Source organism: Zootoca vivipara, chromosome 9, assembly GCF_963506605.1.
Source record: "Zootoca vivipara chromosome 9, rZooViv1.1, whole genome shotgun sequence".
NCBI lineage: Eukaryota > Metazoa > Chordata > Lepidosauria > Squamata > Lacertidae > Zootoca > Zootoca vivipara.
In genome coordinates this window covers 34664669-34808847 of record NC_083284.1, presented here as the reverse complement: position 1 = coordinate 34808847, position 144179 = coordinate 34664669, and the positions used below count along the sequence as shown (strand labels likewise).

The 144179-nt window shown below is 42.3% G+C and overlaps 1 protein-coding gene across 1 annotated transcript; it reads left to right on the top strand.

The window, feature by feature from the left end:
• The first annotated feature begins 33227 nt into the window (after positions 1 to 33227).
• SLC7A11 (solute carrier family 7 member 11) lies at positions 33228 to 102713 on the top strand. Its single transcript, XM_035112158.2, has 12 exons — positions 33228 to 33837; positions 36694 to 36820; positions 42211 to 42326; positions 50921 to 51046; positions 54313 to 54412; positions 55018 to 55062; positions 83440 to 83563; positions 83735 to 83838; positions 84416 to 84512; positions 85641 to 85790; positions 87351 to 87528; positions 90707 to 102713. The coding sequence occupies exons 1-12, from the start codon at positions 33561 to 33563 to the stop codon at positions 90772 to 90774; spliced, it is 1512 nt and encodes a 503-aa protein (XP_034968049.1). The 5' UTR covers positions 33228 to 33560; the 3' UTR covers positions 90775 to 102713.
• Positions 102714 to 144179: the final 41466 nt, after the last annotated feature.

Below are 144179 nucleotides of genomic sequence, written 5' to 3'. Positions count from 1 at the left end.
AGTCTGGACTTACCTCTTTGCCCTTTATCCTTTCTCTTGGGACCGTCTCCCTGATATATTTTTGCTCTATTATATGTGCACCCTAACCCTGAACACCTTCTTGAGATGTCTCTGTAACAACTTTGGCCCTATGGAACATGTTCTGGACATCTACTCATGATCCAGGGTAATCCTGACTATAATGAGCTGCCAGACTTCCTTGAGTGTAAGACTCATCTTGGACATTCATTAAAAAGGCTGGTTTTCTTCATATCCAATAGAATGCTATCTATATGTATATCTATGTGTTTGCGTGCTGAGGTTCCAAGACATCTCCCCAATAACTCACACTTCACACAATATTTTAAGTTTAAGGTTTTTGGCATTAATTTAGCCACAACTTTATTTAAATACAACTGAATGTGAGTGGTTGCTTAGGCATTGGTTCTTACCATCTGTCCCCTGCCTGGGACAGATCTGACTCCCACTAGCCTAGTAGGGGAGCCAGTAGGTAAGCACCCTCTGGGAGAGATTGGGGCAGCGGCCCACGCCCTTGACCTCATCCCTCAGATGCTCCCCGAGGCTCATGCGCGGCCCTGGCCCCTAACGGGGATAAATGGACAAACATGTAGAGCCCCAGGATTCATTTAAAGGAATACCCCTAAAGGCAGCAGCAACCATGAGGGGTGGGCCCAACCAAAATCCGTACCCTTCCACCATCCAATTTGAACCAATGCCTAACCGCCAACCTTACAAGTTGTGACTTATTGCAGCGTAGTAGGCAAAAACCACCTGGCACCAGCCAATCAGCCAAGTGGCAAAATTCCTACCAGGCCCCTGATCCCAAACAGGCGACCCCATGAGAGGTGCAGCAAGGTCAATGCAAGAACGCCTAAAATTAGAGGAGGGCGGGCAGGAGATTCGTTGCGAGCAGCAAAAGTGGAACTGAAAGCTGCTCGCTAAGCATATATAGGGTAAGGCTGTCAATCAATCATTTGCTGCATGCAAATTTCCCCAGCAACAGCACATCCACCAATCACACATGTGGCCATCCAAACTGACCCTGGGATGTCTTGTTAACCCTTCCGCAACCCATGTTCTCCTCTATGGGGAGAACCTGCTAAATATGTATGAGAAACTACCAAATACTGGTCTGATATTTAACCAACAGACCCATCTCTTTTACAGTACAGTAATTTCTCTTGCAACATTACGTAGTAATTTCTTGGAAGACCCTTGCATATTTCCACTTTTCTTGGTATGGTTTCTTTCCATTGCTTGTCCAAAAAATGTGTCCCCCCCCCCCTGTTGCATTATTAACAGCTGATGCTACTATTCGCATAACCTTTTTCCTGACTTCTGTCTTGTTAGTCAGCCATGTTTTTGACCTCCTGCCCTGACTTTTCCAGCAGGGAAATGTCAATGGACAAACTTGTAACCTATTTTGGTGACCCTTAAAAATGCTGTTGATTTCCTCCCCTCCCCTTGATAATTTTATAGCTGTTGTCGCTTGGCAAAGTGCAGAGAGCGCAAAGGTGAGTATAATTATGGCTAGAGGCAAATCCTTGAGATGCTGAGCAGGGTCATAGCTCTGACTTGAGCTGGAATTTCAAATGAGGAAAATCTACTAGTAGAAGGAGCAAAAAGGCAGAGACAGAAGGTGTGTGTGTATTCTAAAGAAACATAACAAAATAATCAAACTTTTCTTTAGAAAACAGTTCACGTGTGACAAGTAGTATGTGGTTTTTCTAACACCCTGAAAGCTTCACTGAATGTTTAAATTTGTTTTCGTCTAATAGAGGTTTAAATACCCAATGATTATCTGTGTTTCTCTTAAGGCTGCTGCTAGTTCAATAATTTGAGGATTTTGATGGCTTTGCTTTCCATAACACTTCCCTGGACTTCCCTGGAGTCTGCTTTAAAGATCTTTCATCAATTTTTCTTAGGCAGGATTTTTTTTTTGAGACAGATAACATGTGTGGCTGTTTTAGCAATCCCTTTATGGCTCAAAGATTCCCATACACTGCTGTATGATTGTATCTAACTATCAGACGTCACAGCATTAGACCTTGTATTGTGGCTGAAAGGAGTCCAAATTAATCAGCATTACAATGCGGGCTAGAAATAGGCAATTGGGGAACTGGCTGATTACCGATAGTTCAAATCAAGAAGTCCTGGTCTCTCTTTGGGCCGTTGTTGGCATGCTATGTAGAAGGCACATCTTGCAGATCTCCAGTATCTGACATAGCAAGTCTGTGTTGTATTGACTCCATGGCCAATAGTCTAGACTTCCCCAAGTTTTCATTGCCTGCCCACTTTCTTCTCCCATCTTAATTTTTGTCTTGCTCCTTCTTTCTTTGATTCTCTCCTCATCTGCATTATATATTTTAAACACTATCATAGGCGTACCCGGGGGGGAGGCGGGTCGCAGCTGCCCCCCCTAGAAGCAAAAAATTAACGTATTTTACATACCATAACCAGCACTTTTCCCCTCCAAAAACTGAAGTGGAAAAGGGCAAACGGGAGATGTGTTTTGCTTTAGCGAGAGCCGCTCAGTCTCCGCTTGCTGGGGGGCGGGAACACAACTGTAACAAAAACACATCAAATAAATAAAGCAAAGTTAAGCAGTTAAGACAATGGAACAGATACCCCCTTTCAGGCAAGATTTGATAGCTCACCACTTCACCCTATTGTTCTTCAGTGGGAGTTGTTAATGAGCATTCAGGGATCGCATTAAGAGTTCTATTGGCGATTTAATGAGGGTGCAGAGGATTCAATTTGACTGAGGTGGCTCTGCAAGGCTAAAAGGAAGTGAATAAGAAAAAAGGGGTGTGTGTAGCTTTGATAGACACAGTGATGTTTATAAAAAGCAGTGGTGTTCCAGTCTGCCCCTCCTCCTGCATCTGTATACTGTATCAAGCAGAGAGAAAGCTGCTTACAAGGCTCCTGTACAGGCGTACCAGTATCTTCCTCTTGCTGCAGAGTTCCAGCAGCACAGCGTCACCCAGAGGCACCCACAAATGTGAGTTATCCCTCTCTCTATTTCTTTCTTCCTTCCCTCCCTCTTCCACCCTTAATAAAATACTGAGGGGGGGGGCAGGTAAGCCCCACATAGAAAGCCCATTAACATGGGGGGGTGACTCTTTCAAATACGGTATTTACCAGTAATTGGGGGGGGGAGGCACCTAGGCCTCTAGGAGTTGGATGCTATGCCTAGGACAATTCCAAGAAAGCAGAATGATGCATATGCTATGGTAATATATCAATAGAATCATAGAATTGTAGTCGGAAGGGACCACAAGGGTCATCTAGTCCAACCCCCTGCAATGCAGGAATTTTCCCCCAAGGTGGGGCTTGAACCCATGACATGGTTGAAATATTATGCTGATATGCAGCAACGCCTCGGAGCCATCGTGATTGCGGCCGTGCCTTGCCTTGCCTCGCCCTCGCCCGCCCTGCCACCCCCTCTCGCCTGCCCAACCCTCCCGTCCTCTCCAGCCAAGCAGGGTAGCCGCCGCCACTGCCAGCCCCAGAAGCACAAGGTGGCTGCTGCCGCCGCAATGTCATCGGGCCCGCTGGCCCTGTAGCCCCGCCCACGTTCCCACTTCGTGGCCCCTCCCCTCCTGTGCCTTGGCCCTACCCCTGAATGACCATGGCTTGCCCCCCCCCAGTTGTGATCCTGGGTACTCCCCTGAGCACTATGATGACACCTTAAACAGTCATGGCTTCCCCCCAAGAATCTTGGGAGCTGGAGTTAGTTGAGAGTCCTGAGAGTTAAGAGTCCTTTGAGCATCCATACAGCTACCATTTCAATGCACATTTACATGATATAAAAGTCACATCTACATGAAGATAAATATTGCTGTAAAGTGACATCCCAAAACCTTAAAAATTTTTATTATTTGAAACACACATGCAAAATGGTAGTAAGCTGAATTATAAGAAGACCAAGAAGACAATTACATCCTCGATCCTTCCAATCTTTCATTATAACATTTACCTAATTAACAGTACGGTTTCTGACTTCTTGAAAATTTCATTCATTATGCAGAGTGCTTGAAGTCAATGTACATGGAATTTTTATTTATACAGAGAGAAGCTGAATATGTATGAGGTTTAGCACATTGCTTAATGATAAAAAACATAATAATTGCATCCATGTTATTAACAGAAATGCACATTTTCTGTTCTTGTTGCCTTGGGGGGTCAGTATATTTTTTTATAAAAAAAATTCTTCCTTACACATATATTCACAGACAAATACACTGTAAGCTGGTTGGCTTATCTAATCAGATAGCAAGATTTGAGTTAGAGCAACAGTATGCCAAAAGCTCCAAGACTTGAGGCATGCTTAGTGAATGGAACTACATGTTACATATGACTGTGTTCTGTTCTTCTTCTCTACCCCACTAATATCTCAGAATCCTTAGCCATATCATGATGTGCCATCCTTCTTGTTGTTGTTTAGTCATTTAGTTGTGTCCGACTCTTCTTTAAGAACTTGCCATAGTTTGCTGTGGTTGCCACAGTCAAAGGCTTTTGCATAGTCAATGAAGCAGAAGTAGACGTTTTTCTGGAACTCTCTAGCTTTCTCCATAATCCAGTGCATGTTTGCTATTTGGTCTCTGGTTCCTCTGCCCCTTCGAAATCCAGCTTGCACTTCTGGGAGTTCTCGGTCCACATACTGCTTAAGCCTGCCTTGTAGAATTTTAAGCATAACCTTGCTAGCGTGTGAAATGAGCGCAATTGTACGGTAGTTGGAGCATTCTTTGGCACTGCCCTTCTTTGCAATTGGGATGTAGACTGATCTTCTCCAATCCTCTGGCCATTGCTGAGTTTTCCAAACTTGCTGGCATATTGGGTGTAGCACCTTAACAGCATCATCTTTTAAAATTTTAAATAGTTCAGCTGGAATATCATCACTTCCACTGGCCTTGTTATTAGCAGTGCTTTCTAAGGCCCATTTGACTTCACTCTCCAAGATGTCTGGCTCAAGGTCAGCAACCATACTACCTGGGGTGTATGAGACCTCTATATCTTCCTGGTATAATTCCTCTGTGTATTCTTGCCACCTCTTCTTGATGTCTTCTGCTTCTGTTAGGTCCTTACCACTTTTGTCCTTTATTATGGTAATCTTTGTACGAAATGTTCCTTTCATATCTCCAATTTTCTTGAACAGATCTCTGGTTTTCCCCGTTCTATTGTTTTCCTCTATTTCTTTGCATTGCTCGTTTAAGAAGGCCCTCTTGTCTCTCCTTGCTATTTTTTGGAAATCTGCATTCAGTTTCCTGTATCTTTCCCTATCTCCCTTGCATTTTGCTTGCCTCCTCTCCCCCACTATTTGTAAGGCCTTGTTGGACAGCCATTTTGCTTTCTTGCATTTCCTTTTCCTTGGGATGGTTTTCGTTGCTGCCTCCTGTATAATGTTATGAGCCTCCATCCATAGTTCTTCAGGCAATCTGTCCACCAAATCTAAATCCTTAGACCTGTTCTTCACTTCCACTGTGTATTCATGAGGGATTTGATTTAGATTGTATCTTACTGGCCCAGTGGTTTTTCCTACTTTCTTCAGTTTAAGCTGGAATTTTGCTATAAGAAGCTGATGATCTGAGTTACAGTCAGCTCCAGGTCTTGTTTTTGCTGACTGTATAGAGCTTCTCCATCTTTGGCTGCAGAGAATATAATCAATCTGATTTCGATGCTGCCCATTTGGTGATATCCATGTGTAGAGTCGTCTCTTGTGTTGTTGGAAGAGAGTGTTTGTGATGACCAGCTTGTTCTCTTGACAGAACTCTATAAGCCTTTGCCCTGCTTCATTTTGAACTCCAAGGCCAAACTTGCCAGTTGTTCCTTTTATCTCTTGATTCCCTACTTTAGCATTCCAATCCCCTGTAATGAGAAGAACATCCTTCTTTGGTGTCATTTCTAGAAGGTGTTGTAAGTCTTCATAGAATTGGTCAATTTCTCTTTCTTCAGCATCGGTAGTTGGTGCATAAACTTGGATTACTGTGATGTTAAAAGGTCTGCCTTGGATTCGTATCGAGATCATTCTGTCATTTTTGAGATTTCATCCCATTACAGCTTTTGCCACTCTTTTGCTGACTATGAGGGCCACTCCATTTCTTCTATGGGATTCTTGCCCACAGTAGTAGATATGATAGTCATCCGAACTGAATTCGCCCATTCCCTTCCATTTTAGTTCACTGATGCCCAGGATGTGTAACTGGCTGACTGACCGAACCCAAAGGGTGCTCATCAATGGCTCCTCCTCATCCTGGAGAGTAGTGACTAGTGGGGTGCCACAGGGTTCTGTCTTGGGCCCAGTCTTATTCAACATCTTTATCAATGACTTGGATGATGGGCTTGAGGGCATCCTGAGCAAGTTTGCAGACGACACCAAATTGGGAGCGGTGGCTAATACCACAGAGGACAGGATCAAACTTCAAAATGACCTTAACAGATTAGACAACTGGGCCAAAGCAAACAAGATGAATTTTAACATGGAGAAATGTAAGGTACTACACTTGGGCAAAAAAAATGAAAGGCACAAATACAGGATGGGTGACACCTGGCTTGAGAGCAGTACATGTGAAAAGGATCTAGGAGTCTTGGTAGACCACAGACTTGACATGAGTCAGCAGTGTGATGCAGCAGCTAAAAAAGCCAATGCAATTCTGGGCTGCATCAATAGGAGTATAGCATCTAGATCTAGGGAAGTAATAGTACCACTGTATTCTGCTCTGGTCAGACCTCATCTGGAGTACTGTGTCCAGTTCTGGGCACCACAGTTCAAGAAGGATATTGACAAGCTGGAACGTGTCCAGAAGAGGGCAACCAAAATGGTCAAAGGCCTGGAAACGATGCCTTATGAGGAATGGCTTAGGGAGCTGGGTATGTTTAGCCTGGAGAAGAGAAGGTTAAGGGGTGATATGATAGCAATGTTCAAATATATGAAAGGATGTCATATGGAGGAGGGAGAAAGATTGTTTTCTGCTGCTCCGGAGAAGCGGACACGGCGCAATGGATTCAAACTTCAAGAAAGAAGATTCCACCTAAACATTAGGAAGAACTTCCTGACAGTAAGAGCTGTTCGACAGTGGAATTTGCTACCAAGGAGTGTGGTGGAGTCTCCTTCTTTGGAGGTCTTTAAGCAGAGGCTTGACAGCCATATGTCAAGAATGCTTTGATGGTGTTTCCTGCTTGGCAGGACTGGATGGCCCTTGTGGTCTCTTCCAACTCTATGATTCTATGTCAATATTTAGTCTTGCCATCTCATTTTTGACCACATCCAGCTTACCATTATCCATGGTTCTTACATTCCAGGTTCCTATGCAATATTTTTCTTTACAGCATCGGACTTTCCTTTCGCGTCCAGGCATATCCGCAACTGAGCGACCTTTCGGCTTTGGCCCAGCCGCTTCATCAGCTCTGAATCTACTTGTACTTGTTGTCCGCTCTTCCTCAGTAATAATAATAATAATAATAATTTATTATTTATACCCCGCCCATCTGGCCGGGTTCCCCCAGCCACTCTGGGCGGCTTCCAAAAAAAAACAGAAATTCTAAAATACATTCTAAAGTAGCATGTTGGACGCCTTCCAACCTGAGGGGCTCATCTTCCAGTGTCATAACTTTTATATGCCTGTTGTCTTTGTCCATGGAGTTTTCTTGGCAGAGATACTGGAGTGGCTTGCCAGTTCCTTCTCCAGGTGGATCATGTTTAGTCAAAACTCTCCACTATGACCTGTCCATCTTTGGTGGCCCTGCATGGCATAGCTCATAGCTTCTCTGAGTTATTCAAGCCCCTTCGCCATGACAAGGCATTGATCCATGATGGGGGGCCATCCTTCTACATTCTCTACAGTCATTGATAGCTTTATCCTCTATTAATTTGTATAAGCCTCTTTCAAAGCCATCCAGAATAGAACAGAACAGAACAGAATAGAATAATTTATTGACCAAGTATCAACCATACTTGGAATTTTGCTTCGGCTACATTGCAATGTAAAGCAAAACGTACCTCATACAAACACTATTCCCCTCACAATACAACAGCACAGCCAAAAGATCCCATACCACCAACTGGCCTCCCTTCCGCCTACAACTACAGATTCAACAATTTGATGGCACAAGGAAAAAAGCTATTCCTGTGCCTAGATGTTTTTGTATATAGAGTCCTGTACCGACGTCCAGATGGGAGTAAATCAAACAGGTAATGCTGTAACTTTCTCTCACGGGGTAGTTTCTCCACCCTCTTATTTTTATAATGTATGCAAGCTACACCCGTAAAATGAGCAATAACTGGTTTTATTTCTCAGTTTCTGTTATGCAGTTTTTAGTCTGCCATGCATCTTGGCAGCGCTCCTAATCCTGGATAGCTCGGTTGGTTAGAGCGTGGTGCTAATAATGCCAAGGTTGCAGGTTCGATCCCCGTATAGGACAGCTGCATATCCCTACATTGCAGGGGGTTGGACTAGATCAGAGCTTTCCAAACTTTCCATGTTGGTGACACATTTTTTAGATGTGCATCATTTCGCGACACAGCAATTCAGTTTTACTAGCAAACCAGAGGTTAAACTAACCCCTTTCCAGCCCCGGAAGGAGTGCTGGGAGCTCGGCACACCTACACACTGCAGCTGAGACACTAACGTGTCGCAACACACAGTTTGGAAAGCTCTGGACTAGATGATCCCTTCCAACGCTATGATTCTGTGATCTGAACACAATTATGCCTCAATTATGCTCAGCTGCAACTTTCCCCTCTAGAAACACTTTTTACCTTTGGCCACTAGGTGGCAACCACATAAACAGATCTTTCCATTTGGGTTGCCCATTTCTGAACCTTTTCCACAATATCTTTTTTTTTTTAGGTTAGGCGATGCAAACCGTACACAACTTTCATGGGTTTGCACTGAAGGGTTGTACATTAGTACTTAGTACAGTACTAGTACAACAGCACCCCATGAGTGGTATTCAACAACAGCAGCAGCCAGTCTGGGTATGGCAGGTATGCACCATCTATGCATGACGTAAGAAAGCTTTTAAATAACATCACTGCAGAAATTCATCATCTAATCCACTGGGAGGCAGGTAATTCATCATTAAATGTGAACATAAAGTTCATGTTGTATTCCTGTTATTCACAGAAAGATTTGACCACTTCTATACATCAGGCATTGGTTGGCAAATAAGTGTGGAGGAGCAGCTACCTGAGGGCTTGACCACACTTCCTCTTCTGGGAATTAAACTCTAGTTCCCATTTGCAGAGTATGCGGGAGACATACTAGTTTGACCCTTTACTTAGTTCTCTCTTTTCCACCCCCAAAAAAACCCACGCAAGGCACTCTCAGTTTAAAGTTTAAATAACATTATAACTTTTATTTAGCGTACATGCAGTTGCTGATTAAATATACAATGCAGGTAGGTGATACTAAAACATGTTATGTAGATTAAACTATTAGATACTAACTGATACTGACACTGAGGCAGACAACACAACAGAACATACCTGCTTTTCTGTTAAGACTCTTCTACTAACTGCCATAACTCTACCAACAGCCATAACTGCCACTGGCATATGACATCACAGAGTTGTACAGTTCTTGCAATTATCCATTTACATAGGCATTTGGGATGCTAACTTCCCACACCTCTTGTCCCACTGCTGCCCCCCATGGAAAACTGCACTTTAGCACCCAATTGCAGCAAACTTGCAATTCAAGCTTTCTCCAGATTGATGTTTGCTCCAATATAGCACCAAATAACAGGTTTTCCCTGGGGAAAAGAGCAGGGCAAGGGGAAATCAAAGAATCATTGAATTGTAGAGTTGGGAGGGACCCCGTGGGTCATCTAATCCAACCCCCTGCAATGCAGGAATCTCAACTAAAACCACTCAGGCCTGTGCTTTCTAGGCACATGACAAGCAGAAGTGTGGACCAGTCCTGATTTGTCTGGGCACTTCTATCTTTTATATGTGTACGTTTTATATTCTTGTCATTTTGCAAAAGCCTGGCCCAATATTTTGTGACATGCAATGGTCATAATAAAAGTTAAGAATTGTGGGGAGATTTGGTTTCAAAGTTTCACTCTAATCTAGAGACCAGAATGCCGAAACGTATTCCATCATGAAATGTACACTTAAAAAAAGGCTTTTGCAAAGTGTAATGGCTACATTGTAGCTTTAATCAAACTCTACTAATCAAATATTTTTGAGTACTTTAAACTACTGGCATTTTGCAGACTTTACAAAGCGGAGAAATAAAAGCTTTCCCACCAGTTTCATCTTGTTACTGTAATAAGTTTTTCGGTGTTCCTCTCCTGGAGAAATAAATCAAAAGGTTTTTAAAATATGTTCACTGTGTGACTTTCATGCTTTTCTTTCTTGTTGTGAGCTTGCCAAGATGAGTGAATGTTAAAACATACAAAAGAGATCGCCATGCTTCTAGCCTCACTTAAGGAAAGCTGTAAAGTAGGTCAATAAAGCATGTTGAGGCAATTATATTGTAATCCAAATCCTGTAAATTCCTGGAAGCAAAACACCGACAGGCATTCACAGCAAATTTATTTTCTTTTAAGGATTGCTGGCTCGCATGATGCCATCGCTCTGTGGATGGGAGTTCTTTTTCCACTCTGCATAGCTGTGGGTTGTTAGCAATTTCAAGCTATCTAGAACCGTAAGCGACAATGGAAAGTGACCCCAAACTTTTATCTACCCTGAAGTTAAACTTTAAACGATTCCCCATTTATATATTAAGATTTCTAGGAAACCTCATTGAAAGACCTTGTGGAAATACTATTAAAATTCCATAATAAATCCTATTAGGACTGCAGTCCTAAACACACTTGCCAGGGAATAAGGACCATTGAATGTAATACAATTTCTCATGTGTAAGAGAGGGTGGCCATGCGTCCTGCTTTAACACAGAACAGTCATGTGTTTGAATGGCAGTCTGTCAATGTAAATGTTTTATTATCTAGTCAGTTTTTTTAGAATTTTCCTGTAAGCCACCTTGGCTGTAGAAGTGGTAGGATGAACACGATTTAATAATAACAATAAAAAACCTAATTATTACGTTTTGTTCTTTGCAGAAGACATAGGTTTTTACAGTCTTTCAGGCAACATGTAATTTTCATCATTCAAAAACATATCACTCCGTGCAGGCATGTCTGTTAAGTTTTTTTCAGATAAAATCCACTAATTAGAAGTGCAAGTCACTTGTAAAAGCTGAGCTTGGTTTTTTCCTGTAAATTCAAATTAATCTGCCCTTATTTGTGCATCATGTGCCCAGGGTGTGCCCAGGGCCCAGGGTGTGCCGATGTCACTTGTGTACATCATAGGTCATGCCCATAGCTGCCAAGTCTCCCGTATTCCCTGGGAAACCCCTGTTTTTCCAGCCGTTTCTCGCTGGCAGCCCGGATTTTAACCCCCCCCCGGATTCTTACCGGCCTGGGGAGGCTCCTTCTGTGCATGTCTGGAGTCTCTGTACATGCGCAGAAGTGATTTCTGGTGCTGCGGCCATTTTGGAAATGGGCAGAGCATGCGTAGAAGCGACATCCAGTGCTGCTCTGCCCAGTTCCAAAATGGCCACAGTGCGACTTCCGGTGCCGATCCCAATTTTTTCAATCTGGGAGTTGGCACCTATGGTCATGCCACCGAGTAGAACTGGGGGTGGGGTGGCCCCTCAACTGAAAATCTGTGGGTCCCCATGGCCCCACATAGATGGCGCCTGTGTGCATGGGCATAAAAGTGCTGTGATGGGAAATAGGGAAGGTGGGCACTTCTGAGACATTCCAGGGTCTAGCAACTCTACAGTTCTGTGATTCTATGGTCTAAGCTGCCTTCAAATAGATAGCTGGTACCGTTTTATCTTCATGCTAATAAATTCTCGATGAATGCTCAATAAATAGGTCATCCGGAAGCAACCCAATCTTATTTGGGAAACAAGAGTGCTTTGGCATTTGGAGAATAAAACTTCATTCAGTATTGCTAATTTTGATATTATGATTGGGTTCTTTATCTCTATGCATGTTGCTCGATACTGCAGCCATAATCCAACATAAAATTCCACAGCCTTAAGCCGCTGGTTTTAATAGGTTTAACTGTGTCTACTTTTGTGCTGGCTTCCAGTATCTTTCTCTCAGATGCAGCAGAGAGTATGGCTGTGTAAACCATTCAGTAAATTCAGAAGGCTTGGCATAATTATTTAGTTTTGAGATTGCTGCTGGCGTCGGCTGTCTGCATTACACCTACATTCCATATGAGAGCACAATGGAGTTTCCTAGGGCTATGAAAACTACTGGCACGGTGACATGAGGTCACACACTGGCAAGAAAATGGGTGCTTAAAGAAATGAGTTAAAGACTTCTCAGCAAGAAATATGGCATGCGAACCTTCATAGACTGCTTTGCTTCTGTACTCTGTTAAAGAAAGGAGTAAGAATGTAAGAAGTTGCTAATTGGCTCCCCTAAGTTTGTAAAATTAAAAACCAGCAGCACACACATATGGGAATCAGCATGAGACTCAGTGGAATCCTCTTGCTTGCAGAACCTGAGCTGTATACTATAGTGCACATGCCATTATCTGCAGTAGATTCAGCCATTTGACTTCTGCCCGGGGGCCTTGGTGGGTAGGATATCTATCTATTTGGCCAAGCTTTCATCAGCACCAGTGATAGAGAAAAAATTGGAAAACTTTGCATTTGATACAAATGCAAAGGATCCTAAGAGATGCCACACCTCTATTGGTAATAATCTCCCAAACAGGATTTTCAGAAATGTTCGTTCAGAAATGTTACCGGTAGTTTGCCTTTCAAGGAACAAGAAGATAAAATCCTGGGTGTTTAGGTTCAAATGATACCATTTGTAGAATTGTTATGTTCTGTTGTTCATCACAGTTTATAGTACATACTGAGCAAGAGTCTCAACATCTTGCCAGCGTAGTTTTTAACTTCTATTTTCTATTTAATTTTGCTTATATAGACTTTTTACTAGTCATATTTTTACATCCTTTTTGTGATTCATAGGGTCCATGGGGATTTGCTTATAAAGCTCACTAGTTGTTAATAAGCAAATTGTGCTCATTGAATTTGAATACGAGTGTCCTTTTCTTAAGTCATTAATAAAGAGAGTGAGCAACACTACCTCTGTTATATTTCCCTTGGGCACATTACTGCTTAGCATGGTCTTTCCTTAAAATTGGCCTCTTCAGTTTTAAAATCTATGATAGGACTTCATCTTTTCCCTCTGGATTCCCAAGGCTCTTTAACTGGCTGATGTGATGTGGTTTATATAAAGGCTTGAAAATGTAAATTAACCATATGTACTGCTGCTCATTCTCCTTTGGGACTTGCTAATTTAAGACTGGGAGATGGTGGAAGGCAGTAGCACTCTTAAACATGGGATTCTTTTTCCAATACCGAGTCAGCAGAAGTGGCTCACCCTGTGGTGAGTAAACTTGGACTCTGGCTCCCCCCCCCCCCCCGCTCCTCACAGGGCATGCTCCTTCTGCAGGTGAGACCAATGGCCCTTCTATCCTATGTACAATGACTGGCAGTGGCTCTCCAGGATTTCCAGCAAGGATTCTTTCCCAGCTGTAACTAGGGATGCTGGGGACTGAACCTATTACCTGCTATTACTAGCTTCTGACTACCCGCTGGTACTATTGTTAAGAATGGCATAGTGAATACTCCATCATTGACAATTCCTTTTAAACAATCAAGGAGAGAGGTAGTTTTCCAGATCTCATACATGTGTTGTGTTCTTGATAATGGAACTTCTAATATATTCTTAAAAAGTTTTACTGTATGCTACTAGGAATCCATATGGTCTGAATCATAATGTTATTGATTTATAGGTGCTAGAATTGAATTAAGGTTTGGGGGTGTCAAAGCTAATTTCTTTGGAGGTAGTAGCCAGACTCGTGTACAGTGGTACCTCTACTTACAAATTTAATGCGTTCCGAACACACATTTGTAAGTCGAAAAAATTTGTAAGTCGAATCCCATAGGAATGCATTGGGAGAAAAAATTCGTAAGTAGAAGCAACCCTATCTAAAAAGAGGTACCACTGTATTTAAGTTGTTGTGTGATAGTCCCTGTTAACCTTTTAATTAGCATGTGTGAAGGCTAAATAAGTCAGACCCTGTGTGCTGGACCATGTGGGAGATATCCTTAATCCCAGGCATCCCCAAACTTCGGCCCTCCAGATGTTTTGGACTACTATTCCCATCATCCCTGACCACTGGTTCTGTTAGCTAGGGATCATGGGCGTTGTAGGCCAAAACATCTGGAGGGCCGCAGTTTGGGGATGCCTGCTTAATCCTGTGAAATCAACATGGACTTAAAGGTAAGGGTGAGAGCTGGGGGAGGGGGCGGGTTAGCAAAACAAAGCATCAAATAACTAGGTGTGAGAATGCAGATGAGTGGACCTCTTTCTGTGTTACTAGAGACCAGGGCTTTGATTAGCAAAGTAGAATGTGCCTGTTCTCTGGGAAAGCCTCTCCTCCTTCCTGAGGGGAGGAGTTGTGAGCGGAAGCTGGTTCCCGCTTTGGCAGGGGTGTGTGTCAGCCCCCTGCATTAGCTGTCCCGGTGGCACTATGGGTTAAACCACAGAGTCTAGGGCTTACTGATCAGAAGGTCGGCGGTTCGAATCCCTGCAACGGGGTGAGCTTCCATTGCTCAGTCCCAGCTCCTGCCAACCTAGCAGTTCGAAAGCATGTCAAAGTGCAAGTAGATAAATAGGTACTGCTCCGGCGGGAAGGTAAACGCCGTTTCCGTGCGCTGCTCTGGTTCGCCAGAAGCAGCTTTGTCATGCTGGCCACATGACCCGGAAGCTGTCTGCAGACAAACGCTGGCTCCCTCGGCCTATAGAGCGAGATGAGCGCTGCAACCCCAGAGTTGGACACGACTGGACCTGATGGTCAGGGGGCCCTTTACCTTTAAGCGGCCGCAGCAGTGCTAACCCCTCATTGCAACCCTTGAATGACTCCCCGCTGAGTGGGGTGGAGTCAGGTTTTGTAATTTGATCCAATGCCTAAGCCAATACCACTCACATGCTGTAACCAATAAAAGTTGTGGCATTTAAAAACCCATTAACCTAAATACTCTGTGTCCTTATTATTCACATGCGGGTGGCGGGTCCTTGACTCACAAAGGCAAGCTGCAGGGCAGGAGTGCAGCTGCCTTTGGAAGAAGCTGGCTCTGCTTGGGATGTGATGCTCAGAATCTCCTCCCAGTAGGCACAGGTTGTATATATGTGTAAATCAACCATATATCGTAAAGACACCACAGTCTCCACTGTGCCTCATTGTCCAAAAAAGAACCCAGACTCTGGTAAGTGCACCTGGTATCCCTGGAATCTCACACCACTTGGGGATTGGGAAGGCGTGTAACATTACTTTTTGAAATGCTCCTCTTGACACTATTGTGGAGTTGAATAATCATGCCACCATTCCTTCCAGCTTCACTGCAAACCTGGAAGATAATGGAGCCTTTGACTAAGGATGATAATGTAGCCCATGTTTCGTTTCCTCTATGTGCTTCCATAAGCCTTCACTTTGCACGTCTAACTTTAGAGTGGGGCTTAAGCACAAGGAGTTAAAATATGCTCAGTATGACAACAAGGCAGAGCCACATCAAGGAAGTGGGTAGGCACTCTGGCTCTGTTTTGCAGACAACACTTGTCTAGGAGGGGCTTGCTTGGATCTGCAAAGATCTTCCTGTTTATACCACCATCAAAGGGAAAGGCTACTTAAAGTACTGCCTAGCTTGCTTCAACCTGTAACTTGTAGCCATACCTCCCCCGCCAGCCACCATAGGGATGTTGTATCATATCAGTAAATCAGTCCTAAGGATCCAGGGCTACCAGAACCTATACTGGCACTTGACCCCCTCTATAAAGATGGAGCTTAAAAATAATCAATATCCCACAATAGCCTTTTGACTCTTCATCTGGCTGTGTTTGAAGTTTAGCTGTGTGATTCTTGTTAAGCAGATAAACTCCATATTTTGTTGTTGCTGCTAAGATATCTTTGTGACCCAGAAGGAATATGTGGAGATGTCTGTAAAAAAAGAAGAAAAAAGTCAGAAGGACAACAGAGAGAGGAAATGTACAGCTGAGTGGGTTTCTCTTTCATTTTGTCAACTGAATTTGAATACCCCCCTCTGTTTCAGCAGTAAATATTATCATATCTCTCCCCCACCCACAAATTCTGGATTTGACTGTGAGATAGGGCTTGATATACCTATTTGCTCTTATTTCAAAGCATCATTCATTGAAAATTTGTTTTCTTCTTTCTTACTTCTACCACTGTCCTGAAATAGTCCTGAAGGTTTTCATCAAGCAGTGGTTTAATGGTCTGCTGGATTTTTGTGTTGCTAATTGGTCTTAAATCCATGCTTGTTACATTCATTTATTTCGATTCAATCATTTCATTCGGAAGCATAGGTGCCCATGCAAATACACATACTGAATGAAGTTGCCAGGGCAATCATTATGGCAGGTAGTAATTGCCATTTTAAAATTCTGTGTAGCTGCTTTGCCCTGCAGAACTACAGTGCAAATACATGTAAGCTGTAATCATCTTTTTTTTAATTAAATTTTTATTCAGTTTTCTTTTTCTATTATTACATACATCTCATATCAATAACATTCATATTATATCACCTCATCCCTCCCCTCCTGGGCTTCCCCCAACTTCCACTTCTGGTTTGTTTCCCTTTTATTACATACTGCTGTTTCTTAAAAATCCACTATATCATTTCTTTATCGTTTTAAATGTTCTTTGTTAAAAAAGATGTGTGTTTATTTAAATCCTGCCATCAAGTCAATAGTCTTCCTTTGTTTCTGCAAGTATATTATAAATGGTTCCCACTCTATTTCAAAGCCACTGTTGTCTTTTTCTCGAAATCTGTCCATCATTTTTGCCAGTTCTGCATAGTTCATCGATGATTCTCTTGCCGTTGTTCTTTAGTTGGCATTTCTCCAGTCTTCCACTTTTGTGCTATCAGAATTCTCGCCACGGTAAGTTGTAAGCATCTTAATCAAGCTGCCTCCGGCATAATCCTTTCCACTTTTTTCTCAATTAATCATGTAATTTAATATGAACTCAGACCAGGGTGGAGGAAGAAAATGAAGGAAGTTTGTTCTGCATCACCACTCTGCTTATTTGACTGGCTTTTTAGGCCCAGCATGTAGTGAAATCTGTTTGGGGAGTCACAGCAACATGACTACTCCTGTTCCATACCATGATGGTTAATGGTGTGAAGTGACAGCAATCTCAGGGGCAGGGCTTATGGCGTTTTTGCTTTGCATACCATCACTGCAGAACCCCTGGGTGGGGCAACAGCTGTGTAACCACATCATAGGCCCAACCTAGGTGCTTGTTGCTGTTTTATGGCTGCTGGCAGAACATTTTTGTTCTGGGTATACGCTTTCATGTGCATGCACACTCCTTCAGGTATCTTCTGTCAGCTATCATAAAGCTGTGATGTCATGACTCAGTTGCATTACTTGGTTGCATGCCATTGATCCTGAGGGTGGCGTGTGTGATGGGCTGATGCAATAGGACACCATATGTCGCAACCAGGAGTTTGAAATACAGCGTTGCCAAATGAAATTATGTCCTCCATGTGAAGTTTATACACAATTGTCTTTGGATGCCCTAAACAGGAACCAGGATGTCTCAGGAATAATGCATCCACACTGGTGGAACTAATAGCCTGAGTCTTCTATATGCATGCTGCACCGAAGGTCCATCTGAGTTATGTCCTTCTACCTGCAGCATTTGTCAACATTTTTTCTTTGATCTCTGATCGAAAAGGGTCATTGTGACCAACCTGTTTAATTTAGGCTGCAGACCTGGCATATCCTTGCAGGACTGTGATGTATATTTGCATGTAATAATTCACTGGCATTTTATTTTACGCTTCAGAGGTAGACCAGACAGTGGGTTGGAGGTGCTTAATGCTTTCCCTGCTGGTCTGTGGTTCAAGATTTTATTGATGAATACATTTATACCTCATTCTGTTCCATGAAATCAGGGCAGCTTTCAGCAATTTCACCAGCCTCTTTTTCTTTTCCCAAACTGCTCACAGTATAAGGGCTTGTCCACACTTACCTGTCCTCTGTGTTTTCCAGGCATGGCCTGCATTTTAAAGCTCCATTTCTGCACACCCTTTTTCTGCTCCAGAGCTTCCCCATGAAAACCCATTCTTTAAAGCTGAATTGGAGCAAACAGCAATCCATGGAAAGTTTGAATGGATTGAGGGGAAAGAAAGAGGGGGAAACTAAATGCACCACCTTCTTTCATCTCACCAACATTTTCCTCTTGCTATTACTTCCCTTATCCAAAAACAGAGGTATCTGACAATGTAACACTTTGTTCACCTCTGCTTCCAATTTTCAGACCACCAGGGTTGGTGCAAGATATTGCGATGCCCGAGTCTCCTCCACTTATTCCTTTCCTGCCTCACCCTGCTGCTGTTGCCTCTCTCTCCCCCACTTACCTTTTTTTGCCACTGCATAAAACTACACTTTTTAGAAAGGTCTTTACATTTATTTATTTAGACATTTGCCCCTGGTTTTCTTGACAAAATAAATTCATAACTAGGAGAGGAAAGGGCCAAGTCCCAGCAGGTGAAACAGCACCACAGGAACTTAGGAAGCTGCTTTATGCTGAGAAAGACCAACAGTCTATATGGCTTAGTATTGTCTACAGTAGCAGAGTCTTTCCAGGGTTTCCGGTGGTCTTTCTTAGAACTACCTGGAGATGCCAGGAATCGAACCTGGAAACTTCTGTTTGTCAAGAAGATGTTCTACCACATAGAGATGGTGGTGACAGTTTGCCTTACTCATTTTGTCTCCTGCTCATAGGATTTATGGTTCTTGATGTCCCCAGTAATGGGAAGGCGACCAAGTCAAGTCTTGCTCGCTTCTTGTCATGCTCAAAGGGCTGTTGGCCTTTTATCTTCAAAATGTTGAGGCAAAGTTACACTTAACTACACATCATATGTAACCTATCCCTCAGATTTCCAGAGTAAAGGGTGCCTTCGAGGTTCCCCTGCCAATCCCCACCAGACAGGGCAAACTTCAATGGCAGCCTGTCTTTCAGATTTATGTTGTGCTGCTCATTGCTGAGTACTTCCGTGGTAAGTGGCGCCTTCTGTTTTTTATTTCCAATATGTAGCAAAAGTTTATTAATATACATTTTCTTCATGTCAAACTTGGATGCCATCCTTTTTGTGAATTGATATTATCTATCTCTGTGTGAAACATTTTGTCTGATTCTATTATGTTTCCCTTTTCTGAACCCCCACAATTTAAGATGCGCAGCTTAGCTTTCTCTTTGCAAATTGTAACCATTCATAAAACAAAGTCCTATCATGAGCTCCATTTTGAAGTGTTCTGACATATGAAATGTGTCTGCCTGTGCTTTTATTTATTTGTTAGAGAGTCCCATTTGAAAGGTTCAGTGCTGCTAATTTGCTGATCTTGTGCTTTCCCAATAGCCTGGCAGATGTTAATTTCAAACAAAGGCTTACATTTGCTCTGAGATTGGAATTCCATCTGGATTGCACATTAATATCTGAAACATATGACTGACTGAATGACCACAAGGGAGTTTTACAAGCTTTTGTCTTATAATTAAATTCTGACCGGCTAGACTAACAAGATTGTGTCTAGATGAAGGCACATACAGTAGAGTAAAATTATCTGGTTCTTTGAGTTGTAACACTTCATAACCAGCCAGTTTTCTTTGATGGTGTAAATGCATTTGGAGGCAGGGTATATGTATTGGTAAATTTGCTAATCAGTTATATTGCTGGGCTTTGTAGCAACTTGCTCTTAAAACGACTGTTGTTAAGGGAGAAATCTGGTTATGTTAATGCTCCTTAGCAAGGGAGTCATTCTGTGCTAAATGATGGGAGATATATTAGTTCCAGCTCAACTTCCAGTTCAGGGAGGCTGATGTAGACGAGTCCCATTTCCTGAAACATAAGACTTTGGCTCTTGAACAGGAAAGCCTGCAGCTCATTTTGCTAGCAAAGCCATGCCATTGTTATGCAGTAGCCAATGTGTTGTTGCTTTATCCCGGGCAAAATTTCTTTTCAAAAGATGAACAGAAGATAGATATATTAAAACCACTCTGTTCCACTAATGCCCTGTCCAGGCCTTGTGCCTGTATAAGGAATGCCAACATGAACAGAGGGTGCACATACTGCTGCCCCACCAGCAATATTCCAGTCCCTGCTGCCCCACCAGCAATATTCCAGTCCCTCTGCCCCTGACCAGTGCCAATCAGAGCAGCATCCAGGAGGGCCTGGACCTCACACTCAAAGAGGCCTCAATTTAGATGCTTGTTAATTTCTTAGCATTTGAGAAGTTTTGCACACTGTTTTTATGCTCACTGGAGCAAAATGAGACACACCCTCTTAACTTAGAGCTGCAGATTTAAGCAAAAAGGAGATGTGATTTGGAGAGATGTCAGGTGGGTTTTGGCTAATTGAGTCTTACCAGAGCAACTGGGTTCCCCCGCCCCTCTCTCATGCCCCCTGCAAATTGGTTCTGGAGAGGGTTCAGGAAAACCCCCAGAGCAGCATGTGAGGGGACAGGGGTGAGTCTTGTTCCATCCAGCAAGTTGAAAAGTTTGCACCGATGGAACGATAGCCATAGCACTACGTTGAATTCCTCTCATTGCGTTTTTGTAAACTGATAAAGATTTGTCATATTAAAGAGTATTAAATGTTCATAAATATCCATAAAATAATGGTTCTGATGGTACAAGGTAGTGATGAGCATGTCCTCTTACCGTAGATCAGCTCATTGTATAAAGAAACTGCTCACTCTTTTGTGTCATCATTTTCATTTTATTATAGCTATGGGCCTTAAAAGCTGGAAGTGGCTTGGGCATTCATGTTCCACATGTATTGCTGCAGTTGACTCTTCCCATTGCTCTCTGTTTGAATTGCCAAGTTAAATATGGTTCTTCTTTGCCTTTAACACTTAAATAAAATGGTGTGGTTTCTTCCACCACCACAGGACTATAAAGGAGGAAGCTGCAACAGCTGCAATTCCGCATTCTGTGTGATTATTAAAGAAACACAAGCCATGTCCTGCATTGAACACATGATTCTGTTTCACCTCAGAAGGCCAGTATGAAGAAATAGGTGTGATGTTGTAACAGCTGCTTGGGAAGTTTATTTTCACAGAGAAGAAGCTGAAGAAAGAAAGAAAATTGAGGGGAGGTGCAGTATAGTCTGCAGAGATCATCTGCCAGATGATTTCTGCAGACTATAGTCATGGAAATACTTGACAGAAGGGGAAGGGCCATAGCTCAGGGACAAAGCACGTGCGTTTCATGCAGAAGGTCCTAGGTTCAATTCCCAGGATCTCCAGGCAGGGGAAAACTTTGTCTGAAATCCTGGAGATCCACCTCAAAGCAGTATAGACAATACTGAACTCGATGGACCAATTGTGTGACTCAGTATCAGGCCGCTTCATATGTTCATATTATGGCTGAAATGAAACACAATTTGGGTGTCTGTGGGGCTGTTGTGAGGGACTTTATCTGTATGCGCTGAATATGTTACTGGCCTAGCTGAACACTCCCGCTTCTGATAATTGAGTGCCTTTTGCAGGCTTTAATTAATGAGGTAAGTTAAAGCTTGTTTTCAAATGGCACTGCAGAAGGAGATTTAGCACACATAAATATTACACCACTCTCCTGGAATAGCCTTGTAGACCCTTGGGTCTCATTTACCCTGGGCTATATCTTCAGCCTGAGAACAATTATTATGTAGTAATTATAATGGACCATTCATATTCTCTCTTAGGTCCTATTTAAGTCTTTCATCTTTTGCGTCTTCAACAGCTCACGTTGACCTGCATTTAAGTAATGGCACTAAATTTAAATTTGAAAGACATATTTAAAAAATGTTCAGTGGTAGGGTGCTGTTTTGAAAGAATATGAAGCTGAAATTGATTTTTTTTTATAAAGCTGGGGAAAGTAGAAATGGAAGCTTTAGTCAGTGGCAGAGGAACCCTCTCCGGCACCTGGGGCGGCGCAGCCCGTACGGACTGCGCATGTGCAATGACCGTATGGTCTGGTTGCCGTGTGAGAGGCAGCCCATACGGACTGCACGTCCCCTACAGCTGGGGAGAGGCAGGGGCCATCTTGTCACCCCTCCCAGAGTGGCACCCTGGGTGGCTAGCCCCCCTCCCCCTTCCTACACCCCTGGCTTTAGTGTACAATGGTAGGGATAGGTGAATCTTCCAGTGTCAGTTTTTCTCGGTTTGTCATAGAATAATAGAATTGTAATGTTGGAAGGGATCCCGAGGATCATCTAGTCCAACTCCCTGCAATGCAGGAATCTCAACTAGATCATACATGGCAGATGGCTATCCAGCCTCTGCTTCACTTTAGTTTACCACATTGCTGCATCAGTTTGCACTCTAGAAAGTCCTCACGAAAATTCATCAGCAGCTTAGTGCACATTTCTCCTAGTGTACATACTTTTTGTGTGCAACTTCAGTCAATATGATTCATTTTGTGTGCTATTTTTACTAGTGCATATTAACATTTTATGAACACATTCCTCCAATATATTATTCCTGAAAACAAAACTGCACCCCCAAATTCAGAGAACTGCAAATTTTGAAGCTGTCTTTTGGTTCACTTACTGATTCAGGAACTCCCAATTAGGTAGGTTTGAATTCCAACCCTAAAGTGAGGAGGGTTAATGATTAGCTATGAATGATTTTAAGATATTGCAATATTGCTTCCCTTCCCCCCAGAGTCACTAAATCATAAAGCACACATTCCCAGATCTCAAAACAAGTTAGACTTATTTACTTACCACCCAGATCAGAAGGAATGTCAATTACTTGGAACCAAGACAAGAAAGTAAAAACTTTTTTTTTTGCTACCAGGCTGTTAGTAATAATCTTCTAATCACATAGATGCCAGCATCAAGAAAGATGCTCACATTTTCATCTGAAGAGCAAAATGAGCTTGGTCTTCAGAGCCTCTTAAAAACATCTTGACATTTCTGAGATTCAGGTTTTGAATTATATGACTCAGCTCAGGGATCTTATAGTAAAGTGACTGATGTTACTTTCTCCCACAGAGTTTTCAATGCTTCATTATTTGAATGCATTGCCAGAAACTGCTACCCATGCTTATTTTTCCTTATATGGTGAATATGTGGTAAAACCAGCTGTGCCCTCCTCCAAGATTCAATTCCACCCCCCCTTCATGAAACTCAATATCCCATGGTTATTGAGCATGCTCAGTTCTCATTCACCTGTTTTGGGAGAAGGGATTTCCTCCCACTCCTCTTCTAGGTTATTCTGCAAAACTCTGGAGTACTCCTGAGATTTCTGTTTATTCAGTGGTCCCATTTTACCTCCAGTCTTAACATCCATTCCTTGAGCTTGGTATAAAAGACAGTGATCTAGAATGTCATTGACATCAAGATCTTAAAACAGGTTGGTTGATCCTGTGACTTTGACTGCGCACACACAGCTTATCGCATGCACAAGCTTTTCATTCTCTTCTGTGGGAATGGAAATGCTTTGTGGCTCCAGTGGAAAACTATTTGTTCATGCTCATCATTTTCCTCTTGCAGAAGAGAATAAGAGGATTTTAAAATAGTATATTTTAGGTGAACATAAGCCACATTGAAATAATAGGTCTTATATTCACATATTGGTTTGGATCGTACATTGCTCTTCCATTCATGTTTGGGATGGGGCAACAACTGCTGACTCCCCACTCCATCTTCAGTCATCATCATCATTCTTTATTCGACCGTCAGTCAGAAAAGATACAATTCTCAGTACAAAGTTAAAACATCTAAGACATCTAAAAACTAAAATAAAACATGGGCAGCACTAATAAAGGCTATACAGATAAACCCGCATCAATGCAGTCGATTTTACTCTTACGGCGCTTGAGAGCTAGGAAGAGTAATTTGGCCACCAAGAAAGCTGTTTTCCCAGTGGGATTATTCAACAAATGTACAACCTGACTTTCTCTGGATAGACAGCTAAGCTGAGATAGGCATGGGGCTATGAGACATTGTCTTAAATCTACATAGAAAGGGCAACTCAGGAGGATATGTTCGGTGGACTCTACCTCACCCAAGGTACAATGGCAAGTTCTCTGATCTTATGGAACTCCCCTGTACCTTCCCCATAATACTGCAGATTCGAGGACGTTCAGTCTGGTCGCAGTGAGGAGCCTGCGGTATTCCACATAGTGGATTACCGCGAGATAAGGGGCTGGTGTAACCTGATAGATCTGCTCCCCCAGGAACATCCCTGGTTTCACGCAGGCTATGTCCTCTTGTCTAGCAATATCGCCCAATCTCTGAGCAATCACGGCTCTAGCTTGACTGTATGTCATAGACTCCAAGTAAAGGTGTGACAGACCGCAAGTCTGTACTTCCATCTTCAGTCACCCACATTATTTCCGGATGTGGAAATTCTGTCACAAGGCCCCAGGAGAATATTTTTGTGGGAAGCTGCAGCAAAAAGGATGAGGTGGGAAAACCCTGTTCCTGCGGCTTGGGACCCTCGTATCTACGGGACCACCTCTCCTGGTATGCCCCGCGGAGGACCTTAAGGTCCACAAACAACAATATTCTGGAGATCCCGAGCCATGGGGTGGCTAGATTGGCCTCTACTAGGGCCAGGGCTTTCTTAGTGTTGGCCCCAACTTGGTGGAACGCTCTTTCACAGGAGACCAGGGCCCTGCGGCATTTGTCATCTTTCCGCAGGGCCTGCAAGACACAGCTGTTCCGCCTGGCCTTTGGGTTGGACTTAGTCTGACCCCTGTGTTTTTCCTCCCTCATGGCTTGAATTTGTGGACTACTCGAAATGAGGCTGCATTTTAAATTTTAATACTGTATTTTGGTCTGTATTTTAATTAATTGCTTTTTATGTTTTATTGTAATTTTATTGGTGTGAGCCGCCCTGAGCCCGGTTTTGACTGGGGAGGGCGGGGCATAAATTATTATTATTATTATTATTATTATTGACATTCGTGTTCCATTCACAAAAAGAAAAGTAGGACCCAAGCAATGTGGAATTGATTTCTATATAATATTTTCCGAGGCATTTCTCCTCTAATATTATTAAATGACTAAGCAATGAGAATTTCTCTTCTATATTCAGTGGTTGATACACAGAGCTACTTCTGTAGATTTGTTTCCCTGGGGCTCTTCTCTCTCCCTCTACTTCACCTGTCATGGACAGAGCTCCTAAATAAATCATGAGAAAAATATTGGTTCTGTGAATTGACTCCTAAAAGTAATTGTGATACTTGATGCGATGGCCGCTTGAGACCGTCTCATAGTGACACTAGGCTTGAAATGGTGCTTCTCTTACCGACAACTCATAAGAGAGGTCTTTCTGAGGTGAACCAAGTAGCCTAGAAAGTGAATGCAAATGTTATTTTTCTCTATCCTTGAGAAAATATGCTTTGTGCTATATTTGAGACAACAGCAGAAATAAAAGATGTCTATCAGCTCAGCTCTCTCTTTTTTCTCATGAAAATTTAAATCTGAATTCACTATCTACCTTGTTCGCCTAATTTATCACGTACTAGAAAAATGATGAAAACCTGAGGTTTTCTCCCCTTTTTGGAAAGGGAATCTATTAAAATTTTGTAAATGTGAAGCAAAACATCTTTCATGCCTATTATCAGTTATTTGAACTAGCATTGCATGGGTTTACTTGGTAAAGGTGTGGAGTTTGTCTGGGTGGGATAATTTTGGTGGCTATGAAATGTATGAAACAAGAACAACCGGAGCAAACATGGGTGCCCAACAAGCCCACTGTGAGGATAAGTGGTTTAGTGGTTAGGGTGTCAAAGCAGGTTCCAAATTCACTGGCAGACCTTGATCCAGGCATGATCTCCCAGCCTTACCTACCTTGCAAGGTTGTATCATACCCTTCAAGTGCCCCAATTTACCCAGGACACCCCATAATTACAGAAGTCATCCTGGCTTCTGATTTGATCCCAGAGTGTCCCATTTTCCCCCTCCAGCCCCTCCGCCGCTGAGCTCAGGGAGGAGGATGAGCCGGCGCTTGCAGTGGTGCCGCTCTCTCAAGCGAGTCAGCTGACTCCCACAAGAGCATGGCACCAAAAGACGTCTATCCCAATTTTCACCCATCTTCTGTATTAATGTGAATATACATAAAATGGATCCCACAAAGGTGGCACCAATATGATGTACATTTGACAGCCATTTCTTCTATGTGCAGTATGCACATGTGCGTTTTGACCCACTGTTTAGATAACACTGGCAATAGAAAGAAGCACTTTGATGTACAAAAAGGCAAGTTTCCCTAGGTTTTGGTCCTGCTTTGAGAACAGTTTCAGAGGTTTCTATCTAAAACATATAGCATACTCATTTGAACTGCTTTGCATCTTACCAAAGTTCCTGGCCACACTAATGTAAGATGTAAAATCTTGTATAGGCACGCCAATTATATATAAGTGTTTGGAGTACCACATCTATCTTGCTTGTCTAGTCTAGCCTAACTAGCTAACAAGTTCCACCTGCCCAGTAATTATTACTATTTGTCTATTATGGTTTCCCAATTAGAATATTTCTCAGGAAGGTTTTTTTTAAAAAAAGAGAGGTCAACGCCTTAAAAGATTTAATATATCTTTTCATCCAGATGTGTTAAAATTGGATGGCAGAAGATTACCAGTTGCATCTTCCCATGTGCCATGTGTATCTGCGTGTAAGCATGTGATGCTGCTTTTATATTGAAATTATTCCCTGTCTCCAGTGCTTCATTTATGCAGAAGTAAGGAAACTGCAGTTTAGGGCCTCAGATTATGAATATCGGAAAAATAATATTTTTTCTACATTGTTTTTTTTACTACATTTCAAGTTTATATAATTGGTTAAAAATACAGGAAACTAGGGAGACAGGAAACAGTTGAAAATAAAGAAAATAGGCATTATCATTCTGATACGACAATAATATAGTTAATGAACCTGAGAAAAGGTTTGACCTAATCATTCATCAGTCTCATGAGTAGTTGACCAGTTGACACATGCATGTGCATGGATGTGTTTGTTTCAAATGTACATACTTCACCTTAACTGCAAAGTGAATGTGGCCTCAGTTTTCCTTTTGAATTGAAGCTGGTTTGAGGGAAAGTACACTAAGCAATAGTATTTCTCAAGAAACAACAGGATGGCTCTACATTGTGCATGATAACATGTGTACACTGATTCAAAAGCCAGTGGTGAAAGCGCAGTAAATGGTCATGTTTACATAGCCTAAGTTTACTTAGTTATTGATGAACATGACTAATTTGTTGATGTTGTTGTTTAGTCGTGTCCGACTCTTCGTGACCCCATGGACTATAGCATGCCAGGCACTCCTGTCTTCCACTGCCTCCCGCAGTTTGGTCAGACTCATGTTGGTGGCTTTGAGAACACTGTGTCCAACCATCTCGTCCTCTGTCGTCCCCTTCTTGTGCCCTCCATCTTTCCCAACATCAGGGTCTTTTCCAGGGAGTCTTCTCTTCTCATGAGGTGGCCAAAGTATTGGAGCCTCAGCTTCACGATCTGTCCTTCCAGTGAGCACTCAGGGCTGATTTCCTTAAGAATGGATAGGTTTGATCTTCTTGCAGTCCATGGGACTCTCAAGAGTCTCCTCCAGCACCATAATTCAAAAGCATCAATTCTTCGGTGATCAGCCTTCTTTATGGTCCAGCTCTCACTTCCATACATCACTACTGTGAAAACCATAGCTTTAACTATACGGATCTCTGTCGGCAAGGTGATGTGTCTGACTAATTTAGGTCTACTAATTTCAGTAAGTCTACTCTGCACGAAATTTAGCTGAATACTACCCTCAGTGTAGAACTGCTCTTGAGTTGCTGTACATTAAAATTGTTCATGTATGCTAAGTAAGAAGTCATAAGGTATTTTCATTTAAAGGTATCTTATAGTATGCTTATTGCAAGTTTTTAGTTGCATCCTCACCTATTTACCAGTATATATGCAAATATAAAAGTTTATTATTACTATTTTCAGTTCTGTTAGAATAATACACTTTTCTTTGGTAATGCTACAGGGCATTAATAACATAGGTCTTAATCTGGTCCTGCCTCTTTCAGAAAAAAGTTGTTTGGATATTTAAACTGTGGGCTGTTAGAAGGCTTTACCCCTGTTTTTGGATAATCCCAGTTGCTATCATAGATTCATATGTAATTAAGCTGGCTGTATGATATGCAATTTACATATAAATCACATTTAGTGGGCAATTGCACAAACAGCTTATAAATGTGTGGGCTGTATTCATAAGACATCATCAAAACTGCTTTGATATTTTATTACATTCAAGGTCATGAGGAGACAATGCAGCGCCCTTAGCACAAGGGGAATCCAAGTGTCCACAGGATGTAATATGTTCAGCAAATTCTTCTGGTGGCGGTGAACAGGGAAACTATATACAGTGGTACCTTGGTTTAAGGACAGCTTAGTTTATGAACAACTTGGATTAAGAACGCTGCAAACCCGGAAGTAGGTGTTTTGGTTTGTGAACTTTGCCTTGGAAGCAGAACATGTTTCGCTTCCTGTTGAGTGTGTTCCATTTGTAAATTGAGTCCCCCGCTGCCATGGGAAAGCACGCCTTGGTTTAAGAACACTTTGGTTTAAGAACAGACTTCCGGAACGGATGAAGTTCATAAACCAAGGTACCACTGTACTAATACCCACAATATAAATACTCTGAAACAAACAAATAAAATATATGAAACATGGCAGCCAGAAGGTTGATTTCCTCCCCACACCCTGATGGAAAGCATAATTTGTCTTCTGGACAAATGTTGTGTAGCTGTCTTTCAGACTTGGGACACTGTCTGGAGTCTGGAGTCCCAAGACAGATTCTCACATACTGTTGAGGTTAATGAAACTTAGGTACAACTAACTTTATTTAGAATGGGGTTTGTTGTCTAGAGAGTACTTAAGTCCTAGATTCTCTTTTTGTAAAAAGTTAACACCACCTTAAAGAAGAAATGGCAAATTCTGTAATATGTAAACAAATAAAAAGAACCCCCACTTATTTTTTTAAAATTCTTTTAAAAGCCACTCAAAGGTAGGATTACCACTTTCTGGTAGCTGAGGTTGATTTGGAAATGTCCTAGGAGATGCTGTGGAATATCTTAGAGAAAGGGTGGCTTCCTCCTTCCTGCCATGGGCGTACCCAGGATCAAAACTAGGGGGGGGCAAGGGGAGGGGCCAGGGCACGGAAGGGGAGGGGCCACAAAGTGGGCGGGAACGGCGAACGCGCGCTCCGCCGGGCTGTGCCCCTCCCTAGAAGCAGGGCTGGTGGGCGGAGGCGGAGCCCAGCCCAGCGGAGCGCGAGTTCAGCGTTCCCGCCCGCCGCGCTGCGCTCTCTGGTTCCCCGCCGCGCTTGGCCTTGCCTGAGGGCGCACCGGGGAGCTGGAGGGAGGGTGCGACGCGGCGCGGCGGGAATGGCGAACTCGCGCTCCGCCGGGCTGTGCTCCGCCTCTGCCCACCAGCCCTGCTTCTAGAGTAGGGCAGCTGCCCTAACTTGCCCCGTGGTGGGTACGCCCTTGCTTCCTGCTGTGGGTTGTTGGTTGCAATTTAGCTGCAGAGTTGCATCATAGCTAACATAACACCACAGCTTAACAATCAATTTAATTGTACATTTTGTTCCATTAGATTGTACATGGATATAGTTTCTTTGCTCAGAGCATTCCCATCACTTCCCACGTATGTTTGGAAGAGATTGGAAAAAATCCAAGTCACGATTTCCTTGTCATTTATGTTCTTCCTCAATGCTTTTGGTAAAGAGTCCCTTGAACATTTCCACTTGTGCACTTATTCCAACACCAGAAATAGCACCAAAGCATATGATCAAATTTGTTGAAGGGTTGGCCATTTTTTACCACCTAAAGGTTAATACCTTTTGCATTTTACTACAAATGCATGGCCCTTATATGTGGCTGTGTGATATGGTACAGTGCTGGCCCTGGTACTTTTCAGACAGGGGCTCCCATGAAGCTCAGCTTGTCCATTATTAATCACAAAGATCAAGAAGTGTGAAAGCTCAGGGTCAATCAGACTTCTTCCAGCAAGAATGGTAGTAGAGGAAGAAAAATTGATACAATTGGAGGATCAAACTCTGTAAGGAATTAGTGTGATGCATTTGCTCACAACCCTTCCCCTCCCCTCATAATCTGGCATGCATAGTTCCTCACTCTGTTTTCTGTTGCATTGTTAGATTTCTCTGACCCTTCCAAAGCAGCTGCATATCTTCTTAGTACTGTGCTTGATTATTATGTAGGCATAATATCTGCCTTTTCTTGAATCCTTAGTACTGGCAGTCCTAGGACCACAGGTTTGTACCTCTTTCATATGGTAATGAATCCTTTACACCATATTTCCCATTTAGGATTATAGCACTAAGGAATGCCTATCATTTCCCTGTCTCCCTTGAAACACTCCATTGCATGCCTGCACACACATGAGTAAAGCTTGCTAAATTTGCTAGACTGTTACAACTTTTGTATGCCAGAGATCAATATTTTGCGGGGAACTGTTTGTTCTTCTTTATGGATTAGCTGCTTTAGGAATTGTTCCTGCTAACCTTTCAGCTAGCAACCATGAATTCCTTGCTTCAGAAGCAGACAGGAACTCAGAATTACATATTACATCAATGCAAACGTTAAAGGAACACTTTAAACCAGGACAATAGTCACCCCTGCCTTTGAGGATATATGACTCACAGAGTTCACAAACAATGACTTATTTGTGATTGCATCAAAGATAAAACTTTTTGTAAATGATGCAACACAAGACGCAGGAAATCAAGTGATCGTAATTCATGTCTGGGCTTGAGCTAATTTCTAGATAAAAGAAACAACCAAATTTAGCCTCACCTCCTACTTCTAGGCTAAGTATAGGTAACAACTTCACTGCATTCTAAGGCAGTAATGTGAACACGACCAAGTACTCTCTCTATGCAAAGACACACACTTTTACTTTCTCCACAGTTAATACATGCACTTTTAAAAACTGCTTCTTCCCAGTGTTAGGAGCAGTAGATGCTCTGTGACTAGCATTTGGAAGCACTTCTATAAAATCAGATGTAGAAAGTTTTGAAGCAAACTATAGAAACTGTTCAACCATTGTCCTCCCATTTCTATCAGTGGGCTAAAATCCTAGTCATAATAGAAGCTACTAGGCTATGTTATGACTCTTGTGGGTCCAGGTGCAGTGCAGCCGTGGGTGGTGGTGGGCGTGATACAGTTGCAATAACCACAGGACTACCAACTGGGATTTCAAGCAGGCCACAGCTTTATTGATGACAGATGTCAGTGAACTTTGGCGAAGAAATTGGGTGTGTCCCACCTGCTGGTTGATTATATTGGCAGGGATAACCAAGGTTAAGGATCACCCTATGAAGCATGGTGGGACAGAGCCTAGGGCTTGCCGATTGAAAGGTCGGCAGTTCGAATCCCCGTGACGGGGTGAGCTTCCGTTGCTCGGTCCCTGCTCCTGCCCACCTAGCAGTTCTAAAGCACATCAAAGTTCAAGTAGATAAATAGGTACCATTCCGGTGGGAAGATAAACGGCGTTTCTGTGTGCTGCTCTGGTTTGCCAGAAGCGGCTTAGTCCTTCTGGCCACATGACCTGGAAGCTGTCTGCAGACAAACGCTGGCTCTCTCGGCCTATAGAGCAAGATGAGTGCCGCAACCCCAGTCATCCACGATGGGACCTAATGGCACCTTTACCTTTATGAAGCATGGGCGTAGCCAGGATTTTTTTTTGGGGGGGGGCAGAACATCAGATTTGTATTGATTTGTATTGTTTTTTATTGATGGGGGGCAGCTGCCCATGCTATGAAGTACATCAAACTGAGGTGACTGCCCCAAGATCATAATTTGGGGGGTGCCATGGCCCCCACTGGGGTGTCCGGACAGATGCAACCCCTGGATCCCTTAAACAGGATACCCTGATTCTTTGGAGTAGGCCCCCAACCCCCCATCCACTTAGACCAGGCATCCCCAAACTGCGGCCCTCCAGATGTTTTGGCCTACAACTCCCATGATCCCTAGCTAACAGGACCAGTGGTTGGGGGAGATGGGAATTGTAGTCCAAAACATCTGGAGGGCTGAAGTTTGGGGGTGCCTGACTTAGACTAAGAATCCAGCTCAACTCCTTGCCGACTGCTGCCAAGACACTCACATCTGCAACCAATCCTTAAGGCCATTCCAAATGTTCAGCAACCAAATGTCATTGCCCATTGGTGAGAAATGCACCATACAGGGTCCTGTTATCAAATGTGATGCCTGGGTGCTGAATTGTCCTGCCCTCAAGGCATAGTGCCGTGTGTAGCATGGCTCTGTTCATTTTGTGTGTGTGCACTGTTGATTTGCATAGGCTCCATGGCCCCTCTTCAGTTCTGCCTTTCTAGCGGCTCAGATCACAGGATTGTCATTATGGGGTTGTCATTGGGAGAAATATGCTTGAGAGAGCACAAGGATCCTGCTTCCACTGCTTTCAGGAATGGTGTCTCCACTCTGACAATACTCACAACAGGAGACTATAATTGCCAACAGCCACTGGTGTGAGAACAACAACAACTTAGTCTTTTCATTATTGAAGGATCTGGCGAGGGGTGGAATAAATTCCAGGAAGAAAATTAATGTTAGAATCATGGAATCATAGGAGCATAGACACCACTTGCTGGAACTGACTGTGTTGCTAGGCAACATGGGGCAACCAAAGAGGCCAGCATATGCTCTTGAATGTGAATGTACTTGCTCTTTATGTAAAATGTTGAATTGGGTCCAAACAAAAATACAATTGAACTAGGTCCAAACCAAAAAATAGCAAAGAATGCATACAATCTATCTTGCCATATGATAGCTGGGGTGGGGGGAAAAAGTATTTGGAAAGAAACAAAAACTGCCACATTATCTTTGCTCTGTTTCCTCCCCACTCTGTATTTTGAAAACAGGCATTTGCTTCTCATTAGGAGTCTCTTTAAATATTTGGGCGTGTGCTGATATAGTAAGTTGCTTACTAGAAAACGCTTAGGACTCCTGCCTTTGTTGAATGGGACTCATGTGAGTTGTGCAACATCCTGCTACCGTGAGGAGGAAAAGTGCTGAGTAATGCCAGAACCAGAGCCCTCTCCTATGGCTGATGCAAACCTGGAGAATTTGCATCATCATCATTCAGCAAGAGTAACTTGGTATGACAGGAGCTTATATACAAGACCATGCGGAAGCTGAGCTGGCTTCCAGTGAAAGAACAGCACCAAGGTAGTAGCTGTGTGAAAGGGCAGGTGTTCCTGTAGCACTGAGATAGCAGTGAAAAGTAAAAGACACCTGAAGAATTTTATACCTGTTGGCACAGGTGGGTTGAAAGGCTACAGGCAGTGAATGTCTCTCTCTCTCTCTGTGTGTGTATGTGTGTGTAGAAGCAATTAACTAGACAAAGGCAGAGAGAGGAACGAAAGTGCCTGCTGGAGAGTTTTACAAAACATTCATCCTTGGAGAGTGCTAGTAGCACTGAAGCATGTTTAGGAAGCCTCCCGGACCGGTAGTCTGTAATGGCAGCTACCTGCAGGAGCAATCTAACGGCAAGTTGCCCTCCAAGTGCAACACCAAGGCGGCCGAGGGAGGCAAAGTGGTTTTGAAGAAGAAAGTAACTTTACTGAGAGGGATTTCTATTATAATTGGCACTATCATTGGAGCAGGAATCTTCATCTCTCCCAAAGGAATCCTCCAGAACACAGGCAGCGTGGGAATGTCCTTGATTGTCTGGACTTTCTGTGGCATCATTTCACTCTTTGGTAAGTTTGTGAAAGTTTATAATTGATCCTTGGGGGGCAGCAGGTGGATTTAAAAAATCTCAAAAAAGACAGAAGTTTGATACTGGAGATCAAAAGCTTGATTTGAGACCCAGAACTAACACTGCTTCGGTATTTTGGGGGTTATTTTGCCGCTTGGCAACCACTGTAAGTTGCAAAGATTGCCATGCGAAACTCGGTACAGCAGGACTTTAAGACCAAAATTGTATTTCTTATGACTCTCTGAAGGAATTGCAGAGAGAAGTCTCCTTTATCATATCATACAGTTTGCTGTTTGTGTTGGTTTTCAGTTTAAGCTCTGAAGAACAGGCAGCAGCACACTCATAGAGGGGCTGGCAGCTGGGGGAGATGAACCACTTGGTTGGAAGAACACCTGCGAAATGTAAACCTAGATTGACCTAGTTCCCCATTGGTTAGATTCTACTTCTGCATGGACTAAACTTCTGTTGAACTCTTTGGTGGCAAGAAGAAGGGAATAAAACAAGAGCACTCTAACCCAGTGATTTCCAATTAGCTAAGTACTGTGGACCTCCTGTTTTTCAAAAGCCAAGCCATGGACCCCCTACTTTTGAAAATTTTGATGTCTCTATGGTGGTTTTTTGTTATGTGAAAATTCCATGGATCCCCTTGGGTCAGTTATGCAGACTACCAATTGGGAACCACTGCTCTAACTAATTTGATTTTTTCTTTAAAAAAATATTAAATCAAAATCTTGTTTGAATGATGACTTGGAACCCCTCACTTCCACCCCTTAATCTTAAAGCCAGACACTCTGCTAATGTTTAGAAAAGCTATTATCTTGATAATGGCACCTGTAGTTTGAGCATGGATACTAAAATTGAAATCCTATACTTATTTACCAGGGATCTCATGGAAGTTTACTTTGAAGTAGACATATATAGGATTGCTGAGTGAAAATAGATTATGGAGCTCTCCGTTTAAGACCAACGGGCCAATGTTTATACCAAGTTTTTAAAACTTAAAAATAAAATAAAATATTATATTCTAATTTTTTTAAAAGACTTTATAATATTTATCATCTATATAGATGAAGAAATAGCCTGGTCATATCCCGAACCTCTAAATCTATCAAAGAATGGGTCCCTTGATTGCTTTAATAAGTTAATCTCAAAGAAGCTGAAGTCCCGCATGACCTTAGGTATTACTATTAGCCTAGACGACTTATTTTCTGGTATTAGAAACAGTGGGCAAATGAGAGGGGAGTATAAAATCTCTGCTCAAGAAGTGGAATATGTGAATGTTGCCCTGTGAACTTACTGTGCACTTAAAAGATCAGAGACAAGGCTTTATCCGCCCTTGCAAAACATTTTGATGAGAATCAGTATGTATAGCTGTTGGGCCAACAATAATCTACAGGGCCAATGTAAGGGTCACCCTCAAAATAATTTCATTTTAATTAGTACAGGAGATGGATTTTGTTTCTGTTCATGCTATGTTCTAATTGAGCATCTGTGTCCAGGAATGATGTGATTGGAACAGCAGAAATAAAATGCATTCTTCTTGCATTTGTAACACGTAAATTTACATTTTTGTGCTAAATTCGCTTAAAAGTATTTGGCCTCCTAGTGTTCTCTGCACAGCTTTGACAACAATTTGATTGACACTGCCTTCACACTGTTTCATCTTCCACTCTTCTTCCTCATGGATTATGCAATAAGGCATCCAGTTACAGAATTCTTAAATAAAAAAAAACAAAGCACAGGTAGCTGTGTAACCCTTAAATGCAATTCTTTGAAGTTAATTTTAGAGGAGAACTTTCAGATAGCACTGACTTTTTCCTCAGAAAAGGAGCTTATGTTGATTGGCATATGTTAAATAATTCCACTATCTATATATACAAAATTGGTCTGCTAACTGTTATGTAGATTGAAGTGAAAAGAAAGAAAATTTGAGATGCTAGTGACTTTATCAGGTCTATTTAAATGTGCTGGTGGCCCTTAGATGTGATGCTTTAATAAATACATTTAAATGTAAAAAGAGAGAGACTGAAATGCTCAAAAGTAGCCATCAGAATATTCAGTGAAATTATGTTAATGCAAACCATTGATCAAAATCTCCAGTAAAAGGAAAGATGATTCCCTGCGACAGTTTTACTACTGATTTATTTTGATTATGGATTGCATGGGTTGTGAATGGAACTCAATTCAAAACAATAATAACATCCAAATTAATATAATCTTGTTGACTGCATTTTGTCTCCTAATCACAATTCTTCCCTTTTTCAAGACAATTTGAATAATGGCCAATTGCCTGCAAAGACTCAGGGCACCCACAATTAATTGCATGAAGTAACTGCAAGACTTTTAGTCCTGGTTGGAAAGGGATGTTTGCACACAGTTGCTGGATTTTGATTCAAAATAAACTGGGCAATCCTAACCCCACTTATCTGGAAGTAAGCCCTGTTGAATTCAACAGGACTTACTTCGGAGTAGACTTTGTTAGGATTGTGCTGTTTGGTCATACCCAGAGAAGTCCCACTGAAATAAATAATAATAATCATAGAATTGGAAGGGGATCCATGGATCATCTAGTCCAACCAATAGACAAGTCCATGGATCTCAGTGGATCTACTCTGGGTGTGCCTTAGTTGGATGCCACCCATTGTCAGAAGATAAGTCAATAAATAAGTTTTTTTTAAAAATCTCCTGAAGGATTGTATGAATTGGCCTTGTGTAATTTTCATGGGGCATGGATGTAAGGAAATGCCATTGGACTACATGTATGCTAATGAAATGTATGAGGCCATTCATTATAGTTTTTAGATAAGCATGGCTATCTTTCAGAAATGATGTCTTAATATTAATTAAAATTTTGTAGGTGCGCTCTGTTATGCTGAACTGGGCACAAGTATAAAGAAATCTGGTGGGCATTATACATACATTCTGGAAGCCTTTGGCCCTCTACCTGCTTTTGTAAGAGTGTGGGTGGAACTGCTCATTATACGGTAAGTCAACTCTATCTGCATCTCTTGTTTTGTTGTCTTGTACTCCCAGTATTCTTTTGAAAGTCAAAAATCAATTAAAAATATGGTGTGCGTGGACATAGTCCAGCTGTGTTCTGTCCCTTAGTTTGTGCTTCCTGTTCTTGCTTCCCATGATTTTCCTTTGTGACATAGTTGGACCACTAATTGTTAATTTGTAAAAATTAAGAAACTCTAAAAAGCATTATTTTTTAAAATAAAAATGCTTAATTTTGTTTCCTCTAAAATGCTGAAGCAGAACATTAATAATACCCAGACCTCATGATGCATCATAATTTTGGTTTAAAACTATCCAAGCCTTGTAATTTCCCCAAAATAAATCACAGTGTCTGCTGGCTTTCATGAAACTTACTTGCAGGTAGTAATCATCATTTCCCAGCAACTCCCCTGATGCATCCATGAGACATGCACACCTGCGCTTGATTCAAATTTGGTCAGTTGGGGCTACACAATATGAAAGAACCCTCCCATGTGTCTCTACTGCACATGGAATTGTATGCATGCAGAGTCTGGCATTGTGGCAAATATGGCTAGGGCTAACATTTCAGTATGCTTCGTATTGACTATGTAGTAATATTTCTAAACCCTGCCTTGGGGTCTTTGGTAGAAAAGAAGCTGTAAATCAATGCCCTGCTTTCTCTTATAAAAAGGAGCCCCACTAGAATCTCCCGTGGGTTGGGCATGGCAGGCCGTGGGAACTCAGTGAGTGGGCACAGTGTTTTAGACCATAATATACACCGAATGGTGGCAAGGAAGAGGGTGACTGATGGGTGTGCAGGAGCAAGACATGCTTATCTGGAGTGGTCCTGGACAAATTTAAAACTTCACTTGTAGGTGTCTTTTAGTAAAATGTGAAAATCTAGGTTGGACTGAAATTGTGTTCTGTTGCCCCAGGGTGATCTGAGAATATTGCACTTCCTCTAACAGTTTATTCCCTGCGTGAAAAAGAAGTAGAGCTGGCTAAACTGGTTTCAGCCTACAAGTTCTCCCGCCCCCTAGCCCAAGAGATTCCATTTTTATAGCCTTAGCGGCCCATTTACAACATTGTCAACCTACAATTTGCACTGCTAGTTGGCTTAGTAAAGAAGCACAATGCCTTATTATGTTATGTGAATTGCTCAGTGTTTACTATGCTGTTTAAAAGAGCTCTCATATCACAACAAATACAGTTTGAGCACCTGTGGGAGCTAACAGGTTTATCTGTAGGCAGTTTAGCTTGTGGATGTAGTTACTCTAATTCTGCATCTGAGGAGCTTGTGTTACTAAAGATAATTCATACAAGTGAAACAAACATGCGTTCTCATTTCCTCTCCCTCTCCCGCCCCATGTCCCATGTATCCTACGCAGATTATTTTAGTTGTTCTTATTGCTTCATAACGCCTACGTAGCAAGCTGTAGCAATAAAGGATTTGGTTAACAACAACAATTCTGCTCAGTCACTCTGAATGGGATATATATTTGAGGTGCGTCACTCTCCTGGGAACGCACTGAATTGATTAGCAAGTGCTAATCCACACCCAACACAAAACAAATAAAGGCAAGATCCTTTCAAGCCACGATATGGCATACATCTTGAGATACATGCTTGTCCAGATCTGCAGTTATCAAGAGTGCCTCCCCTGCCACAGTAATGCTTTAGGTTTCTGCTATAAATTGATTGGCGTTGTGTCAATAAATTTGGCATCTATGTGTTGTTGTTTTTTGAAAGGATGAGTCAAATACTTTAGCATAGTATGCAATGTATATAAGAGAGCCCCAATCCTGGCTTTGTTTTCATAAAGAAGAGCAGTTTTGTGAGCCTGGAATTTGGAGCAAAAAAGTGGGTAGGGACTGAGCTGCTTAACTCTTTCTCAGCTTCTACATTCAAAATTGCCTTTAGGCAATTTTTGGGGAACCCTTTTCAGCCTGAACACAACCCACCGGGTGTAATTTTGACTCTGGGGACCCTGCCCAGTTCCCTTATTGGACGATAAGGCCATCAGTGGCTACTGCCTCCAAGGTCCAGGGAGCCACACATGGGGTGGGGGGAGAGCACTCTTGTGCATGAGTCCTTTTTGAAGGTTTCCCATGAGCATCTGAGTGTGCACTGTGACAACACGATGCTGGACTAGATGGGCCATTGACGTGATTCTCCTGTTCTTCATACAATTCTTGAGTACTACCTTTGCCTGGCTGGAATTTGTCATTGAACTGTAATATTACCTCTAACTTGCCTGTCTCAGCTTCCACCTAGCAGTGCACAATGACGATCATGCACATGTAGGTATCATCTCATCCAAAAGTATACGCGTAGCCAATCATTCCAGGATGCTTTGTATACACCAGTCTGGACTGATGAAAAGAAGAAGAAGACTGAAACAAACAGTTAGAATGGGGAGAACGAAGGTAGTGCAGCGTACCCAGAAAGGAGAGGTTTGAATCAGCAGCAAGTTCCACAGTGTCACAATGATCTAATGTTACATTCTTCTTTTTTACACATATTTTTCCACTAAAAGGGAAAACAGGGGTTTTCTGAATCAGTCTCTTGGGTCTATAAATAACGGGCACTGCAATAAATAGTGGCACAGGTCCTCCACACAGGGTTGCCCACACAGACAAAGTGTCTCTTCATAATATACATAACATCCAACACTGCCGAGGGCATTGATTGGAATCATAATTCTGTGAAAGCGATTCTAAGCACGGCAAGTGGGAGCTTTGACAGGTAACTGGCCCGAGTATGCTCCGTTTTAATAAGTGGGAACCATGGCGAACTCTTGGTAGAAGCCGTCATGGTTAGATCCCTTTCTGCATTGGACCTAAAGAGACAATCTTTTAAGTGCCTCCTGTCTATCTTCATAGTCACCTGAAAATATTGTAATTGGTATGGGGACCAATTGGGACCGTCCTTCCAACATTTGGTCTGTTTCTGTTCTGTGTGTGACATAGCGGGGAATCTCTCCTCTGAAAGAAATTGAAGTCTTTTCACATAATTTAAGCACAGGTAATCAATTATAGCCTGTATTGTTGTCACGTCAGCTTCAACGTGGAAAAGAGCAGCTGGAGTCCCGTTGGGGAGCGAAAGCACTTTCCTGAGGAATTTGTTCTGCACTATTTCTAAGGCTTTATTGGCATTTGGGTCCTTACCCTATATTGCTACTCCATGAAGCATCTGGGAGACCACTTTACTGGCAAAGATTTTCAACACAGGTTCCAACAGCTGACCATCCACCATAAAATAGAATTTCATTAATGCCCCACAAGCTTTCTGCACTTTGAGTTTCGTAGCCTCGATGTGCCCCTTCCATGAGAGTGTCTCAGTGAAAAGGGTTCCCAGGTATCTGAAGGAGCGTATTTGCTCCAAGTTCTGCTGATCCATTTTCTATTTGAATCTGGAAATCCACTTCCCAAAGGCCATAATTTTGGTCTTGGAGTAATTCACAACGAGCTCTTCCTGCTTGCAATACCTGCTGAAAGCTGTAAGCAGATTGTTAAGACCTAATGGGGAGAGTAATCGGAGCACCACATCATCGGCATACAGCAAGCAAGATATCGTCCTATTTCTAATTGATGGGGTGAGGGATTGCAACTGTGCTAGCTGTGGCACCATATCATTTATATAAAAGTTTAAAAGTGTGGGAGCCAGTATGCAGCCTTGTTTCACACCTCTTGATGTCTTGAATGCTTCCGAGAGACCTCCCTTTTAATCCCACTCTGACTCATGTTTCGGTACCACTATACAGTTCACGAATTAATAATAATAGTCTTGGGTCTATATTAGCATTTGAGAATTTCCCCCACAGTCTGTTATGATTGATTGAGTCAAAAGCAGCAGATAGGTCAATGAAGGCAGCGAACAGGTTACATTTGCTTTGATTGATATATTTGTTAATAATATGAGACAGTGTAAAGCACTGGTCAGTAGTGCTATATCCAGCTCTGAACCCTGCTTGTTCCTCATGTAAGGTATTATTTTCACTTAGCCAGTCTGTTAATTTGGTAAGCAGATGACGAGCATAGAGTTTAGAGGGGATGTCCAGCAAACTAATGGGGCAGTAATTTGGGGGGAGGGTTTTATCCCCTTTTTTTGTAAATTGGCATGGTGATATTCAATTTCCAGCTGGCTGGCATTTGAGCTGTATTATTTATGTGGATGTAGAGCTTTGCCAGGATGGGTTGCCACCAGTCCATATGAGTCTTAAATAGCTCTGGCGACATCCTCACCTGGTGCTTTATTTAGTTTTAGACTCTATCAGAGATTTTATCTACAGGGGTCACCACTTGCCACTCAGGAAAACCTGACTGGTCGATGGTCACTTCAGCATCGAGTCTTTTCTCCATGAAGTTCCATGTAGTAATCCACCCAACGTTGTGCCAATATAGTGGCGTCTAGTGTTGACCTTGATTCATTCATGCCCCGAGACACCAGGAGCCAAAACCTGTCTTCTCTTCGCTCAGCCACTGCCAACCCTAGTTCTTGCCACTGGCTTCTCACAAAGCCTGCTTCTTTTTTGATCTTTAGAATTTTCTTGTATGCTGCTCTGCTCCTTCCCATATTTCCCTTGTTAATTTCAGAGTTCTATAGGTTCTAATAGCACTTAGCAGGTCTTTCTTTGCTTCCTTATATTGCCCATATAGTGTTGGCATATGTTCTATATATTTGAATTCTATGTATTTGAATTCCAGCAATTGTTTATAGCAATCTGTTTCCTCTGCGTGTAGATTTTTGTGCAAATTAAGTTTCTTTAGGGATAGTTCCTCATTTTAATAAGGCCTGGTGACTGTGACCTTCACAAAATGTAGAAATGACGCTTATGAAAACCTCAAGATTATGAGCCAAGAAAAAGTCCCAAAAGCACAGGAATCGCAGCTACCGAGAGCACAAAAGGGAGAACAAAAGAACTTGTTCCCATTTAAATGAATTTCATAAATGAATTTTTTTTTAAAAAAAAAAAGAGTGCAAAAGAGGTTTTTCTGCTTGGCAGAAGGATAGTCACAATAGTTGTGTGAGTTATATTTTCTGATGTTACAGTGTTCACGTGACTAGACTGTTCACACAAACAATTCATAATTGCAAATGTTATCCAGCCTTCATAGAATGAATACCTTAATGACAATGCCCTAAAACTCTACAAGTAGGGATGGACAAATCTATTAATTTCTGTTTCTCTCAGTTTTACATATTTTAAATGTTATATTCAGTTCTCTACATTTCCACATCAGTTTGCATTCATGAAAATTCACCAGCAATTTGACATGTGTAATATATTTGACACAGCCTGCCTGATGTGTCATGTAGGCATGTATACTGTAAATAATCTCCATATCCACCTGTAAACTCACCTGCCTTTCCCCCCTTTCTTTCTCTATTGCAGCCCTGCTGCCACAGCAGTAATTTCCCTGGCATTTGGACGTTACATGTTGGAACCATTTTTTATCCAGTGTGAAATCCCAGACCTTGCTATTAAACTGATTACAGCTATGGGAATCAGTAAGTATCAGTTTTTAGGAGAAATGGGCTGAAGAAGGTGATAGGCAGAAGAAAACAAGAATAAATTCTGCACTCAATTAATACAACTCATATGAGGCAAATAAATGCGAATTTGTAACTGAATTGTTTTAATAGTCTTAAAATAGACTGTTCTCAGAGATACTTCATGATGACCGTACTGAATCCCTAAAATGATGGGCTATATGAGTGAATTTCTGACTTTTTTGGGCCAAATGGAGGAAAATATCAACAAGGGGTTTATATTTGACAGTGGGAAAGAGACAATATGAAATCAACACTCTTGCTAGAAGTTTGAGTTGCAGTGGCTGGATAAGGCTTGTCTTGTGAGGTACGGTAAGGGGTGAAAAATAACCAAGCAGGGTAGGCAAGGTAAGGTACAAATGCAGAAAGCACCAGCTGGCTGATATCTTTTGTTCAGACTAGAGAACTGACCAGATATGGCAATGATACTTATTAGATAGGTGAAATCTGTAACTGGAATTACTGAATTTGTCAGACTCAGAGCTTTCATCCCATAACTCCTAAGACAGCGTCTTGCTGAAATAAAATAGCTCTGTCTTTCTGGCCCACTGTCACGATGGTGCAGGCAACAGGGAAATGATGTCTACTCTTTATGATCCAAGATGTGGGACACTTGGCACACGACAGCCGGATTGTTTGATTGCCTGGAAAAACAAAACACACGTTGGTGGTTGGCAAACATTAGCTCAACGGCAGAGCCTGAAATTTTGTGGCTTGTTTAGCCCTGCAGAGTTTATGGTCTACTATTGAGACTGAGAGGAACCAGCCATTTAACTAGTTGAGATGGATTGGTGTGCCCAGAGTGATGAAGACTAATTGAGAAAAGCTTGGCCTATGCTGGGCAGTATTTGCTTATGCACTTTCAAGGGCCAGTCACAAAAACTATTTTTTCACTTTTACACTTAAACTTCCAGTTTAGTGTAAAGTGAAATGAGTGGGTTACCTTGTAGTTGCAGGTGCACCTGTGCACAGGTGCACAATATTCTAGGGCCCATGGTGGTGAAGTTTCCTTTGTCAGTAGAGTATTAAACTTCTAATTATGAGCCTAGTCAGTGTTCAGTATTTGGAGGTCAGCAGTGCAAATTCTGAGACCTTTGATATCATTGAATATCAGTTGTTTGTTGACCAATGTGGCAGCTGACAGGTGCTTCAGTATTTGCTCCAGTTTTCACACATTTATCTTTTTCCCAAGCCCCAGCAATTATGCAGAGACTTGATATAGGGGTGAGACTGAATATGAAAAAGGTGACTGTAACTCAATCCAGTTAGGACTGAAATATTAATGTATTCAGGTCATGAAGAGAGCATGACCACTAGGCATAAAAATGATTTTGGTTTTTTTATGGAGGCCACTACACAGCATACTGGTAGATTCCACATGTGCTCTAAAGCAGTGTATCCCAACCATAGGTCTCCAGCTGTTTTTGGACTACAATTCCTATCATCCCTGACCACTGGTACTTCTATCTAGGGATGGTGGGAGTAGTAGTCCAAAACAGCTGGAGACCTAAGGTTGACCAACACTGCTCTAAAGTCAACCTCTAGCCATCCTCTGTTGAGCAAAATTAAATCTTCTTGGGTTTGACATAGAAAGTCAAACCTTGAGTCTGGATATATCTCAGAAATCCCCTTGTTCCAGATTTGCCACAAGATTGCAATATTGCATTGACTTAATATCATGGCAACTGGACCCAAGATTGGATTGAACTAGGGCCACATTTTATTAACAACATCTGTAGGAGAAATGAAAATAACTGAACTATACTTTGAGCAGATCCATTAAAATCAATGGAACTTAAGTTGGGGCTTGATATATGTTCCATTGATGTCAATTGACCTACACTAAGTGTGAATAAATCTGGATCCCTAGATTACATCTTTTGGAAATTATATAATTACATCCTGTGCAAGTGACATTGCCTAACAAGTGAGCAAAAGGGCAAATCTTCCATTTCTGTTTTCCAGCTGCTGCACATATAGTGTATCTATCTGTTACAGAAGTCTTTGTGCTAGGAATATGCAGAAATAGTAAGCTGGGCCCTTATATTAACAGATATTACAAACAGGCAGCCAGACCCCACATTAGAAAGGAAATTAAAGGCATCAAGAAGGAGTGAAGTCATGCAAGACAATTCTAGTTACACAAGGAAATGCACTCATTTTGCATTTTCTTCAGTTGGATTGTCCTTGAACTTCCAGGTCCCAAAGTTATTTGTGAGTGTGCTTTTCCACCAAACCAAAACGTGGAGAGAGAATCAATACCTGACCACCTTATTTCTCTCTTAATTATGTTAAAACCCCAAGGCTCTATCTAAGTAATTAAATTAAAGTTATGAGCTTTAGAGGTTAATGTGCAAAATATTTCATGGAAAGATAATACTAAAACAGATGTTTGATCCTGCATTTGCCCCTGGGATAGCGTTGGTGGCTGGTTGCAGGAAAGGATTCCATTGTAAACATTTTCCTAGTGTCTTTAATTTGACCACAGTGAGTGTATAATTGAGAATGGGATTTCATCACGATTAATTTAATGGGGCAATCTTTGAGATAAACCAGGATTATGTGCCTTAATTAAAAAGAAAGAATCAGTATGGCAGAAGGGTGGAGTCCTCCTAAAATAGTGTCACCTGAGGAGGGAGACAGGAGTTAACAGCAAGTGGTTGGCATGGAGACCCAATGAGATCCTGGGAGTGAGTTGGAGGAGTTACTGCTTCATAGAATCATAGAGAGACCACAAGGGCCATCCAGTCCAACCCCCTGCCAAGCAGGATGGAGTCTCTTTTAGGAAGCCCTTTGAGAACAAGGCAGGCAGCTGTCAGGAGAGACACTGAAAGATGTGCACGAAGAAGGTGAACTGGGATGACTCCAGGATGAGGCATGCTAAACCCTGCAGGGCAAGCCTATTTGCCCTTGGAAAATAAAATACTGATAACCAAATACAGTAGTATTTCAGGCCTGCTTTGAGCATACAGCAAGAAGAAGCACTATCTGGGCCCCTTGAGGTAACAACACCCTTACCTCTAATGAACTGGGGAGTGGAGTTTGCTATGGATCACTTGCTGAGCTAAGATAATGGTTTGAGAATTAGAATAAACAGTAGACTCATAAAGATAAACCAGGGATTTCCAACCTGGTGCTCTCCAGGTGTTGTTGGACTACAATTGCCATAAGCCTCAGCTCTTGTGGCCAATAGTCAAGGTTGATGGGAGTTGTAGTTCAGATTGTCAGCACATGAATTACTGTGACTAGACTGTCCTTATCCAGAGGCAGTTGCAATTGGTGCATGATCTTCCGTTGGTGAATGGTGCTGTGTGCCACAGAAGCAGCTTGGGGTGGATCAGTCAGACACCACCCTTCCCCCACAGCAAGACAGCAAATCCTGATTCTTTAGCGTAAGTCAGATTCTGTCTAGAATAGTCTGGATACCACCTCCATAGTCAGACAAACTTCCACAAGCAGTACTGTTTGGATGCCTGATTAATTCAATTTTTGTAAATTCCAATTTGTACTGTTCTGTCCTGATCTTCATTTCCTTGACTCATGTGCAGATCAGAACATAATTATTTTTCCAATTTCGCAGTTTTGTGAATCGTCCAATACAGTTTTTGGCTCACAAAAATATCAAAATGTGTTTATTTTTTTTATTTGTATATTTGTGATATTATAATAGATTAAAATAACTATATTTATAAATGTTAAGTAGCTCTATTTTTTGGCAGTGCCCCATACATATCTTTAAATGCAAAACTGACACATATGAGATTCCATATCCATTTCATACTTTTCATACTTCCATAAATATATTCTATGTAATTCTTTGCACCCCTACCTTTGTTTTTTAGTTTAGAATACACACCCACACTCCACATTAAACTTAGGAAGATTGTGCAAACTTTGCAGGTGGATGAACACACAGATGTAGTTATAAAACCAAACTCCATGTGCTGTAATATTAAGTGACACCTTTACCCTCTTTTTATGACTAACTACAAAGCCACAACAAAGCAGCCACAAAACAGGCTGGCAGCCTCATGGCCAGTTTGAACATGGCAGAACTTACAATGAAGTCTTGCTATAAATACTGATAAACTGTTCTCAAACAGATGCTGGCTTTTTCATTGCAATAAGCAGGACTCACTTAAGAAGAGTGATTTATGATTCATTCCTTGGACGGCTCAGAAAGGAAGCTACAAGATGCTGTGTGAACTTTTGTCATCCACATAACTCAGGTTCTTGCTGGCTATTAACTAATGGAAAATCAAGCACATATTTCTGCAAGGCAGGTCGCTGTATTGAAATGTTGCTACTAAGTTCTCATAGGAGCAAAGATGCTGGGCTTACTCATTCATCCTTGAGTTGTATAACTGTGTTCAAGGCAGAGGAGCTGAACTCTTATTATTCTGCTCTTTCCATTAAAAGATCAAGTTGGTGTTTAAAGTCCTTTCATATACTATGGCTTCTTTTCAGCCTATATATCATTGTGCAATTAGCCTGAAAGAACAGTATTGCTAACAGATATTACAGTTTAATGTCTTTCCCCCTCAGCATATTACTGAGTCGCCACTTCTCTCCCACCAACTCTCCCACTGAATCAGCGTTAGATTCCCACACCTCTTTCAGGGCTCATCTATATTTTTGTCCACCCGCTTTCCCCCAGCAAAACCCACTGCTTACCATTGAACTGGAGCAAACGTTCATTGAGTTTTCTCCAGATTGACGTTTGCTCCAATTTTGTGCTAAAGAGAAGGTTTTACAGGGGAAAGCCATTGGACAAGTTGAAAACCACATGGACCCAAGGTTTCTTGACTTGGGACAAGTGTGGATGGGCCCTTAGCTTGTGGCATTGTAACCAAGGATGCAGGTGGCGCTGTGGGTTAAACCACAGAACCTAGGTCTTGCTGATCAGAAAGTCGGCGGTTCAAATCCTTGTGACGGGGTGAGCTCCCGTTGCTTGGTCCCAGCTCCTGCCAACCTAGCAGTTCAAAAGCACATCAAAGTGCAAGTAGATAAATAGGTACCACTCTGGTGGGAAGGTAAACGGCGTTTCCGTGTGCTGCTCTGGTTCGCCAGAAGTGGCTTTGTCATGCTGGCCACATGACCTAGAAGCTGTACGCCGGCTCCCTTGGCCAATAATACGAAATTAGCGCCGCAACCCCAGAGTCGGTCACGACTGGACCTAATCGTCAGGGGTCCCTTTACCTTTACCTAACCAAGGTTGTATTCAGTTGTGAATCTAAAGAATAATTCAACATAACGAACACGAGATTAAATTAATCCTGAAGTTGTGAACTCTGTTGTTTCATGTTGAGGAAGCTGGTGGCCAACTTGTGTAAAGAAACATGCTGTACACCTATAAAAAGTTCCTGTACATGTGACTATAGTTGTGAATCAATATTCTGGCAATATGAAGCGTTACACTAGTTCAGTATTTTTAGTATGCAAGTTCACAGTCTTTTTCTTGGGTAGTCTGCATTTGATAGATCTAGCCAGGGCAGATTCACAAGGCTTCTGTTGTGTCTGCTAATTTCCATGACTCTGCATGAATCTGTCTGCACAGTAAATGTGATGGTGGTTTTCCTGTTAACCCAGCCTTCCAGTTAATCCTGAATGAGTATCTGGATGGAAAAAAACAAACAATATTTTATTTCTTTGGCTACTGATTGACCATTAATTGCCCTTTCCTTTAAACATAAGGATTAAGTCATTTAATCATATGCACATCTGTAACAACCAAACAGTCACTTCTCTGGGCCCAGTGCAAACTTCTAAACATGTTATTCTCCCCGCTGTGATCCTTTCTCTGTTTTGTAAAAATTGGAGGTTAACTGGTGTCTTTTAAAGCTTTTGTTGTTGTTGTTTCTTTGGTTTAAGCTCCTTATTCTGACTGCCTACTTTATATTTATAGCTGGTCATGGCAGCATTGCAATGTATATAATATATTTATATTTATACATGAAGGACAGATTCCTCTAGTCCAGTGTTTCCCAACCTTGTGCCTCCAGCTGTTTTCGGACTACAATTCCCATCATTCCTGACCACTGGTCTTGCTAGCTAGGGATGATGGGAGTTGTAGTCCAAAAACAGCCGGAGGCACAAGGTTGGGAAACACTGCTCTAGTCCCCTTCACACATTACTCTAGTTCAGTGATGGGCAAACCTGGCCCTCCAGCTGTTTTGGGAGTGCAATTCTCACCATCCCTGGCCACTGGTCCTGTTAGCTAGGGATGATGGGAGTTGTAGTTCAAAAACAGCTGGCGGGCCAAGTATGGCTAGTTGAATACAAGGTGGACTGCACCACTTGCCCAATTCCTACATTGCATGGTTTCCTCAGCCCTGCCATTCATGCACTGAACAAGAACAGGCTGCTTGCATAGACTTTGCCTATGCAGATGTCCATGCTCAATGTGTTTTCTTGCTCTCTTGTGGCTAGCCAGACACCACTGCTCATTCCTGCTTGCCCTACACATGCACCTGGAATCTTTAGGTAGCTCCCAGGGCCCCAGCATCCTAGCAATGACCATGCTGGTATCTACCCTGCCTCCCTAAATACCCCCCCCCCCCCGGTTTTCCACTCTAGGCATCTAGTTGCCCTTTTAATTTCCCCAAATATCTCAGCCTAGCATCGCTTTGGAAGACTGAAAAAGTAAAAATGTAGCTACTGTACAACCAGGTACCCTCATTATGGCAGAGGAGGAGTGTAATTACTAGGGATGTTAGAGAATTCTGACTGAAGCAGAAATGGGGGCAGAAATTGCCATTGTTTGCATATTTGCTCATTGTCAGGACTGGATTAACTTCCTGCAAGTGCAGGTGGCAATTGTTGAGACTGAATTTCAAAGCTGCAAATATCTATTATTAGTCACAACTCCAGAGTCCAGGAGTCATCAGAGGCTGCAGAGTCTCCAGCTAAAAAGCTGGACCAGGTCTAGAGCTCTAGAGAACAGCCTTCCGCACCACCTGTAGCAAGAGGCATGACATTCATTGGTGCCTTCCACTGAGCCAAATGCCTCCTACATTACTTAACTGGTACATGGAGTTCACTAGGCAGAGGATGTAGTGTAGGGGGGTGCTTGTCTTCAGGCCAGAGGGGTTGTCCTTTATGAGAGCTTTGGGCAATTTCCAAAGAAGAACTCCCTAGTGCAGCTGATCCCAGCTGATTATGGGGTCTTCAGCAGTGCAGAGCTCTCTTCAGTCAGCTGATTGTCCCTTCATGCAGAGAGCCATGTGCTTCACTTTGGAGCACTGATAATCAGTTGACCGTCAGGGCTTTAAAGCACCTTGTAAATGCCTTTGTCAGCTAATCAGCAGTACTTGCAAACAATCTTTCAGCTCAGTCATCATATAAGACATCCCTGATGTCATATATAATAACATCAGCTGCAGGGCAGGTTGCTTGACAAAATATCCTGGTGGGTGAAATCGGTGTTTTTTAGGTTTAAAAAATTATATTTTTAAAAAACATTGTTTTAGATGCCTTGAGTTGAGTCCTGGTCTGTGAAGGTGGTAAATTCCAACTAACTAACTAACTAACTAACTAACTAACTAACTAACTAACTAACTAATTAAATTAAATTAAATTACTATTCACCATGCAAATAGGGTAGGGAGAAGTGTGTGTGTGTCAGACATGTGAAGGCACTTCAGGTCACCTGCTTGCTAAAGCTAAGCATGTCTGGACCTGGTTAGTACTTGGATGGGAGACCACCTGGTAACCACAGGTAATTCTGCCTTGGGTTCTACAAGGAAAGAAAGGCAGGATACAGATGCAAGAAAACAAACAAATTAATTCATCTTTGAAGTTTTATTTTCATCTCAGATGGAAACATTTTTTTTTTAAAGTCATTCCCTCTGCCCAAGAAATTCTGGGGAATTCTTCCCAGATTTCCCAGATTTACTTGGAAAATGTCATTACAGTTGAACTGATACAAAGCTGATGTAACTTAGTAGATAAGTAATTCAGGCTCCCTAAGAGAGCTGAAAGGTTCCTTATAACCACCTTGCTGAATGCACGTTCCCCAAGGCAACTCTCTAGAGGAAACCACACAGAACCTTTAGGAGAAGAAATTAGTGGAAATGTTTTGCAGGGCCCATAATTGTGAGGATTTGGCTCTCTGATTGTTTTATTCGGTTGTTTGATGTTTTCAATGCCATACAAATCTGTAGTTAAATCAAACTAAAGATTACAACTGAAATGGGAAAGTGACATTAATTTTCAGTTTAAAGGCTGAGTTATACCAGTTCATCAATTATCAACACTGAATGGTTCTGCCAGGAAGGAAGAAACTTTAATATCTGCTGTTGAAAGCTTGCAAATAAATTTATGGCTGGTACAATGGCAGTGAGGGTGGGGGGTGGGGAGGAGAGTGGGATGATGAAAAAAAGTGCGTGGCAAGAAGACTAATGAAGGAAACATTTATAAGGGTAACTCCAATTCTTTTGTGAATGCCTAGAATGCATGCTGGGGAAAGCTTTCCCTCGATGAAGCTTACAGTGCTTTTGGAGGGATGAGTAGCACTTTCTTTTAACTATTCTCTCTTCTTTTCCCCCTTCCAGCAATTGTAATGGTCCTGAATAGCATGAGTGTCAGCTGGAGTGCCCGCATCCAGATTTTCCTAACCTTTTGCAAGCTCGTAGCAATTTTGATAATTATAGTCCCTGGAGTTATGCAGCTAATTAAAGGTATGAAGTGAAAAGTAAATGCTATTTTAAGTGCTTTTATCTCCCCCTTCCCACCCTTGTCCCTACCCATATAGTGCTGAGGCCAGCAAAATCTCTTAATTAGTCTCTGCTTGTTCAACTTAAGCTCCATACTGTCATGTAAATAACTGGAAGTGGAACTATGCTGGGAAGAACTTATATTTACAGCAGCATGCTGATGAGAGCACATTGAGGCTGGATCCATAATGTTTTAAATGAAGGACTAATGAGTTGCTCCTCTCAACAAAAAATGTATTTGAAGGGTAAATACATTGGAATGGAACTTCCAGTAGGACATTCAAACAACTATTTTATACTGCATTCCATTTAGCTGTGTGTGTGTGTGTGTGTGTGTGTATGCATGTGCGCATGTGCGCGTGCACACACACACACACACACACTTAGAAGACAATACATAATCTGTGAGCAAAACTCATCCACAATGCTTTTCATTCATCAAATTCCATTGCAAGATGTGTGCTTTTATGTTTGCATGCACCCTTGAATGCTCATTGCTGTATAATTTAGAACAGGGCTGAAGGGGGCTTCAAACCCATGGGGCAAATTCAGCCCTTGAGGCCTTCCTCAAATGCTCTGCCTCTCTGGACTGTGTTTCTTGAACTGTGGTCATTCCTGTTGTTTGCCTGAATAGAGAGGTGTGTCTGTGTAAACCTCTGACTTTTAAAAGGTTTTAAATACATCTTCTTCTGCAATCCAAACCCAGACAAATGGTGATTAGTAGCCTATGGATAGATGAAACAAGCCAAGTTCAAACAATAGCATTTAAATCTGACTTGTTTCAACTAACTGCACAACAAGCTAAACTGTGGTTAATCTAAAAGAAGGGTAGAAGTTTCCAGGTTCCTTCATTTGGCCATGAGAAAGGAGGAGGATTGTGTGAACCAAGGCATATGGAGAGTTATTTTCATAATGCTAAACTGTGGTTATGAGTTACATCCAAACACAGCCAAACTCTTGATTTAAAAATTTCCAGCTTCTTCCTTAAGGTTTATACTCCCATTAATTGGCGTTCACTTTCAAAACTTTTCTCAGCTTATTCCTCTATGCTGTTTAAACAGATGGATAATTCTTTTAATTAAGGGTTACTTTAAATATAATAAGATAATCCATGTGCCAGCTATTTTTAATACCCTATGTTTATGGATATAATGTGAATAACTGTTATTGTATTGGAACAAACTGCAGTTTCCTGTTTCATCCAAATACAAGAACCATGGTTTGTATAGGCTGCAGTAAATTAACAAACCATGATTTGAAACTATGCTATGACAAACTTTTCACAATTTTCCATATTTGGACATCATTGAAAACTGCAGTTTGTTCCAAAATGTAAATGGAAGTTTCATATTTGCCTACTTTGCATATGAAGGAGGAAAAGGGAAGCTGAAAAGCCCCAGGAGCTGCTGGAATTGGTGCATGGCTACTCTCCGTGGTGAACCACTGAACTTCATGTGACAGCTGCCTTAGTGAAGAGCCTGCCAAACTGACCCTACGCACCCAGGCTCACCACTGGATCTTTCTAGACTGAAGGGAATGTCAATATATTCCTTTTCTAGCTGAGCCTTGATTGGGCAATAGGCCTCCCTCAGTTCTACTGTAGATTAATAGTAGGGAGAACAAATTAACTGTGCTGGAAGAACATTGCTAAAATATTACAGGATCTTTTTGCAGTGTCCGAATGACGCCCATAGCATATATATTTTATGACAATTTTCTGTTATAAGTTGTGATGGATATAGCTTTAAGCAAACATATGTTTATTTTTGGAATTCTGCCACTCCCCCCCCCCTTCTGAAGTAGAAAGTTGGGGAACTACATTCTGTAAGTATAACTGTGCATGTGCTCACCAGGAAGGAATTGTTTTGTCAGTACATTTTCTTGTTAGCTGGTCTTAAAAATTAGCAGAACTGCTTTCAAAACAGTCTTCACTGGGAATTAGACTGAGAGGGTAAATATTCCGAACAGCCTGTTATACGCTTGTAGCCACCTCCTGGGGCCTATTTCTAATATGCTTGCCCTTAGGTGTTGCTTCTGATGGTACTGTACTGATGTTTGCTTAAATATAATGTGGCTTTTGCTAATTATTATGTGGCATGTTGTTGAGGTGGCAAACAGACGCAACACAAAGGTAGTATATTCCGGGGGTGACCCAGAGCAAAAGCAGGAGCCCCCTTTTATTGAGATTTGTAACCAAGTAAATCATTAACAACCAATGCAGTCCTCCTCCAATGACAGCCAGGACATCCCAGAAAAGGTGGAACTTCCCCATGTGTCACATCCTGCCAACACCCAGTTTTCCCTCCATAAGGGAAGTGCCTGATCCTCACGTATCCCTCGAACACCTCCTTGTCACATGTGTGCTCTTTACACATCCCCCTCCCCTCAATCTTGTGACTGCTGCTAGCCTCCCAGAATCTCCTCCCCATTCCATTGTTTTCCTCCCGACCTGGGTTCAACCTCTCTGGCTTGGACCTGCTTCCCTAGTTATAACTTGCCCAAACCAGTTCCATCCTGTTCTCCCCACCTCTGCCCAGTCCTATGGTGACCTGCTCTGTCCCAATGACCTAACCCATAGATGCGTGTATGCTAATACCGACGTACAATGTGGCTTGCCAGCATTGCACGTGATAACCTTTTACATTTGACAGCTCTCCTGCCAGGCTTGATGCGGCTTGCCGACATCAACCCCAGAATCACTCCCACAGCATGTAGTATGTGAAACACCTTGAAAGAGTATAGCCATTAGCTTGAATGAATATGGCCCTTGTTTATTGAAGGCACTACTTTTGTATCCAGTGTTTCAGTAGTTGTTACTTCTTGTATGTGTTATCTGTTACCTGAACTGTGACATTTATTGCAAACTTGCAAGAGCTTTGTTGAAGTCCGTGGATGGTGTTCATTTGTAGCCAGCCAACAGAAGGATGGCTCTCTTCACATGCTTCTGGTGTCCCATTTGTCTAAACTTAAAGCAGGGGTAGTCAACCTTTTTATACCTACCACCCACTAATGCATCTTTCTTGATGGTAAAATTTCCTTACCGCCCACCAGTGCTCGGTGGAAGGAGGATTCAGCTTGTGCCATGGAACCCTCTACTGCCAACCTACTAAGCTGGAATTAGAATGATTTTTTAAGAAAAACAATACATGGATTTATCTCATGGGTGATTATGCTGGTGATTTGCACACTTTGTAAATTGTTGATATATATATTTTTAATTTGCTTTTCAGGAGAAACTCAGCACTTTAAAGATGCATTTGTGGGGAATGCAGCCAGTGTCAAGGGATTGCCTCTTGCTTTTTATTCAGGAATGTATGCCTACTCAGGCTGGTAAGTGGTATGACAGGTTGGATTACATTGAATGCGTGACCACTGTATGCTCAATATGCTATTAGGTAAATCTCAGCCAACCTGATGCCCTTTTTAAACTTGGAGCATGGCAGGAGGCTATGATACAGATGTTAAGCTTATGAGATAGACATAAGTGCTCTAGCGTATTCTTTGTATGCAGAGGGTCCCAAATTCAATCCCTGGCATCTTGAGGTAGGACTGCAAGAGACTCCTGTCTGAAACCCTGGAGAGATACTGCAGGTCAATGCAGAAGACAATGGCTATATAAATGAACCAGTGGTTGTACTTTGTATGAGGCAGCTTGACAGTGCACTCTTGTATGTGTCTTCCCTGACATGGGCCCCCCACTACCGAAAGTTCAGTGGGACTTATTTCAGGATGAATGAATATAGGATTGTAGCATAACTGACTTTTCCTGGGGTGGGGCCCACTTCCAATTTTCTGGGAGATTTTTGGGCACTCTAAGGTGAACTCAAAAACCTAATCTGCTGTACAGAGTTATTATGAGTATTAAGTAACACTTATATTGCATGTGAAAAATTCTATATTGGTAAATAAAATTGATTTAAACTTTGCTTTTATAGGTTTTACCTCAATTTTGTTACTGAAGAAGTAGAGAACCCAGAAAGGTATGTTCTTCCCCTCACTCCCCCCCCCTTTTAAACTGATCTTAAAAGTCCCACTGCTCTAGAAAATAAATGAATAAACCTATGCTCTTTCAGATAATCTTGCATGCCGGTCAGGTTGCTTTCTCCTTGCAATGATGATATCAGTCTGAATATGCTTTTGTTTGAAATTTTGCTAATTATTAATTTGATCTGACCTGCGTAGGTGTGTATCTTTTCTTGTGTACTGAAGACAAAAAGAAAGTAGTTCTCCCCATTTACAGCATGCCAGCAATTTTCTATGGAAAACATTGAATAGATGCCTCTGACATGTCACTGGGAAAGGAAAGGCTTTGAATGCCGATTTCACAGCATATTTAAATGTTGATGATTCGCTGTGTATAAGGCTGCTCAGTCAGAATGTGATCTCAGCACACTAAGGCCCAATTTAAATTTGTTACATGGAATACATCCATGGAAGTGTTCCATGTAGCCGCTGTTTATGGATGGAGGTTATACTGAATGGATGTATAGTTGCCTTTGACTGGGCTTAACTGTCCAGGGGCCCTTTACCTTTTACCTTTACCTTTACTAAATGGATTTGTGTGGATGTTATGTGAATGTGACTCTGGTCCCACCACTTTCCTGAAGCCCCAGAAGGTTACCCTTGAGGAAATGTGGGTCTCGGGGTAATAAAAGTTCTCCAACTCTGATGTGTAGGGTTGCATATTTTCCCCCTACCTCAGGCATCCCCAAACTGCGGGCCTCCAGATGTTTTGGCCTACAACTCCCATGATCCCTAGCTAACAGGACCAGTGGTCGAGGAAGATGGGAATTGTAGTCCAAAACATCTGGAGGGCTGAAGTTTGGGGATGCCTGCCCTACATGGCCTTGTTATGTTTCTGAATATACCGTTATCTGCTGGCCTGATATGCTGGCAGCCCTTTGATGCAAGGGTGATGCTGTGGCCTTTCAGTCTGTGTAGGTGGGTTATATCATTGTGCTGTCATTGTGGTTAACCTGCATTAGGTGCATTGCTATGTGAGCCCCATGTTGTCACATTTAAATTGGGTCAATTTGGGCCCACCTAGTCTTATCTGGCTATTTCAGCCAAAATGGATAATACCTAGAAAAAATGTAGCCTGGCTAGAATTTGACAGAGTGCTACGGCACATATGCATTGTTGCTTCTCTCTTGTTAGAAAGCCATTGGGGTACTGTAAAATATTCAGCTGAATGCTATTAATGGAAACTAAAGTGGAAGACGATGTGTTTAATTCTGCATTCGTGGAAGTATTCTCCATATGACATTAGAATGTTGAAAAAAAAATCAGGATTATTGAAGTAACCATAAGCAGACTCCCTCCAGTTGCTGCTTGCGATACAAACAGAAGCCTTTGTAGCAGCACTAGATCAGAAGTGTTGGCTTCGTTATAGAGTCCTGACACAGAACCAATTAAATCAAACAGTGGTTAGTACTTTAAATTTAGTTTCTATATGCACTAATGGGAAGATGCAGAGTAAGATTCTATCAGCACATGTGCATCCCAAATAGTTGAGACATTTTCCAGCAACACAGAAGAATGAAGTGCTTCTCTGACTCAAGTGGAGGAAAGGCGTTTGATGATTCAACAGCTCAGCACCAACACCCAATAAAAATCAGAGCTAGTCTTTTTATTGGCTTCATTCATCTTTGGATGAGGCCTCTAATGCTGAACAACTGGAGATGCAGAGCTTAATTATTTGAACAGGCAGGTTTTGAGGCTCATAGCCACAGGCACAGCTTTGTATCACTATCTTGTTTGCTTTGCTGTAGGTGTTTTATTTAAATCTCCCACAGAAGTTCACACTGTACAGGACTTCTCTGTAGAACATCATTGTGGAACTGTTGCTATTGCCATAAAAAAGGATTATAATTCTTCCAGATGTGTAATTTGTAATATTTTGTGAAGAGCTGTAGATGCAAATTACTGCCTGGAACAAGGAAGTGTATAATGAATCCTTCTGTCTCGTGCCGTGCCAAAGTAAATGTTTGCCTCAAAATCAGTCACAGTTGTATGTTTCCAGGTGCACTTCACCATGTAGAAGAACTGGCAGCTGGTATTCCTATAATCAGTTCATGCTCAAACAGTGATAATTAACCTTCTGCAACATTTAGGACGACAGAGTGCCTGAAAAGAACTATGTGGCAAACACAGATAGTTACACCTCAAAATAGTAAATCTCCATGGCATAGGGAGACGTTGAATCAGTAATTTGGTACAGGGATATGTGGAATCATTTGAAGAATTATATCTGTGGCTGCTTTAGCCTGCCATATTCAATTTTTCCTCCTTACTTCACTTGAAACAATCCTGTACAAACAGGTTGTGTTTTCTGTTTTTCCAATGGAGAGATGAGGGTGGCAGATACTGAGTTGCAAAAGGCCATCTTTTGAATCCATGACTGGGCAGCTGTTTGCATCCATAACCAGTGTTGCATTTATCAGAATACTAGTGTTTTGGGAAACCTTGACCCTTGTCAAGACTGTCCTAATTGACAATGGCATCATATTGTATTCCGCTCCCTCATGTATTAGACCTTCATGCTACCTATGTTGCAACAAGCATATTGGAAGGACCAGCTCCTTTGAGTTTCCTCTATGGAGTATAGGGAAGTGGAAACCATCACAAGATTTCTCTGTTGCACTATATACCAATTTTGTTGCTTATTAAGGGAAATGCCATTTCTCAGTGTTGTAGCTTAGAAGTCATTGTTCATAACTAGAAACATTGGTGCAATTTCCTGGGCATTAATGTTCTCAGCCTGCCTGGAGATGCCTGAACCTGGGACCTTTTTCATGCAAAGCATGTGCTCTGCCACTGAGTTACAGCCTTTCAATTATAAATTAATGAAGAGTACAATAATGAAATAATTTAATGAAGTGAATGAAGAACAATGATCCAGTAATGAATGGTGCAAGCTGTTGATTCTCATAATGAAGTACATAAACTACCTGCTTAAAAACATCTATTTGTACACATTTTAGGGCATTTTAAAATTAAAAAAATAGGTAACATTAAGGGGAGACATGAACTTTCAGGAAAGTGCTGCAATCATTTAGCGTTAAGGTGAAAATTCCAGTGTTGTCACTATAAAAGAGTAAGGGCCTAAAAATAAATAAATTGGAGAGACCCAAGGGCAAAAATTCTTCAATATCTATGAAAGCTAAAGCTGGAAACAGTGTCTCAAAAATTCCTTTGTCATAAATCCTTGCTAGAATTTGTGGCAAAATGTACATAGAGCAATTCCTTGTTTAAACATGAAAGTTTGCAAATGTTCTGTTTCCATTTGTTAAATAAGTTTGAGGCCATCCAGGTAATCAATCATTGTTTAAAAAGTTACACTGTGCAAAGAATGTATTATTGAGATGTATAGTGTTTGTAAGCCTATTCTCAGATTGATAAATCATGTCTAGTGCCTGTTGGAATACAGAGAATGAATTGCTTTGCTATGACCTTGGGGTGTGAGATTAGTCAGTTTGTCTATTAGGCTTTTCCAGTGTTCTTCTCACTTCATTTATTCCTTCTGTTCTTTGGAGCCAAGATGCAGCAGACTTGGAGCAAGTTGCCAGGGCTTGATATAATCACTCATTTTGGGAAAGCAGAGTATCAGAATGGCCTGAATGATCTTTGTGGGTTTTTAATATCAGATTTAAATAATCTGAGTGTCATATTTAATTAATGCACTGTCTGCTTCCTATTTATATTAATTAATGGCTGAAAGTCAACACATCTTGAGTCAATGAGAAATGAAAAGACAAAGCATAATACTGAAAATATTTCCAGACTTGAGGAAGGTGATGTTGACATAGATAAATGAGAGGTGAGCAGCTTCCCAAATGTCACAGTGCTTCCAACATGTTGGTGAATTCCAGCCCTTTAAATTTTTTGGCATGCTGCAATCTGATGTACTATCATTCTTAGTTAAATCAATAACTCACATGATACTTTAAATATCAAGCCTGATAGGTCTAACTTCACTCACATGCCCTGAGCTCTTTTGAAAGGAGGACAGTGACAGAATGGGAACTGCTGGATGCTCAATGTTTTAGAAACATCATTTACTTTGGAGCCTAACTGGAAACAGTTCACCTTTGGAAAGTGTGTTCATATTTTGAGATTTGAAGTCTTGAAGCTTGATTGTGTTTTCTTTTGAATATAGGGCTGATAGCATACCCCACAAGTGTCCCAGGAAAAAAAAGGGCCGTCCCGTTTTCTCTCACAAGAGCATGGCAGCTATTTTGGGTGCTATGATCTCGCATGATTTCATACTGAGATCTCTTTGTTATCACTTCATTGAGTGGGGGGTGGGGGGCAGAGAATCCCAGGGTGTTTTGACTTGCCAAAATCTAGAGCCCTTGAATCTACTGCACTCTGCCATAGTGCCTAATTTCTAGACACACACATGCACATTCAGCCATGGGACACTCCCAAGTACCAAGGAGTAGAATGGGGTTGCCAGAAGACAGTAGGGTGGCCATGCATTGCGGAGGACAGCACTCTCTATTTTGAGGGCTGTCCAGTCCAAGTCTAGTTTAAAGATGAAGAACCATAACAACAGGAGCCCAGGAGCCAGCCCATCAACAGTTAGCAGCTTGTGGCCTGCAGTCCAAGCAGGTACACAAATCACCCAGTCTCTGCCACACTATGGCGAGGTGTATTGTATTTCCCTTAAAATTTGTGTCTATATTTATAGATGACCTTATGGGAAATTTGTGCAAATTCATATCCTCTTTTTGGGTGGTGCATGACTGGCTGGTCTAGAAGAGAGAAGCAATATGCTGCCTTTGTGCACTCCTTTATTTATAATAATACTTTATTGCGGTCCAAAGACCCCCCAAACAAGATACAGTTAAAATGACCAGACAGACAGATGGAAGAAACCAAGGCGGTCATTTTGTTCTATCTAGGGCATAATGATATTTGTTTCTTATAACCTTCGAAAGAAATTTTGTCACGGCCAGTGTAATATCATTTGACCTGTCTTCCAAAAAATATTTAGGGTAATATGGGAGGTTTCGGATTTTCCCAGCAAATTTGCCAGGAAGGGTTTGATCCCTTGCTTGCTCATTTTACCCACAATGCAGTAGAATATGCTTCAGTTATTTAACGTGTTGCCTTTTCTCCCATTTAAAGTACATGGATTCCCCCGAATAATCCTGGAAACTGTGGTTTGTTAAGGGTGCAAATTGTTACTCTGTGAGGGGGTAAACTACATCTTGCAGAATTCTTTGTGGAGAAGGCCATGACTGTTAAAGTGGGGTGGTATAAACATGCTTTAAAAGTAATGTGGACATGAGCCTCTTCTGCAGGTCACCTCTTCAGGGGACATGACACATCGCTAGCCCTCCTCCTGTATAAATGATAACCTTGTAATGCAGAATTGATCTTCTGGTTTGGATCCAGTTTAGAGCTGTTTGTCTACTGTTGGTAGCTTGGGGATATTTATAGATGCTGTGAACATCAGGGAGACCATAATTAATGGCGTGCAGGTCAAACTTTAGGTGAGTTTTCCTTGTCTGCAAGTTTACACCTCTCTGCAATTTCCTGAGACTGCTTCTGAGGAATTTGTTAGGTCATTTCACTACATCTCCAGGCATTGGTTCCTACATGAAGGTCTGTGTGTATCCTCGCTTAGTTATAGCTGATGAGTCACAAGTGAGATGGCAACTCACCTATAGTGGGAAGTAGTGCTGGCAGCAAAACCACATATCTTTAAATACTAAACATTCCCCTCGCCACAGGCAAGATCACAGGAAGGCACAAGAAGAAAGCAAATGCACTACATACAAGTGCCTGCAGCGCAAATCAGCTTAGATGGCTCAAACAAGTGATGCAAGTCACATGCTAAAGAGTCCAGATGAGATAAGACAAAACAAAATATTACTTCTGGAAAGTCTCAATCACCAACTTGAGGAAAATTCCTTATCAGCGTCAGATAATGTTGACTGCTCAGACTTTGCACATGAGTAAAACTCATTCATTGAGTCTTTCAAGGAGTGCATTTCCACACTACCATTTCACTTTCTTTGTTTTTCACTGAATGCACAAACTAAGAAGTGACATAATGATCTAGTCTAGGAGTGTGGAATCCCAGATGTTGCTGGACTGCAAGTCCCAGCATCCTTGAACCTTTAGCCATGTTGGCTGGGGCTTGTGGGCGTTGGATGTTCAGCAGCATCTGGAGGGCACCAGGATCCCCCTTTCAATTTTCGCCAAAGTTAAGTACCTCTCTACAGAGTCAAAGTCCATCAAAGCTCCATTGAACCTGAGGGTACTTAATTCTTAGTAGACATGTATAGGATTACACTGTGAGCCCTGATTATCTGAGTAGGGAGTTATGCAGGTATAGGTGAAACCTTATAGTCAAACATTTTGCATATCATTTTTCAAAAGGGAAATATTGCTCTTATCTATTGAGCATATGACGCAAACTTTAGCTGGATTTAACATGAATTATAAGCTGTTCCTTAATAAGCAAAATTATTTTTTCTTTTCATATCACCTATGTAAATGTTTGATGAAAGGAACAAGCTATATTTTTCTCTTAGTGTCTTTAATGTAAGGGGCATTTCCATACACAATGTGTTAAATATTCATGCTGCCCATGAGCTATCATCAAAATATAGTTTTGTCTTTTTTAACTTCTTATTGAGACTAAAGTGCCCTGTTTTAAGGAATTGTTTGAGTGCCCTGTGCTTAATTGTGTGTGTGTGTGTTGTTCTGCTTCACATGTGCATAAAAAAAAATATGTTTGGCTCAAAGTCAATTTGTTCATTCCCCGAAGGCCACGATGCCTAGTAAATGGTGTAAAAATGGTAGGATTATATTGTAATATTTTATCTTGAGGTAATCAAAAGTGACATACATTAATCCCTCAAATGCTATTCTATAGCTCATTTGCTCATGTAAATTTAAAAGGTGTCCAGGTACCTTAAAATAAAATTGAAGGGCAAGGCTGACAGTATTTCCTTTCACTTTTATTCAATATGGTTTATGGTCTAGAAATACTTTTAGGCTTTTATATCAGGGTCAATGTAACTAGCTGTTGACTATTACCTGTGCAGCACACATAGAACTATCCCAAATACTTAGGCCAGTGGTCTAGACTGTACAAAAAATAGCCTGGTTCCCACTAAGCGATGGCTTGATTAACAAACCACAAGTTGTCCTAATATATGGTTATGTTTTCCAGCTGCTCTTGTTTTGTGCCATTGTAATTTGGTGAACATATGGGGTGGGGTGTGACTGGGTTCACATGTTAACAACCAAGCCAAAGATAAAATAAAATAAGGTTTGTAATCAAAGGTTTGTAATCAAACAACAAACACTGAGCTGTATCCACTGCAGGGGTGTAGCAAGGGGGGGCAATGGGGGAGGTCCACCCCGGGTGCCACTCTGTAGGGGGGTGACACTCAGCATGCCCCCCAGCCCCCATGACTCCCAAGCCAGCCCCGTTGCAGCGGTACCCGGTTTAAAGCCTTGCTTGGCTTCGGCGCGGCGGCAGCTGGCTTGCTTTGCTTCTTCTCCCTTCCAGGTGCTGGGTGGAGCCGCGGAGGCGAGGGGCGGGCCAGGGCTTCCGTGGCTCCACCCAGCAGGATGCTTTGGCATATCTGCCAAGGGGGGGGGGAGCACCGTGTGTGTGCGTGCAGGAGCCGGCTGCGAGTTGCTAGGGTGGAAAGCGATGCGGAGCCAGGATGGGCCCTGCGTCCGTTGCTTAGCTCTCCTGGCCCTTCTGTGCTGCGGGGTGGCAGTGGCGGGGAAACAGCGAGAGGCCCCCCTTGACATAAGAGGGCTGGGTGGAGAAGGACCTGGGTGAAGGAGCAAGTGAGTGGATCGCCCTGCCCCTGTGGACAGATAGCCCCACCCTCGGGTGCATGGCATGTGCCCGAGCGGCTAGCTCTGCCGCTGATCCACTGTGTTCTGTCCATTAGTGCAAGACACCTTGTGCTAGCAGATGACACAGTTTAAAAGCTATGCAGCAAAGGAATCCAGTGCAACAGTTGTGCTAGTGGAAGCTTGTTGTACAACAACAGATTGTGAAATCTGCTGTGCCACCATCTTTGGTCATGTGCTTATGTATACTCTTACACTGCAGAATCTGGTGCACTGGTACTTGTGTTTTCCTTGCACAGCAATGTTCCGCCACTGCAACAAGTATACTGCTAAGTTACTTTAACTTAGCACTACATTAGATACAACTCCCTGGTTACCAGATTGTGATTTGTTAGCAGCAAGCATGCCATAGCTAAACCTCTGGGCTGGGTTCACTCATAACACCAAGCTGGGACTTAATAAACCATAGCTAAATGTTATGTGCAAACCAGACCACCCTTTCTTTTGCACTGTACAGGAAAGTGCAGTATTGTTGTATGTGTGGAGATTTTATTGCATTTATTTTATAAACATTTCTGTAGTACCCTTTTGATCCAAAAAGAACCCCACCCCAAACAACATAGAACAATAAAACATCGATAAAATACTGAAGAACATTGAAACCAATATGAAACAGTTAACAAGGCCATAATAGACTGATGGAACAAATATGTCTTAGCTATCCACCTAAAGGACTCTAGAAGGTCCACTTGAATCTCCCTTTGTAGGATGTTCCTCAGGCAAGGTGCCACCACTGAAAAGGTCCTATCGCATACAGAGCTGGCTATACCACTAGGCAGAGTGAGGCAGCTGCCTCAGGTGTCAAATTCTGGGGAGTAATGGCAGTGAGACGTTGAACAAGAGAGCTGTGTGTCATTTATAGACTGCCATGTGCCTCCAAAGCTAGACTGCTATCCTCAGGTGTAGTGGAGGAAGCTGTCCTATAAGTAAAATTTAATTGCTGGAATTTTGGGTGAAAAATACATCTCTTTTACCATGGACCATCCCATAACAAATGGAAGCTGGAATACACACACAAACCTAGCCTGTAGTCACGTGGCATCCTGTAGGGACAAAATATTCATCTGTTTTGCCTCTGTTGCAGTCATGATGCATGGAACCTTAGCTTTTCTTCTCCCAGTCCACCTATATGGAGTGTGGGGTCAATTGCATGTTCAGGATAAGGTGTGGTACGCTTCCAAGATTAGGTTGGAATGAGCATTCTGTTTAAACGGAGGATCTTCCCTACATCAGACCAAGCATGATCATAGAATCATAGAGTTGGAAGAGACCACAAGGGCCATCCAGTCCAACCCCCTGCCAAGCAGGAAACACCATCAAAGCATTCTTGACATATGGCTGTCAAGCCTCTGCTTAAAGACCTCCAAAGAAGGAGACTCTGCCACACTTCTTGGCAGCAAATTCCACTGTCGAACAGCTCTTACTGTCAGGAAGTTCTTCCTAATGTTTAGGTGGAATCTTCTTTCTTGTAGTTTGAATCCATTGCTCCGTGTCCGCTTCTCTGGAGCAGCAGAAAACAACCTTTCACCCTCCTCTATACGACATCATTTTATATATTTGAACATGGCTATCATATCACCCCTTAACCTTCTCTTCTCCAGGCTAAACATACCCAGCTCCCTAAACCGTTCATCATAAGGCATCATTTCCAGGCCTTTGACCATTTTGGTTGCCCTCTTCTGGACACGTTCCAATGATGAGTAATCCAACTCTGGTAAAATGGGATGCATGGGAGTGGATATGCATAGGTTACTAAGCTAGTAGCACTTAATTTCCACTGATTGAAATTGATGGGACTTAAGTCAGTATAACTAAATTTTCACATTCATTTTAATGTGTCATAAATATGATTAACTTAGTCAGGCTTCAATGCACACATACATCCGCCCTCCTAAAACATTGGGAAGAGGGCAAATCAAACTCTTAAATGCAGTGAATATGAGCTTTACTCGTCACTGTTCTTGTTGGCTTCACCATCTGAAATGGGAAACCTTTTATATCCATGGAGGCTCCTTGTGCCGGCCCCTGCTGTGCCTCTCCTGTGTTTATATTGCCCTCTTCCTAATGCCTAAATAGGACTATAGTTTTAATACAATTCTGCTTTTTATTAGAGATTAATATTCTTCAAGCCATAAGAAATCGAGGCTTTGACTGAAGTTTCAGAAGCAGCCAGCTCTTCATGCACTTGTAATATATTAACCAGAAAGATAACCTGCCCAGTATGATAAACAAAGCAGAATAACTTGGCAGGTACATTTTATGCCTATATACCTGGTCATTATTAATAACAGTACAGTCACGTATAGTTGTACAAATAGAAATTCAGCAAGTGTGTTTCTTATAACACTAATTTCCTGAAACAAAACAAAACAAAACAAAACAAAACAAAACATTTCTTTCCAAAAGGAGCATTGTTATTTTTTTTGCCCAGCAAATCTGGCTGGTCACCCAACACTAACAATATTAACGATCTGTTTGCATTTCCATTACGGCCCTTTGTCTTTAGAACTTTATAATTTACCAATAAACTCTTTTTGCAAGTTGGCATTTGAGCTTTAACCATAGCTGCCAAGTTATCCCTTTTTTTTAAGGGAAATTCCATTATGCTGAATAGGCTTCCTCGTGAGAAAAGGGAAAACTTGGCAGCTAAGGCTTTAACTGGCCTTTGAAAAGGCAACAGGAGATGAGATAATTTGTTTGAAAAGTGACTATAGTAATGTTAATTTAAAATATTTTTCACTTTAATGCAATTTAATGTACACATCTAGAGTAGACCAACTGATCCAAAATACAGGCAACTTTTGGACTGAACACTCCATAAAGATTTTTAGATGGTTGAACAAAAGTGCAGTGTCTTTTATTTTTAACCCATTATTTTTGCCTGCATGATACCATTCCCATTGTCAACACTATACATAAATACTATGCATGTTCTCATGCTGGCACCCACAGAACTTATCTGAAGAATTGTTGTTTTGGTGGGGCTGCATGAAACAAATAGAGACAAACATGTGATGGGACTGTTGAGTTGAATTTAACTTAAAAAACAGTTTCATTCACAGCACAATCCTAGATATGTTTATTCAGAAGTAAATTTAGTGGGGCTTACCCCTACCAGTGTAAGATCACAGCCTTAGCACGACGTGAGCTGTGGAGGACTGGTATAGTATTTAATATTTGTGCATTTATGTTCATTTCTATTTACAATATGGATAAAATGTGAGGAAGGTGTTTCATTTTGCTATGTAGCCCTATTGCTTTAACCGAAATGTACAGAAAGAAGATTACTGTACTATTGATTTGGTTTGTTTTTTTTTAAAAAAAAACACAGAACTTGTTTGTTTGTATTAATCCTTGGATACTACTTGGGCAACAGCAGTAGAAGGAGCCAGTGGTAGTTAATGCTACATAAAGCACAGATGGAAGTGGCAACAACTTCCTGCCAATGGCAGTAACAGTAATTACAGCAGATTGCGTAAACCAGATGGGCAAGCTAGATGGGGGCAATTAGCATTACAAAACAAGGAAACGAAAATTAGGGTGGGGGGGTGTAGTAGTGTGTATGTGTGCATGGTGGGAGGCGCTGTCAAATGTTTTTGCTTTTCCTGCTTGACCAGAATGTGTATATTTAGGGTACATCTGTTTGGCAGTTCCAAAGGGGGGTTAGATATGCGTCCAAAGCACATTCGATACTTGCAGTCTGCATGAACTAGTGACCTTGTCTCCTGCTGGGTCTTGGCAATATGTTTGTGAAGGGCACTATAGAAATGGTTTATAAGAGCCCTGTACAACTTGTGCCACACCGAGTTGAGCATGGCCCCCTCACCATACAGGGTAGTCCAGAAAAGCTTGAGAAACCATCAGTTGTTGCTACCTGACTGAGACTGCAAAAGAAGGCATTTTGTGGGCACCTGGGTGGTTGATGCAGCATGGGCTGGCAGGCTGTTTCAAATTGGGTCACAATTTGAGAAAATATGACGTATGCCAATAATTGTAGTTGGGACTATAATATTTGGGATGGAGAGAGGTTTTCCCCCTCACTTTCTGTTGTTTTCCTGTTCTCTTGTCCTAAATTCAGCTTTCTGTTTCTGGATTTTGTTGTCTGTGAAGAGAGTCATTTGCTGAAATATCATATCATGGGAAATGGAGATTATCTCCAGCCGCAGCTTTAAGGCTTTAGTAATCTCAGTCACTGGAGGGTACTTTCTGAAAAACCTATCTGATTTTTTTTTGAATTGCTTTTCTGAGAAAAGAGCCCAAAGCACTTTTAGATCAGATGACTTTCTAACCTCCTGTTTCCAGCTTCAACGGCAATAGTCTCTGGATTTTAATGCAAAAATTACAGATGTGCAGGTTCTCTTTAGCAGATAGTTTGCCTTTGTACACTTTATCTGTGACAAAGGGTGTGTTGATATGCCTGCCAAGAGTCCAGATGTCACCATGGCAATCTTTGGTCTGTGATCAAAGAAAATTCTGGGCTGCTTGAATATTCATTTCAGTCAAGAACTGTTTGTTTTGGTCATAACAAGTACTGTACGTACAAGATTAAAATGTTTTGGAGAAAGGCTAATAGTATACAGTATAGGTAAAGGGACCCCTGACCATTAGGTCCAGTCGCGGGTGACTCTGGGGTTGCGACGCTCATCTCGCTTTACTGGCCGTGGGAGCCGGCGTACAGCTTCCAGGTCATGTGGCCAGCATGACTAAGCCGCTTCTGGCGAAACAGAGTAGCACATGGAAACACCGTTTACCTTCCCGCCGTAGCGGTACCTATTTATCTACTTGCACTTTGAAGTACTTTTGAACTGCTAGGTTGGCAGGAGCTGGGACCGAGCAACGGGAGCTCACCCAGTTGTGGGGATTCGAACCACCAACCTTCTGATTGGCAAGCCCTAGGCTCTGTGGTTTAACCCACAGCGCCACCCACGTCCCTTAATAGTATACAGTAGGGCCAGTCAAAAACCACAAGATCATGTTTCACAGCATTCATTAATCCAAGTAACAGTCAGACACCCACAAAGTTTTACATTGAAAAAATGGCCCTTTTCTGGATGGGAAACAGCAGCGGAGGAAGCTGCTCGGGTGCCTGGCTGCTCCAGAGTCTGCCTGCCTCCTCCCACTCAGCCGCCGTACAGCTGGGGAGGAGGCAGCGGGCGGACTGTTTGGGCAGCATGGAGCCCGTGCTCGCTCAAGCCACAGCGTCTCTCCCAGGAGAGACGCGTGGCTCAGCCGCGCTGCAGGCCCCGCGGTGAGTGCCACCTGGCATTTTGTCACATCTCCAGTGGTGACACCCGGGGCGGCCAGCACCTACATCACCCCCCTTCCTCCGCCCCGATGGGCAAGTTATTGTTTGCAAGCAAACACCCCCCCCCCACACACCTTTTGGTGAGTCTGACCAATACTTGTGACTTTCAGCAACTCAGGAAAGAATTGTATCCTCACATTCAAGGCCAATGTCAGTAGGCAACGTCATGAGATCCCAGAACACTGACAGGACCACTCACTGAAGACAGTGGCTCTTTGTATTCACTTATTGGTCCAGATTCTGAATTCCTGTTTTGCAGCAGCGGTGGATTTGTACCGTGTTGGACTGAATTTGTTTTAGCAAACAAATTTTTGGACCCGCCCCAATACATACCAATTCCCCAAGTTGTGATTGGCTGCACCTCCCTGGTGACTGCAAACTTTGGAGCTAGTCTTGCTTCTGCTTAAATGTGTGAAATGTCTTGAATGCTCTCCAGTTTCTTGAGCATTTGAGTCCCCTGCAAAAGAGCTTTTCTGTGTTTCTGACCCAACTGAAGAATATCAGCGGGTGTGGAGCTACTGGTATTGTTGCCCCAAGAATTTCAGTGTGTGTGGAGTTGATATTGCCCTGCTGTTGTGAAACGCCCAGGAGAGCAGTGTGTGTTTTCATTACTAATTTTAAATTAGCATCATTACCAATTTTAAAAAACTAACAATGAATAGCTTCTGTTCCCTTTGATAATCTTCAAATTCAACACAGGACTCCTAAAAATAGAGCTTTGTTCAACATTTCTCTAACAGAACTTTCTCATAGCCAAGTTTTCTGATTTTTTGGCAAATCCTGTTCTGCAGTATTGCTGCCCATAAATATCGTGGAGAACTTGTTGCAATCAATGGATTAACATTGGATATTACCCAAGGTCAGGGATTTGTTTTATCTCCTTTCCATTGTTATGAGGTGGCCAGCAACCTGGGGCCAGGAACCTGTGGCTTTACAGATGTTGCCAAACTACAGTTACCACCATCTTTGACTGTTGGCCATATTAGCTAAGGCTGCTGAAGTCCAGTAACATCCCCTAAGCTAATTGGTTGCTTCCTTGGCCCCCAGTGCATGATTACTGCACAAAGAACTGGTTGAATGCACAAGCTAACAGTCAAATGTGGAACGCCCTCCCACCAGATGTCAAAAAGAAAAATAACTACCAGACTTTTAGAGGACATCTGAACAGGCAGCCCTGTTTAGGGAAGCTTTTAATCTTTTAAGAAATTGGTGTATTCTAATATTTCTGTTGGAAGCCGCCCAGAGTGGCTGGGGAAACCCAGCCAGATGGGTGGGGTATAAACAAACAAACAAACAAACAAACAAATAAATAAATATCATCATCACATGCAACACAATCTCTTGTGTTTCATATCTCTCATTTTCCCTAGCAGAAATACCTGCTATAAACTTTGCATTGGGAGTGGGGGTGGGGTAGTAAGGATTTTTAGAATACAGTGGTACCTCGGGTTACAGACGCTTCAGGTTACAGACTCCGCTAACCCAGAAATAGTACCTTGGGTTAAGAACTTTGCTTCAGGGTGAGAACAGAAATCACGTGGCGGTGGTGCTGCAGCGGCAGGAGGCCCCATTAGCTAAAGTGGTACCTCAGGTTAAGAAGAGTTTCAGGTTAAGGACAGACCTCCAGAATGAATTAAGTTCTTAACCCGAGGTACTACTGTACCCATTTTAAAAAGGGAACTTGTTGCTTGTTAAGTTTCATACAGCAGCACTGAACTATTGCAGGGCAGGTGGCTTCATATTTTATCTTTTGAGAGCCCATGGCCATGCTGATCTCTCTCACAGAAACAGCGAAGGCTAAATTCCTCTGTCAGCTATACGGAGCCAATTGCAGACAAATTGCTCTTACCTTGGCTGTTATGAAACTCTCCTGGAAGAATTTTTTTAAAAAATTCCTAGTAATTCTGAGAACTCAGCTGTGCAATCCTTTGTGAATCTCTAGTTGGGAATCCATCTAGACTTAGAACACTGAATTCCCTGATAGAAAGATGAAGGAAGTTCAGAAATTCTGGAATAAATGGTTTAAATTGAATTAAGAGCACTTTTAGATCAAAGCTTATGATCATGTTAGGTCTTTTGGGACAGTTATATTGGGTAGGAATATGAATTAAGAATTCCAGGGGGGAGGAGGAGGAGGACTGATCACTGAAGAATCCTACTTTCGAATGAAGGAGTCAGAGATATAAAGGCTTTTCTGGAAGACTATTATTTTTTATTATGTTGCTTTCTGCAGAGATTATGGATCCCTCCAGATACATGGAATAAATACTATTGACATTTTGTAGCCTTTTAAAAAATTGCTTTAAATAGAATTGAAATCAATGGTAAAAGTCTATCCTTTATATTTTATAATCATGGGCAGTGCTTTTTCTGGGGTTCGCAGGGTGCATATACCCCTAAACATTTTTTGAATCTTTGTACTTTTGCCCATTTACTCTATTTATTACCCCAATTTCAACTATGAAATGGTGGTTTTCTTGAGTCAAAATGAGAGTAGCCCTAAACTTTTTTCATAGAAAAAAGCACTGATCATGGGTATCTTTGATAGCTGTCATGAATGTGTTAATTTGGTAGATCTTGAAACAGCTGTCCCAGTGTAGGCTGCTCAGGGTCAAAGGATGACCTTCCTATTTATTTAAGCACTTTTACTTGTGCTTTTAACTTTAAAGTACAGATGCATAGAAAATGAACCTTTTGGCAGATGTAGCTTGGCACACAAGTGAGAAAGTCTGCACCTGCTGAATCAAATTGCCCTTTCCTATGCACCTGTTAAAGGTATAGGAGCCCTGTCTTCCTGTTCCCTATATTCATGTTACGAATAAAAATTACTGTCTCCCCAATCTCTCCATTGTTGCCCTTCTCTCCCCCATCCTGCTCAACTGTAAACTCACTGTTCCACATCAGTTCTGCAAAGAGAAATTCCCGTGCCCCCTATATTTTCAGTTCACAAACTCTGCCCCCCATCTTCCTCTCCATCTTGCTTCTTAAAACTCTTCCATTCTTCTCTTCACACACATAGGGTTGCCAGACTCAATAGAGGACAGGACTTCTGTGCCTTTAATTGCCCTGCTCTCTTTTGAGTCTGGAAACCTTAAAGAGAAACCAGCAGACCCTTTGTTTGGAAATTAAACAAAGGGTCTGCTGGTTTCTCTTTAAGGTTTTCAGACTCAAAAGAGAGCAGGGCAATTAAAGGCACAGAAGTCCTGTCCTCTATTGAGTCTGGCAACCCTACACACAGATCTTTAGGTGGGGGAGGGTAGTGAAGGTGTGTTCCTTTCTCAGACTTCTGATGGCTTCCCCCATTCACAACCTTCTGGAGACCTCTGTATCTCTGCCATTGAGAACTGTTTGGGGACATAAGCATTCCTTTTGTCAAGTCCCAGTCTTTCGCCAGGCATTGCCTTAATGAAAACCATAACAGTGGTCCCATCTGCAATATTCAGATAATCCCATAACACTGTATATCACACATATAAGGATCACTAAAGCCGTGTTGTTGGCTGACTAGAGCAGTAACCTTTAACTTGTGACCCACCTTTAAATCCAACCTTCAACACAGGGACTGACTTTTTCATTTCCCCCCATCTTTTGTCTCTTCCCATATATATTTATTTTTTCAATCTGTCTTTATTTCCCCTCTTGCATCTTTCACACAGCAACAAAGAAGAAAATGGTTGCTGCATTGCTGATGCAACCCACCTGTATTTGGGTTGTAATCCACTTTGGGACCACAGTGACCCATCAGTTGATAACTACTGATCTAGAGCAATGGTATTATCCTAGTGAAGAAAGGCAGCCTATATGCTTATCTTTGTCTGTTCTCCAAATCTGATAAAGTAATTGATGGATCCCTCAGAGCAATTTCCTGTGGCTCATCACCCTTGTTCTAATGTGAATAACAAAGATACTCAAAGATGGCAACTGCTTAAAATGGAAGCACATTTCAGGGCTGTCCAAGTGCCATGCTACATATATTAGGCTACCTTGGAATTTCTTTGCTGTTGTGCATTATGAAAGAAGTGAAGTGTTTCTTGAAAAAATTCTTTAATGTGCTTCTGGATCATATTTGCTGAGAAATGTCTAAACTGTATATCTTTTTCTCACTCTCACTCTCAAGGTGATTCATTTGTTTGCTGGACGGGCACCTTCACTGCAGCCCAGTACTATTTAGAAATCTGGCTTTCATTTCATTTCGTTGGAGACTTCTTTTAATGCTAACTAATAAATGCCCCTCCAGGTACCTGTGAATGCCATTTTTCTCATTTGAAATGCCTTCACTAAAAACTTCCTTTCTTGGTAAATGATACAGTAGTTCTGTTTCCACTGAGTTTTCAGAAAGCAGGATTTTTTTTTTTTTTAGTATGGTCCCAGTTCTGGTGCAAATGTTGCCATTATTATCTTTTATTCTTACATTATTTTTTCATACCTGTTTTAGGCCGTTCTACCACAGGTAGCGCTGTGGTTAAACCACTGAGCCTAGGGCTTGCTGATCAGAAGGTCAGCGGTTCGAATCCCTGTGACGGGGTGAGCTCCCGTTGCTTGGTCCCAGCTCCTGCCAACCTAGCAGTTCGAAAGCATGTCAAAATGCAAGTAGATAAATAGGAACCGCTACAGCGGGAAGGTAAACGGCGTTTCCATGTGCTGCTCTAGTTTGCCAGAAGCGGCTTTGTCATGCTGGCCACATGACCTGGAAGCTGTATGCCGGCTCCCTCGGCCAATAATGCGAGATGAGCGCGCAACCCCAGAGTCGGTCACGACTGGACCTAATGGTCAGGGGTCCCTTTACCTTTACCTTACCACAGGTTGGCGTGTTGGGGTGGAGAAAAATAGGCTAATAATAATAATAATAATAATAATAATAATAATACCCCACCTATCTGACTGGGGTGCCCCAGCTACTCTAGGCAGCTTCCATCAGATCTAAAAACATGAAACATTAAAACTTCCCTAAACAGGACTGCCTTCACATGTCTTCTAAAAGTCAGATAGTTGTTTATTTCCTTCACATCTGATGGGAGGGCATTTCACAGGGCAGGCACCACTACTGAGAAGGCCCTCTGTCTCATGCCCTACAACTGCACTTCTCGCAGTGAAAGAACCACCAGAAGGCCCTCAGAGCCGGACCTCAGTGTCCGGGCTGAATGTGGGGAGTGGAGACATTCCTTGAGGTCTACATTGGGATGTGCATCCCTTGAAAGGAAAACAGTGCAGAGGAAATTTCCTCATGCCAGCATAGGACTACTGATTGGGCTAAATGTGATTAAGCTTGCCACTTTTAATTTGAAGGAAAATCTCCCAAAGAGGTCCCAGTGTTCCTGAACTGGAGTGGGGTTCCATGCTGGTTTCCCCAATGATGACTGTCCCCTCCACCAGCTGCTGTGTGACTTTGAAGGTGCTGTTTATGGCAAACAGTACCTTTGTGGGAAAATTGCAACCACTGGCAGGATTTTGGTGGGCAAATTGTGTTGGTTCCCTGACAGCTGCCTCTTCTTCAAAATGAAAAAGGATTAGCTTACACACACTTTTTTTAAAAAAGCATGCTAAGTGCAACATGTAGTTTGGCCATGAGCCTGATTGGTTAATAATGGCAAACCTGTGAATCTGCAGGTGCTGCTGTACTTCATCTCCCATTAGCCTTGGTTAGCAAGGCCAGTGATCAGTAGTAGGAGTTGTATTCTAGCAACATGGTTTGCATCCCTATGTTATGTTCCATTAATTATTGAATGATACTATTTCAGTGCATGCTGGACTATTATGCTGCAATCCTATGTACACTTGACTGTGAGTTTCACTGAAATGAATGAGGCTTCTGCTTGAGTAGACATGTATAGGATTGCAATGCACATGGCAGGATACAGCAGAAGACCTTGTGATCTTTGTTGGCAGCTCTGTTAGCGATGATGGAGCGTAATGTAACAAACTGGAAAATGGTGATTCTATTTTGTTTTTGCCTCTATGAACTCAAGTAATTGTATTTTGGAGCCATCAAAATCTATTGTTAAACTACAGGGCTGCTTTAAAGAGAGAGAGAACTATTAGAAACCTTTTCCTCTGTACCGGTACTGTACTACATCTAAACAAAATGTTTTGTATGCCCATTACTAGTCTCAAAAGCTCCATCAGTGTAATTGACAGGCTGAGCAGCCCAGCCAGCCTCTTCTATTGCAATGAAGAGGTTTGGGGTTTTGTCTTCTACAAACATTTGAAGCAGATTTTCATGATAAACACAACCCGCAAAGCAGTCTATGTCACAAGCTCATCTGCAGGCAAAGGGCTGCAATAATTACAGTGGCAGGAAATTGAAATCTGACAGACTAGTTTATTTCTAAATACGATCATCCTCCCTTTGCTATGCTTCCCATCCCTTTCCCCTGGCTGTGATGTTATTGATATGTGGCATACAGTCTCTCTTGGCTCAGCTTCCCAGTGCTGTGAGACCCAATCTGTTCTTTCCCTGGTTCAAATGCCCTTATTTCTACCTCTAAGGTCCACAAGAGTGAATGCCAGTTCATTGCCTAGTGCTGTTCATATAATGCTGCCGGTAAGTTTGATATTAAACTTCAGTAAGCTTCTCTTTCTCTCTCACCCCCAACACTCTCCCTACTAAAATGATTTTGGCTGGGGGCGCTGTAATTCTTGCTCATAAATCAGGTGCTCAGAGATTTAATCATTCCAAATTCACATGAGAATCTAGTGCAATAAAATATTTCTCACTCTTTCCTTCATCCTTTTTGTAATTGTGCCACCATACTTTTATTTGTTTTTAAGGCTTGGGAAATCTGTGCTCAAAGATGTGTCTTGGGGCTGTTCAGTGTAGAAAAGCTAGAACCACTTGATCCTGTTTGGATTAATGATCTGAATGTGGTGGATTTTTAATGCATCCTTAATGAAATATTTTGGAAAGTTGCCACAATAAATTCCCGTACTCCTTTATATATGAATTTATTTCAGCTTTCCATCACAGTGCATACCATAAGCCGCTGAAGCCAAAATATCACTAAGTGCACTCAAGTCTGTGCCCATGGGGTATGGATAATTTGAAAGAAATACATGTTGTCCCTAGTCATGGTGCTTCAATGGGAATGCCCTCTGGTATGTTCAAAAGACAAAATTGCATTTCTAGTCCCATTTCCACCTCTTATTCTTCAATTGCTTTGTCTTATTTATTTACTAATAATATTTGTATACCACTCAATATGCAAAATCCCTAAGAGGTTTACATAAAACACAATAAGGTCATGTTGATGGTTTTTTTTTAATGAAATCATTTTTATTGGTTTTACAAATACAAAGTTCAAATAAACACAAACTAGTAAAAACATATCTGTGTAAAGAGGTTCTCCGAATCTCGAGACTTCCTCCCATCCCCTTCATGGAGTCTCATTTTAAACATCTACAATGTTGTTGTTTTTTATAAAAAAGCTGGTATTGTGACCAAAAGTATGAAGAAATAGATCAACAAAAACAGAACATCACTTAATAAAATGGAGCAGAGAGATGGACCTTATGAGCCAGGGAAAGCCTGAACAAAGAGGCATTTGAAACCTGAGACTGTTTATGCCTCATAAGCAGCACATGGACAGCTATTCCAGATAGTGAGTACCACTATTGAGAAGGCCACATTCAAGATGCAATAAGAAGGCATCCTGCCAGTCTGCAATATGATTGGGAATGCCTCCTCCTCAGATCTGACCAGGTACAACCAGGAACATAATGGAGAATAAGACCTATCTTACTATCAAGATGCAAATAACTATGATTGCTGTGCTGTACTTCTTACTCCATTACTCCATAGAGTAGAGCTGGGAAACCCGTGGCCTCCCAGATGTTATTGGATTCTAACTCCCCACCAACCCAGTTTGGTCCAACAGTGTGGGGTGATGAGAGATGTAGTCCAGCTATATCTGAAGGGGTACAGGTTCCCCCATCCCTGCCATAGAGGTTTGGGGTCAAAGTTTTATTCGCACCTCTTCTGTCCTGGTGTTGCCAGGGGTGCCAACTTGAATAAAATATGGGGGGGGGCAGGTAGGTCCTGTCCCACATAATCGACCACATGACATGCACACCATTTGAATGGCAATGCCCATCAACTTTGCCTCCCCTGGCCCCCTCAAATATTTTATCGGGGGGTGCAGCCCCCACAGCCCCTAGGAGTTGGCTCCTGTGAGTGTTGCTATCTGTTCATATGACATGTTCGCATTCTGTGAGTCTATGGAGAGCAGGATTACATTTGCTGCCCCTGAGCTTGACACGTTCAAATGAACTCGTGGAAGTTGGCACAGAATCTGCAATCCTGTTCCCTCTCCCCTGTATTGTTCATGTTGGGTGAGAAGAATCTTTTTGCACAGCTTCCTGAATTTAGAGTGGATGAGCTGCTGCAAGGCCATAAACATTCATTGACGCTAGGAATGAAATGTATTGACAGTCACTGAAGGGAAAGCAAAATGTTTTTCTTTTTACACTTTCATAATAACCAACGTAACCATCACTTATAGCCTAAGGCTACTGTAATAAAAATTACAGGAAATATACACATTAGCATTTCAAATATGCATCGGTAAGGGTCAGGAGTACGGGTAAATACATATCTTTAAAATATAAAGCACAGTCCTTGCCTTCCCAACTAGCTTGTTTGTGCGAGATTATTCTGGAGGGTGGCACTTGTGTCCTTTGTGATCACATTCCATTTAATTCACTGTTGCAAAAGGTGAGGGGGAAGGACACTACTTAAGAGGAAGGGTGGGAAGCTACTGTAATAACTTCTTTCGTAATAATGTATGCTCTGAGTTGAAGAATGCAGGAGGAGAGAGTTTAGGTTAACAGAGAGCAATCTTGCTTTTTCTGTAAATAAGCAGTGTAGAATGATGGGTTGAAATTATGTGTGTGGGCAGAGCAGCAGGCTTTAAAAAGAGCCAGCATATGTTCTGTTTTCATCCAGATCTCCATACATTCTCAATTGGTTCTATAAATGCAGTTAGTGGGCACCTGCCACACCGCAACTAGCGTGCTGTTCCACAGAAAAGGGGCACCTACACAGAAGGCCCTGCTCCAAGTTTATACATTGTTGCTGTTTAGTCATTTAGTCGTGTCCGACACTTCATGACCCCATGTACCACAGCACGCCAGGCACTCCTGTCTTGCACTGCCTCCCGCAGCTTGGTCAAACTCATGTTCGTAGCTTCAAGAACACTGTCCAACCATCTCGTCCTCTGTCGTCCCCTTCTCCTTGTGCCCTCAATCTTTCCCAACATCAGGGTCTTTTCCAGGGAGTCTTCTTTTCTTATGAGGTGGCCAAAGTATTGGAGCCTCAGCTTCAGGACCTGTCCTTCCAGTGAGCACTCAGGGCTGATTTCCTTCAGAATGGATAGGTTTGATCTTCTTGCAGTCCATGGGACTCTCAGGAGTCTCCTCCAGCACCATAATTCAAAAGCATCAATTCTTTGGCGATCAGCCTTCTTTATGGTCCAGCTCTCACTTCCATACATCACTACTGGGAAAACCATAGCTTTAACTATACGGACCTTTGTAGGCAAGGTGATGTCTCTGCTTTTTAAGATGCTGTCTAGGTTTGTCATTGCTTTTCTCTCAAGAAGCAGGCGTCTTTTAATTTCGTGACTGCTGTCACCATCTGCAGTGATCAAGGAGCCCAAGAAAGTAAAATATCTCACTGCCTCCATTTCTTCCCCTTCTATTTGCCAGGAGGTGATGGGACCAGTAGCCATGATCTTGGTTTTTTTGATGTTGAGCTTCAGACCATATTTTACCTTCTCCTCTTTCACAGGCCATGTATAAACTGGATTGAGGATGCTTTTGAATATTACCCAGAAGTGCTCAAGAGAATATAAAGAATGTGACCAACTTGCCATAATAATTTATATCTATCCATTGTAATTTATTTTTGTATGGACACATGACACTGGTAGGTGCCATTGTGTTGCGTGTTGCATATGAAGCTTCCTGAAATCTCTGCAAGGGAAATTGAAAGGGGATTATATTATGCAAGGAATTATCATATATATTGGCCTGGCAAAGAACTTTTTTTTTGCCACCAGCTATTCTCATAATCCCGCTTGCAACTCTACAGAACCCCCTCCTTTGCCCATAATCTGGGATATCTTTTCTCCCCCCCCCTCTTTTTGCCAAGAAAGGAGTGGCACAGTTTTCCCTTCATAAACCACACTGTGCTGGCTAGAATGATGGGGAGTAAGGGGTGGGTGGGGGTGGGGTGGGGAGGAGAAGGCTTTGTTTGCTGAAGGCAGCCCTGTTTAGCGAGGCTTTTAATGTTTAATAGATTACTGTATTTTATTTTTCTGTTGGAAGCCACCCAGAGTGGCTGGGGAAACCCAGCCAGATGGGCGGGGTATAAATAATAAATTATTATTATTATTACTATTATTTGCTTTTTCCATACACACACATATACAGTACATAGGAATGCTTGCCTCATTCTTTAAAATAAAGATACTTGAGATCCTTTATGTAAGTTCCTGTAGGAAAATATTATACAGAAACATCTTGAAATGCCTCTGGTGGTAATTCTTTTGACATGCTAAAGTTGTAAATGGTCTGGAAATACAGAATAATGGCTCTGACTTCATTTGCTGCCATTGTAGCTATGTGAAAGAGCATAAGACGCTTGCTGATTAAGGTTTACTCAGTTGTGACGTTAACTTCTGGCCATTACTGCAAAGCTCACTCGATACTGTCCCAATTTATTTTGGATTTGTTTTATTTTGACATGGTAGATTGATTCAGTAATTTTTACTGGGTAATCACCCCAAACCTGCTTAATTTAAAAACAGGAACTACAATCCCATTGCTTAACGGCTATGAGGCATTGCTTTATGTTAACAAGGAAAGGCAAGACTTTCCATTGGGGTACACTAAATGCTGCCAGAAAAGTAGCAATAGGATGGCCAGATGTCCTGCTTTGCAGCAGACAGCGTTCTGTTTGAAGGGCCATAAGAAGCACTATTAAGGATTTAGATTTGGTGGACAGAGTGCCTGAATAACTACGGATGGAAGCTCGTAACATTATACAGGAGCCAGCAACGAAAACCACCCCAATGAAAAGGAAATGCAAGAAAGCAAAGGGGCTGTCCAATGAGGCCTTACAAATAGCGGGAGAGAGAAGGCAAGCAAAATGCGAGGGAGATAGTGAAAGATACAGGAAATTGAATGCAGATTTCCAAAAAATAGCAAGGAGAGACAAGAGGGCCTTCTTAAACGAGCAATGCAAAGAAATAGAGGAAAACAACCGAATGGGAAAAACCAGATATCTGTTCAAGAAAATTGGAGATATGAAAGGAACATTTTGTACAAAGATTACCATAATAAAGGACAAAAGTGGAAAGGACCTAACAGAAGCAGAAGACATCAAGAAGAGGTGGCAAGAATACACAGAGGAATTATACCAGAAAGATATGGAGGTCTTGTACACCCCAGGTAGTGTGGTTGCTGACCTTGAGCCAGACATACTGGACAGTGAAGTCAAATGGGCCCATAGCTGCCAAGTATCCCGTTTTCGCCGGGAAAACCCCTTTTTTCCTACCGTTTCCCGGCGATCTCCCGTTTAGGTTTTTATCCTGATATTCTCCCTTAAATCTGCTTCTGCCAGTGGCCATTTTTCTGGTGCCGCTTTGCCCTTCTATGGGCACTAGAAAATGGCGGCGGCGGTGCCGGAAGTCGCTATTACACATTTCCGGTCATGCGTAGAAGCGACTTCCGGCACTGGTGCTGCCATTTTCTGGTGCCCATAGAAGGGCAAAGCACCACCGGAAGTTGCGTCTACGCAACTTCCGGTGTCGTGGGCTGCTGATCCCGGATTTTTCCGTCCAGGACTTGGCAGGTATGAATGGGCCTTAGAAAGCACTGCTAATAACAAGGCCAGTGGAAGTGATGATATTCCAGCTGAACTATTAAAAAACTTAAAAGATGATGCTGTTAAGGTGCTACACTCAATATGGAAAACTCAACAGTGGCCAGAGGATTGGAGAAGATCAGTCTACATCCCAATCCCAAAGAAGGGCAGTGCCAAGAATGCTCCAACTATTGCACAATTGAGCTCATTTCACACGCTAGCAAGGTTATGCTTAAAATTCTACAAGGCAGGCTTAAGCAGTATATGGACCGAGAACTCCCAGAAGTGCAAGCTGGATTTCGAAGGGGCAGAGGAACCAGAGACCAAATTGTAGCCATGCGCTGGATTATGGAGAAAGCTAGAGAGTTCCAGAAAAACATCTACTTCTGCTTCATTGACTACGCAAAAGCATTTGACTGTGTTGACCACAGCAAACTATGGCAAGTTCTTAAAGAAATGGGAGTGCCTGATCACCTCATCTGTCTCCTGAGAAATCTCTATGTGGGACAAGAAGCTACAGTTAGAACTGGATATGGAACAACTGATTGGTTCAAAATTGGGAAAGGAGTACAACAAGGCGAAAGGCTGGACTGGATGAATCCCAAGCCAGAATTAAGATTGCCAGAAGAAATATCAACATCATCATCTCCAGACATTTTGCATTTGTAATTTTTCTTTTAAATGCTTTCTATTTCAGTGTTTCCTTTTGGGGAGTTGTTTGTACCCCAGAAAATGTTCTGTTGTATGCCCATGTACCTATTCAGGGTGTGTGGAAGATAACAGACACAGCTACTTGCTACTTGCTTGCAATGAATGCTTTTGGAGACGCAGAAAGGAATTTAACAGCAAATAATTAATTAACTGATGAATCAGTAATTAGTGCTGGGAATTTCAGTTTAAAATGACTATGTCAGTACACAAAGCATACTTTCGCCAATTTAATACCTTGGTGAGAGAAAGGGTGTCTTTTAAAGGTGCTAGATGGTATTTTAGCACCAGAGCTGTGATGTTGGCTAATGCACAGCCCAGTGATTGAAAGGGAAGTATAACTTTTAAGGTGAAAATAAAAACGTCTCATTGCTGAAACCAGGTCTTTCATATTAATATTAGTTGTTGCTTTTTGTCAAAGGTTTCTTTCTTTTTTCTTTTTGCTGTATGCCACCATCTAACAAGTAACACTGGCTGGTGTTACATGCTAATGGATCGCATCCCCTTAGGGACTTGGTCGTATTGAGAGAGTGAAAGAAGGCAGGCGAGGTACCACTTTTACATTAAAGCATTCATACCTCAGAGGTCACGAAACCTCTTATGCTGCTCAAGGCTTCTGGGGACCTGGAGAGTCTCAGTCTTTTAGCAGAGAGTAATGAATGGCACTTGCTGACTCTTATATTTCCACCCCCACCCGTCTGTCAGCAGGGGTTAGTGCTACTCAGCATAATGAGCCTGGACTCTGCCTGGCAAATACATGCAGGTCTGAGAGTGCTTTCTCCCCAGTTGCTTTGTAAATCCACTTTTACTTTTAGAGAAGATGGCGTTAAGATGTGTACTAGAGGTGTCTCACCAAGCTTTTTCTCTAAAGGTTGATAAGTGCTGTAAATGTGAGCAGAGTGTCCAAGATATGGAGCTGAAAAGGTGGCCTGGCTGAGCTTGAGATTGCCGACAGGGTAATAATGCCTACCTTAGATGTCTTTGGGACCGGGTTATTTGAAGGACTGTTTTGGAGGTTGCTCAAGGGCCCACCATCTTGGAACCCAAGATGGCATACATGTGGCCCTGACCAGCACTGGTATGTGGCCCCTGGAAGGTTGCCCCAAAATGGTTTCCCATCCCTGCTTTAAAAGGATAGGAAGAATTTCTAGGGTGTAATCTGACAATTCAAGACTGTGCAGATTGGTTTATCATGGCATAAGCACAGCTTGAGGGAAGAAGTGCCATGCCAGTAGGCTGCTGTGGATGCCATCTTCCGCTACCCACAATGTCTAGGCCTCAACTCAGGTGAGGTAGGATGCAGGGGTGAATGATGAGCAGCAACAGCACTCACACAGCTGGTGCAACATTGTTTTATGGGTTTGAGAGGTGATGGGAGAAGCGCCAGTCTGGATGGAGCAAGTAGATTTTGCAGACTGGTTTTGAGGGCACAGATCATCAGCTTTTATTGCATGATTTTTGTATTGTAATGCCTTTGTGCTGTCCTCAAAATGGCAACGTGACTTTACAAAGCCATTAACATAGGGCATTTTGAATTCTGCCTTTTAGAGTTCTAGTGAACTGTTGTGCCTCCTCAAAAAAAATAGCTTATATTGTGTTCATTCAGGATCATCATGCTTTTCGGGTGTGAAATATCATAGCCTCTTGTTTGTGTGTCTTACTGCTTATGTTCAGTGCTATCCATGGTATCTTATGAGGTCCCCCTGTGAGATTGTGCTGAAATCTTTGATTTTCCCCTGATATGGCTTATATTTAATTCTGTGGTGACTGTCACTTTTGGAATTTCATTAATACATTGATCCCACTTACACACACTTCTCATGGCCCCGATTTTTCCAATCATATCTTTTGCTGGAAATTTACTGGAGCTGTACTTTACACCCAACCAGTAATATTCGGGTTGCCAGAAGAGAGTAGTGTTATTAATAATCTATATAAAGCACTTTAAATGTGTCAAGTGCTTTAGAGCCATCCTCTCATTCATCATCGAGGCAACTCTTTGAGATAAGTATTAACATTTTTCAGAAGGTGAACTGAAGCTGCTAATGATTTGCCTAAGGCAACCCAATGGCCCATAGCTGAGCTCAGATATGAATCCTAGCTTCCCAGGTCCAGTCCCTTTGATCTCATAAATAAACGTGAAGCTACAGCTTGAGGATTATTCTTTCGAGTGTCTGTGTCCCACTGACTCAGAAACAAATCTTATGCTACCTGTAGAGAAAAAAGTATTGAGGAAAAACTTTGACTTCCATATCTTTGCATATTAACAAAATGACATGGCTAATTAGGCCAGTTAGAAGTCCTTACAGTATGGTCCTTTCTACAGAGTAAGCAACAGCAGGCAGATAATAGTATTTACGAATGAAGCCAAGGCAGAATTTGTGTCCTGTTTGCAATTTATGCAGTCCTGATTATTCATATTACAGTGTTTGAAATATGTTCATTTGACCTGCAGTATTTAATATTTTTCCAGTATATAAAAGCATCAGTCGCAATGGAAGTGCAGTGACATACATCAAATATATTTGGCAACCAGATGGCTTCAGTTTTGGACTGCAGATGGATAACAGTAAATTTCTTTCTGTCTTTCAGAAATATACCGCTTGCCATTTGCACATCAATGGTTATTGTCACAGTTGGCTATGTGTTAACCAACGTGGCCTATTTTACAACTATTAGCCCCGAAGATCTGCTAGCTTCCCAAGCAGTGGCAGTGGTAAGTCACAGTAGAATGTATCATGCAAATGAGTAAAGTTTTCAGAATAAGTTTCCTGATCATGATGGAAAACAGAGTTTACTGGATGAACTCCTTAAAACTGAAGAATGGGAGAAGGTGTTGAGGAATTCTACCAATTAAGTTGATCTGTCTTTCCCTCTCTTTTGGCAGACTTTTGCTGAACGTTTACTGGGAAGTTTTTCCTTGGCTGTCCCAATTTTTGTTGCACTCTCTTGCTTTGGATCTATGAATGGTGGGATCTTTGCTGTCTCCAGGTGAGTCAAATGTGAGGTGAGGGTAAAGCCCTAAAATTTGGATTTAGCAGGCAAACTGGGAATATTACTTTAAAGGGGGGAAATCAACATTAAATAAATGGCATTAGTTTGCAGTGGTTTTCCTCTCCTTTTCTTCAATACCACTGAATACAATTCAGCGAAAAGAATAGAGGCAGGGCAAGAATACAGCTATAATCTTGCACACTTCCCATTCATTTCAATGGAACTTAAACAGCAATTTCTGTTGAACCCCAATTTGCTGTAATATTGCAGTGACGGTGGTTTAGCTCAAAGGAGAGAAAAGAAAACTGAAGCAATGCTTACTGGCACTTGTTTTTGAAGACTGACTAAGAGTGGCTGAAGGTAGAAATGCTCATGCTGATTTCCTGGGCTTCTAAATTTCTTTTCTGAAATTCCTTTACAGTACATCAGAACTTCTAATGCTTGTCTTGCATAGTAAAAAAATACAGCACTGCTGAGGATAACTTTGAATGTGTTCTACTCCTCTAGTGAGTTGCTTCCATTCATCTTGGTAATGAGTGTCTTTAAAAGCTGTCCAAATTTATTTTCCCACCAGGATGTTCTACGTCGCATCCCGTGAGGGTCACCTTCCTGAGATTCTGTCCATGATTCATGTTCGCAAGCACACTCCTTTACCAGCTGTCATTGTTTTGGTAATTCCTATAAACAAATGTTCCTGTACAAGGCTGCATGGCATGAATCTGCACTGGAGGATTCAAATGCCATTTAAATACTTCTTGAATCTCAGTTATTTATTTCTATCTCATACATTATATGCATGTGAGGGGTGGGAAGTAATTGCAGAGGTGATCTATTCTAGAGGCTCCTCCTTTTGACTCTCTGTTAGTTGTACTTAACTCTCGTTGGCTGGTGCCTAAATCATACCTCATTATGTTTTATTTGAAAGGTTGAAAGAGAGTGATTAGCTAAGCCCCTCTCAATGGAATGAATCTTCCTAGATAGGGATGCAGAGTAATAAAATTCTACATAAAAGCTACACACCAGTGTACTGTCTGGTACGATCCTGAAGTCACATTACAGTGATATGTTTTTATCAGGACCCAATTCCTGTTAAGGTAAATTGCTTTAACTGTTTTTAAATCCAGTGGTACCCTGGTTCTCGAATGTAATCCATTCCAGAAGTCTGTTTGACTTCTGAAACATTCGAAAACCAAGGCACAGCTTCTGATTGGCGCCAGCGCCCCGGAAACAACAGCTGACAGCCACATCGGACATTTGGCTTCCGAAAATGTTCGAAAACCGCAACACTTACTTCTGGGGTTTCATTGTTCAGGAGCTGAAATGTTTGAGTATAAAGGCATTCGAGAACCAAGGTTCTACTGTACTGTATCAGATTTCTGGTAATCTGCCCAACACAGGATTTTAACTCTGTCCTCCCACCCATCAGCTGGCATAATGAGTTGCGTTTGCTGATGGGCAGGTGGGCATGATTTGGGAAAAAAGGTTTTGTGGGTCAAATTGGACCACTAGTAGGCTAAGAAGGTCCAGCCTGGAAGTTCCCCACCCCTGGTGCAGTGTGCTAAGACAGGCACCCCCAAACTTCGGCCCTCCAGATGTTTTGGACTACAATTCCCATCATCCCTGACCACTTGTCCTGTTAGCTAGGGATCATGGGAGTTGTAGGCCAAAACATCTGGAAGGCCGCAGTTTGGGGATGCCTGTGCTAAGAGCTATGGAGACACCACAGCATTAATATAAGGAAATAGGACAATAACAGATTGGGCAATAAAGCACACTTCTCCTTTTAATCTATTCTGCAGCACCCTCTGACAATGATCATGCTCTTCTCCAGTGATCTCTACAGCCTCTTGAACTTCCTCAGTTTTGCCAGGTGGCTTTTTATAGGCTTGGCAGTTGCTGGGATGGTTTACCTCCGATATAAGCGCCCTGAGATGCCTCGTCCTTTCAAGGTAACCTCAGGAATATGACTGTTTTACATAAATGCCAGGGGCATTTTAATGGAAAATATATTTTGTAGTCACACACTTACTTCTATACAAACTTGCCCATTCTACGAGATCAACTTCTAAGGCCTTTTTCTGGGTCTTTTCAGAGGTTCAGTAGGTGGCGACCAGGAATAAGGCTAGGGCAGCTGTGGTACCACTGTTGAGCAACGCCTTCACAAAAATATTTATTTGGCACTAACCAGGCAGGGTGCAAGAGATTGCAACACCTTAGCCATCACTGTTGCTGCATTCCTCGCTCTCCCTCCTTTTCATGGCAATAGCAGCACTGCTACCACTCTCATTTATTTCCTCAGCAGTGTTAATTTCCCTGTTGCTCTAGCAGCACTGCTAGTGCTAGCGTGGCACCCCACCTCCTCTCTCCCAGCCTTGCGCTAGGAAGGTCCAAAGGGGTGCTTCCTCAAAGTGGAGCATTCTGGGAAGAGTGGCTGTGAGACTGGCTTTGCCACTGCCCTTCTAATTCTAAACATCATTTGTCCCTGCTGCAGCAAACTGCAGGGGCAGCATTAGCAATATCACACCCACCCTATCCAGAATGCTTTGCTTTGTGGAAAGATCCCCTTGGTCCTTCGTATGAGAGAAAGAGAGGAAGGAGGTGGAGTCAGAGAGCCTTGCTGGGCAGTTGCTGGGTCAGCCAGGCCAGCAGAGGCAAACAATGAGCCAGTGGGAGTTGTAGTCTGCTGCCCCTCTACATCTGTTGCCTCAGTTTGCCAAATGGTAGCTCCCGTAGTCCAACACCAACATAAAACTGCCTTACTAAATTTTGGTTTGGATTTTTTGACCGTTTATTTGGATTTTATTGTTAATTGGCTTTTGTGGTTGTGACAGGTGTAAACAAGGCATCGCTGTTGGAAACCGAAGCTGTTACTCATATTGTAGCATTTTCTTGATTTTAAAATCATCTCAGATTAAGTTATCAGTTGTGATGACAGAAGCACAGATTTCCCCAAGTTTATGATGGCTGCATAATGCTATCAGCCATCAATGCCCATGTCCAAAATGATATTTAATTTGGCAGTCTCTTGCTAGGTTATTTATTGTACTTGGGAAAGAAAATCAATATGTACTTAATGGTTTTAAAAGGCAGCCCATAACCTAGGCACCTTCCTTCATTGTAAAATTGATTCTAATGAGCAATTACAAAAGGCGCCATCTTTGCTGCAGTTGCTCCTGCCTTCTACTCCAACAGAGGCTTGAGAAAGGGACTCGGTACTAGAAAATGCATTTACAAGACTTCCAATTTAAAGACTGTGCATAGCAATGTAGTGTTTGTCTGAATGGGTAATTAAGCAGCTGTTGGGATGCCTATTACATAAAAGTGCATTTAATTTGCTCTCTTTAGCTACTTGTATTTGCAGTGCCTGTCCTGAACACCTGTATTTCTATGAGACTTGCAGCGTGCGCCTGTGTTTTATCCGATTTATATTTCATGGAACATTAAATACCAGCGCCATGCAATAGCCAAGGTCAGGGTATTGCAATAACGTCTTTTGGTGTGTGTTCCAGGTGCCGCTCTTTATTCCTGCTCTGTTTTCTTTCACCTGCCTCTTCATGGTTGCACTATCACTTTATGCTGACCCTGTCAATACTGGCATTGGCTTTGCAATTACACTGACTGGCGTCCCTGCCTACTACCTCTTTATCATATGGGACAAGAAGCCAACGTGGTTTAGACGGCTGTTAGGTGAGTAAACGCCAATAGGAAACCATCCCCTTTGTTGTGCATTCAAATTTAGACCATACAGTAACTCTGAAAACTGCAAGTTTTTATTTTTTGGGGGGAGGCTTTGTATCCACAAGTTTCATTGCCACAGTAAGGCATCTACCTCATTATTTTTAATGTAAATGCCAATTTATTAAGCAGTTCTTCTGTACCAGTAGAACTCAATACTTGAAGTAATACACTTTGAACAAAACCTGTTTCAAATTACTGAATCTCCCCTCAAATTCCCCAAGTAAGGATATATCTAACAGAAGCCATGGGACCGTGCTCTCTGGTCAAGCAGTAAATGATACTGAACTTTTATTTTACCTTACTGGCACTTATCATGGACTATCTCTATCTGCTTGGAAAAGAACATATAGTGAGAGAACCATATTTCTCTCCCCCACCCCCCAATAGCCTACTTTGACCCAGTTTGTTTCTGTCATGGTCCCATGTATTGACATCTAAATTTTGGTTGTGTTTGATCAATGTTAAAGTTCAGCTGTAAAGCAAATGCAATTAATCTCTGATCAGAATTGATCAGCTACTAGGAGATGTCAACAGCAGCCAATATTTCCATGATTAGTACTAAATACCACAAGTAATTTGTGCAAATTCAGGGCTGATTTATGACCCAATCCTAGGTGTTAAAGATAGCGCCACAAAAAAATAAGTATTAATTTTCCTTACGCATAAGAAGAGCCTGCTGAATTAGTCCAAAAGTGGAGCATCCTGTTCTCACAGTGGCCAACCTGATGCATGTGGGAAACCCGCAAGAAGGAGCTGAATGCTGTAGCACTTTTCCTGCTTGTGATTCCCAGCAAGGCAAAAGGCAAGGGTCAGCCACAATTTCTCAAAGGCACTTCTCACCCATAAAAAATCCACACTTAGCCTGTTTTTCTTTCTCACCCAGAATCAAATTAGCCATCCCTATATACTGAAAACACAAAGTTTGCTGCTTCTTTTTTTAAGTATACGTGCTAGTATAACAGAGTTTCTTCTGAAGTTGACAGCCTCCTCACGACTTGACTTGAAAAATGAACTTTTCCACTTCTCAGTTATCTTTTTCAGTTATCTAGTTACATAAAAACAGAACAAGAATCTTATAAGGTAGATAATTCCACTTGTAGCTTAGCAGCAGAACACAGCAAAATAGTTATCAGTGAAATCAGCATTAGAATTTGTGAAATAATTTTACTCTACAGTGCAGATTTGAGAATAATGATCTGTCTTCTTATTCTTAACCATGATAAAATTAGATCACTTGCTTTCTTAAAAACAGTGCCATGAGTAAAAGGAATATAAAATAAAAATGCATGTGACATTCTGTAGGAATCTTTCCTGCTATTAAAACTGATGTCTGCAGCAGCTTGTTTTTCTCTGTCTGAGAATAAGGCAATGGAAGTAATATCTTTCACTCGATAGTCAACATTTCCAAAGTTTTGGGATCATATTTTTATGAATCAGTGTGGCCACAGGATGCCAGTATTGAACCATTTTATGCGAGCAAAAAGAAAACATTCCCTTCAAAGCACTTAATGGAGAGACTTGATTTCTGCTTGCTGTGGCAATGCAGCTGATTCTTTGAGCTCTTTAAAAAAAGAAAGAAAACCTGTTATTTTTTCTGGCACGAGAAAATACAAATACCTGTAAATGATACAGCCATGCATTGCAAACCTGGCTAAGATAATATTTACAGATATCAGTGTATTTCACCGTATATGATTAATGCCTGGATAACTGTAGTTTGTTGAACTATGTAATCATTTTTAATTGAAATATAATGGTTATTGTTTACTTAAATATGCAATGCTTTGTTAAATGTAGTTTGGTACTGGACATAGCTGCCAAGTCTCCCGTATTCCCCGGGAAACTCCCGTTTTTCCAGCCGTTTCCTGCTGGCAGCCCAGATTTTTTTTAAAAACCCATAAATCCCCCGGATTCTTACCAGCCTGGAGACACTCCTTCTGCGCATGCCTGGAGTCTCTGGACATGCCCAGAAGCGATTTCTGGCACTGCAGCCATTTTGGAAATGGGCAGAGCATGCGTAGAAGCGATTTCCGGTGCCGCTCTGCCCAGTTCCAAAATGGCCGCAGTGTGACTTCTGGTGTCGTGCTGCTGCCGATCCCGGATGAGACTATCAAAGGATGTCATCTATGGCACTGGATGAGACTATCAAAGGATGTCAGGTTGTATGCTCAGTTTGTGTCTCTAGACTTCATGTCCTTAAGGGTCTAAGCTACTGTACATGAATTGTATGCTTTTCTATCTCAGTGACTGGAGGATTGACTGCACTTTAACAGTGTTCTAGCAAGCTAATATAATGTTACACTGAATTGCATCCAAAGACCTGGGTGAACCTGAGTTTGGATGACATGTGAGCTATAGTTTAGCTCATAATAGTGGCGCTGTGGGTTAAACCACTGAGCCTCTTGGGCTTGCCGATCAGAAGGTCGGTGGTTCGAATCCCTGCGATGGGGTGAGCTCCCGTTGCTCAGTCCCTGCTCCTGCCAACCTAGCAGTTCAAAAGCACGAAGTGCAAGTAGATAAATAGGTACTGCTCCGGAGGGAAGATAAACAGCGTTTCCATGTGCTGCTCTGGTTCACCAGAAGTGGCTTAGTCATGCTGGCCACATGACCCATAAGCTGTACGCCGGCTCCCAAGGCCAGTAAAGTGAGATGAACACCACAACCCCAGAGTCGTCCACGACTGGACCTAATGGTCGGGGTCCCTTTACCCTTTACCTTTGCTAGTGCAGCTGCAGTAGTACTGGAGGACGAATAAAGTGGCCTAAGTCTGCTCTCCAGGAGCCTACAATTTTTTATGTTCATGCTAAGGTTTGGCTTAGCATTCTGTGAGAACTGGACTTAAGTGAGTTTACTTTAGGTCCCATTGAAATCAATGGAGCAAGTAAATCCTAATGTGCCATTGAAATCAATGGGAGCCTAAATTCATCTAATTTAGGCTGCAATCCTAACCTCAATCTCTTTGGAAAGAAACCCCATTGAATTCAGTAGGATTCAACTTATGAGTAGACATGGTTAAGATTGCACTGTTAGTCCAGAGATCCAGTCCTCTGTTGCATGCAAGATTAATCTTACAAATGGCCTTTCATAGAACCTTTCAAAAAGTCTCCTCTATTTTTGTCCTTTATAGACAAGACAACGTTAGCATTGCAAATCATCTTGGAAGTTGTTCCATCAGAGGGGAGTGCCACATCATGATCTTCTGCAGCTGAAAGTAGCAAGGAGGCCAAGCAATCAGCTTCTTCATCAGTCAAGGAAATGTGTGTGTGTTCACCTTCCTAGGCAACATGGAGAAATAATGAACTGTGGAGGGAACTGTTTTATAGTGTCAATATTTTTATGTGTGGTTATCTGGTACTGTGGACTCAGGCCACATTCTTGAAAGGAGAAGCTATGGAACCTTTGTGGAACAAAGTGTATGTTCTCCTTCTATGAGAATAGAGTCAATGTAATCTGAAATTCCCTTTATCATACAAGGGAAGGGATCAGTTTTTAACATTGATGATTTGTACTGTAGTGATAAATGAACATTTGTTTAAAAATGTTCAAGACAGCTAAAAAAACAAGAGAGATAATGTCTGTATTGTGTGTATCGGGTCTAAAAAAAGAAAGGAGTAAAAAATGTGAGTGGAAAATTACTCCATCCCTTTTTAATATCTGTTTTTGTTTCATTGAGAACACTACCAAGTTCAAAACTCTGTACACTCTACCTTTTTAGTTCTTGGTGATTTGGATGGGCATCCTGTTCTTCTACACCAGGGGTAGCTAATGTGATGCCTTCCATATGTTGTTGAACTACAGCTCTCATAATCCCTGGCCATTGACCGTGTTTGCTTTGGTGAGCGGGAATTGGAGTTCAACCATGTTGGAAGGGCACCACTTTCCTTACTCCTATTTTAGATGAACCTAGCAATGTATTTACAGAAAAGCACTCTCTGAATGAACAGTGCCGAGACAGCCACAGCAGCATCCTGCATGAGGTCACTTGGGGAGGGTGCTGTACTGTTTCTCAGCTGCAAATTAGCACAAACACATTATATTGGATACACTGGATTGTGCTGATTCAGCTGAATTATTGGCAACACTTTATTGATGACTGGAAAGCCTTTAAGAAGATGGAGCTTTTTGTCTCCAATCCTAGCCTCAGTCCTACCATGCCCTACTTCATGCCACTAGCCAGCAGCAAAACCTGTGTTGCTTCAATGCTGCAGCTGTCCTGCCTAATACTTAAAAGCACAGAAGCTTATATGGTTGGTTAGCATCTTCCCTGTGTTTGTGGATAAAGCATCTTAAGAACAAATGCTTTCATTAGGCATATGGATTATTTCCCAGTCCTAACAGTTTCTTTTAAAAATGACAGCTACCAAAACTTTGGTTATTTCCAGTCTGGAAATTTGGGGATTATGCCCAGAAGCTTAAGAACCAAGTGATGGATGGTGTACACCTCAGACAGCTTTGGAATTCTGTTTGCTATGGTCAAAAGCCAAATGGCCAACTGTTTTTGAAACTCAGCGCAGAATTAAGGAGTAGCTGGTGACATGTTGCATGGTTTTACATTTCTTCGAACAAGAAGCACACACACAAACCCACCTCTCATTTTGCACACACAAGTCTTAGTGTTTTCTTGTGTAGCTTTGGTCCCACCCCATATCTTGTAGACTTTAGTCCCAAGTTATCAACTGAAATCAAAGAAAATTCTTCCTCCAAACTCAAACATTTCCTAACTTCCTATTGCAAAAGTATTAATATGTAAATACTCATCTTGAACATCATATGTTGTTTGCCTTTGGTTTGAAGTAGAGGTTAACGTCTCACTAAAACCTCTGTTGCAAAGTAAGTTGCTATTCTGCATTGACCATCTTGCTTACAGTCATAGGTTTCTGGCAACAGGAGAAAGAAGGAACTAGTTATTGACACAGCATATATGGAATCCAAAGTTGTAGTGATGTAATGGCGACTGACATGGATGGCTTTAAAAGGGGATTATACAAAGTCATGGAATATCAGGCTGTCAATAACTGCTAGTCAATATGTCTGTATATTGCCTTCAGTATTGGAGACAATATATTTCTTAATACCAGTTGCTGTGAAACACAAATTGAGAGTGCTATGGTGATCATGCACTGCCTGTAGGCTTCCCACTGGCATCTGGTTAGCCACTGTGCTGATATTAAAAACAGTCTTGCTTATGTTAACATAATTCCTAACTTGGACTATAGTTAAATAGTTGGCTTGTGTGTATATTTAAAGGACACCATTTCTCAAACTCCTGCTGCTCCTCAAGCCCCTATAGTTAGGAAATCATTCCAGTTTATTTGTATCATAGTAGTTTTTCCTATTTAAATATTATTTATTTAGAGTGTCTGTGTTCTGCTCTTACTGGGCAAGGTTTTGCCCAGTATCCTCTATATGTGACGGCCTCATGGGGGAAAAAACTGTCCCATGAGCCCTTGCTGAAGAGTGGAGGGAAAAGCTTCCCCTGGAGCTTCCCCTGGAGCTCAGGGACAGTTTGCTTTGAGAGCTTCCCACCCACCCACCCTCGGGTTAGACAGGGGTCAGCAAACATTTTCAGCAGGGGGCCGGTCCACTGTCCCTCAGACCTTGTGGGGTGCCGGACTATATTTTGAAAAAAAAAATGAACGAATTCCTCTGCCCCACAAAGAACCCAGATATGCATTTTAAATAAAAGGACACATTCTACTCATGTAAAAACATGCTGATTCCCGGACCGTCCGTGGGCCAGATTTAGAAGGCGATTGGGCCGCATCCGGACCCTGGGCCTTAGTTTGGGAACCCCTGGGTAATGCTGAACTGATCCTAGTACCCAATGCCATGCCAACCCTTGCCCTGTCTGCTGCTGTCAATAAAGATTTAGTCTGATTTTATCCCATCACCATTGTATTTTGCTGCTCTCATGGGCCACATAATGCTTCTGCCTGGGCAAAAATTATACAAGGGAAATGAAAGGAAGGGAATAGGAAATCAAAATAGAAAAACAGGCACCAATTTCTAAGCAGTTGTTCCTATAATGACCAGCTAGTACAGAATATGCTTTCTTCGCCATTAGTTTTGGAGAAAATAACCTCCCTCTCCAATTTATTCCACATATAAGTAATCTCAAGGGTTAACTTGAAAGCAGTAGTTATACAAACTGATGTTACTTATGCTGACAGTATTCAGTTGAGTTCTTCTATTCCAAAGTTTCTTGGTTTTTTGTTTTGTTTTTTGCATTTGGCAGCATAGCATTAAGAAAAACTGTTATAGACATCACTTTTTAATAGGATTAGTGGCACCCTCACAAGCTCTGTGTCCTTAGAGAAATTGCCTTCTTCATTAATTGTGCAATTGCACATTCTGTACAGAGTGAATAATTTGTAAAGTAATAGTGTGACTTTTAGAAAGGCACACAAGAGACCTATTATTCTAATTAATAATTCCATTGCATGAATATTTACAATCATAATAATATGGAGCTATATTAATGAGGTACCCTCTGTGTGATAAAACAAGAGGAGTAGGTTGCAAAGAAATGTATAGCTGTACAAAGCCCAGTGAGTAAACAACGTTGCACATAAAACAAATCCTCACATTTGGGGTCCTGGAGATTGGTAACACACACATTTCTTACAACCCAGTGCCATTCAGATGGCTTACTGCAATTCCCATCAGCACCATCTGGCACAGCCATGAAGGATGGAGCTGATGGGATTTGGCAGTCCAAAACACCTGGAGGGTTGGCAAAGGCTACCTTACAATATGGGATATGCCACAGCCATAACACAGGGTGTGGAAGAGGTGATCTAAAGGTGAAGCACTGTGGGTGTGAGAAGTTCCTCCACCTACTGCCAGATTTAACTCCAGTCGCCTCTGCCTGTTTCTTTCAGCTGAGCTTACTATCAACCTCAAGGGCCTTGCCAGGAGAAATGTGACTAGTTGGTGGGGTCCATAGGATCATGGAGTTGGAAGAGACCACAAGGACCATCCAGTCCAACCCCCTGCCAAGCAGGAAGCACCATCAAAGCATTCCGGACATATGGCTGCCAAGCCTCTGCTTAAAGATCTCCAAAGGAGGAGACTCCACCACACTCCTTGGCAGCAAATTGTCGGGGTTGTCGGGATTAAAGTAGCAGGCAGGGCAAGGATTTGGCACCCCTCACCCACTTGACATTCCTCTGCTTTACATCACTCCCTGCTTTGCAAGCAAGTGGCAGAGCCACATCTATTTAAAGCCCAAGTATGTATACAGACCTAATTAAATGTCTGCATGCAGCACTACAGCAAGAGGGATTCATAACAATACCTTAGAGCTCAATCTGCTAGACCTGCTTACATGAATAAGTGTGGGAAGGACGAATGCTGTAAAGTTCTATCCATCTCCATTTACCATCTGTCTATTGATTTGAAGCTGCCTTATACAGCGGGCAGGTGCTGGTCAGGAGCAAAGCTAGAAATATCTGCTATTACTCCATTTGTGTTTCACCAACAGTGAGTAATAGAATATACGCTGACTTTGTTTATACAGGTGTAATCCAGTGGGAATTGGTAAGAATTCAGCAACTGAATCTTTTTTATTTACAAAAAGCTGTGCAAAGCATTGCTGTTAATATAAAAAGGCTGATTAAGATTACATAAACCTAAGAAGGAAATGATAAACTTTGGCCAGAATTATTAATGACTACATATGCATTCCATTATTAATAGGCATTTGTAGTGCAATTCTAGGCACATGCACTCAAAAGCAAATCCTACTGAATTCAACAAGACTTATTCACTGTCCGATGGGGAAAGCTGACCAGTTTTGTAAACAATAGCCAGTTTGAAACTAATTTTCTTTGAAGAAATTATGCTTGATCTCCAAAGAGAAACTTAAATATCTTAATTAATCAAGATCTTGCCTTTTACATTTATATCCAGTGCATCTGAAGAAACAGACATATTGCTGGAAACTCTGTTTTGTTTAATATTGAGAATTGGCTCCTCAATTTTAAAGAAGTAGTTGGGCAGGGGTCAAGAATTTCCTTGACAGTCTGTTAATGTTCTCTATTAAATGTTTGCATGAGTTTCATCTTTTCATTTCTGAGTTAAAAATTATTACATCGGGAGTGGGACGTTTAGGTTGTTTTTTAAAAAAAACTATTTCCCGCTGTCACTGTCTTAGTCAGTGAGAAATGATGGAAGGGAGTGGGGAAAGAGATGAAATTTTAGCAGGTAATAAACTATCTGCTGCCATTCATTTATATTATATAATGAGATCCAAAATACGCTGTAGATTATTGGCAACAGCACATTTTGCTTAGCTTAATTATGATTTCAAATCAAAACAGTGGATGCTTATTGATTGGTAACTTCTCAGGCAAAGGCAGATAGGTGAAAAGTACTCAACATTCTCTTTTCAATATACCAAGCAAAGAAATCTAAAAAGTCTGTAGTGAAAATAGAACTGCTTATAAATGTTGCAAACTGAAAGCAATGAAATATGGTGTTTCTAAAATGAAGTGCAGTGACTAAATTTCCCGGTTGGTCCTGTAGCTGGAAAACATGCTGTAGGGAGAATGTAAGTTTTGCAGACATATTGCTCCTATTCACATGTTACTCATAGCATTTACAGCTTGAAGCAGGAGTGGTGCTGCTACCCACAATGTAAGCTTCCTGCATTAACCATCCTTTGATGTCTACACATCACATTTGTCAAGAAAAGCAGCTGTTCATGCACAGAAGCTTCACATGAACAAAAGACTTATGCAGCCATACTCAACACACAGACAATCTTTGGAGTGAACCACATTCAGTGTGAAGACACTGGAGGGGTGAAGTAGCCCAGGGATGCAACATCAAGGATGTGCCTGGAAGCATATTCTAGTTCTTGCTTCAAAGCATGAGCTCCCTCTCGAGTAATATATGAATAGGGCTGGTGCCTATGAGAAATAAAGCAAACTAGGATTAATCCACTAATTTAAAATGGCACTATAGTACTTCAAGCACTAGAGATATTTTCTAACAACAGAGCTTCTATTCGGATGACTTGTCCTTGTTTGCACTTTTTCAATTTCTCCTTTGAAATCTTGACAAGCCTTGACAACCCCCCATCCTGTGGGGTTCCTGTTCCTATTTCCTCATCATGCAGAGAATCTCCAAGCAGATTAGCCACATCGCTGGCGTAGCAGTTGGGGAAGATGCATGTCGCGAGCAACTGGAAAGTGGAGGCTGATGCTGTAAGCTAACACCAATGGGTTAAATTGTCACATGAAGGCTGCTTTTGAGTGGTCTCTGCTAAATAAGAGTAACTTGGAGATCTTTAAACTGTTGTAGTCTTGATATTAAGGACTTTGCATTACAAGCAGAAACATGTTGGCCTGCAATCATTGTCAAAGAGGAGTGCATAGCTAATGTGTGCGAAACATACAGGGCCTACAAGCATGATGCTCTGCTGTTCCTTAATGTGCTCCTAGATCTGTTTGCTGTTGAAAATGGGTAATATACACCTGTAGTGTTGGAGAAATCCATGTCGGCCCATTCCCTCCCACCTTTGAATCTTAATTTAAATAGGACCATGTACAGGCATCTCTTTTAAAAAGCAAGCAAGACTGGAACCCTCAGGGACAGCTCTCATGTGGTGTAGGAAACCAGGAACAAAATGAATTTCAATCTAAAGTAAATATATAATAGTGTAATGAAATAGCCATGGAATTGTCTTGAACTATGGGTGGAATAGCATCATTCCCTCAATCAACCGATGGATGAAGCACTCTTTTTGACCCTTGTTAGACCCATTTCCTGGACATATAACTGTAATAAATATGCAATTAAGTTTTACTGCATTGCTGTTTGATGGCTAGCAGTGATGCCTGCTCAAAACATTCAGCAGCTATTCAAATTCCAACACACCTGACAAATTGGCTGGAATAAGAGTTATGGGAGCAGAAATTGGTTTTATTGGGGTGATTTGTTTGATTTTTGTATGAATTTGGAGATAGTGCTGAAAGTGATGCTGTTACTTCTAATTGTACAGAAGAGAACAACATGATAGGCCAATTCCAGATTCCTGCACAGAAGCTCTACATACCTCCAAAAAGTGTGGAGGATGACAAGGGTAGGTGAGGACCTATATATGTATCTAAAGCAGTTTCTGGTTGTACACTACTTACATTATGTGAAATAAATGGAAATACATTTATCTTCTAATTGTAAAGTTTTTAATTGAGCTCCTCTTGTACTGTTGATGTGTTAAATATGTATATATGTGTATACAGTTAAAACAAGGAATGCATTTTTGCTAAAAATAAAAATGCCTATTAAAAAGTCTTCATATTTTAAAATTCAGTTGCCACCAGGAACTGTTATGTGGTATTTAGGCATAGTGAATTACTGTGCACTGTCCCCATGAGCACAAATCTCTCTCTCTCCCCCCCCCCCCGGCCTTAGATAAATCTTCTGCAGGCCTGTATTAAGAGCCTTGTCAGGAAGCTGTATAGAATCCTATGTCTATCTACAAGGAAGCCTAAATTTGGCAGTGGGTGTTCAATTGAAAATCAGGGTTTCATTTCATAAGAAATTTTAAAAAACTGAACAAATGGGGGCAATTTATTTCATTCATTTCTTGAACATAAATGAATGCCAGATTTATGAATAAGTGCGCTTTGTCAGTATTTTGCAGAAGGGATTCTAATGCATATTGGGAAATTTAAGTTTTTGCAATCAAAATGTTCTGTTTCCCAAGCATAATGAATCCCCTTTTTGCAGTTGGGAAAGTGATGGGAGGTTGTGGCCATCACCTGCTCCTCCTCTTTAAGGGTATTCCCTTAAAGGGATCCGGGGGTGTGGATCTTGTCCGAAGCCTGGGCATGGGCTAGGGCCATGCCATGACCCCTGGAGGAGCTCTCATGCGTCAGCAAGGTTTTACCTACCTGGGCTGGTCAAGTCCCATGCAGATTCCTCCGTGGGCCAGATCACGCGTGCGTGTGATTTCCGGCGTCTGCGCATGCACGATTTCCGGTGCTGCGGAAGCGAGTCCCTGCATCACACTGGTTTAGCGCAGTGCGTGGGGACTCTCCAAGTGGGCGGCTTGGTTCGGGGGTGGCTTGTGGGCTGGTTAAACTTCCCCCGTGGGCCGCAAGTTGCCGACCCCTGATATACATCAGCAGGGCTCCTCCTACTGGTGGTTGACCCTTACTAGACTACCTGCATGGCGCAGAAGGAGTCAGATATAGTCAGTTCAATTCCAATGCCTAAGCCAATACCACTCACATTCTGCAACCAATAAAGTTGTGGCCTTTTTAGCCCATTAACCTAAAATACTAGTGTCCATGTGTTTCATTATTCAACAAATGGGGGAGGGCTCGGGGCCCTGACATGCAAGAAAATAAGGATGAGCACTCATTGAGGTGTAGCTCCTCACCAAACAAATATGACAGGCTATTCAATAAAGACTGGTTATCATCTAACCTCCCCATAAACATTGTGCAAGCAAATCAGGATGAATGGTTAGTAAATAGGGCATCTGGAGGAGCCCTGCATTCTGAATGTCATGTATCCATTTGTTTCTCATTCATACTCATTCAGCGTTCAGATGGTGGTTCCATGAATGGAGGAGGGAAAGGGGGAGTGACACTACAAACTGTGCAAGCTTCAACTCCAATATATTTTAGCAAAAATATCCAACATTCTGCAAGGACTTCTGGCTGGAACTTTTCCTGTCCCCATGCACCCTCTAAATCTGCTCTTAGGGTTTCTCCAACCCTCTGGAGAAGATGTGGTGAAGGTGCACGGGTGCACAGAGAGAGGAGCAAAGGAAGTTCTGTTGTGCAAATGGCAATCCCTGTATTAATGGAACTACTTCATTTGACAACACCCTGACTTGTCCAATAGAGCCACCATTTCTTTGTGAGTCTAGCTGTATGGCTTTCTAAGTTGCCCACAAAACAGGGACCTTCTGTTGGAAATTTGGCAGGTCTAACCCCTTGCAAGGGTAATTTCCCGAGAGCAAAATGTCACCCTCTTTCCTGTTGTCTGTGAGCCCAAGTAGATGTGATGTTAAATGCACATTTGTATTCCACATCCACAGTTTTAAAAATGCAGATGACAGCTGCTGGGGAAAGCCAACAATTATGGAGATTGCTGGAGTAGGAGTTTCACACTTTCCTCCACAATAGGAGTCCTGTTGGAAATCCTCCAGAGCTGCTCTTTGCCTGGAGAAGGAGGTTAGCAAAATTTCGCCCATTCTACATATGACGCGGATAAATGGGACGCAGATAAATGGGATGCGGGTGGCACTGTGGGTTAAACCACAGAACCTAGGGCTTGCCGATTTGGCGGTTCAAATCCCCGCGATGGGGTGAGCTCCTGTTGCTTGGTCCCAGCTCCTGCCAACCTGGCAGTTCGAAAGCATGTCAAAGTGCATGTAGATAAATAGGTACCGCTACAGCGGGAAGGTAAACGGCATTTCCGTGTGCTGCTCTGGTTCACCAAAAGTGGATTTGTCATGCTGGCCACATGACCTGGAAGCTGTACGCCAGCTCCCTCGGCCAATAACGCGAGATGAGCGCCGCAACCCCAGAGTCGGTCACGACTAAAGCTAATGGTCAGGGGTCCCTTTACCTTTACATATGAAATAGGGGAAATCCTTTCTTTTTCACAGGGAAATTGTGCTCAGTGCTACTTTTATCTGGTTCTCAGGACTGTACTGTGTGCATTCTGGCACCACCTTTTTAGCGATTATCACTCTGCCATGGAATCATAAATTTGTATAGGCTGCCTAGTCCCCTCCCCTGCTTGATGCAGAAAATCCAGAGCTAGAGCATCACTGATGGATGGCTGTCTAAGGAGGGGGAGCTCATCACCCCTTTAGGTAGTTGGTTCCATTGTCAAGCTTCTCTTGCCCATCTCAGTCGCTGATAGAAATGTTGATGTGTTGAACAGAGTCATGCTCAAAATATGTCATGTGTTTCATGGGCAGAACTCTACATGCATGTAACTGTATGTGTGGTAGCTCTGTTCAGATGTTCAACCAATACAAGTAGTGTGAAGGATGGACTCTGCTATGTATGTGAATGTATGTTTTTCTGCCTATGTATGTGAATTGCATCTGAATGGGGCTTACATATCATATCACACACAGTGCTTTCATGGAGATGTTTTAAAATTGTTTTAGCTGTTTTTAATTGTTTTTAAAGGGTTTCAGTATGTTTTTATTTTGTTATGGATATTGTTTTTAATTATTGCTTTATTACTGATGTGTTTGCTGCCCTGGGCTCCTTTGTAAGGAAGGGAAGGATAAAAATTTAATAAAACAAAATAGAGGCCCTTTTAATTATGAATGGTCCCCCCCAGCCATTATTTCAATTGGGGAAGGGAGAAGGGGCCTTCAGGACAGCCTGAGAGCCATTGTCATAACAGCCTTCCGATGATTTCAGATTCTCTATCACTGGATCAATACCTATTGAATGAGAAAGGGCTTATGGCACATTGTGGGGGGACAACCCTGGGAATTATTATTACCTTGTACAACCTGCACTAAATATGTTATGTACCTAAGTTGTGTACCTGCCGACTACCTGTTTGGCCTCTTTTATGAATGCTAAGCTCACAAAGATTCAGAATCAATAAAAACAATTTCTGCAGGGAAAGGAGAAATGTTATTAGGGAAGCTGAAATATGTTTTTGCATTAAAGTGTCTCTTTTCCTAGATTATATGGATATTTTGGAAACAGGACTGCCCACGTTCAAAAATAAAACAAAATCCTCCAATGTACTATAAAACTTCTTTCTCCAGGAGAGCAGACTATGTAGAAGAGAGAAAATGGTTTTCTGGTGAAGGAAATGTACAACAAACAACATTGTGTACACTAATTCTGGGCTGAAGGCTGCTCTCTGCAGGGAATGAATAATGGCAGGGCAGCCAGTGAACAGCACCATCTAACTTTCACATGAAAGCTCCAATATCAATGAATTTGCTCCTAAGCGCCTTCTGTGGTTTCTGAGATGCCGCGGCTGTAGCCTGATATTCTACCCAATGGTAAAATTAGTAGAACTTGAGTTCTTGAACTCTTGGGGTGAAACTAGACCTGCAGTACCATGGAAAAGGTCACAAAGAAGTTAGCAAGCTTCTGAGTTCATCAAAACTCTTCACCGGAGCAGATGATACACATAAAAAGAAAGGAAAGGAGAGGGGGTAAACTGTTTCTGAGCAAGATGGAGAAATGCTTTTCAGGCTGAAATGCTTTTAAGACAGAATGGTGGAGGTTTTATGCAGACCTAGTTGGTTCTGGTCAATGTTTTCCTACTTCTAATGGCCCAGCATCGGCATGTGAAATCTTGTAGACCTTCACGCTACTTACTATCCCAGTTTACTACACATGCTTATGCTAAACAGAAACCATTAACTGTTTCCAATGACTAAGGAAGTTTACATTGTTTTCCACATGTAAAATTTGCCATGGAGCATACTTGCATTTTCTTAAGTAAGTGAGGTTGAATTGTATCTGTGTTTTCACCCAATGCCAATAATAATGCCCATTTTGGATTCCTTTATGCAATGGCATCTCTTGTATACTGGTCACACCATCTGTATGCTCATATGAAGTAGGCTTAACATGTAACTTTTTTTTGCATGCTTCTTGTCCATTTTTCACTATGGAGAAGGGTGTAGATGAAAGTGCCACACAGAGATGGAAAATGTTTCAACCTAAATGAATTCAAAATGCACTTAATTCTAAAACTGCCCTAAAAACTTTCTCTTGCTAGATTATTGATTTAAAAAGATAGCTGGCAGAGGCTTTCTGATTCCTGAGCAAAATCTTCTCCAGAAATGGTTAATTATGACTGTTAATTGCAATTGTTAAGGAGACCAAAAAGGTTACCATCCTTTATTATCCACACAATTCGTATAGATTTGTATGATTTCTTATCTGGGGGCAGAGCTGGCTCAATTGTGTAACTTGCTGATCCTGAACACTAATGCAAATCTAATTACCCAGGTTATAAAAGCAACCAGGATAGATTCCGTGTTTGCTTATTTCACCAGAATCCATGCAGTGACGGTTGTGTCCACACCCCACACAATCTCTTTGGGAACAAGCACTAACACACTGCAGCAATGGACAATGCTTTCAAAATAAAAAAATGTCAGAGTGGAGACGATTTTAATTGCTTCACATTTGGGAGCTGCATTTTAAGGAGACATACAGATCGCATTCCAGTATCAGTGGTGTGTGAGGAAAGCCCGATTATGGATTTTGCATTAACATCCTATTTTGTAGAAACCCCATTCTCTTCATTAACAAAACACAGCCCTGATTTGTTTCATGGCATTGCTGCTCTTTTGATTTATGAGTCTGTTATTGTAAGAATTGATTACTGCAACTCTGTTTGAGCTGGTTTTGCTATAAATAACTATGTGCCACATTTAATAGGTTTTCCAAACAATTCATGTTCACCTGATATGGGTCAGGAAACCTAGTAATATTTCTTCATTTCCCTCTAAGGCTTCAAAATATCCATGTTTACTAGCTGATAATGTTTAAAAATCCTGAGAATGGGTTCCAGGGTTGTTGTTGTTTTGTCCTTTACGTCAGATAATCTTAGTATCATTTTAATTTGCTTGTTAAATAGCTGCTTTTCCTGTTCTCTGCCATGTCTTTTTTTAAAAATAATAATAAAAAAGACAGACTTTTAGCATACAGTGGCAGAAATATTCATTCACAAAGAATAGCACCTTAGGCTCCTTATTTCTAGATTCCGTATAGACAGACTAATTAATGTGAAGAGCTCTCGAGAGCTGCCACTGCCAGTCAGGGTAGACCAGGCATCCCCAAACTGCAGCCCTCCAGATGCTTTGGCCTACAACTCCCATGATCCTTAGCTAACAGGACCAGTGGTCGGGGAAGATGGGAATTGTAGTCCAAAACATCTGGAGGGCCGAAGTTTGGGAATGCCTGGTATAGACAGTACTGAGCTAGATGGATCAGTGTAAGGCAGCTTCCTGCTCTGTAGTAAAGGCTAGCGGAGTATAAGGCAGAGAGACCAAAGTAGGTGGAGCCAGAGCTAATGACTTGTGCAACCATAGCCAATGACAGACAGAGCCAACTAATTCTAATTTTGTCCCCACCTTCCTCCCTGCCGAGTTCTGCAAGGGCCACACTGAGACTGAGGAGAAGGAAGCTGACAGCCAATGTCACCTTCTGGACTACTGTAGTTATAAGTAAGAAGGCAAGCAGGTTGGGGCTGGCTGAGAGGAGACCGAGATGGATGGGGTAGCACCCCTTTCACCCTAATGGACTACTCTCCCCTGATACTCTGGATATGCAGAGACATTGTCTGGTTCTGTGTTGTGGATGGTATTTCTCCACCTGATTTTGAGTGATTACTCTTCCAATTAGGGATAGGGGAGGAATTATGTTCAAGTCTAATCTTAATGACCTGATTTGCACTTTGCAATGCAACATGAAAACCAGAAAAAGCTAATCTTCAAAATCCGTTTGTCTCCAGATTCTGTGACATGGTTTTCCAGCCAAATAATTTTTACTGACATGTTATGGGAAAGTGTGGATTAAAATACTTATATTATTGAAAGTGATCCTTATTGGGGAAAATTGCTTGCAAAAATGTGTGTACATCAAACTAAATTGCATAGAAAAATGTTTATACTGTATCAAGAGAAATTTGCACTAAAAGGCTGACAATTTTTCAGCCTTTTAAACTACAAGAGTCCCATTCACAATGAAGCAGAAATGTGGAGAAATGAACCTAAGACTGAAAAAATTAAAAACAGGGAGAAACCAAATGTGACACATTCATTCATCCCCTGTATGCCACTGTTCAGGACAACTGTAGACCTTAAATAGGATTTACTGTAGGTGGTGAGGCACAGGTAGCTGCAGAGGGAGAGGAGGGGACAGGAAACTTCCCTTCTGTGAACTTCCTTAAGTTAACATTTTAGGATCCAAGCCATTGTCTCTCGATTGAAATGAACATAGAGCCAAATGATTCTTTGCATCTTGTTCCCAGAGTGATTTCTAGGCCATTAGTCTAGTTGTCTTGCTGAGGCTTTAAAGATAGAGAAGGGGCTGGTGTGGTTGGTGTGGTCCAGTCCAACTCAGGTTCAGCTGAGCTTTCCAAGACTGGCTGTGTTAGTTTCAGAATGTACTTCGAAGGCAAAGTTGCTTGCATTTGCTGTGAGATGGATGTCACTGTGGAGACAGGATGAAAAGAGATGTCCCAGGGACCATCTGGTCCAAATGTATGGGATTAGTTTCTTTTGTTCCTGACAAGAATGTGGACAAGATGCTTGGATAGCATCTTTTGGGGGGCAAAAGCTGCCTTTCTTTCTTTCCCCCCTTTTTGGGCAGAGTTGAAGCATAAAGGTTGGAACAATGATTTCCATGCCAATTAGGAGCTCAGCAATGTTTACTGAGGAGATGACTCATTTTATTGCCCAATAAGTTTCTTTTAGTAAAAGGTTCAGGACTCTGGACGTTCTCCCTAGGAAGGCTGGATGGGGCCTGTTTGTCATGGTTCTGTACAGCCTAAGGCACTACCTGCATTAAGCAGGCTTCTGGAAGGGTTTGCACAAGTTTTATGGCTGGTTTAATGGCCTACCTCGGGTGCTCTTCAAGCAGGGCTCTTAATCTGACTCTCATTATAGCTCGACTGCATGAAATGATATGAAGCTCCAAGCTAGATGAATAGGTACTACATCTGCAAAATGAGCACTGTATTGAACTCTGGTCTTCCCTCTAGTACTGCACCACGAAGCTGTAGAGATGACTTATGAGGCAATTCGACTATATTAATTTAGATGACATGCTCTTCCTTCAGAAATAGCCAAGGCACTCTTCTGCCCACACTGCAAGTACATCTTGCTGATTCAGCAGAAGAACTGTTCTTCATTTTGCTGCCATAAATTTTAAGCAGCAGGCAGTAACACACACAGGGTCAAGGTTAATGTTGGTTTTTAAAACCAGGAGTTATGTTGTCATGTTGTATTGACCTTTTGGTGGTTGTTGGGGGTTAAGAGCATTAATTGCTCATGTATCATGCTATTTCAATTAAGGACGAGTTTTCTAGCAAACTAAAAGTAATGCACAGGCTAGGGGGGAAAAGTCTCAACCTAGAAGTGTGGAAGATGCTTTAAAACAGTGGTGGGAACTTCTGGCCCATGGACCAAATCAGGCCCCGCATTAGGCTGTCTCCCCAAACTATGCCCACCTACTCCACACATCATATGTGAGATCAGGTGTGGAGCAGGTAGACTTGCAGGTATAAAGGAACAATGGGGAGCTTTATAGGGAACTCCTGATTGTTCCTTAACAAATAAGGCTTGCTGTCAGTGCCAATCAGCTGATCAGTGGTGATAGCAAGCCTCAGTAGGATTGGTTGTGCTATGGAGCGCCCTGTCATGAACTCCATAGCCCAGTTGATTCCTGCCCAAAGTGACATAGCTTCCAATTGTCCCAATTTTTCAGGGATAGTCCCCAGCTTCTGATTTGATCCTGGAACGTCCCTATTTCCCCCTACCAGTGTTACCGCTGCTGAGCTCGGGGAGGAGGATGAGCTGGTGATTGTCCTGAGCAGTAGTGATGGCTGTTTAACATATTGGTTGAATGGGGGGTGAATGGGGGGGAATGCTAATTCCCACCACATTCCTAATGAAAATACCCTACTTCCTGCGAAGCTGCTATTTTGCTCAAAAAGCAGAATTGCGTGTTCAAAGAGTTTCACACACATTATCCGAAGTCCTCACAATAGTCCTGCATTGCAGATGGTGTGGGAGAGCTGGGGGCCATACTAGGTAGGATGTGGATTGCATGAATGTAATAAACATTTTTTAAATGTTAATAGCAGCCTCCCCCCCCCCAACATCAGGACCTAAGGGGATGGGGTGGGAGCAGTTTAACACTTTCCTCTTCTGTGAACCCAATAAAAATATCTCCCCACACCTGAAACTGCTGTTTGTATTGGAAGATAGCTCTTCATGCCTGGGACTGCAATAACAGCTGCCATTATGTGAGTTAAAAAAAATAATCTCGCAATTAACACCCTGAGGCTAAGAATAGGGGCTTGCCTGCCACTGTTCAGAGATGTAGTTAGATTTGAGGCAGAGGATAATCTGCCTCATATTCTTAAGGCTCAATTAAACATAATCTGGGAGATATTTGAACAGCCTCTCCCATGCTTGTTTTTCCCTACTTCAAAGCAGCATGTAGGGTTGGTTATGGGACTGGAGGAGCAGTGCCTGGAGACGAGTTAACACTTTCCAACTGCATAATTTCCCGTATCTGAATAGTTCCTATTTGCCGAGGGTGGGGTGGGGGAAGAGACACACACTCCATATAGAATCTTATAGGTTGGCATATTAGAACAAGGGTATGATACCCAAATGTCAGCTTCAGTGTGTGTGTGTGTGCATGGAAATGGCATAAAAAATTAGCAGGCCCAGCTGGCTCCTTTGGAGTAAGAAGTCAAGTAAATTCTGAGCATTGATTCACTCCTGCCTAGACTCTAGTTTGGTCTTTCAGTGCTATGTTGGCCTTTGGCATACTGTAGTGTATTTCTCTCCACCTCCAACAATTATATGTGCTACATTTCTGGGGAAACTTGTCACAGTGCAAAAGCTAACCCGTTTGCTACTTTGTCATAGGCTGAGGGTGAGCTCTCGGGGTTAAAAGCTATGATGAAGGTATATTGCCTTGCTCCACCAAGTGCAAGGAATAATGAGAAGAGTGAAGCATGAAGGCCACCGTGCCTGAAAATTGTACCTTTCTCACAGAGCACAGGCTAATGGAGATAATCACTTTAAATCTATAATTTCTTCCTATGTTGGGAATGTGTGTCTGGTACACCTGTTTCAATTGATTTTTCCCTTTTTATTAGACGTTCCGGTAAGAGATCACCTCTCCTACTGTCACTACATATGGCTTATCTCTCTGTCTAGTTTTATAACGGCATGTTCTCTCTGATGTGTTCTTCAAACCTGTACTTTGAGGACAGAAAAGTATCCCAAAGGTTTAAAAATCTATCTGTAGGCTAACACAGATGTCCTATTTAGTTGTTCGGTGTGTTTTCAGCCAGAAAATTATGTGCTGAAAATCAGAATTGTGACTCCAAATACTATAATGTAAAATGGTGCACACCATTTGTGAGGAATAATACTACCAATCTCATTCATTTCGATGTTAGATTGCTCCATGACAAAGGGGTCTTGAGTATAAACCATATACCTGGCTTAATGATCTACTCTGGGCTATGTGTGCACCCTTTGTGAGCAGAATGCAATGAGAGTATTCAGCAGGCCCCCATACGAATTTATAGGAAGTTAAGAAGCCTCTGGATTGTGTAGGCCTTGTATAAATACTAGCAGTCTGTTTTTCTACCTTTGCCTGGTCAATAAAGCAACACATTCTGTTCCGTCCAGTTCAGGCTGCCCCGTTTGGTCACTCTTAGCCCAGTGCTCCACTTACGACATGCCCAAGTCGAATACATGTGCATGGAAATGGGAGCAGGCTGAATGTGTGCGTGGTGCCCGAGTATAACTGTATACACATAGGGCTGTCTGTGCATTGTAAACAATGGTGAATGTGGGAAAAGCAAGGCTCCCAATGAAGGAAACGGAAAACGTGTCCTCCCTCAAGAGGGCACGTGTTGCCGTGAGACCTGGAGACCAACCTCCTGTGTTGTGGGTGGATAAGATTGGTCAGCCACAACACCCGGTTGGTAGGTCCCTCGATGTTGGGTTCAATCTGGCCAATGGGGCGCAGTCCAAATGGATCGAGGGACCTATATATACCCATGCACATGACCCAGAGCTTCCTCTTTCAGCATGTGCATTCAGAACACCCGCCCACCTCTCCCTACTTTTAGGGCCTTTACTCTTGACCTTGCTATGCAGTCATGTGTCATCTGTCATTGGGGCAGGGGCATGGCAGGAATTTTCCCCACTTGGCTGATTGGCTGTTGCCATTTGGGTTTCACCTGCTGTGTAGCAAATTGTCACAACTTGTAAGGTTATGAATAGGCCCTGGTTCAGGTGAAAGGGATGGGAGAATGCTCTTGCCATCCCTATGTGAAGGGTATTCCGTTAAAGGAATCCAGGGACTCAAATGGTTTGGTCAACCCCTGAGAGGGGGTTGTGCCCATGCCTGAGTCCAGGGGGACATCTGGGTGGTGGGCATAGTCTGTTCCTGGCTTTTCGCCTATCCAGGTGTTAACCCTTGGCTGACCTATGCTGGTGCCCTGGGTAAGCGCTACCTGCAAGGGTGCAGGGAACTAGTTGAACCAGAGCCTATGCAACCACTCACTTGCTGTAATCAATAAAGTTGTGGCCTAAATTCTGCCAAAAACCAAACTAAAGTTTGAGTCAAGTGAGAATTTATTTAGGGGAGAGGTCTCTGAGTCTGAACATGCAACCATGAATGTGTACATTTTTATATGCAAGACACAGACAGTTGAGGGCCAACCCCAGGCCTGTGGAAGATTCCTACTTCTCCTATCACCTTTTTGTATAGGATTCCCTTTGCCTTTGACTGGACTTAACCATCTAGGGGCCCTTTACTTTTTTTTTACCTATGTGAGGAATGCACTGGCTTAGCTTATTCCTTAACTTCCACTGCTACCATTTCTGGTTTTATTTATTTTTTAAATACAGGTACCTTTGTGAGATTTTAGGCATGAGAAAGACCAGACGATTTATTTAAAGTGAACCAAATCTAATATTATTTAATCATTTGAAATTTATGTACAACCTAAGATTCATATTGCTTAGCAGGTTATTTATTAAAAGTAGGTTTTGTTCAGTGCTTGCTTCCTATGTGCTTGAGATGTTGCTGAAACCTTAAGGAAATGTCAGTTACCCTGAGATATGTCAATTTTGTAACCTATACTATTAGCCAGTTTCCCTTAGCCTAACTTGTTCAGATGTTTAAGCCTGAAGCTTTCCTTCTGGTCAGGGTCACACTGGTGAAGATGCAGCACAGAAGAGGCTTCATCAGTTGCAGATCCCTGGAGACACCAGCGTTTCTTGAGCTCAGCTGCTCAAGGCTGATGGGCACAGCTTTTGCTTTCTTGAATGCTTGCTTCAGAATTTTCTCTCTCCCTGGAACTCGCATTCTCAGATTCTGCCATGGTAATTTCAGCTCTCTTGTGTTTCTTCTGCCGCCTTCTTTTCCTCTGGATAGCCACTGCTTGCTGCCTTTCTGTTGCCTCCTCTGCCTCCTTTCTTCTTCCTTATGTATGTCTTCTCCCCTGGGTTCCACACTCTCTTCCCAAGGCTCCTTGACCCCAACCAATAACTGAGACAGTGTTATGCCTAGCCTTTTGTTTCCTCCAGCTAGACCGCTGCAACAATTTTAAAGTTAAATGCGGACAGACGGTTAACTCATTGGCCTATACTTATTTTATTTTACTTATTTCATTTATGAATCACTTACCCGAAAATATTGGCTGTGAGTCCGAGAAGACCTGCTCCCTGCCTTGCAGGTATTTCCCCACTTGGCATGGCAGAGCATGGTCCTGATTGACTCCAACTACAAAAACCGAGGCTGCTGAAGAGACCAGCGACCATCTTGGCTGTCTCTTAGCGCAGACCCAGATCATCGAGCCTGAGCTTCCACAACTGCTGCCCACCATGAACCACCATTGGCAGGATTGGCAGCAACAACAGCAATGATCTATGCTTAGGATAATATTTTATTCTCTTGTTAATTTTGCTGTTTTAAATGTGCATTTTATATATTATTTCTTTTAGTAATTTTCCCTCTCAAGTGATATATGCTGTGTCAAATGTGCATTCTTTAGTTGACTTCCTTTCTAATGTTTTGTTTTGAAATCTTTAAGATAATATTTTAGGCTCCTGTAAATTATGTTGCCTTGAGTGTATACTTTATATTTGACTATCCCCAGTAGTGTTTTATCCTTTGTTGTTTTATTTGATGTTTTAATATATTGTAAACTGCTTTGAGTTGACACAATAATAGTGCATTCACGGTGGATTTAGATTGCTTTTGTTTGTTTTCTGATGCTGTCCCAATGACAACACATTAGTACTGTCTGGAGGAGCTATAGTGCAACAAAAGCGTAACAAAAACAAACCAACATAATTGTGGTATAAAACAATGGGAGATTTCAGCAGGAAATTATGGGACAGGACATGCGCTGGTTGAAATTGAAGAGGTGCAACTACCCCAAAACATTTGCAGGTACAAACAGTGCTAAAAGCAAGATCACATGTGACTGTCCTGATAGCAACTTGAGTGCAATTCATCATGAATGCATAATAAAAGGGACATCTGCTGGGGCCCATAGACGTGGTTCATATAAATTGACAATGCAGTATGTTCAGCCTGTGTCCTGAACCCCTGACCTACCTGACATCAAGTTACTATGTCAAGTCCAAAGTCTGGAGGTCAAGCCACATAAGCAAATCCAAAGTCCAAAGGTCAGGAAACACAGTCCTGTGTCAATCCAAGTAGCCAAGTCCAGCAGTCAGAACACAGTCAAGAGTCAAATCCAAAGCCCTGTCCCATAGAGGTCCTAGAGCATCCAAGCCAAGAGCCACCAACATGGGCAGATGAGCAGACACAGCACCACAGCTCTGCTTCCCTTTTGTACTCTGCATTCTACAGTAATTGCAGCATCTAGGCTTGATGAGACATGTAAAGAATCACACAACTCATTTCAGAGCTAGAGAGTCCCACCTGCCCAGCTAGGGAGCTGGGCTGTGGGCCCTTGTCTGCCTCGGCCTCCTAGAGCTCCCCACTTGCTGTTGTCTACACCTCAGAGCCTGCTGTGTTTGTAGAGACAGGGTTGGGGTAGGGTCCTCTGGCTCTGCTGACGGATCCTGCTGTTCTGGTCCCTGTGTACTGACCTCCATCCCTTTGCCATTCTCTGTCACCCTGTGAGTATCTCTCTTCCCATCCCCTGCTTGCCCTGGTGTGTCCCAGTCCTGACTACATCCCTCGTCAGGATCCTCTTCCTCCTCCTCCTCCTCCTCCTGCCAGTTCTTGACGATGTACTGATGGTTTATTTTTGATATTACTAATCAGCAGAACAATCTTATGCATTGATAAATACACTCCCCTCTCCCAGAAAAGTTACATGGCTTGGCGACATAAAAGCAACATGCCTGCATCAAAGTCATTGAGATGAATGGGTGGAATTCAATATTACGCTGTGATGTGTGCAAGCATTTCAGCTTGAGAGATGAAATGACCCCCCCTCCCCCGGTGTGCTGTCCTGGGAGTTCTCCTGACCTCCCAGAGTCAATTTTGGTGGGGTGGGGAAGAGAGAGTGCAAAGCCCCATTATGCAACCATAAGTCCTCATGCAGGATTTCCACTGATGGGACTTGTTAGGTGAATCCTGTCCTATACATCTAAATGCATTTCATGTATATTCTCTAGTAGAACTCATGCCTTAATAACCTGACTTTAAACATCCTCTTAGCTGTTTACCTTCCTGTTGTCTCAACGATAGGAGCAGTAAACAGAAACTTAAAAGATTTAACTTTCTACCTGTCAGATGCTCCTAAAGTACAAGACTAGCCTTATCTAGATTCTTCATGCCTCCATGCCTTTTTCCTGTACACCTGCAAAGGTTGCAAAAGTAATGGCTTACAAACTTGGCTTCATGTTTCTCACCCCTGCAGGCAACCTGTCTGTCATGGGATACATGACTTGAGACAGAGGGCTCACAGGAAAGGATGATTCATTGCTCATTGAGGGCTGGCTGGCAATCTAACATCACTGGGACACTGGTAGCAAGAATGAGTTACTGCCACCAGGCTGTACAGTTCAGAAGATGACACACTGAGAGCACAGCCTTTTGAAGGTCTTTAATTAATTAGGTGCTCCCTCAATGAGTAAAGACTACTTTACCAGGTTCCTGAAAGCCTCACTAATAATGGCCATTGTTTGTATAGAACAGGCATCCCCAAACTTCGGCCCTCCAGATGTTTTGGACTACAATTCCCATCATCCCTGACCACTGGTCCTGTTAGCTAGGGATCATGGGAGTTGTAGGCCAATACATCTGGAGGGCCGCAGTTTGGGGATGCATGGTATAGAACACTTGAGAAGTTCCAGGTATGTGTGTGTGTGTGTATAAAATATAACATAATAATTTTAGAAATATAGAAATATTTATAATGGACCTATAAAACAGGCCAGTGTTGTTATTTCTATCATGGGACTAGAACTCTCATCTGCCTCAGCCAGAATGATAGGAGTTGTCATTCAGAATCATTGATGACAATGGAGGCTGGTCTAGTCGGGCAAATGGAGTTCTGTCCAACTAACCTCAGGCTGTGCTCAGCCAACCCCCCTTCCACCTTTCTTCTTAATTACAACTAGTTCAGGGGTTGGCCTTAGCCACCTCTTTCTTCCTCCTTAGTCCCTTCTTTGCCTTTGTAGAACTCAGCTGGGAGGAGGATGGGGACATCACCTCCGACTCCACCTACTGTGGGCCTCCCACCTCCACCTTACCATTCCCAAGTGGCATCGGCCACCACTACATCTGAAGGGTGCCATGCTGGCTACCCTGGTCTACATATTGCAGTAGTAGGCATGCATAAGATTAGGTAGTGATTTAAATTTTAGCTACATATATTAATTGATCTGTTGTACCAAAAACATGGAATGCAATATTGCATATACTGACTAAAAGGCATGGATGCTTTTTCATCTTGAGCAAATGGGACTGTACTCTCCCACAACCCCCTGCAGGACCGGAGCCCCCACTCTTTATCCCCCAGCCCAAATAATCAGATCACTCACTCAATCTCTCTGGGGTCTATTCTCAGTTTCTGTTCTCCTATTTCCTATCAGCTGCAAACCTCCACATGCTTGAACTACTCAATCAGCAAACCACTGTGTGTTAAGTAGGTCCCACCTTGGTCTCTAGGGGATGGAGGGCCATTTTTTTAATATAAAAAAGCACCCCCTATTGTAGAAGTCTAGGGAGGGCATCAGGACTGAACACTCCTCTATTAACCCTCTCTCTCTCCCTGATTGTTTACAGGTGGTCAATAAGGAGTCCTCTGGACACAGCAATTGCCATTACCATGGTCAATAAACAGGTTATCTGGAAGTGACCCGAGGATTTGTAGCTGACATGGAGTTAGAACAAAGTACCTGTTCTCGAAGCTACGAACATGAGTTTGACCAAACTGCGGGAGACAGTGGAAGACAGGAGTGCCTGGTGTGCTATGGTCCATGGGGTCATGAAGAGTTGGACACGACTAAACGACTAAACAACAACAACAACAACCTGCCAGCTCACACAACACAAGCCATTATGCTATATCCCTCCGCCTTTTGAATGTGGCTGTTTCTTAAAGAAGATAAACATGTGATAAAAACGTCTCTCTGCAAAAGGGAAATAACAGAAGGCTGATCAGACTGTCTCATAATTCCCCAGTGGTAGATTGACTAGAGATGTGTGCTGTTTGTTCTGTAGCAGCTTAAATGAGAAGAAAGAAGGAATGCAGCATATGTAGAGGTACAGCACAAAAGCTGGCTTGCAGTGCTACTACTTGCTAAGTAGTCCCTATTGATTCCAGCACCGTACTGCGTGTCCTAAAGGTAGCAAGGAAGATGGACACAGAATACCAAAGAGGGAAAAGAGGCAAAGCAGCACCAAGAGCAAAAATGGAACAGTGATTGACAAACATAATTATGTGAATCTCATTATCAGTGTGAAAGAGACTTTACTGGGCCGAGGTGCGGGGAGACACTGCTATCCCTCCATCAGGTATTAGGCACACTTCTAACTCTGCTCAAAGACATCTGTTGGTTCCTGGTTCATGCCAATGCATGGATGGCTGGTGGCCCCACTCCTAGTAATATTGTCTATGCTAGGGTTACCAGACATCCCCGGTTCCCGGGGACAGTCCCCGGATTTGCAAATCTGTCCCTGGACAAATTCTGCCCCTGGAATGTCCCCAGATTTGCAAATCTGTCCCCCGGGAAACGTGGCAGCGGCAGCTTCAGCAGCCCGGAGCCAGCCTGTTAGCGCAGTTGGCTCTGACTGGCTTCAGGAGCTGATCGCTGCCATGGCGCCTGCTATTTTTCCTGTGCCGCGAGCAGCAAGCAGCTCTTGAAGCCAACCAGAGCCAACTGTGCTAACAGGCTGGACCCTTCTGGGCAATGGCTGCCCACCTGTGACTTCCAAGCCTTCCCTGATCTGTCAGAACAAAAGGGGGAAGAGGGAAGGAAATTGGGGAAGGCTTGGGAGTCATGGGCGCACGGCGTGCTGTTGCCCAATTTTGTTTTTTGTTTTTTTAAAGTGCGTGTTTATGTTTCACAGGGTGTGAAAGAAGGGCATTGCACCTTAATACAATATGCATGTGTGCTTGGGCCCAGGGTCTTTTGCCTCGCCATCCCCACTACTGACTCCCTGTTGCTACTCAGCTTCAAAAAATAAAATCAAAATCAAAACAACAACAACAAAGTGTCCCCGGATCCATTGAAAAAAATCTGGTAACCATAGTCTATGCACTGGTAATAAGTAGGGCTGCCTCTGAAGACAGTTCAGAAACTTCAGGTGGTTCAGAATTCAGCAGCCAGGTTGCTCACCGGAGCAAGGTGGTTTGAGCATATTACATTGATCCTGATCCAACTGTACTGGCTACCAATTAGTTTCCAGGCCCAAATCAAAGTGCTGGTTTTGACCTATAAAGCCTTAAATGGCTCAGAACCACAATACAGTCATACCTTGGGTTACAGCCGCTTCAGGCTGTGTCTTTTCTGGTTGCGCTCCGCGCCAAACCCACAAGTATCGGAATGGGTTACTTCCGGGATTTTGCGCGTGTGCATGTGCAGCAGCACTAAATTACGGCTTTGCACATGTGAGAAGCGCCGAATTGCGACCCGCACGTGTGCAGACACGGGTTGCGAATGTGCCTCCCGCACGCATCACGTTCGCAACCCGAGCGTCCACTGTATCTCAGACCTTGAGATCATCTTCTGAGGCCCTCCTTCATGTGCTCCCTCCTTGAGAGGTTCAGAGGGTGGCAACACGAGAACTGGCCTTCTCTTCAGTAGCTCCCCATCTGTGGAATGCACTGGCGTAGCAAGGGGTGTGATGGGGCGGGCCACCCTGGGTGCCACCCTGGAGGGGGATGACACTCAGCGTGCCCCCGACTCCCAAGCCGAGCGGCACTGCGGCTGCGGGCGCAGGGTCCCGACCCCATCCCTGTGTGGCGCTGGAGCGGTTTGCCAGTGGTGCTCCAGCTCCATGCGGGGATGGTGCCGCTGAGTAGCGCGCATGTGTGTAGTGTGCATGCGTCAAGCATGGTGATGCCGCACATGCGCACTGCGTGGCAATGCCCCGCCCCCAGGTGCACGCCTCCAGGTGCCGCTCCAGGTGCCTGAGTGGCTTCCTCCACCCCTGGTGCAATGCTCTTCCCAGGGAAGTTCGCCTGACACCTTCATTATACACCTTTAGACACCAGGCTAAAACGTTCCTTTTTAACCAGGCCTTTGGTTGATCTGATCAACATCCCATACCCTTTTAAAATGTGGCTCTTTTTTGGAGGGTATTATTGGGTTATTGTTTTTATTTTTATTTTATATATTGTGATCTTTTTTGTGAACTGTCCTGAGACCTCCGGGTATAGGGCAATATAGAAATTCAATTAGAATAGAATAGAATAGAATAATCCCTCTTTTATAAGATTCACACATGAAGGCTGCTAAAATATATTTGAATACAAGGTGCTAGGAATTTGGAGACTTATCTTTCATAGTGGACTCTTTTTCAGGACTGCTGCCTCTGTGTTTTTGCCTCTGCTGACAGCTACACCAACAAAAGAATTGGAGGGGGAAAGTACAATTTAAATGTTTTATGATGCAGCAAGCAATGCTAAGGGTCACAGTGATAGATCTGAAGTTCATGTACTGAACCTCCCCCTCACAATGGCCTAGAAATATATAATGCCAACTTTGAGCGTTATCCCAGTTTTGCATTTATTTCAGATTTACAGGCAATGCCCCAGAAATGTGTCCTCTTCTGTGCCATTTGCCTAAGACTAGCAGAAAGCTACTGGTATTAAGCACCGCAGGAAATAAGTAGAAACATATTTGTGATCTATGGGTCTGTGGATGTATCAGTGCTCGTCTTGCACCCCTGGCCTCCATTATAGCATTCTAGCTTGTGCACATCGATCACATTCCATTATTCCTTTATCACTCTGTCAGCAACAATTTAACCTTTAGCATTCCTCATACACAGTTTATATGGTAAATATATCTGAATGACACAACAAGGGATGTATACACAGATTTAAAACCCATATAATGGAAGGACATATAATCGTCGAGAGGCTCTCATTCAATGCATTTAGGTTGTTTTTATTTTCTTAAAGGCATCCAGCTATAACTCTGTGTTTTAAACCGTGTTTTAACATTGCATAGTATATTGCTAATCCCAGCTTACTAGAAATACTTGTGAACTGATGCAAGAGATACATGAATATTGTCTAAAGGAATAATTTATAGACTTTAATTGTAGGAAAGAGGCCTTTGCTGCAAAGAGCTCATCAACAATCTGTCCTTCCCCTTTTATCAGTAAGCAAAGGAGAGAGCAAAAAACAGATGGAATGTCCCTTAGTGCCAGTCATATATGTGCATGAAATATAGTCCAATCTACTTCCACTGTGTTATGTCTAGAACAACACAAGATCAGAAAAGGGATAGGCGAAGGACAAGATGAATGACTGCCTTGTGAATGAATGAAATGCACTTTCAACTTGGAATTGGTGCTGTGCTGTTAAACTTTAGACAGGCTTTGCCAATGTCATGGGAATACAGCAGTGGCGCAAGTGATTACTGGGACCACCTCACCCGTAATGCCTAAACTGAGCTGCTTGGAGAAAAGGTTGTATACAAATGTAATAAAGAAAAGAAAACGAAGAAGTCTAAATGCACTCTCTCTCTCTCTCTCTCTCTCTCTCTCTTAAAAGTTCCTAATCATAAGACCCAAAACTATATAAGAGCACTGCTGGATCGGACCCAAGGCCTTGCTGGTCCAACATCTTTTCCCCCAGAATGGTCAAGCAGACCTCTATAGGAAACTTGTAAGTATTTGCAAAAGTCCCATTAGTAATAATGTTTGCAATAAATGTTTGAAATATTCACAACCCAAAGCTGACTGCTCCATATTTGGTGGATTTGTCCTCGAATTACTTTTTTTTTTGGGGGGGGAGGTAATTTGTACAATTGGGGGAGGGATGGAGGGAGTTCACCTGTACAATTGTTTTCCCCATGGCTTTTTTTTTTCTCAGTCAGAACTCACCAGAACTCAGTTCCAGCACCTCTCAGGTGGGTGCCATTGCCATTAAAAGAGAACAAGGGATGTCTTCATGGTGAGTTCAAGCACCTCTTTTTCTAGAAAAATAGCATGTGTAGTGTCAGTTAACTATAGGATTTGGAGGAGGTGCTAAAAATGAAGCACCACCCTGAGATAACTTGGATTAATCTGGTTTTGGTTATGGAAAAATGGCCTTTGGCATAAAGGCACAGGTCGTTGAATAGCCAAAAATAAACAGTGCCCAGCTGAGATGGTATAAAAGAAACAAGAAAAAAGGATGGGACTATCAGACAGCTAGGCCCACTCTAATGATTTTACAAAGAGCAAATATACTGGTAGTTTGAATATTAATTTATACAAATTTGCCTCATTGTAATGTGCTACTTAAGGGTGTGTTTATATTTGCATTTGGCTTATTATTTTGTTAGATGGAAACTGCCCCCGGATACACAGCAACACAAGCATCTGTCCCACTGAACTTAGTTGGGTTTAATTCCAAGTAAGCATATTTAGTATCAGGTTGAATATAGCATTTTTTTTGTTCACACACACACACAGTTGGTAGCAGCAGCACCTTTTTGTGTCCCCTCTTTCCAAATAGTTTTTGTAAGCATTTCCATTTATTTATTTATTTGCCAATAGGGATTCTTTTTGGAATTGAAGTCCACCAGGAGATTGTGTCCTACAATGACTGTTGACCATCTATTTAGACAAAGCTTTACAAATATTTAATACTTTATTGTTGCAATAAGAGGAACAATAGTTTTATTTCAGTTAGTAGTATAAATATGGCATCTAATCACAAGCTCATTTTAAATTGACTTTTTTGCATACTCTCAGAAGAAAAGTATTGCCAGTTAGAATGTGTTTCCGGAAAGACCATCTCACTCAAATAAGTTTTCCACATATTTATGGCTTGCCTTTTATTTTTGTATGTTTCTTTGTCTTCTGTTAAAGTCTGGTTCAAAATCTGCACATTTTTTCTCTCCCTCTCTTTAAAATGAAAGATACTGACATTTTGTCTCCTCTGTTCCACATTTTTATGATACTGTTTGCCACAAGGTGGCATCATGGTACAGCTCTAACCTCAAAGATTTCTACAATCTCACCCGAGGTTCTTTGCCAATAAAGTTGAGAGGGCACCGACCTTAATAGACTTTACAAAGTACCTCTCCTGTTTAGAAAGCTATTGCATGAGATAGTCCTTGCCCTTGGGATATCTCATATGAAATAACTATCTTACTACACATCCTGTGTAAGCCAATCTGGAAATCTTTTTGGCTAATGTGTGTGGGGTTATAAATTCTTTAAATACATGCATACACGCATGCAGTCATGACCAAACCAAATGCACCCAACCAGTTATTTCTGCTAGGCTCAGTTAGCCTTCTGTTTTCCTGCCTTGTTGGAATGTAATAAATGGATGGTGGACACTTGTTCTAATGAGATTAAATAATTCATTCCTGTTGTAATGCCAACATTGCATCAAGACACCACATCTCTACTCAGGAACTGTTCCATTTGGCTAATAGAAGATATATTATGAATTGTACATACAGGAGAATGATTTCTTGATAGGATGACATAGCCAGTTAATGAGAGTTGAAGCTCAATGGCATTGAGAAGAAAACAGCAGAAATTAAGGTTTGTATCCTGCTTCTATCAGTAGAATGGCATTTACAGAAGTTTTACCTTCATCTGCAGTTTCCAATCCCCTTAAATCAGCTATGATGTGTCCCTCAGCCTTCTGGAGCAGATTCAGGGTGTGGGGATGAGATTCATGTGTGTGCCAAAAAATTCCTTCCTCTCTGTTCTGCTTTCAGAAGCCTTAACATCAGCTGAGTGGCACTGCTGTATACAACAAATAACAAGTGTGAAGACCATACTGAAATTACAAAGATTATATATATTCCTCAATATGACACAGGTGAACAAGAACTATTACAGGAAAGTCTATTCTTAAAATCAAAAGGAGAGCCCCAAACTAGTGCTGTCTTTATACTCCCCCCCCCAGCGGCTGGAGGCAAATGAACCACATAGATAAGGTAAAATTCTTATTGTCTGATGGCTAGAAGGCCACCTACCTTTTAAAACCTCTGACAGGCTATTGAAGAGTGCAATCCAAACTATTTTCACTGCAGTGGCAATGCTTCTCCACTATGGGGGAGCATAATGCAAAACTACTTGATAAGTAGCAGAGCTGTGGGATTTTGAGTCCTGCTCCATGAACAGAACCTGCCTTTGCAGGGAAGGATGCCAGGTCCCTCCTGCATCTAACATGATGCTCTGTGCTTCTCTTGCTGGACCCAAACTTTGCTTCTCAAAAATTTCTGCTGCTTAATTAATAAACATGGCAACTAGATAGAACCTGGCACAAGGCCTTATTCCCATTCAGCACATTGACATACAATTGTAGTGATTTAGATTTGGCACACGGTTCACCAAGCTAGTGACACAGTGTGTGTGTGTGTGTGTGTGAGGGAGGGAGGAGTATAAAAACTATTAAATTAAACAAGTTAATATGACTGCAGCATTTCACCCCCTGCTATCCCATAATACCACAGTAAATCTGCCACCTGTTTATTTCCATAAAAATTCAATTACAGCACCACCAGTTTATTCTTCTTATGTGAGCAATTACCGTAACTGTTGGATGTTCTCGGCTTACAAAATATTCCTCTCCCCCCCCCCCGGTGAAACTACAGTAGTTATTTTGTTGCTAACATTTTGTGGACAGCTGAAGCTCTGCTCAGTGGATTGACCTGCCTTGCCCAACACTGTACAGTGTAAAGACAGGTTCAACCTCAGGTGCTTGGAATGTCAGCCATTAACCCAAACAGGACAGACAAAGTTCCTAACCCAATGATTTTCCTGGCATTTGGTACTTGTTTTTTTCTGGATTAAAATTGTTTTAAATATTGCTTAATGATGTGAGGAAACATATTTTTGCAATTGTGGTATAGCTCAGTTACTATTACCTTCTAATTACAGGTAGGTAGCCGTGTTGGTCTGAGTCGAAGCAAAATAAAAAAATTCCTTCAGTAGCACCTTAAAGACCAACTAAGTTTATATTTTGGTATGAGCTTTCGTGTGCATGCACACTTCTTCAGATACACTAGAAACAGAAGTGTCAGACCCTATATATATACAGAGGGTGGTGGGGGTTGGTGGGAATGGGTGATGGGCTGATGGGAGTGGTAAACCTGTAGATGGCTGTTAATGGCTGCTGATGGCTGTTTTATTACAGAAGCTGTTTTATTACAGAGAAATTTCAGGAACAGACTGGAAAGAGAAGTTGCTGAATTGGAAATCATTACCAAGCTTAAAACCATGGAAGCACCTGGGATGAATAGAGACATCGGATTCTTATCTCATTATGCATGATCAAGCTTTCTTTAGCACCTCAGCCCAGGACTAATTGCAGCCATCAGCAGCCATTAACAGCCATCTACAGGTTTACCACTCCCATCAGCCCATCTCCCATTCCCACCCACCCCCACCACCCTCTGTATATATATAGGGTCTGACACTTCTGTTTCTAGTGTATCTGAAGAAGTGTGCATGCACACGAAAGCTCATACCAAAATATAAACTTAGTTGGTCTTTAAGGTGCTACTGAAGGAATTTTTTTATATTACCTTCTAAGTTTGACCCTCCTCTTTATACAGTGTTTTTGAGAAATTGTTATCTATCTAATCTATCTATCTGTCTATGGGACTCAACAATGTATGTCAACTATAGCACAGACTATGTCAGCAAACCCCTTCTTTCCTCGCAGTGATGTCACAACTGGCAGAGGCAGGTGGGATGAATGTTGTTTGCAGCATCTACATTCAAAGGAGCATAGTGAATGCATTCAAATGGTGCCTCAATTTCTGCCCTTCTTGTGGCACATAAACGCACAGTATGCCCCATCAGTTGCAGCAACAAGTTATCAGAAATAGCAGGAGATGATTTTTCCTCCTTTGTTTTCTTTTTTTACTGCAGCTATTAAACCCACACTATTTCATTCCAGCAGATTATATTCTTGGAATATAATCAATAGAAAGTTAAGCATCCCTATGCCCAACTGACATGAATGGAATCTATAGCTTGATACTAAATATAGGTACATGGAAGCAAATTCTCTTCCCACATATTTCCCACAGATCAGGACAGCACAAGTCAATTCTGACATTGGACATCCTGAGTGGCAGGGAGATACATGTCGTGGGAAGTAAGCCTCTTTCAGATAGCATTTCCTATCTCCACGGCTCTCCCACAGGGTCAAACAGCCTGTTTATGTTTGGTGAAAGATAAAAGTACACTAACAACTTATTTTCTCCTTTTAACACATGGTTTCAAGTGCTCTTTCTGTTGTAGAAACTTTTTCAGGCGGATGCTGTTTCACTCCAGCAGATTTCCAGATAGAAATGAAGTAAATTATTTGTGTGTGGGCTCTCATGCCACAAATGGAACAACCCCCTAGTGCTGTGAATTTTGTGTCATGTGCTGGAAATGTGGCATGATATTCACTAAAGGCGGGGCTTTTTATTCCAGCTGGAACTGAGTTCCAGGACCTCTCAGGTGAGTGCTATTGCCATTAAAAGAGAACAAGGGGTGCATTCATAGTGAGTTCCAGCACCTCTTTTTCTAGAAAAATAGCACTGACTAAAAGGAAGGAGTTAATAGCAAATCTGTGCGCAAGCCCATAGTTGGAAATTAACAAATCTGCCAGACCAACAAATGCAGGGTCTAATGGAGTCAGAAGGTGTGAAGGATTCGCCCTATAAAATGTGTTTCCATCTCAAATGTGGCAAAAGACTTTATAATACATCATTTAAGAAGGATGGGAGACAAATAAGCAGTTACAGGGATTTTAGCAGATAATTTCATGTAGAATGGATACTTCCTTAGTTTAGTGGCTTGTGAAGTTAGCGGGTGTTGCTTGGGGGGGGGGGGAGTGGGAGAGAAATTAAATTCCATTTTCATTAAAAGGCGAACTTGCCAAGTTTGTACCTTCTGAAACAATCTGGGAACTGAAACATAGCCATCCTTGGAAATTCACACTTGAATCTCACACAGCAGTTCTCTAGCCAAGTAAGTCAAGTAATGGGTACAGAAGACTCAGTTTCCTTGGAAGGCCTAGCCACCAACAAGGGGCTCACTACTGACATCCCTGGCCTTGCTGTGCTTCACATTTGCTATTGTTACCTGCCTAGCTATCCTCTCTAAGCAAGTGAGTAGTGACAGGACGAAAGACAGTGAGTGGCGGCACATTGTCCTTTCCCTTAGGGCTGCTGGTCTGACTCAAGGAGGGGCTAATTGAGGACATCTTTTTCCAAACATGCCAAACTTTAGTGCCAGCACTGATTAGGATGAAACAATAGCTCATTATGTAGACATTGTTCACACCAGAATAGCACGATCCAGCTAATCAAGGATGCTGCCGGGGGGGATGAGAACCCTCTCTCTGCTCACTCAGCTGCAAAGAAATCGTAGCATCATAGAAACATGGAAGTGGACAGGGACTTGCAGCTCATCTAATCCAAGTGTCCACTTGGTAGAGGCAATCCAGAGTTACAGCACCTCCAAGAGATGGCTGATCTACTTCTGCATCAAGGCAGAGGCAGATTTGGGGGGGGGCATGGCTGGTTAGGTTGTGGAGCCTCGCTGGTGCTGCAGGGAACAGCACAACTATGATTTAGTACGTTTCCGAGCACAATTCAAAGTGTTGGTGCTGACCTTTAAAGCCCTAAATGGCCTCGGTCCAGTATACCTGAAGGAGCGTCTCCACCTCCATCGTTCTGCCCGGACACTGAGGTCCAGCGCCGAGGGCCTTCTGGCGGCTCCCTCATTGCGAGAAGCCAAGTTGCAGGGAACTAGACAGAGGGCCTTCTCGGTAGTGGCGCCCACCCTGTGGAACGCCCTCCCATCAGATGTCAAAGAGAAAAACAACTACCAGACTTTTAGAAGACATCTGAAGGCAACCCTGTTTAGGGAGGCTTTTAATGTTTCATAGATCACTGTGTTTTATTTTTCTGTTGGAAGCCGCCCAGAGTGGCTGGGGAAACCCAGCCAGATGGGCAGGGTATAAATAATAAATTATTATTATTATTATTATTATTATTATTATTATTATTATTATTATTATAGAATAGAGCGTGAGAGGCAGGGATGGGTGCTGAATTTTGGCATTCTGCAGGATGCCGCTGAAATTGGAGGCCCCAAGTTCCACCACTGATGGAGATAGCCAACAAAGACTGTTAGCACACATTCAGATAATTGGTTCCATTGTTGAACTGTTCTTACCATCAAGAAGTTTCGCCCAATGTTAAATTGAAATCTCCCCTCCTGGACTTTAAGGCTATTACATATTATGTGGTCTGAAACTGCTATAACCACCCACATTTCTTTGTCTAGATTTTGTTGTGATTTCCTCCCCTCCACCAAAGTACTTGGTTTTACCATACATATCTAAATTTCCCTTCATTTCATCCCTAAGAACAAACTTTATAGGGGAAAAAATAGTGTGAGCAGCATTTATACCCCTCCTCAGACTCTTTCCCTGCCACATGTCACACCACCATTTAACATTTTGCAGAATTTAAAGGTGCCATTTATATACCAAGCAAATAAACAAGTGAAAGTTGGAAAGATTTTTTTTCAGTGTCTGCCACTTAAGAAGGTATGTCCCGTTCTGCACTGCATGTTTTGTAATAAAGAGTACTACATTAACATTGCATGACTGCTGTCCCTCCTGGGATCTTCACAAAAAACTCCTGTAGATGTTTATCTCTTATGATGTTATCTCAATGAGCAGCTCTTTAAAATAAACTAAGTGTGGCTTATGTAGTTGTAGTGAGAATCTGCCTGGTGGCTATTTTGATGTAAACACCTTTGTGTCTAAACACTGATGGCTTAGGGATTCTGAATTTTGCATCTCCATAGGAAAATGCCAGATACAATTGTTCTTACCTTTTTGTTTATGCTACATCTGTTTTAAATCCTATTTACCACCCTTCTCTTTGCAGTTTAGGAAAGATGTTGCAAACATCTCTGACAGCCCCAGTAATGTGTTGGCCTAGAAAGTCTAACCCAGGGACTGTCACTCCTGGGTGAGAGATTAGCCCTGATTAGCAGAGTATTTCAGGGAAGAGAAAGACTGGATGAATCCTCCTAAGAAGAGCCTGCTGGATCAGTCAGGGGTCCATGTAATCCAGCATCCTATTCTCACAGAGACCAACAAGATACACATGGGGAAGCCTGACTTCTAGGGTCTAGTTTAGAAATAATTCAGTTGTACAGTACAGGATTATGTTCAAACAGGGACCATTGCTGCACCTTTTGCTGGGGGGTGGGCTTAAAGTGTTATTATTTAATTAATATAATGCTTATATGGCAAAGTGGCTTCTAAGCAGTTTACAACTATAAAATCCATCATAAAATTGACACATAATTAAAATACACAATAAAAATTCCACCAGAGTAGAAAACACCCTTAATTAAAATACACACTAAAGCATGGCAATTAAAACAATTGGGAAACAGTTAAAACAATAAGATCAGAAGTTGTTCAAGGAAACTTGACAGGTGTTCTTTCAGGAGCCAGCAGTATGCCAGTACTAATGGGCCTCTCATATATTAGCAGGGAGGTTATTCCACAACACTGGTGCCACCAGTGAAAAGGCCACATCTATGTCACCACAAACTGATAATCATTGGGCTGTGGCAAAGTGAATGAGTTTCATCTGCTGATCATAATCCCCTTACTGGGCACTTGAGGGGAAGACAGCCTTTCAAGTAGTTTGGTCCAGAGTTACTTAGAACTTAGCAACACCTTAAAACGGCTCACTCAGTGGCTAATGCAGATCCCTCAGCACTGGTGTGATATGTGCTTGATAAGGAACACCACTTGGGCTGTAACAAGCTGTACCAGCTGCAATTACAATAGTCCACATTACAATAGTCCAGACATCAGGTTATGTCATGGTCTGGCAAGACAATGGGAAGGAGAAAGAGGATCCCAGTGAGGGGACATACCAGGGCAAGATGGGGATTGGTAAGTAGAGGTTGGTATAGGAAGTACTCACAGGTTGACAAGGGGATGAGGGTTGGTGCACAGAAACCAGAGTGGCAGAGCCCATCGCCAGAGCCAGAGGGACCCCTGTCTCCACAAACACTGTGGGCTCTGAAGCATAGGGAACAGCAGGCAGGGTACTCCAGGAGACGGAGGCAGGCAAGGGCCCACACTCCAGCTCCTTAGCTGGCCAGGTGGGGCTTGCTAGCTCTGGGAGGGGTGTGTGATTCCTCAGCTGGAGTAGGCTCGTGACAGGTGAGGGTCACCTGCCTCATCAAGCCCAGATGCTGCAATCAGTATGCAAAGTACAAATGGAAGCAGAGCTGCTGTGTCATGTCTGCTCAACAGTCTATGTCAGGCATCCCCAAACTTCGCCCCCCCCCGATGTTTTGGACTACAATCCCCATCATCCCTGAACACTGGTCCTGTTAGCTAGGGATCATGGGAGTTGTAGGCCAAAACATTTGGAGGGCCGCAGTTTGGGGATGCCTGGTCTATGTTGATGGGTCTTAGCTTGGATTCTCTAGGATCTCAGCAGGACTGTGCTTCAGTTTGGACTTGATATACTGACCTGCTGCCGGGTAGACCAAGGGTTCCACACAGGTTACAAACATATAAGTCAAAGTGGCCAAATTATCCCTGTCCAGGACATGGTGCTGTTGATGCACCAGCTGCATTATAATGTGTGAATTATGTGATCATATTGTCTTCTATGCTTGCCTAGCACAGGACTTTGCAAGTGACATTAATCACTGAATATCCTCTTTTATCCCAGCTACATCTTTACCTACCCCACACTTGCTGGATCAGAGCAAAGGTCTGTCTAGTCCAAGACTCTCTTCTCACAGTGACCAACCAGATAGCAATGGGAAGCCCACAAGCAAGACCTGGGTGCAGTGGGACTTCTTCCACTTCCGATTCCTTGCAACTGATATTCAGAAATATACTGCCTTTTACATTGGCGGTAGAACATAGCCATCATGACTAGTAGCCATTGGCAGCTTTATCCTCCACAAATTAGTCTAATCCCCTTTAAAACCATCCAAGTGGTGGCATCATTACATCTTATCGCAAATTTCATAGTTTAACCACATAAACGTTTAACCACACAAAAGTGGTATTTGAAGAAGTGTGCATGCACATGAAAGCTCATACCTATGACAAACTTAGTTGGTCTCTAAGGTGCTACTGGAAGGATTTTTTATAATTTTTTTCACACAAAACAGCTTTGCACCAGCCCAAGAAGAAAGATTTCTAAAGCAATCTCCTCACCTCCAAATTCTCTCTCTCTCTCTCTCTCTCTCTCTCTCTCTCTCTCTCTCTCTCTCTCTCTCTCTCTCTCTCTCTCTCTCTGTGTGTGTGTGTGTGTGTGTTTACTGTCCTGGGAACCTTCTCTTCTTATTTTCAAGCTTTCTCCTTGGCTCACTTCCTACACACGTTACTGCAACTGTTTTCCAGTTATTGTCTTCTTGCCAAATCTGAGATCTTCTTGAGTGTTTGTTCTCTCAAGCTGCCTGCCTGCCTGCCTGCCTCTTGTGACACTACGAAGAAGTACTGCACGAGATAATGTTGTGCTTGCCCTATTCAAAGACTGTTCTCTTTAACTTGCAGACACCTAAGCAGTGGGGGTAAGACTGCCGTAGAACTCAAGCACGTTTGGTGAATGACCTTTATGTACTTTGATCCAAGCAGAATTTAGAACGGTATTTTGTGTTAACCTGCTTAATTTTTATCTCTCCGTTCAAAGAAATCTATCTTACAAAATATCAGCATGACGTTATAGCCTTCACTGGTTATAGCACTGAAACACGAACCAGACTGAAAACAAGACAAAGCAGTTACCTCATTATGATATTAGTGAAGTAATGCAACTCAACAGACGCTGGGGTCAAATTTTAATCTAATGGCACCTAGGTAGCATACGGTACTGTTTCTATTCCCACCAAACTTTAAAATAGTTACAGATGTGTTCTGGGGGTCTTTTCTGCTACCAAAGACCACTTACTCTGTCCTATAGGTGTAATAGAAATGTCTAGCCAATCTAGTTGATGCGGAACAACATGTAATAGTATTTATGACCAAGAAAGGTTTAATATGGTAGTGACTATAGTTTTGTACAGTACTCTACTTTAAAAGGGGGTTGTGTGCAGTGCTATTTTTCTAGAAAAAGAGGTGCCGGAACGCACCATGAACACCTCCTTTGCTCTCTTATCATGGCAATGATGCCCACTTGAGAGCTGCTAGAACTGACTTCTGGTGAATTTCAGCTGAAAAAATTCCTGGCTGTGTGAGATTTTGAAGAGAGCCAATGGTGTATTGTTGGCAGGCTTACGTGCATGGTGGCTGGTCGGCAGAGACACAGAATTGCTTACTCTTCTAGTTACTTCACAACAATAACCATAATCCAATGGACAATTAGGTTTGTTGATTTCAGTGAGAAAGACAGTCCTACCATTTCCTTCCATAGGACTTCCACAATTTTAAGTTTGTACAGTTGCACTCTCCATTGTTGTCCTAGGTACTGCATAGTCCTTGGCTTTTTCCAGTAAGAAGTAAAAGGCATTCAATGCCCCCCCTTCCCTTTAAAAAAATAAATTCATTTGCATCTTGCATGTTACTTTTGGTGGTATTCCATCCAAAGGATTAACTAGATTTGCAACTGCTTTGCTTTAGCAATGCTGTGGCGCCAGGTGCTTCGCGGTGCCTGACACTGCGATCGTGATGGATACATGCTGTTGCTAGTCTGTGAAACTTGAAATGCACAACTGTATAATATGCAATCAACAGAGGGTTGACAAACCAGAAAATTAAAAAGCATGTGTTTGATTGAGTTACAATATCATATTAGTGTACTAGGGGTGTACAGTGGATTCAGATGAAGCCTGAATTGAAGTGGAACATTTTGGAGCTTCTCGGAGCCAAAGTGGGATCTTTCCAAACTGCCCAGAACTAAAGCCCCTGAAGCAATTCAAGATGCTTTGGAGATTTGGATACTAGGCAAAAAAAATAACAATACTGCAGACAGTGTGTCTGAATATTTTTTGAAACATTTTGCCCCAAGTTTATCATATAAGGAAAATGCCAAGGTGAAGAAAGGGGTGAAGGACAGCTTATTTGTGACTAACAGAACTAGCTTCTAATCAGTGGGGATGCCTTTACCCAAGTTCTCCAGCCACAGGGCTTGGGGAGAGGGATGCTGATATATCTCCTTGTTCTGTTCTGTGCTCTTTGCTAATTCTACTTGTGGTGCTTGTTTGGAAAATGCTGGATGTTCAAGTCCTCCTGCCTCTATGCCACATGCTAGGGGCGCTATCTGGTGCGGGGCGGGGGGAGGTTCGATGGGACTTGGGTCCCTCTGAAATTTTCAAGGAGGAGGCCGGGCCCCCTAAATGTCCCATGGCAACATGCGCACACTGTGCATGAATGCTGCACAATATGCTCACGTGATTCGGGCACATAATACGACGTGCTCACGTCATGTGCACAAGCAGCACAGCATGCACGCGACAAGTCAGCACATTGCGTGGCATGTGAGTGACACGTCACACATGTGATATGAGCATGTCACACAGCACTGGATGCCTCAATTGTGACCTGCCCTATGCCAACACATCCCCCACCTCTCACGGGCATTGTTGCAGCATCTCCTGTGCATAGCTGCCAAGTTATCCCTTATTTTAAGGGATTTTCCCTTATGCTGAATAGGTTTCCTTGCGAGAAAAGGGAAAACTTGGCAGCTATGCTCCTGTGACACCCTGAGGCTCCACGCCCAGAGCGACTGTACTGGTTGCGCTCTTCCAAATCTGCCTCTGCAAGAACACCCAAACTATGGCATACTGACTCAGCTGCTTCCATTCCCACCCCTCAGGCCAACATTTCTTCAATGGAAAAAGATACTTTTTGATTGACACTAGTTTATTATGAAATGTGTTGCATGGTCAAATGAAACACAGTTGTTAAACTATAATTGTATACAGACTCCATGTGTTGTTTGTTTGTTTGTTTGTTTGTTTGTTGTTATGCTTCAGACTGGAATGTCTGGTAGATTTTCCATGGCTAATGCAACAGAGTTGTCTGTTGCCCTCCTCTTCAGTCCCTCCAGCTCTGCATATTTAAGGGGTGTTAGTATGCAATGGTTGTTCTTTGTGGTCAACACGAAATGCATTTGGGGAGGCTCATTTCAGTAGCCGGTGCACAAAAGCATGCATTAAAATGACTGCAACAGCTATTGCTAATTGGCAATTTTTGTGGGCAATTTGCACAGAGATGTTGTAGACGGACTGAGCATGAATACTATGCTCTGTCAAGGTCACATTGAGGGAAACTTTGGCTGTTAAAAGACTACTCATGAGGAAAATGTGCACCAGGACAACAGCTTTCATTCACATCAATAACAGAGAGGGCTCATTTCAAAAGACCATTGATCTTTATAGTAAAATATGAAGGAAATGGTGCCTGCTGATGATTTACTTGCGGGTGGTGAGCATTCCTCTTGGCTGTAGCTTGCCCTGTACAACCTTATGCACTTCACGCTTTCAAGTATCACATCAGCTTTTCAAATATTCCCCTGTTGAAGCAGATATCCATGTACACAATGGGACAGAAATGTCCCATGACATTTTGGATATAAGGGAAAAAAACCCAAATGGTGCTTTATGTCTGTGGTGATAAAATATACTAATAAATAGTTGAGCATTTGCTGCTCATTCATGAGCAAAATCTGTTGGGTGAAGTGGACCATCTCATACTGTCCAATAGCAGGGCCAGCCATGCAACAGGAACACAGAGTACCATTTTTAATGCATGTATCCCTTCATACCCTAGGTGTTTGGATGCATTGGGTGGTTGATACATTAATGTTGTAAGCGCACATGTGCTGCCTAGCACACTTGGCAAGGTTGGGTGTTAGATGTTGCTGAGATGAAGTAAGATGCTCCTAGGGGGTTCCACAGCCAGTGCCTCCCACCGCTCTTCTGCATCCAGCCAGTCCTAGAGGGTTAAATGTTTTCAGATGCGGTAGATGTTTTAGGTGATTTTTAGTTTTTTTTTAAAAAAATGGTTTAAATATGCTTTCATTTTATTCAAAGTTGTATCATTTTAATTTTATGATGTTTGCTACCTGGGTTCCTTTTGGAAGAAAAGAGGGATAGAAATTTAACAAACAAAGTCAGACAATATAACACAGTGCAGCATAGTATCTACTTTGAAAGGTAGTGGGGTGGCACAATTGGCATAGAATCTATGCCATAGATGGGGTTCAATAAAAAAAAAACAGACCAAGAACTTAGGCCGGTATAAGATTTAATAGTGAGAATAGTCCCTACTCACAAATCAATTATGAATTGCAAAAACAAGAATACATACAGTCATACAAGGATTGTAATGTCATAAAGATATAGACAAAGCAATAATCTGTTACATTAAATGTGAAAGTCTTAAAATTGGGTCAAATTCATACTAGTCCAAAATCAGGATATATCAATGTCGTGTTTGATGTAAGAATCATACAGTCTCAATTATTAATCTGTAGTCAGAGGTTGGTCATAAATCAGAAGCCAAGACAGGGCCCTGTTTCGGTGTCTTCACCTTCATCAGCTGGGGTTCAGCCCTCTCTTATCCCTCAGGATTAGTGCTCTAGATTATTATTTAATTCAACACTGTACTGTACTTGGGACCCTAGGGTGCAGCATTGGATCAATATGGTCTCTCACTAGTGCCAAGACATGTCGTTTCTGAAAGATATAGGTCTTGGAAATATCCTCCATCCCTTCATTACCTGCAGATTAGATCATTGCAATAAACTCTATGTGGAACTGCTTTTTAATACTGGATACCTCAGACTGGCTAGAAACCTCAGCTGGTGCACTTCTTAATTGGAATGAAATTGGAAGAGCACATTATGGCAGGGCTCCAATATCTGCATCTTCCAGACACAATTAAAGTGATGGGTTTAACCTGCAGAATACCTCCACCAGTCCGAGGTTTGTTTGTTTTTCATTTCAGTGGGAGTGAAGATCATGCTTTTCAAAATATTACTTCAATGCCAACTTTAACCAAACGCCACTGAAATATAAGGACAATGCTTAAGTTTGGTTGAATTGTGCCCCAATTAAGCTTACTATGAATATTCATAATCAACTACAAAATGCAATTTGTTCCCAAGTGAAAAGTTAGTTCTTAAACTAAACATCATCAGGATATAGGCAGGTTGCTTCTGTGCTATATTCACATGCATTCCCAAGACAAGTCAAGGTCAATGCAACAGCCTTCAACTTACTTACGTTATGAGACAAGTATTAAAACAGCTGTTCTGTCTGGAATGCCGTGGAAATGTTACATTTCCTATGTCTGCTTCACCGTTTATTGTCACCTCTGCAGCTCTGTTTGCACAGACAGCTATGATTACTTAATTTCTCCAGAAACCCTCATCAATGCCTCAATTTCCTTTAACCCAGACTTCAGAATCCCCTTGTCTCTGAACTTCCCTTCACATATTATTTCTGAAATAGTTAATCCTTAGCCAATTTGACCTAGTTTCCCTTTCCTGCCCAGTAACTCTCCACTGGCCACTTCACAGCAATTCCCTAACCGGAGTTTGATCCAAGGAGCAGAAAAGTAGGAGGGGCCTGGCCCCTGAAGTGTCATCAGAAGCTACTGGTCAGGATACAGAGATTCAAAAGCATCATCATTGATTGGACTACTTCCATCATTCAACATGCAACTCATCCAAAATAACATAACACATAGGGCTACAGAGTGGCTCCTGATTTCAGCAATTTTTCTTGCCTATGATAGGGAAATGAAAGCTTCTCTATGGTGTTCCCACTGCTCTATCACAAGGTGATAGCACAACCACAACACATCTCATACAGAATATGCCTTGGTCAGTGTCAGGCAACAGAAATAGTAATTAAAAATATATTCCCTCCCCGCTCCCCAGATAAGCAAAAACAGGAAATGGGGCAATTCACCAAACTTTCCAACTTGTATGTAGGAGAGCTAACATATTACTAGAGTAGTTGCCCCATCCTTGTGGTTGCCCACTTCTCTCCATAAAGGCCAGCAAGTGCAGGATATATAGAGGCATGGAAGGTCACCTTTGTCTGAGGTTCCACACCCCTGGTTTCAATCCATATTCCATTTACTTTCTGTTGTTTTATCCTATAATTGTTCTATAGCTTAAAGGTAAAGGTAACCCCTGACAGTTAAGTGCAAATAATAATTTAACTTCTCCCAGAATGGAGACATATCTATATTTTGTTTGATGTGATTACAATTTCCTTTCTCTTGGCCTGACTTATTTATGTTTATTCATTAATATAATACCGTACAGAGGTTATGGAAATGGCACAATATAATATATACAACTGCTTACTGCTGCTGAACTGTTAGCAAAGGCTCATGTGTCAATTCAGTAAGCTTTTAGGATAGTGGAGTATGAAACATTTATGCCATACTGGAGGTGCACACTGTTGCTAGGTGAGACAGAATCCCTACTTCCCCATTCAATTTGTGTGTGTGTCTTTGATCGGGAGCAGTCTTGCCACAGAGTTGGATAGGGCAGGAGAGAAAGCAAACATGATTTTTGGGTAGAACTATGGCTGGGCAAGAAGTGCAGTAATTAAACAGCTGGATATAGTTTTTGTCCTCGCCCTACTCTATTATTCTCACTGTAATTCCCCCCCCCCTTCACTTTGTGCTCTGCTTTTCAGCCTCAAAAACTCACTCTTATTTGGCTCCTCCAGATGACCTGATTATTGAACATTCATGCTGATTTGCCTGCACCAACCTTACACAGACATTAGATTATATCTGACCATTAATGAGCAGCTAGATGATGGAGCATTTGTTCAGCATGCTACCTGATTTGCTTACGGGGTGTTTAGATGGCTTCCCATTAGTCATTCATTCATCTCACACTTGTCACTGCATTTCACTGACACTTTCCAAACTACACAAAGTCCTTTTTTAAGTGGATTTGTTGTTCTAAAGTGGATTTGTTGTTCTAAAGTGACAGAATTCACTTTAACTGCACCCATTGAGAGTTTAGCTACATGACCATTTTCCTTTGGTCTTCTCAGCACAGCCTGGGTGTTCACAGGAAGCAAAAGACTCCCATCTCTGCTGGTTCCTGCTGGTCAGGACAACAGAAGGTGGGGGAGCAGTTCATTCTCCTCTTTTTGCTGCACCAACTCTTAGGCTGCTACAGCGGAGGGACAAAGGAAATGGGACAACTTTGGACCTAATGGAACCTTTGCTGGCCCTGCTCTGCCCCTGCTCTTCCCCATTTTGGAAACTTAGGGCAACTAGTGCCAGTGGGAATACCATTGTTGGTAGTGTGTGCTCCACCATGCTTTCCATGTGTGCAGTGACAGACCCTTACTGTGCAGGATTGCAGGACACATCTGGCACACACCAACTCCTTCCAGCCAAATGGCTCAAGGGATAGGATTGCCCTGTTAGTCCTAATCTTTCATGATTTATATTTCATAAAATTTATATACCGCTTGATTGCAAGAAAAAAACAAAACACTTCAAAGCAATAACATTAGAGAGCTGGAAACTCTGGGATGGAGCCTAGGGCTGTTTTCATGCTAAACATGCACTCTACCACTATAAGATGTGAAGTTTTCTTTCTTATTTATCAAAGCTATATTTTATTAGAAATGTTTATAAAATACAGATGTACAACATAGAGCAGATAATAGATCCAACTGTAACTCAGACAGATGTGATGCGGGTATAAGTGATTTTATAATGTTATGATGTCTTAAGGCAGGCATAGGCAAACTCGGCCCTCCAGATGTTTTGAGACTACAATTCCCATCATCCCGGACCACTATCTCGGGATCATCATCTCTGGATCATGGAGTTGTAGTCCCAAAACATCTGTAGGGCCGAGTTTGCCTATGGCCTGTCTTAAGGCTTTTATTGTAGATTTTTTAAATGTACGGGCAGTTTATAAATACTCTTATAAATAAAAGAAAAGTGTGTGGGTGGCATTCAGCTATATGATTGCTGCTTCATGGTATAGCAAGAGCATCGCAGGATGTCTCCATTCTATAGATAGGAATCTTGAATGGATGTTTGTGCTGGCCTCTGTTGGCTTCTCTGTAGGAAGGGTGTAACAAACCGGTACAGTAACAACAACAATTTATTACAGAAGGTGTGTTCAGTTATTACAGGGTCTTTTAAAGACAACAATAGTGTTTCCTGAAATTACAAGGGCCAGCACACAAGCTGTGCTATTGTTAGATTATTTATCTTAATTACCACATTCCACAATCGGTTATACTTTTAAAACAACAAGCCAATGAGTGTGGATCTGCACTCCTACTTCTGTGTCTTAGCCTGTGTTACATTCCTTGCCAAAACAAAGACACAGAACAAAGTACAGGTGAAAGAGAATAATAATCACATATTGATTTCATTGGGGAAATCCCTGCTCCTGGCACATTTTTACCCCTTTTGGTGATGGGGTTGGTACACTGATCATTGTATTCTTTGCATTCTCTCTTAAATCAATGGTGAAATTTGTTCCTAAATTGCACTAGATTGAAAATAAGTACTATCAACACTTGAAAATGAAGCATTTCTTCATCTTTTGTCTGCTTCTTTCATTTGTACTTTACAGGAAATTCTAAAAATGATTCCAGAATTGGAAGAAGTGTAGTTTGCTGTGGGTTTCTACTTCTTCGATTCATTTGTATCTCCCTCCCTCTCTGTATTTATCAATGCACATTGATAAAACACTGCAAAATATAATCTTGATGTGATTGTATACATACAATTTGCATCGAGGAGGATTCCTTTGTGTGCTGTTTTACTGATGTATGAATGCATTTCTGTACAGTGGTGCCTCAGTGTGAGGTGAGAACTGCCCCCTTTCCCCAAGTGCTGTGAATGTGTAGAAGACATTAGGAAGAGAGAAGTAGGATATGTCGCTTCATTCCCGATATCTGTGGAGATCAGAGGCAGAATATAAGAGGCCTGACCTGCTAAACAGCCTGCTTGGCCAATTATAAAAATAACCCTGAACCAGCCAACCTTTGGCACCCTCAGCCATGCAATGGGCTACAGTAACACTAAGTTGTGAAGCAGATCTATTTAGTCTGAGTCATGCTACAGAGAGGGTTGGCAAAGTCTTGCAGAGAGGTATCCGGTCAACAGTTGTAGTAATGGCTGTCCATGTACCTTGATAGTAATATGTCAGCAGTTATCATGGTGGCCAGATACGTTAGAAGAGGCCTGTTGGGTGAAAGTGAAAAGCTGTCTGGTCCTGCATCTTGTTTCTCACAGTGGCTAACTAGATGGCTCTGGGAGACCCAAAACCACAACATGAGGGCAATTCTTCTTCTTCTCCTCATCCTCCTTGGCTGGTATTCAGAGGCAGCACATAGCCATTATGACTAGTAACCATTCATAGCATTGTCCTCCATGAATTTGTCTAATGCCCTTTTAAGCCATTTAAGTTTGTGGCCATCACTACATTTTGTGGCAGAGAACTGGGGAAGTGTGACAGCTTAGTGGTGGAGCACTTTTGCTTTCCGTGAAGAAAGTCCTTGGTTCAGTCCCTGAAATCTCCAGGTACGACTGGCAGAGCCCCATTTCTGAAAGCCTGAAGAGACACTGCCAATCAATGTAGATCAGGGTAAATCAACATAGTGCCCTCCAGACGTTATTGAACTAAAACTCCCATAAGTGCCAGTCAGCATGGCCAATGGCCAGGGATGATGACGGCTGGAGTTCAGAAACAGCTGGAAGGCACTATGTTGTCCTTCTGGTATAGATAATATTGAGCTAGATGGGCCAATGGTCTGACATGGAAAAGGCAACTTCCAATATTCCCATAGTAACTATGTGCAGCATGTATGTATACCTGGGCTTCCTATTTCCAATATTTCTTCTTTTCCTGAGCTGTCATTCCACACACCCCAGCGCTTTTTCATCTAAAGATAAAATAAAGATTACAGCTAGACAGTAAACACAAAGGTATTCTTATCCCCTTCAAGTCCTTAATTTTAACACATTTTCACATATAATTTGTGAAATGGCTGAAAATGTGACGTTTTGCAGTGAGGTGCTGCTATGCATGTCAGAAACATTTTCCTGCTAGCAGAGCTTCCTTCATTTCTTTGTTTTTTTCAGTCACAGCAATGCCATCCCACGAACTAAAAGGAAAGGAGAGGCAAATCGCTTCTGAACCACTCGTACTATTTTACCAGTAAAGCTAATGAATTATCCACATACTGACTGTTTCAGAAGTTCAAATTAAATAACAAGCAGTGAAAGGTACAGTAAGGTATTGAAGGCATTTCTTTCACGTGGCAACATTTCAAACAGTCCATCATAATTTGGGTTTGGAGATGCAGGGGCATTAGGTAACCTCTTCAAAATATGAGAAACTTCAAGTTTTGATTCTATACTCTACAAGGTTTTCTCTAATTAAAGGGCTTTGTGTAGCTATATCCCACCTATCCTGAAATTGTTCAATAACATTGGTATTCTGTCATTATAAAGAAGCAACAGCTTTTACTCTTAACAATAGTATGAGAGGAAGCAAACCAGCTACTAGGGAACAGTGCCATTGTGCCAATGTCTCACTTGGTTACCCTGTAGGCTTCTGTTTGACCACTATGGGAGCAGAATGCTGGACCAGATGGAACTTTGATCAGATCCAGCGGGGCTCTACTTACATTTTTGTGTACATGCAAATGTGATTCTGATTGTACACTTGGAACCTGACCAAGTCCCTGCATCAGGGCCGGCTCTACGTAGACCCCCGGTGGCGCAGGGCACCACGGCGCCGGCCCACCAGGAGAGCGCCGCAAGCTGCACCCACTCGCTGGCCGGCCGGTCTGCCGGTTCGACGCGCAGCTGCGCCCGCCCGCCCGCCCACCGCGCTGGGAAACGGGGCAGGGGGCACCGGAGGGATCCGTCGCTCCACGGCGCCAGGGGCGCTTAAGACGGCCCTGTCCTGCATGGAAAACTATTCTTCAGGGGAAGAATGGTGGTGGTGGGGCTCAAATGCCACAGCAGATGCCTGGAAGCAACATCTGCAGCCATTTGAATCCCACCTAAACAATATTATCTTAATTGGGAGAAATATTGAGGGTACCTCCGAACTGTCACTATTTTACAGGAGGGATTCAAACATACTGAAAATTTAGGTTTGTGGATTACAGTGCTTGCTTCTCTAGTGCCACAAGTCAGCTTTAAAAAAGAACAAAACAAAAAAAAACCTTCCAGTAGCACCTTAGAGACCAACTAAGTTTGTCATTGGTATGAGCTTTTGTGTGCATGCACACTTCTTCAGATACACTGAAACAGAAGTAACCAGACCCTTATATATAGTGAGAGGGTGGGGAGGGGTATTACTCCAACAGTTGGGTACTGAGGGAATTTTTTAATGTGTGTTCTATCTGATTGGAATATGAATTTTTTAATTTTTATTTCCCATTTGGACATGTGGACTGGTGGGATCCACACTGGTAGGGTTTGTAATAAAAATAATAACTTTGGAACAATAATCATTTTGGTTGTGGCCAGTCGGTCCATTATAGAAAGTTTCATTTTCCCCCAGCGCCACATATCCGTGTTTATTGTTTTCCATACTTTGCTATAATATATATAGCATATATATATTATAACTTATTTAAATTATGGGTAATTAGAACACCTAAGTATCTGAAACTTTTCTTAGCTATTGAATTTGTAACATTTTAAAGAAGGTTTTTTTTGAAGCTGGTGGGGGGGTATGAAAAAACATTACTTCTGATTTTTGAAGATTTACTCTAAATCCAAAACTCTGGCTTCTCCTCAGAAATCTTTCGCCTTTCCCTCTCTTTTCTGAAGGAACTCCATTTGATATTACCTCCTTATCTTGCTAGCAGTAGATGTTGCATGTTATGTTATGTTATGCAATTTGCTCACAACTCTTCAAGTGATGCAAACTGAATGCTTCAGCTCAGTGCTATTCTATTCTATTCCGCTCCTAGATATTTTCTACATGCATGCAGATTGCAGAATTGGTCTCTGAACATAACTTCCTTCATTAGGTGAGTATTAGAACAGAATTATTAAAGCCAGACACCAAAGACTAGACAAATCAAAAGTTCCAGACAGGCAAGAGTATCAAGGCAAACAGATGTGATGTTTTCTCTGGCTTGCAATAGGCTCACAAAAGCTGACTGCTGCTTTATTGTGAAATGCTTGAGGTTTTTCAGCAGGTGCACATGGCATGTGTGAGAGATGTGTATGTTAGAGCTAAAACAGTCCACAACAGTCTGTGGTTTGGATAAGTTTACTGCACCTGCATCCCTCTCTCTGGAGAGTTTATCCTCCCTGGACAATGTGGGATGGGCTGTGGCACATTCCACATTGTTCAGGATGGAGAACCCCCTGACCCATTGGAGAGGCTTTTGGAGTGCATAGGAGGCTACAGGGAGGAGGAGGGGACCTTCTGTGCTCTTATTTATTTTAGGAGCCCAAACCAAGAGCTGCCCAGATCACACTAATGATACAATGAGCAAGGGATATTTGATATAATATACAATTGGCACCATGGAAAAAATTATGGAGGGAAGATTTAAAATTTACAGCATTTTGTATGTTGAAAGAGAACTGTATGAAAATGATGTATCGCTGGTACCTAACTCCTACTAAACTAGCAAAAATGTATAGAACTGCTATGGATACATGTTGGAAGTGTAAAGAGAAAGAAGGCACATTTTACCACATGTGGTGGACATGCAAAAGAATAAGAAGGTATATTGGGAAATGATTTATAATGAGTTGAAAAAATTACCTTTGTAAAAAAAAACTGAAGCTTTCTTACTAGGTATTTTAGGTCCAGAAACACCTAAGGATCAGAAGAGAATATTTATGTATGCTACAACAGCTGCACAGATGCTACTTGCCCAAAGATGGAAGGAGGACAAACTACTTACAAAAGAAGAATGGCAGATAAAAATGGACTATGATGGACTATGCCGAATTGGTGAAAATGACCAGGAAAATCAGGTCAAGAGGACAAAAAAATTTAACAAATAATGGGGAAATTTTTTAAGTTACTTGAAAGAACATGCATGCAGTTTTTCTTTTGGTAAACATTTCTTCAGCACACTGCAGCTTCTTTGGCTGCCTGCATTTCCTGATAAAAGGCCCATGGAAAGAGTTGCCTCATGATGTCTCCCCCTGGACTTTAAAGTGTGGGCACTCAGGAAGGCTGCAGAGTGCAGTCCATTGGTGAGATGTTTTATAGAGAAAGAAGACTCACAAGTACCCCTTGACCACCTTAAAAAATGACTTAAGTTCATAAAAAATCCTGTCCATGAGAATTTAACCAAACTTTCTCTCCTCTTTGATAGTTTGGAAATGCATTTTTTTTCTTATGAACTGATTGAGAAATGTAAAGAACAGAGAAACCAGGATAAATGTTAACATAGCTCTTGTTGTCCTCCACTCCTAGCCCTTTTCTCCTCAGCCAAACCCTGCTGAGAATGCACATATCTGGGAAACAACTGCTTGGTGGATAGGGAGGAAGGAAATGATGGATAGCAAGGTGGGTACCACTGCCTTTTGCCTGTTTTGCTTTACAAATCAGATCTTCCACTTGCACCTACGTAGAATCCCACATGACTGGGGCAGAACTGGCTGTACACTAATAGGTCTGCTGCCATTGTGTTTAGTTTGACCCTTAAGCATCAGCCTCCCAAACTCTTTGGGGTTTTCTAAAGCCTGGATGAGAATTAAAAAGACAGAATGGCGACTGAATGCCTGCAGGGTAAGCAGCATCTCAATTATGTGCTGCAGTGCCCTTTAGATTAGTTAAATGATGAATGGAAATCTCTGCAGGATGGCTGAGGAATCTCAAGCAAGTGCTGAGTGCCAGGCAGGAATGTGTTAATTTTGGCCAGAAGAGCTGAGGCCAGACAGCTCAGAGCAGATGGAAACAGTCCCTTGACTTTTGCCTGGATCTTTTTCATTTAGCCAAAAGAAGTTTGAGAATAAATACATTTAAATAAACCAATCTCCAACTATCTGAAAGGGGAATAATGCATGTGCACACCTTAGCAGGCTGTCTGCCCTGTAGGCAGACGTGGCTATCAAGTGTCACTGATTTAATTCTTTTTGAAAGCTCTGCATTTGAATTAGAGCAAAACCACTTTGGCTAAGGGCTGTTTCTGATGTGAATTATCCACATTGTTTAGATTGTGTTTGCTCATTTTCTATTTGCAAGTTTGGATGTCCAAATATACACCTATGCAGCTCTCCAAGGGCAAAGTATGCCTTACTCAATAATATTTATTGATGTGATCTTGGTGTTCAGCAATATATAGGAATAGCTTTAGCTCAAAATGCTTCTGGTTGTTGAGGAGGCCTATCCATCCCATTCTAGTGCAGTAGGAGTTTGCCCTGGTTCCAAACAGCGGCTTAGGGAGGATGAGAAAAATTAGAACTCTGTACACTATCTGCTTATGAGTACTCGAACCCAGGAGTAGAGAACACTGTGTCCTCCAGATGTTAGCCTTCAGCTCCCATCAGCCACACACAGCAGGGCCAATAAGGAAATAAGAGAGTTGACTCCTGCTTTACCAAAGGCCCATCTTATCTAGCATCCTGTTCTCTCAGTGGCTAGTCAGATGCCTATGGGAAGCCCACAAGCAGGACATGACTGAAACAGTGCTCTCCCCACTCAAGCTTCCATGTAACTGGTATTTAGAGACATACCACCTCTGATAATGGAAGTCTTACAGAGCCGTCATGGCCAGCACCCATTATTAGTCTTATCCACCAAGTTAAACTCCTTTTAAAGCAATCCAACATGGTAGCAATGTCCAGGGCTGATGGAAGTTGTAGACCTGAAGGGCACCATGCTGAATAAGGGAGATCAAGAATCTGAAATTCTCTCATTATGCCTACATGAGTACAACAGGCTCTCTGCTTCAGATAGTTGCCCTCTGAGGCACAATGCATATATATATCGCTAACATATCTAGGTCTTCCCTCATCTGAATTTAATTGCATGAGGAAAATGCCTGCTTCTGTCATGGCTATAGGGAGGTAAGACAGATATTGTCAATGGCCCTACTCATCAAATGGTAATAGATGATTAAAAGGTAAAGGTAAAGGGACCCCTGACCATTAGGTCCAGTCGTGACCGACTCTGGGGTTGCGCGCTCATCTCGCATTATTGGCCGAGGGAGCCGGCGTATAGCTTCCAGGTCATGTGGCCAGCATGACAAAGCTGCTTCTGGCAAACCAGAGCAGCACATGGAAACGCTGTTTACCTTCCCGCTGTAGCGGTTCCTATTTATCTACTTGCATTTTACGTGCTTTCGAACTGCTAGGTTGGCAGGAAATAGATGATTAGCTAACAGCTAATCAATAAAGAGGGGACACAGGTGGCGCTGTGGGTTAAACCACAGAGCCTAGGGCTTGCTGATCAGAAGGTCAGTGGTTCGAATCCCTGTGACAGGGTGAGCTCCCGTTGCTCGGTCCCAGCTCCTGCCAACCTAGCAGTTCGAAAGCACATCAAAGTACAAGAAGATAAATAGGTACCACTCTGGCGGGAAAGTAAACGGCATGTCCGTGTGCTGCTCTGGTTCACCAGAGGTGGCTTTGTCATGCTGGCCACATGACCTGGAAGCTGTATGCCAGCTCCCTCGGCCAATAACGCGAGATGAGCGCCGCAACCCCAGAGTCGGTCACGACTGGACCTAATGGCCGGGATTCCCTTTACCTTTTCCTTTAACCAATGAAGAAGGGCCAGTGCCATGGATTGGTTGAACACAGAGGAATGATGGGAGGAACCAGCTGCGCAACCACCAATAGAAGAAGGCTCAGAGCCTGGGAAGTAGTGGTGGGACAGCAGTGAGCGTTCACAGGGAGGAGGAAAAAGACTGGGAAGAGGAGGTATCAGACACTGAAGGGGTAACAGGGTTCAGTGAGTTGCTAGATTCTGTGGCAGAGAGAAGTCAAGAATCAGAGGCATAGCTGCCAAGTTTTCCCTTTTCTCGCGAGGAAGCCTATTCAGCATAATGGAAAATCCCTTTAAAAAGGGGATAACTTGGCAGCTATGATCAGAGGCAGAAGCTCAAGCAGGTGAGTGGAAGGAGGGAGGCCAAGAGGCTGCATTCAGATGGCTTCTAAAGGTTGTCTAGTTACTTATCTCCTTGGATTGGTGGTTGCATAACTCCATACCCTCTAACATTTCGCTGATGAAAATAGGGACATCCTAAGGACAAGTGGGACATTCCAGGATCAAATCAGAAACTGGGACAGCTTCTGTAAATCAGTGACTGTCCCTGGAAAATAGGGACACTTGGAGGGTCTGTGTTAGTGTTCTAACCACCACACACACACAAAAAGACCACAGGAAAAATAGCATCCTGATTGGTTGCTGGAAAATTCATGTCTTATTCTGCCATTGATTTGTATAGTAATTTTTGCATCTGTTCACTGCAAACCTCATTAAGTCACCCATGCTTTTATATTTTCACTTTCCCATTCACAATATCTTCACTAGAGCAGTAAAGGGGTTAAATTATGAGCTACTCTCTTGCCTTTAGAAGAGATAATTGCTATATGCCTCCATAAGCATTTTGGGTGACAATGTGTTCAACATGATTTCTAGAACTCTAAATATTACGATGGTTAAAGACTTAGGTATTGGCCTTTCTATCTGCCGTGGACTGGCTTGATGCACAGGAGTGGTGAGAGGCACCAGCTGGGGAACCCCCAGGCGGAAAAGGCTCAGAGCCAGGGGATTGGAGGTGGGGCGACAATGTGTGGCCAGAGGGAGAAGAGGGAGCAGACTGGGAGGAGGAGGTGTCAGAAGTGGAAGAGGCAACAGGGTTTAGTGAGCAAGAAGAGGCTGTGGCAGAGAGCAGTCCAGAATCAGAAGCAAAAGAAGTCAGGGTGTCTCCCCTGACAACTATGACCAGCTCACTTCCCTTCTGGTTTCCCATGACCAGAAGAGGTATGAAGAGGGTGGAGCAGAGATAGACGTATCAACAGAGTCTAAATTTGCTTGCAAAAAACCCGGGTGAGGAAGAGGCTTAGGCAACTGTGGGAAGGCGGGGACCTTCAGTCCTCACAACTGCCTCATTGGAGAAAGATCTACCAGGAAGAGTTGCTGTGATCACTAGGCTTTGCCTCCTGGGCTGTTTGTTTCTTTGAATAAAGGGTTAACTTCACTGGTACCGTGTAAGTTATTACTGACCTGCCCCTGGCACCTGTCCCTGACA

What these genes read in the sequence shown, in the direction of transcription:
- SLC7A11 (XM_035112158.2), top strand. Translation starts at nt 33,561, where the DNA reads ATGTTTAGGAAGCCTCCCGGACCGGTAGTCTGTAATGGCAGCTACCTG. An exon ending in GTGGAACTGCTCATTATACG is followed by an intron (nt 36,821 to 42,210) that starts GTAAGTCAACTC and finishes TCTCTATTGCAG; the next exon opens with CCCTGCTGCCACAGCAGTAA. An exon ending in CTTCCCAAGCAGTGGCAGTG is followed by an intron (nt 83,564 to 83,734) that starts GTAAGTCACAGT and finishes CTCTTTTGGCAG; the next exon opens with ACTTTTGCTGAACGTTTACT.